At 39.4% G+C, this 144179-nt stretch overlaps 1 protein-coding gene and 1 long non-coding RNA gene across 2 annotated transcripts; one reads left to right on the forward strand and one right to left on the reverse strand.

Moving 5' to 3' along the window:
* Positions 1-27902: 27902 nt before the first annotated feature.
* SLC2A1 (solute carrier family 2 member 1) lies at positions 27903-53919 on the reverse strand. The gene is made up of 10 exons (XM_074307745.1): positions 53506-53919; positions 41625-41720; positions 35600-35760; positions 35042-35282; positions 34272-34434; positions 33996-34183; positions 33608-33712; positions 33156-33257; positions 32233-32436; positions 27903-31907 (listed from the first exon to the last, which is right to left on the reverse strand). The coding sequence occupies exons 1-10, from the start codon at positions 53521-53523 to the stop codon at positions 31710-31712; spliced, it is 1476 nt and encodes a 491-aa protein (XP_074163846.1). The 5' UTR covers positions 53524-53919; the 3' UTR covers positions 27903-31709.
* Positions 53920-60221: 6302 nt separating this feature from the next.
* LOC141564905 (uncharacterized) lies at positions 60222-113615 on the forward strand. The gene is made up of 3 exons (XR_012488792.1): positions 60222-61015; positions 105615-105722; positions 112228-113615. It is a non-coding gene; the product is annotated as an uncharacterized LOC141564905 (long non-coding RNA).
* The last annotated feature ends 30564 nt before the right edge of the window (positions 113616-144179 follow it).

Here is a 144179-nt window from a genome sequence, read left to right on the forward strand (position 1 = left end):
GTGACTTGTCCAGGGTCACACAGCTAATGATATTCTGAGGTCACATTTGAACTTAGGTCTTTTGGACTCCAGTCCTGGTGCTCTGTCCAGAGTACCACCCAGTTGTCTATAATTTTAATTGGGTAAGACCACAAATACAAAAACCTTGATAATGACAAAACTTAAAAGTGCCTGAAGCTATGAGTTTTATTATTGTTCCTCTTGTTGATTATTGCCTCATATTATTAGTTCTCTTTAATGATCTTGAATCATTAGTTCAAATTTTGAGTCCAGATTCCATATTGGGCACTAACTGTGTAACCCTAGGCACTTCTATAGCTTCTTATATAAGCAACTTCTATATGTTGCTTAGTATAATGCCCAATAAATATATATAATATATTCATATACAAATAATATATAAATGTTATTCCATTTTATTCTCACAATAATTCTGGGAGATAGGTACTATTTTATTTCCATTTTATAGATGAGGAAACTGAGGCAGACAAAAATCAAATGATTAATACTTAGTTTAGGTAGAAAAGGCCCTCTCTCCCCAAATCATATATATGTTAGGGGGAATTAGAAAGAATTTTACTAGGTGGGGTGATGGATCAAAGTCTGGGTGCCTGTTTTTAATATCTTTCACTGATTTTTCTATGAGACCTAATTGGCTATAACCATGATAACTAGTAGAGCTCTGGTTTAACCAGGAAGGTACCTGACTTTTAGTTATTGCAGTTAGACCTTGCTTACACGAAATGAGCAAATGATTCCAAACTCTTTCACATATGGAAGATCCAAACTTTCACATCATATAACAGACACAGATGCTCATAGGTATATACATGCATGCATACAAATAGACTTAAAGACCTTTTCAAGACAGATACACTTTGCCCTCTTCTTTCTCAGTTTTTGAATGGGGGTTACTTTGCTAAAACTGGAATCTCTTTGCATCTACAGTTTTAGAAGATTCTCTGGAGTAGTCAACGTACCAGAGATCAGGTAGATTATCAGAAATAGACAGTCTCATACATTGCTAGCAGAAGCAAGTTTAACTCAATCTCTGGGCAACTCAACCAAGTCCTGGGGGGAAAGCAGCTAAACCAGGAAGGACCAGATTTCCAAGTAGAGCAACTGTCAAAACCAATCCATCCACCTTTCAGATGAATGCATTCACCAAGTTTAATTTTCAGTTATTGTGTGACTTCTAACACAGAAAGTTTAGGTAGGAATCGAATTCTCCCTGAACTCTTACTTAAATATTTCAAAAGTTCTCTTTCATAGGGGGTGGAATGTAGGGTGTGTTTAAGAAAAACTAGTACCTCTGGTATGAGGAACAATAAATACTATTGAAGCCTTGTGCATCCCAAGACCTTCTTATCACCAAAACATTTACCTAAATGCAATAGAACTTATTCAAAGCATCTTTGCAGCAAACATTGGCATTTAAAAAACTATGTCATTGTAAGGATAAGAGATAGGATGTGAGAATGATGAAGTCAACATATGGCACATAGAGCTGGACTGATCATAGACTTATCCTCATCCAAAAAAAATCTTTGTATTCAATAAAAACAGTGACACCAAGGCAAAATGACTACATTAATGTCATCAGATCAGAGCTCTTCTGAACAGGAATGATTAGTTACCAACTTGGTAGGAAAGTTGAACCAACACACAGCTGGCAAAACTGGAGCAGAAAAGGAATGGATATTTGTTCATCTGGGTCAGAACACTTGCAAACATTAAGATCCCCCCAAATAATGGGGAAATTTGGAAGCTGCTAAATTAAAAATGAGAATTCCACAAGGTACACCAGCAAGATAGTTTATCCATCTCTAAGAAGGTAATATTCAATTTCATGAAAGTAAAATACAAGTGAAACTTAGAGAGATACAGGATTCTTGGCTCAGTAACAAGGCAGATGAAATTCAGTTTTATGCTGATAGTGACAATCTGTGTATGATGCATTGAAAGCTATTTATAGGACAAAGACTTATGGTTCATTTTAACTATTCAGTGCTGATCATGCCATATTGATTAGGAAATGATCCTAAAGAGAGGGGCGCACACTTCCTTAGTATTCTCAACAGATCATCACCAGTCAATACTGCAACTATCAACTATTTACCTCAAGTTGAAATCAATCACTCCCTAGATGAAGTTCCAACTGAAGAAGAGATTTTGAATGCCATTAAGCTACTTTTTTGTGGTAAAGTACCAGGTGTTAATTCTTTTCCAGTTGAGATTTACAAGGTGGGGGGGTCCATTGCTCATACCAAAACTGACTGCAATTTTTCAGATTATATGGCAAGAGGAAGTTATGCCCCAGGAATTCAAGGATGCCTTCATTGTCTGTCTTTATAAAGGTAAAGGGAATTGATTGTCCTGTGACAATCACAGCGGGGTTTCTCTCTTAGTCACTGCTGGCATGAGCAGTCCTCCTTAATAGGCTAACCCTACACTAGGAAAAAGGTCATCTACAGGGGAGCTAGTGTGACTTCAGAAGGGGCTAAGGAACAGCTAATAGAATGTTTACTGCCAAATAACTCCAGGAAAAATGTCAGGAGCAGAACAGAGGTCTGTATACAATATTTGTAGATCTGACCAAGGTCTATGATACAATCAGTCATGAGGGATTATGGAAAAGTATGTCAAAATTTGGTTGCCCAGAGAAGTTCATCAGTCAAGTACATCAGTTTCATGCTAGCATGCTTCCTGGGTTCTGGACAATGGACAATGCACTCAAGTCATCAATAGAGTGAAACTAGATGGGGTGCTTGTTCCCATGCTTTTTAGCATGATGTTTTCAGCCACGTTGTCAAATGCCTTCAATGAGGACAAACATGGAATCAAAGTCATCTACTGCACTAATGATAAATTCTTCAACTTGAAAAGGATATATATATATATATATATATATATATATATATATATATATATATATATATATATATATATATATGCTTTTGGTTAAAAAGTAGAAAGAACTGGGGTATGATTTTTTTACTTGCAGATGATTGTGCATTCAATGCAGCCTCCAAAGCTCATATACAACAAAATATGGATCAATTCTCTGTTGCTTATGCTAATTAACACCAGGAAAACACAGGTCCTCCATCAGCCAATATCACATCCATATGTGGAATCATCAACTACAGCAAAATGGTAAAGTATTGAATGTTTAAGTTCTCTTACTTTTGCCAAATACTTTCTAGCTATGTCCACATTGATCATGAGAGTGATGCACACATTGCCAGACTTCAGTGGTTTGGGAGGTTCCTAAGGAAAGTATGGAAGAGGAAAGATATTAGATTGACTACTAAACTGAAAGTCTACAGAGTTATTGTGCTGACTTCATTGTTATATGCCTATGAAACCTGGACAGTATACCAGCCAGTATGAATCACTGATATTTGAATTGTCTTAGGAAGATTCTGAAGATCACTTGTGTTTGACTTGTGGCAGAGCATTCTAAGCATGTGTTGGTCTGACCAGCCACAGTAGGATACACTGTACCTTAGCTCTAACATAGTTATGTCATTTTGGTCCTTTTCAAGAATGAATGACAACAACTAACCAACTAATTACATAGGGTAGGGCTTGGGTTGTCAAAGATGGAAGACCAGATTTACCAGATTTGGAGAGAGCAATAATCTAACAGAGGGAAACAGAGCTGTTATAGAGTGGACCCCTACTCTGAATCATTGCTTTAGGAATTATTGTGGTATATTCTTCTTTCTTACAATTGAGGTGGAAGAGTCTGATCAAAGACATGATTGGGTGCTATTACCAAATTGTTCCCTGAACTGTTTTTAAAAAGTGGGAATGAGAGAAAGAGAGGGAGAGAAAGAGAGAGATACAGAGAGATATCTTTGCATAGTCTTTCACAATGGATTGTTAAGGTGGATAAGTGAGAGTCACCCAAAATTGGAACATAAATGAGGGAGCACAAAGTTGAAAGACAAATGAAGATAATGAGTTATCTGCAATTGGAATATTCTGAGAACAAGTAATATAGGATTAGAGCAAGTTGAGCCATGATTCTATTGGAAAGGTAACTGTGTCAACACAATTGTATGTGTTCATCAGTGGCAATGCTTAACATAGCCATAACATGCCCAGTCCATGGTAGAGTCTTCTGAAATCATATTGGTCATATTGACAGCCATGGCAGGGCACAATTATACCTTGACTCCAAAATAGTGATGTCATTTTGGCCCTCTTTAAGAACAGTGTAGAGACAGTAGAGTTTAGATATATGATATAGAATGCCTCTCAGGTCCATTGGGAAAGCCATACAAATCTGTACCTTTTATCTGCTATTGGCTCATCTTATTTATTCTCCCTATATATTTAAAACCAGTCTAATGGGTATGCTTTAGAACAATGGTACTTAATTTGGAGCTCATAACCCCAAGTGGAAGTCCATAAATAGATTTCACATGGTTCATGAATTAGAGTTTAGGGGAGAAAAGTACAATTTTATTTTCACTAACCCATAACTGAAACTTAGCATTTCCTTTAATTATTTGAAAATATGATTCTTTTTGTTCACTTTCTTTTTAAATTTTTAAAATTCTTTTTAAACTTAAATACAAACAAAAAAACATTTCCATGTACACAGCATAATATAAAGGATCAAATATAAAACAATAAATTTCTATTTCAAACTGCTTACTTTTAAAAAAATATATTTAATAAATGCCACAGATTGTTTTCAAAACTATATAGCTTTCCTGTGTTCCTTTCTAAGTTTTCTATTGTTCTCTGTTGTATACTTTTTATTTTTTTTCTCTTTTCATCCTGCTCTGGAGAACTCAACTACAATTAATTAAACATTTGTATAATACACACACACACATACACACATCTCTATATACATACATATATGCACTCATGTGCATATATGCAAGACCATACCATACATATTTCTATTTGTTATTTCTTTTTTCTGGAGGTGGGTAGCCTCTTCCTTCATAGATTCAAGTCTTTCTATGTTTTCCCAAAGTCAACCACTTTATTATTTCTTATATCACAGTAGTATTCCATCACAATCATATACTATAACTGTTTGGCCATTCTCCAATTGAAGAGCATCTATCATTTTAGTAACTCCAATAGATGTAAGATGATATCTCAAAGTTGTTTCAATTGCATTTCTCTAATCATAGTGATTTAAGATATTTTTCATATGACTATATGGAGTTTTTCACCAAAAAACTGCCTGTTCATATTCTTTATTTATTAACTGAAGAATGACTATAATGATAAGATTCTAAGAAAGAATCCATAGGTTTCATCAGATTCCCAAAGATGTTCATGACACAAAAAAGCTTGGAACCCCTATTCTAGAATATAGTTAAGAAAGAAAGCACTTGGCTCAGGGTAACAAGGAAAACATCTTCTCAATTCTGAACCATGAACTTAGAGACTTAGACAGAATCCCTCTTAAATGACTGTCTAACATAAACATGTAAACAAAACATAGAAGGCTGTGATGGGATTCATAGATGTCTTTCTCTCCTCCATCACTCTTCCATTTGATCTGAGGGAGAGGTTGCTGAGGAAAAGAATTGAGTTTTCAATCTGAAACTTTCCCCCAGTATTGTGCTCTGGAAGCCTGGGCAGGGGTGAAATTGAGGGAATGGAGCTTCTGATTAGACTCCCTCTCACCATCATACACCCCTAACTGCTAATCTGGTCTGATCCCTGCTCCAGTATACTCTGGTATTGCTGTGTAATCCCTTCCTCTCCAGTTTATTTATCTACTAGCAGGCTCAGACTGCAATGCTGAGTAGTAGCACATGCAACACTGTGTACTATGTTTGTCTGGACTGGATTGTTGGGGAAAGTTAGGGTAGCTCTCCTATAAAGTCAATGATGCTATCTCTCTGACCCTTTCCCCTATTGCTCTTCTCCTCTCTGAATAGGAAACTTTGCCCCTTCTCCCACCTGTTGTACCATAGCTGAATAATAACAAATTTTCCATGTACAATTAAGTCATTCATAAAGAAAGAAATCTCAGTCTATCCAGAATCAAATACAACCGAGAAGGATTTCATTCCAGCATACTTGAAAGAATCAAACATAATTTTTGGATAATCTTTGGATCCAGATCTGATGGAGTAGATTTAATGCTATTACCACAGTGACCTATTTCACAGGGAAATGTCTCCTTGTAAATGTTCCTAATGCAGTAAATATACCTAATGCCTCCTAATGAATGCAATGTCACTATGAATCCATCTGTGGATACATACAGTGATGAGGGTAAAGGAATGAAAAAGACTTTTTATAAGAGCTAGTTACAAATCAATACATGTATAAATGCTTCATTGCTTCTCTTTGTTATTATGATTGTGTAGAGCAGTGATGTCAGATCAAATAGAAATGTAGTCACTAAACCAGGGATAAAGAACTTTATGGACCACATATTGATTTAGTTTTAAAATGTAATATTATCTATGTATTATATTTTATCAAATTATTAAATTCAATAATTAATTATTAAATAATACATAATAATTATTAAATAATTGAGTTCAATGAATATTAAAAATTAAGCTCACAAATTATTAAATAATTAAGTTTAATAGTTATTAAATATATTTCTTAATTATTATATAATTAAATCATGATTATTAATTAACTATTAAGTAATTATATTTAATAATTATGTTTTCATTGTATTTTATTAAATATATCTTAGTTAAATTTTAATGTGGTTCAGATTGACTCTGAAATGTTGTGGTCTATATTGAGTCCACTCAATATATCTCTAGTATATAATATAAGTGAAGAAAATAGTGATAGGCTTTGGTCTGTGAATTAATTAAGAATACCCCAATGAATTCATCAGCATCCATGCCCTTACCTTCCTATAATGACTCTATTATTCTTCTATAGAATCCAGTGATGGCCCTAGTTAGTACCTTATCTATCCATTCAATGACCTCCAAATTTGACATTATATAAAGATTCCAAAAGGGTGGATTTAAGCAGAATCAACAAAATTTTAATTCCCATAATGTTTTCCGTAATATCTGTTTTCTATAGTTCCATGACAGGGATAGGGACTGGTTCTGTAATTTCATGAGCCAAATGAGCTTCCAGATGAAGAAAGTCTTAAATAAGCACTTTCTTTTCAGTTTATAGCATTATCTAGCAAAGCTTCTTTAAACTGTGGGTTGCAACCACATATGGATTTGCGTAACTGAATGTGGGGGTTGGAAAATTATGATTTATTATCAGTAAATGTTTGATTTATATATTTATTTTATATACCTATATACCTGGGATCATGCAAAAATTTCTCAGCTGAAAAGGAGTTGTGAATGGGAAAAGTTTAAGAAGTCCTGGAAGACTGAGTGTAAAGTGATTGGTACAAGATGTGTCTGAATGTGTCAGAAGCAAGATTTGAATCCATATCTTATTGGTCTGAAGGGCAACTCTCTATCCATTCTCACACTACAATGTGTTCCCATCAATGATACATATAAAGACATAAGAAACATTATGTTAACTCTCCAATTCTGCCTACTGACTTCCCTTTAAATCTCAACTACATTCATTTATTTTACAGAAAGCCCCAATCCCTCTTAATTTCAGTGCTTTCCATCTGCTATTTCTTATTGATCATGTATATAACATATGTATATATATATTATCTGTTGTCTTTCCCAGTAGATTGTAAACTCCTTCAAGGCAGGTCTCTTGCCTTCTTTTGTATTCCTAGCCTTAACACAGTGCCTCTGAAATATAATTATGTAATTTAATTTAAAAAAAAGGTATATAATTAATGTTGGTTAATTGTTTGCTATTTGGATATTTGTAACTGCAATTATCACCCTTCCTCTATGGAAATAAATGAATAGATATTGATTACTGCATAATATTGTATGCATATATAACAATGTAAGGGTCAGCAGATCCTTTGAGTAAATCAACCAAATAATGCCATCCCATTTAAAGTGTCAAAAATGCTAAGCACTAATGGGATACTTCTGTGTTGAGTTATCATAGCTTTTAAACTAAGTACAGAAAAAGAAAAGATCCTTAATTAACTGCAGTGATATTGCATAGGAAGCACTTCTGGCGGTTCAATATTTTCTTTTTGACTTGGAAGTTTTATTTTTTGGGAGGGGTTATGATGCTTATGATGGTTATACTGATCTGGTTTTGGTCATGATCCTGAGAGTTTTCATTTTTGGTTTTTCTTCAGGAGGTGACTAGTGAATTCTAATTTTACTTTGTTCTATGGTTCTAAGAGACCTGGGCAGTTTTCTTTTAAGATTTCCTTAAATATGATGTCAAGGCTCTTATGAGTCAATTTTTTTGTTTAATTTATTTTCTAGATCAGTTGACAATTGGACTGCATGTATGTCCTAGTATGAGTTTGGTATCTCTTGCCCTGGTGCACAGGCTCTCTGAGTGTTGGAGTGTTCCATTCAGTGTGCTTAGTACTAGAAAGGGTCTTCAATATCCACAGAGCTCTCTCTCTGACTGTCTCTGCTGACCTGGGCTAGATAAAAGATTCATTGTGTGTTTTTTTTCCTTGGATTTTCTCATCAATATTCAGTCTGATGAGTTTTCTTGACTTGTTTATAGAACAGATAGGAGATAGGACAGAGCACCATACTTTTTTTTTCCCCTGCTACTTACCATCTTGACTATGTTAGAGCAGAGAGAACTGAGGCAGAGAAAGTTTAAGTGACTTGTCCAAGATAATAGAACCAGAAAATATCTGAAGTGGGATTCAAATTTAGGTTTTCCAGAATTTGTGTTCTGTGCCACTTAGTTTAAAATCATAATCAATGAAAAGATGGACATTCAATAAATAAGCATTTAAGGCTTTTCTGTTAAAAAATAAAAAAGCAGATATAAGAGTATTTTTTTAGCTGTGGCAATTGGAGTTAAGTGACTTGCCCAGGATCATGCAGCTAGGAAATGGTAAGCCCTGACTTCAGGGCTGGTGCTCTATCTACTGTGCCACTTAGCTGCCCCAATGAGCAGAGTATTTGGTGTACAAATGTACCAAACAGCAAGAAAAAAAAAGAAGAGTGAATAAGTATATGTTGGAGTCCAGTTCCAATGAATGACCAAGTGTGAAATGAAACAGAGGACCAGGCAGAAGACAGGCTATTCAGTCATCAAATTTATTTATCTGAGAATCAGATTTATATATGTTTCCAATCTACTGTCACTGACATGAATTGTGTTAACGCAATCCATGCTTTGATATTCCTGTATCCGTTTTGACAACAAGCCTTTCTACTGAAAGTCAGCCCAAGACTTTGACAGAAAGTATCATACCCATGTCTTTGATCTATAGTGAAATGCCTTTTCCTGTCCTAAGTTCAAAGGTATGTCTTTGATCTATTGTATAGCCGAGTTGGCATTTTGTCCCAGCCGCGGCAAGCTTTATCAAGCTTTTGAGCAGGTCTGTCTCTGCAAATGTTTATTGGAATTGGTGAGTCAAGATACTGTACTTCCTGACTCTCTACAAGTATAACTGTTAGGGAAAGAAAAAGTAATGACATAAATTACCTACTTGTACAATGGTATTTATTGCAGTTCTTTTTGTTGTGGATAAAAATTGGGAATTGAAAGGATGTCCATCAATTGGGGAATGGCTGACAAGGTTGTGATATATGATTGCAATGAAATACCATTATACTATAAGAATTATGAACAGAATGATTTCAGAAAAACTTATATGAATTACAAAGTGAAGTGAGCAGAACCAGGAGGTCATTGTGCATAGTAACAGCAATATTGTATATTGAATAACTGTGAATGAGTTAGCTATTCTCAGCAATACAATGATCCAAGATAATTCCAAAGGACTCCTGATGAAAAATTCTATCTGGATCCAAAGAAATAACTTATAGTGCCTAAATACAGACTGAAGCATATGATTTTTCTCTGTTGCACATTACTCTTGGAATTATCAATTCCTAAGAGAAGTAATATGGATAGTAACAGTGCTACATGGTAAAAAAAACTACTCTGAATCCCAAAGCTTGAAGTCAAATTCTGTCAAATTCTTTTCTTCCGTGTAATTAATTATTATCTTTCCTATTTGCCATGTGATATCTGTTCTGATTCCATGTGTTATGGACCAGAACTCTGAAACAAGGATTCTTACAAGGTGTTAAGTCAGTGGAACTGATAAAGACAATAGTTATCTAATTTAGCATGGTGCTTAATAGCTCTCTGGTTCGGTACATGTACTTAGTACTTAATATACTTCTACAAGATTCACACCTATGATAATGTAATTATAAGAGACCATATAAGCTGGGAGCCTCAGCCAGAGTCAGAGCCAGAGAAGAGGATTTCTTCCTCCCTCCCTCCTTCCTTCCTTCCTTCCTTCTTCCCTCCTCCTTCTTCTCCCTCTCCCTCTCCCTCTCTTTTTCTCTCTCTTTCTCATTTTATTCCACAAAATAACTAATGTGGAAATGTTATTTACATGATTGTACATGTAGAACCTATATCAGATTGCTAACCATCTTGGGGAGAGAGGAGAGGAAGGAACAAAGAAGAGAATTTGGAATTCAAATTTAAAAAAAGGTTTAAAATTTGTTTTTATGTGTAATTGGAAGAAAACTAAAGTATTATTTTAAAAAATACACAATGTGATAAGAATAAAAGTAGAATTTAAAGAAATGATAGATGTAAAAGAGAACTTTAGTTCCAGGGACTAAACCCCATAGCCAACTTACAGGCAAATCAATGTTTTTTAAAGGTAGAATTGGTAGGTCATAAATGGAAAGGACAGCAAGGAATGCATTCCAGAAAAGCTAGGAAATACTTACATGAACTGGTGCTAAGTAAAGTGAAAAGAACCAGGAGAACATTGTACACAGTAACAGGGAGACTGTGTAATGATCAACTATGTTAGACTTAGCTCTTCTCAGCAATACACTGATCTAAGACAATTCCAATAGATTTGGGATGGAAAATGCCATCTGTATCCAGAGAGAGAATTATGGAGACTAAGTACAGATTGAAGCACATATTTTCACCTTTTTGGTTTTTTTCTCCCCTCACAGTTTTATTAACAAATTATTAAGGAAAATTGCCCTGAAGTTCTAGAACAAAAGGGTAAAATAGAAAAAAAACCTCTACTAGTTGTAACCTAAAAGAGATCTTAGGAGTAAAATTTAGGAATGTTATAGCCAAGTTTCAAAACTGCCAGGTAAAGGAGAATATATTGCAAGCAATAAGAAAAACAATAATTAATGCTATGGAACTACAGTCAAGATTTCACAAGACCTATTAGCCTCTACTCTAAAAGACCATAGGTCTTGGACATTATATTTTGAAAAGCAAAAAAGCTGAGGTTGTACCCAAGAATAGCAAAGGTGAGTATAATCCTGAATTTCCACCAATTTAGGAATGGCTGAACAAGTGATAGAATATTATTGTGCTGTAAGAAATGAGGAGCTCATTGATCTTAGACAGGCATGGATGGAATGACTTGAACAAAATGATGGAGAGTAAATTGAACAGAACTAAGATAACATTATATACAGTAACAGTAATACTATCTTAAGAATGACTGAGCAGAAAGTTATTTTGATTCGTTTTTTATTAATTTTTTAATTATACATTTTTGACAGTATTTATGCATGAGTAATTTTTTTAAATAACATTATCCCTTGTATTTATTTTTCCAGATTTTCCCTTTCCTCCCTCTACTCCCTCCTTTAGATGACAGACAATCTCATACATTTTACATGTGTTACAGTATAACCTAGATATGTGTGTAAATCCAATTTTCTTGTTGCACATTAAATATTGGATTCCGAAGGTATAAGTAACCTGGGTAGATAGACAGTAGTGTATTTTGATTCTTAAAAATAGGCAATTTAAAAATAAAGGATATATAAAAAGGGGTGCTATGTGTATCCAGAGAAAGAACTAAAATAGATGTATGGAATTATTTTATATTTACATCCATATGTCCATACATCCAAATACACAATGTGTGTGTATACAAATACATTATATGTGTATGTTTTTGTGTCTTATAGTTGCCATTAGGTTGGGGGGGGAGTGAGAGAAGAAAAAAGGGGAAATAAAAGAAATTTATATGATAAATTTGTTGTATATTTGGAGAAAATCACAAGATTACAACTTCATGGTCAATCATCTTTTTATTATATTGTGTTATGAAAATGCTTGTTTTGGGGAAAACTGGGACACAGATATATTGTTGGTGGAGTTATGAACTGATACAATCATTCTGGAGAGCAATTTGGAACTATTCCCAAAGGGCTATCAAATTCTGCATACCCTTTGATCCAGCTGTGTTTCTACTGAGCTTATATTCCAAAGAGATCTTAAAGGAGGGAAAGGGACCCACATGTGCAAAAATATTTATGGAATATTATTGTTCTAAAGAAACAATCAGCAGGATGATTTCAGAGAGGCCTGGAGAGACTTACATGAACTGATGCTGAGTGAAATGAGCAGGACCAGGAACAAGGTAACAACAAGATTATATGATGATCAATTCTGATGGGCATGGCTCTTTTCAACAATGAGATGATTCAGGCCAGTTTCAATGATTTTGTGATGAAGAAAGACATCTACACCCAGAGAGAGACTATGGGAAATGAATGTGGATCACAACATAACATTTTCACTTTTTTTGGTTGTTGTTAGCTTGCATTTTATTTTCTGTCTTGTTTTTTCCCTTTTTGATCTGATGTTTCTTTTTTTAAAAAAATATGTTAAAGTATATGTTAAATACAATATATGTATACATAGCCATACAGTTATTTTTCTGTACAAGAAAAATCAGACTTTGAAATAGTGTACAATTAACCTGAGAAGGAAATCAAAAGTGCAGGTGGACAAAAACAGAGGTATTGTATGTAGAGGTTCACACTCATTTCCCAGTGTTCTTTTGCTGAGTGTAGCTGGCACTATTCATTATTGAACAAATGGAACTGATTTGGATCATCTCATTGTTGAAGAGAGCCACGTTCATCAGAATTGATCATCATATTGTTGTGGAAGTGTATAATGATCTCCTGGTCCTGCTCATTTCACTCAGCATCAGTTCCTGTCAGTCTCTCCAGGCCTTTCTGAAATCATCCTGCTGGTCATTTCTTACAGAACAATAATAATCCATAATATTCATGTACCACAATTTATTCAGCCATTATCCAATTGATGAGCATCCACTCAGTTTCCAGTTTCTGGCCACTACAAAGAGGACTGCCACAAACATTTTTGCACATATAGATCCCTTTCCCTTCTTTAAGATCTCTTTGGGATATAAGCCCAGTAGTAACACTGCTTGCTGGGTCAAAGAGTATGCACAGTTTGATAACTTTTTGAGCATAGTTTCAAATTGCTCTCCAGAATGGTTGGATGCATTCACAATTCCACTAACAATGTATCAGTGTCCCAGTTTTCCCACATCCCCTCCAACATTCAGCATTATCTTTTCCTATCATCCTAGCCATCTGAAAGGTGTGTAGTGGTATCTCAGAGTTGTCTTAATTTGCATTTCTCTGCTTTATAATGACTTGGAGCATCTTTTCATATGACTATAAATAGTTTCAATCTCTTCATCTGAAAAATATCTGTTCATATCCTTTGACCATTTTTTGATCTGATTTTTCTTGTGCAGCAAGATAATTGTATAAATATGTATGCATATATTGGATTTAACATAAAATTTTTACCATGTTTAACATAAATTGGATTACTTGCCATCTAGGGGAAGGGATGAGTGGAAGGGGGAAAAATTGGAACACAGGGTTTTGCAAGGATCAATGTCAAAAAATTATCCATGCATATATTTTTAAAATAAATTTTTTAATATTTTAAAATTAATTTAATAATTAATTTAAATTAATTTAATTAAAATTTTTAAAAATTTAAAATAAAAAGCTTTAATAAAATAACATAAATAAAATAAAATAAAAATAAAAAAGAAAATGTTGAATTGAAAACAAAATAAAAATTAAAAAAATATATATATAAGGAAGTAATTTAAACAAAAGTAATAGGGGAAGAAATTTTTAAAAATCCCTTTCAAAGGCAATACTAGAGATTCAAATGGAAGAAAATATAAACTTAACTCTCATAATTTTATATATGAAAATATTAAACAATCCAATAAAATGAGAATGGCAAGAATGAACAAAAAAAACAAAACTTTGAAACTTTTTGTTAAAAAGAAACACATCTAGGGGCCAGCTAGTTGGTGCAGTGGATAGAGCACTAGCTCCGAAGTCAGGAGGATCTAAGTTCCAATCTGACCTTAGACATTTAACATTTCCTAGCTGTGTGACACTGGGCAAGCCATTTAACCATACTTGTCTCAGAATGAAGAGAAAGAAAGAAAGAAAGAAAGAAAGAAAGAAAGAAAGAAAGAAAGAAAGAAAGAAAGAAAGAAAGAAAGAAAGAAAGAAAGAAAGAAAGAAAGGAAGAAAGAAAGAAAGAAAGAAAGGAAGGAAGAAAGAAAGAAAGAAAGAAAGAAAGAAAGAAAGAAAGAAAGAAAGAAAGAAAGAAAGAAAGAAAGAAAGAAAGAAAGAAAGAAAGAAAGAAAAGGAAGAAAGGAAGAAAGAAAGAAAGGAAGAAAGGAAGGAAGGAAGGAAGGAAGGAAGGAAGGAAGGAAGGAAGGAAGGAAGGAAGGAAGGAAGAAAGGAAGAAAGGAAGAAAGGAAGAAAGGAAGAAAGGAAGAGAGAGAGAGAGAGAGAAAGAAAGAAAGGAAGAAAGAGAGAGAGAGAAAGAGAGAGAGAGAAAGAGAGAGAGAAAGAAAGAAACATACCTATAAATCAAAGACAAAGAGGCTAGAACACAATTTATTCTATATCAGATGAAACCAAGTAAATCCAGATATACACAATGCATAAAGAAACTACAATGAAATTCAACACTAATAGCAAACCTATAAGCTCTGGATATCATCTAAATTCAAAAAAGGAACATTTAGTAGGTTACAAAAAAATTAACAGAAGGGAAAATAGAGATCATGCTCAAAATGGCTTCAGGGATGGCTGATCATAGTTGCAAGTGGGTGGTCAATTTATTCTTTATTTTTAATAATAGCTTTTTATTTTAAAAATACATACAAAGATAGTTTTATTTTTTCCTTTTTTATAAAGCTTTTTTTCAAAACACGCATAGATAATTTTCAACATTCATCCTTGCAAAACTTTGTGTTTCAAATTTTTTCCCTTCTTTCCCCCCACCCCCTTCCCTCCTCTAGATGACAAGGAATTCAATATATGTTAAACATGTGCAATTCTTTTATACACATTTCCACAATTATCATGTTGTGCAAGACAAATCAGACCAAAAAGGAATACATGAGAAAGAGAACAAAATGCAAGCAAATAACAACAAAAAAAAGTGAAAACACTATGTTGTGACCCACACCAGTCTCCTTAGCCCTCTCTCTGGGTGTAGATGGCTCTCTTCATCACAAAATCATTGGAACTGGCCTGAATCACCTCGCTGTTGAAAAGAGCCACGTCCTTCAGAACTGATCATCATATAATCCTGTTGTTGCCATGTACGATGATATCCTGGTTCTATTCATTTCACTGAGCATCAGTTCCTGCAAGTCACTCCAGGCATCTCTGAAATCATCCTGCTGATTGTTCTATAGAACAATAATATTCCATAACATTTATGTACCATAACTTATTCAACCATTCTCCAAATGATGGACATCCACTCAATTTCCAGTTTCTTGCCACTACAAAAAGGACCACACAAACATTTTTACACATGTGGATCTTTTTCCCTCCTTTATTTTCTCTTTGGTATACAAGCCCAGTAGAAATACTGATGGATCAAAGGGTATACATAGTTTAATAGTCCTTTAGATGTAATTCCAAATTGCTCTCCAGAATGGTTGAATCTGTTCACAACTCTACCAACAATGTATTAGTGCCCCAGTTTTCCCACATCCCCTCCAACATTTATCATTATTTTTTGTCATCTTAGCCAATTTGAGAGGTGTGTAGTGGTAACTCAGAGCTGTCTTAATTCGCACTTCTCTACCAATAGTGATTTACAGTACCTTTTCATATGGCCAGAAATGGGTTCAATTTCTTTGTCTGAAAATTGTCTGTTCGTATCCTTTGACCATTTATCAGTTGGAGAATAACTTGAATTCTTATAAAGTTGAGTCAGTCTCTATGTCAAATAAATATTTTTTAAAAAGGCAAATATACTAAACAAGTCCTTTACTTGTGAATGAAGTCATAATGAAATCAAAACAGTAGTCAATTCAGGAATATAAACAAAAGACACATCTAACTGAAAAGAATAAATAGAAACTTAACTATGTAGTGGGTTAAAGAACAAATCATAGAAACAGTTAATAACTATGGGGAAAAATGAGAAAAGAAACATTTCTGGGATGCAGCTAAACTCACCTTTGAAGAAAAATAATATTCCTGAGTAATCTATTCAGGAACTTCATAATAATGATGTAGAAAGGAAAAGGATTAATGAACTGAACATGCATTTTTAAAAATAAGACAACTAAATGGCATAGTGAATAGAGCATGCATGGAACTTGGAGTCAAAAGACATGATTGGATTCTTGTCTCAGTCACTTATTACCTGTGTGACCCTGAATAAGTCTTTACTCTTAGCCTCAGTTTCCCCATTTGTAATGGAGCTGATATTATTATCTACTTCCCTCAGTTTTTATTGGGATGCAATGAGATAAAAGATGTAAAGATAAACAGATATAAAGTATTTTGCAAACCTGAAAGTGCTACAGAAATGCTAATTATTTTAATGATTAATAAAAAACCTATGAGGACAACCAATTAACCCAAAATATATACAAGAGGAAATCTTGAAAATTCAAGGAAAAGTAAATAATTAAAAACATGAATGAATTGATGACATTGGAATCTGATTGTTTGAAAAGATAATTAAAATTTTAGCCAATTTGATTAAAGAGTAGAAAATTAAATTTAAATTTTAAAAAGAACAAGATAAGAGTTCAGCATTTAGAAGCTAGTACTGGAGATTCATAAAGACTAGAATACCTATTTGTACAAAATGCCATTTTGTCCTATACTAGGTTTAATGTTAGGGAAAGCCTGACATTTCCTTAGGAGAATGGGTTTCGCATTCCTATATCTGTGGGCTCATGACATCTAATGCCCAAGGGACACATTTACTTTTGGTTCTTGTCTGGGTTTTCTCCCACCAAGGGGGGAAAAGCCTAAGAGACATCTATTGCACAATATGAGTCAGGTATAGTAGAAGTTATTTATTCCCACACAGAAAGCAATTATATCTATAATAGAGTCACAGTGGGAATTGCATAATAATTAGGACAGAAATTCAGGAAATGAATTGCTGGTGAAACTGTAAATTGGGCTAGCCATTCTGGAAAACAATTTGGAAGTATCCCCCAAAGGACTATCTACTGTGCATATCCTTTGATTCAGCATGGTTTCTACTGTGAGATCATAAAGGAGGGAAAAGGACCCTAATTATACCATTACAAGGCCTATGAAGGAAGGAAATAAGCATTTATTCAGTGTCTACATACATAGGCACTATGCTAAGCACTTTATCTCATTTGATCTACACCACAACCCTGTGAGGTAGAGGCTCTTATTATCCCCATTTTACAGCTGAGAAAACTGAGGCAGATAACGTGATAAAGTGACTTACCCAGAGTCATATAGCTTATAAGTGTCTCAGGCTGGATTCGAATTCAAGTCTTTCTGTATGCAAGTCCAGTGTCTATTCACTGTGTCACCCAGCTGCCTCTATGACCTAAAGAGATCAAAGAAGGAGGCAAAGCAAAGTATGTCTTCATACATACATTCTTTTTGTGGTAGTCAAAAACTGGCAACTACAGGGTGTCTGTGGGGGGAGGTTCTTCCTATTGGGAAATGGTAAACAAGCTGTAGTATATAAACATGATAGAATATTATTTGTCATAAGAAAGGACAAAATGCAGTTTCAGAAAACTGAGAATGCCTCTCTTGTCTGATGCAAAGTGAAGTGAGTAGAACTAGAGGGGACAATTTACACAATGCTAAGGACCTTGTAGAGAAAGAGAATTTGAAGGACTTTCAAACTCTAATGCAAGGATTAGTCAAGATTACTCAAAATGAATCATACTACTTACCTCATGTTAGACAAGCCATGGACTTAAAATCCAGAATGAGTCATGAGCAACTGGGAGTTTGTTTTGCTGGATTATATGTATTTATTGTGAAGGATTTTTAAAATTTATTCTAGTGAGGAGCAATGGGAGGCAAAGATAATAAACAAAAAATTTCAAATGACTTAGTTCTACATCAAAATGATTATATGGAGTATGGATTTGTGATCTACTCTGTTCTGTATATAAATGAATGTAAAAATAAATACATTTATTTTAAAAATGTTAAAAGCCCCATTAAAAAAAAAAACAAAACTCAGCAACTTAATCCATAACTACTTCTGCTAAAAAGTCAATTCTCATCAAAACATAAAACAGTTAGTAGTTCTATTAGTTAACCACTTAATATTTTATCTCTGTAGAAGCATATTTAAAACTTTTTAATAAAATTGAAAATATTAATAAATTATATTTTTCCTGGTTAAAATTTCTTTAGACTTTTTTCTCTAGGAAAGTGAATTTAAAAAAAACAACAACTTTCTTAGGGAAATGTATTAAGGGTGATAATAGGTTGTCTGATTCTTTGTGACCATATTTATAATTTTCTTTGGCAAAGACACTAAGGTAGTTTGCATTTTTCTTCTCCAGCTCATTTAACAGATGAGGGAACTATGGAACACAAGTTAAGTCACTTGCCCAGATTCATCTAGCTACTAAGTGTCTGCAAGCCAGATTTGAATGGAGAAAGATAATTCTTTCTGACATTGGGTACTGTACTCTATCCATTGTACCATCAGCTGCCCCAAAATCTGAGCAAATAAGAAGCTAACCTTTTGGACCCCAGAAGTAATTGGGATATTAACTTATCTAAAGGCAGGCTCCTACTTTATCCTAGAAAGGACTGGGCTATGAAATGGCCACTGGAATTTCATCCAAAGGGAAGGATCTCTTTTATTATTGAAAATAATTCTCCACAGATATCTCTGGGTAGAGACTGATGAGCAACAGGGGGAAGAAGGCAAATTTCCTAGAGGGAATAGGAAGGTGACTTGAATTGCTAAACCTGTCTGTCTGGAAGGTTAATCTAAAATTCTATTTTTACAGATTGTGATTTTTCTTCTTGCAGGATTCCAGTAAATGTTACCTTAAATTGTTTTAGGAGAGAGGGAAGACTGGTAGTTTGGACACCTCTCTCTTTAAATGAGAAAACAGCTTAAATATATTAACATTAAGTAAAATTATTTCTGCAAGATCTCTGCTTAAATTGGAGAGATTAGTATTAATATTTGGACTTCCAGATCTCAGGTGGGATTATCTAAAATGCAGCAGCTGAACCCATTTGGGTGCTACCCCCTGCTGGTAGCAAATCTCCAGACCTTTTCAGCTTTGATAGGACCTAGCAAAGAGTTGGCATAAAAGAAGCAGACAGACAGGGGTCCTGGGTCAGGTTTGCCTAATTAGGTTTTCCAATCCTACTTGCCATGTATGTGGGATAGAACTGAGAAAGGTACTCTCCAACTAGAGTCATATGTTAAGAACCAAGGGCCAAGAAGCCAAAGGGGCAGTTAGTACACTTATTTGGAGGAAGGACCTGAGTTCAAATCCAGCTTCAGGCATTTGCTAGCTATCTGACCTTAGTTGAGTCAATTAACCCCCATTGCCTTGCAAACCACCCTCCCCCCCAATTATTTTTTTAAAGTTTCAAGAAGCTGGAAAACTGGAAAATGGCTTTTATAAATGTGCCCTGGGTCCTCAGTTCTGTTTTAGTAGCCAGTTAGAGAGGAGTTTGAGGAGCCAGAAGTTGATCTCCAAAGTTCCTTTATGGTTGACAGGTATGGTACCTGTGCATATTCCAAAGAACAGTGGGAGGACCTCATTAACAATGAATAACTATTATTTAGATTTGCAAAACCCTTTACAAATAAAGTCAGTTTGTCTTCGCAACAACCCTGAGAGGTAAGTGCTGTGATTACCCCCATTTTACAGATGAAGAAATTGAGAAAGATTTTAGTTAAGGGACTTACCCAAGTTACCCAGCTAGTAAGTATTAAAGACTGGATTTGAATCCAAATCTTCCTGCCTTTAGATCCAGTCCTTTTCCCCTGTGTTACCTACCTGCTCCTACAAAGAGGTTGAGGACCATTATTAGAAAATATGTGAATGATGAAATTGCCAAAAAATAATCATGGAGAACAACCATTGATGATTTGGAGAAAATGACTTGGAGATCAGTAGCAAGTGGCAGCAAGGATTGGAAGAGGGTGACATAAACATAAAGTTTATCAGTCACATAAAATCTTGAATTGGCAGGGGGAAGCAAGGAGTATTCTGTCACATCCTTGGGGCCCTAGAGTTTGGGTATTGAGGGATTTGGCTTCCTCAACTGACAGACAAATCTAATTTAGTTTAAGGAAGTAGAAGTGTAAAAGCAAAAGAAGGTGGAGAGAATTTATACTAAAAATATACTGTTAGGGAAGATTTTTGTTCTTTCTTTTAGGAGTTTTAAAAGGAGAGGGGAGGTGTTTACATGATGGGAAAGTCTGTGAACTTGTTTAAATATTTTGATAACTATTTCAATAGGATTGGTTTCCTTTGTAATCCTATGTTTTTTATTTTATGAATTTAAAATATTATTCTGAAAAATTTCCACCAGACTGCCAAGCGGTGGTGATAGTGCTTTATGACAGGGCTTTTTAAACTTTTTCCATTTCTTTTCACCCCAGAAATTTTCGCATGACCCTGGGTATACAGATATATAAAGTCAGTATACAAATCAAGCATTTCTGATAATAAATCATAATTTTGCGCCCCCCCATTCAGATATAAGATCCCATATGGGATATAGCTTGGGTTTGTGATATAAAAAAGGTCAAAAGCACTTTCTATATTGCAATGAACCCAAGGCAGTGGGGGCACTACTACAAAAGATCTTGTTTCCCATAAAGCCATGGGCTTAGGATACATATCTAATGGAAAGGATATCAAGGGTTCTAGTAGAAAAGAAGTATAGACACATGTCAAGAATACAGAGGTTTCTGAAGGTCATATATAGATTAGGCCTTGGAACCACCTTGGAAAACTGAGTAGATTGTCAGACAACTCCAGAGAGCTGGGAATTGTGACCATCTGTCTGATGTGGATGCTGCAAGAGTGGTGGCTGATGCAGGTGCAATAAGGGCCCACAGTTCCAGCACAAGTGCTTTTTCATCTTTTGTCTTAATTTCCCCTCTTTTTAATCTTAGATCCACAGGTAGAATGTAGATTCTCCTTTTCCTTATACACTTTCCACGAGCTATGAGTGTTTATTATCACTGGTTTCATCCAAAGATCTGAAAAGTCCATGAGGAAGTGATTTAGGAGATGTCTGGATATGACTGCTTCCATATAAGCTTTCTATCTATTTCCTTTCTATTTTATTCATATTATTACAGCAGGCTAACTGAATCTGAGGAATATACTGCACTGAGAAAGAAAACCCAGACAGAATGGGATTTCTTGAGCCAAGTATAGGCTGTAGATTTCATATGGAAATTCTTACTAAAGATTTACATGGTTGATTAATATCTGGAAAGGGAAGCAGTGATTATAAAGAGCTGGCATGACTTCATGAAGAACTGGTCATGCTAGACTACACTCAATCCTATTTTTAAAAGAATTGCTAAACCAATGGAAGAGGGAAAGGCTATAGATATAGTTAAATTGATTTTTAACAAAACTCTTGATGTCTCAATAGTTCCTGTTGAGGTGTGGACCAGCAATATTAAAATCAGATGGTTTTAGAACTGGTTGGGTAGCTAGACTCAAAGAGCAGATTGGCTTTTGAATTTGATCCCTGGGTATTCATCTAAGCAGTTAAACACTGCTATTGAAGTGTGGGCTGGGATATGTAGGGAAGTAGTTTATATATTTGTGGACTGAGCTATTTAGGGTTACTGCAGCCTCTTAGAAAAATTATCCCATGCTTATACTAGAGAAAAACTGAAAAGACCACCGGCTCTTGCCTTAACTAAAGTACAGCCTGGTGTATTGCACAAAATTTGCCTGCCCTTGTTGGATAATTAACATAATGACAAGCTATTTTCTTGTGGCCTTCAGGAAGGGATTTCTTCAGTCTTATGACTCAAGGGCACCAGGAAAGGGGCCAAAGGATCACAATTATAACATAGGAACATGAACTAACTTTCTGGAGAAGGATAGGGAAGAAAAACAGCCCTTTTCCTTTGCTAATTGGATTTAGAGTCACATCCCATTTCTGATCGTTATATATTCTGTAATAAACATACTTTATGCACGACAGAAAGACACAGAATCAGACAGCAATGAAAGAAAGATGGAGCATGGTGGATATAAATAGACTTGAACAGGTAATGAACGAGAAACTTCAAAGAATAAGAATAAAAGATGTCATACAGGAATTGTATGATTGGAAGAAAAGATAGGATGGTCATGTACAGATTCAAGAGATGGATAACCAAATATTCCACTAGCACTTCCTGTCAGAAAGAAATGGAAAAGGCTTCTAGTATGTTTGATGGGCCCCTTCTGGCAAACTTCCAGGTGGATATAAGCAAAACTTATATAATATGGCATGAATGGACAAATTGCCAGTCACTCAACAAGCATTTATTAGAGATACTAAAAAAGGCCAAAAAAAAAAATCCAGGCAAACAAACAAAAAGCAAATGTTCCTGCTCCCAAGGAGCTCATTGTTTAATGGAGAAGACAGCATGCAAGTAAATATATATACAAGATAAACTGGGGTAATTTCAGAGGGAAGCTGCTGAGATTAAGAAGGACTGAGAAAGACCTTGTAGAAAATAGGATTCTAGCTGAAACTTGGAGGAAGCCAGAGAGCAAGGAAGAAGAGAAGAGGAGAATATTCTAGGCGTAAGAGACAGCCATGTCTTTCTACTTTGTTAAATATAATTTTTATTGTTATTTTCTGTTTCTTATATCACCATAAATATTCCAAATATCCCTCATTTTCCCCCTCCCAAAGAGGTGTCCCAAATGATAAACAGCATTTTTAAGAAAAACGAAAAATCAGCATAATTGACTGATAGTTTGAAAAGGTAAGAAAACTGTCACACCACCTCTGAACTTCTCACTTCTATAAAAGCTTGGATTGGGAATATCTCTTCATATTTCTTCATGTGGGTCCTTTTTGCTCTTTAAAATTTTATTAGATTCACTTTTGATTTTTTGGTTATAATTTGGTTATAATTACTGTGTAATTTCTTATTTTCTTGGTTCTGCTTACTTCACTCAGCATCAAATCATATAGATCTTTCCATGCTTCTCTATATTCAGCTCATACATCATTTCTTTCAAAGAATTAGTCCATTATATTCATGTACTATAATTTATTTTATCATTCTCCATTTGATGGGCATTTACTTTGTTTCCAATTTTTAGCCATCACAAAAAGTGCTGCTATATTTTGAAGTGTATAGAGACTTTCTTATTATCGATTTCTTCTTTTGGGGTATAAGCCCAGTAATGAAGTCTTTGGTTCAGAGGGTATGGATATTTTAACCACTTTTATTTGCTTTATTCCAAATTGCTTTCCAAATGGTCATTCCATTTCACAGCTCCACCAACAATACACACACACACACACACACACGTGTGTGTGTGTGTGTGTGTGTGTGTGTATATATATATATATATATATATATATATATATATATATATATATTATATATACAAATATATATGTATGTATGCCTATCCTTTCACAATTCCTCCAACAATAATTGTTACTATTTTGGGGTTTTTTTTTGGAGTAAATTTTCAGGGTGTAAAGTAAAATTCCAGGGTTGTTTTGATTTGTAGTACTTTGACCATTAATGCCTTGGAACATTCTTTCACATTGTGAATTGTGAATATTTTAGAGTTGTTGTTGTTTTTTTTTTTTTTAAAGAAATGTTTGTTCCTTTCTTTTGACTATTTAAGGTATGGTTATTAATCATACTTATTTATTTATTATATGTGTATCCTGAATACCAAACCCTTTCCAGTTGATACATTTTTTCCTATTTGACCACTTCATTTCTTATCCTAGATGAATTAATGTTATATATGAATATTGTAGAAACTTTTCAGTTTCAGGTCATTAAATTTATTTATCTTTTGTTATCATCTCTGCCTTTTGCTTGGTTAAGAATATCTATTCATAATTGTCAGAAGTAAATGTAATATTTCTTTCCTAATTTTTTGGTAGTATGATCTTTAATATATGTATATCTACTTGGAATGTGTGGTGGAATATGGTGTAAAGTATTGTTTACACCTAATTTGTACCACCCTGCTTTCCAGTTTTCCCTGTGGCTTATTATGTTATAGGCCAGAACTTGAAACAAGGCGCTAATGTTTTTTCCTCCTAAGTAATTTCAAAACTGGATTATTGAGGTCCACTGTTTTTTAAGCTCTCTCATCTAATCTGTTCAAGTGATCTATCTTTATTCTTTAACCAATATCAAATGGATTTGGTGACTGCTGCTTTATAAGACAATTTGGAATCTGAAATGGTTATTTACCTTTTGTCAGTACTTCTTTTCATTATCCTCTGATATTGTAGATCTTATATTTTTCCAGATGGATTTTGTTATTATTTTATTAAATTCTGTAAGATATTCCTTAGATAATTTGATTGTCAGAGTATTAAAAGTATAAATTAGATTTGGTAGTATTGGCATGGCTTTGTCATGAGCATTGAGTGCTCCCCCAGCTATTAGTTTCATATTTCTTTAAGAAATAGTTTGTAATTGAATTTATGTAACTCTTTTGTGTACTGTAGGAAGTTCATTTATATTCATAGTTATTTTATGTAGTTTTAAAGTTATTTGAAATAGGAATTCTCTGTTATTGTTTCTAGTGTTCTGTTATTATTTTATAGAAATGCTGTTGATTTTTGAGGATTTATTTTATAGCCTGTAATTTTGCTGAGGCTATTATCTAATTTAGTAATTAGTAATTAGTAATCTTTGCTGATTACCTAGGATTTCCCAAATAAATTGTCATATCTTAGCAAACAGGGATAGTTTTATTTCTTCTTTATTCTACCTTTATTCCTCTAATTCCCTTTTTTCCCTTTTGGTCTTATTGCTATTGTTAACATTTCCAGAGCTATATCAAATAATAATGGGAAAGTGGGCTTCTTTTTTTCATTCCCATGTTTATTGGAAAAGCACCTACTGTATACTGCACATGATTTTTGGATTTTAGAGGCTTTTTTATTTTATTAAAAAAAGATCTTATGCTTATACTGCATGCTTATACTTTGAAGGGTTTTGTTTTGTTTAGCTTTGTATTTTGTCAAAGGCTTTTCCTGCATCTATTGAGATGACCATGTGGTACCTTTTCAATTTTGTTTAACTTGAATTATTAATATTTCTCTACCATTTTCTTAAGCCTAGGCGATCAATAAAACAGTAAATCAAGCTCTGATTTATGGTGACTGCTGATTTCTGATGTGAATGCTCATGATAAAAATTTAACTTAGACTCTCTGGAGCAGAACTGGCTATGGTCACTAACCCAAAGACATTCTTCCCAAGATAGAGATCTCTGGGAGGGATCCCATGGATTTTTTAAGAGGCAATGGTCCAAGAGATAAGGAGATAAGAAAGTTAATCTGTTCAACTTTCCTAATGTTAACCAAGAACTGCATTGCTACAAATTATGATTTTCTTGCTCAAGATTCCTAAAAATGTTACTTGAAATCTTGGACTATGCCAGTTTGGAAGTTGGAAATGATTATTAATCTATTTTATTTGAATTATTTGAAAAGGACCATAATTTTATGTTTGCTCTTTTACTTTTCAGGTACACCTAAGCAACCTCGTTTTGTTTGTACTTAAAATGATGAATGGACTTCTTTCTACCTGAAGCTCAGTCTTGGTCTCCCCAAAAGAGCTAATTTCTGTGAAATTAAGATTGTCTAAATTATGCTTGGTTTTATTGGTTGCTAAGTAATAGACTGCCAAGTCTATTATCACAAATCAGATAATTGTATGGTAATTTATTAACTCTTCTCTTGATATTTTGCTTAGAAAAAAAATATTTTTTTTTTTCTGGAAGATGAGCCCAAATCACAGAATACAATATTGGTATTAATATTTTTTCTTTAACAATGTGAACCTGGGTTTTGTTGGCTCCAAATCCAACACTCAACTCTCTCAACAGTAGGGGAGAAGATAGAAATATTTTATTGACTCCAAATCTAGCTCTCTATCCTCTCAATAACAGGGGAGAAGATCAAAAGGAGGAAATGTAAAGAATAAGTACTTATATAGCTCCCACTATGTTAAGTGCTGTGCTAACCATTTTACAAGTATTATGTCATTTGATAGTAGAGCAGGTTTTCCAGAATTCATAATGGGTGAGAGGAGGATGGTTGTAAGCAGTGGAGAGGGGACTAAGAACTTGGAGAGGATAAGATTATTGAGGGGAGATAATAATGGAAAGGTGAAGAGATGAAGAAGTGGCAAGTGAAATGAGTTTAATGGTCAGTGTCAAGGTTTAGGGGAGCAAGAGATTGACAGATGATAGGGTAGAAGAGTAAAAGTCAAGTACTGGACACTGAGGCAAGAAGTGGATGCATCAGAGAACTAGAAGAATTTAGCTATAGGACAGGGAGAAATTATAGGAGGCAGAAATCAAGAAAATCAACCAACTCCAATATTCCCAGTGGCATGATTATAGCTGTGGCTCTGCAGTATCCCCAAGATTTTAGTAGATGTTACTTAGCTCTCCACTGTGGTTATTGCATTATAGCATTAATCACAGATTTAGAGCTGCAAAGTCATCTTGTCCAACTCCCTTATTTTACTATTTAGGAAACTGAGGCCCAGAGAAATAATATACTTGTAGGAATCTCAAGAAGTTTTTGTGTGTGTGTGTGTGAGGAATCTTGGTTTGGAACCAGGGTTATACTATAGCCAGCTTGAAGCTTATTGTTAAATTTTCAGCATGCTCATTTATACTTGGAAATCAGCAGACTCTGCAAATGAGAGCTTGATTTATTGTTCTGTTGATTGTCTAAAAGTAGAAAAGTGATAAAGAAACTGTCAATGATGCAGATGAATTGTATCTTGCTTTTCATTCATCCCACTCCCTTCTGCCCCGAGTTGTTGTTAAACATTTACCAATGCGCTTTTATGGGGAGCCTGGTTAGAACTTGGAACAAGGCTTGCTATGTATTGGTGGGCATCGTCTGACCTAAGTGTATAGGAAGGCCAACCACCTATGGAGGGGCAATCCTATGCATGATGGAGGCTGATTTTCAATATTTTCTACATTTCAGCGGATCCACCACGGGAGACCTTCCTTCATATTTGCCGATCAAGATCCCTTCTCCTATGTGATTTTTCAACCATATTTTTCCATATACTTCAAAAAGGTTTGCTCTGGTGGTGGTGGTGGTGGGCATTTTTTTTTTTTTAAATACCTCGTGGATATTAGTGTATGCTCTAAGCCTGCCTGTTTGTTACTCCTCATTCTCAAGATCTTTTCCATTCATGTTAAAACCCAAAAATAAAACCATCTTTGAAAATGTAGTTATTTTGATACCAGTGATTCTCCTCTTTTGTAGCTTGTGGGTATTCATTTTCTGCTAAATTATTTTACATGTGCTACAGGCTTTAGAGCTGAAAGGCATCTTTAGAGATAATTTATTTCAACCTCCTCTGTTCACAGACGGAGAAACCTTGGCCTGGGGAGGAGAACTAAGTGGCAGAGACTAGATTAATTCCTGATTTAGCAGCCTTCCCTCCATCATAACTGCAACAATGAACTTAATCAATGGACATTTATTAAAAATTTCCTATACATTTGCTGATACAAAAGCAAAAAATAAAAAAATAATAACAGACGCTAGCCTTAAGGACTTTATATTTTTCCGGGACGTGTAACATACACATAAGAAGTAAATGCAAAGTCGGGAGTGGATACGGGTAGGCGGGGATTTCGTATTTTCCTGGAATACATAACATACATGCAAGAAGTAAGTGCAAAGGAAGGAGTGACTGGGGGTGAAGACTGGGGAGCAGACAAAGGAAATAGCCAGAATGGTCTAGAAGAATCTGCCTGTGGATAGTATCACACAGAGGACACCATTTCTTCCATTTTCCGTGGGCTCACAGGCGTAGCCTTGGGAGGGACGTTGGACTCTCTTGCCCAGGGTTGTTTAAAAGTAACTTCCTATTTCTACAATATTAGGAGCACAGGTGGGGTTTTATCAGCAGGCCTTAACTCCAAACCCAACCCTTCTCAACACCCTCGCGCTGCGGTACAAGAGGCAAGTCACAATCTCTGAGTCTCACTTTCTTCGTCTGAAAAATGGGTATATTAACATTGCATTGCCGCCCATTCAGAGTTATTAGGAGGGAATTATTTCCTAATACTTTAAGCATCATAGAAATGACTAACACGATCATCGTGAAGGAGTCTCACTTCCGGATGGCAGTGGTCAAATTCACAGACTCCGCCTAGATCCCTTGAAGTTACACTTAAGGGCTCCCACGCTCGGGCAAAATACAAGTTTTAGCAGCTTTGGGGATCCAGTCAGATGAACTACAACTCCCAAAAGGCCGAGGGCGCTAATAGCTGCAGAAACCGCCCATACTCGTCACGTGGTCACGAAGCTCTGAGTCGGGATTGGTGGAGAGGTGCGTTTGTTTCCCGAGCCCTGGCTAAGTCTGCACGTGCTGATGCTGGTGGGCAATGGAATCGGAGAGATCCAGTGTCCTGCCTCTGCCCACGCATGCGTGGAGATTAGTATGCAGAGATTAGTAAGAGGTTCCGAGAAGTAACAGGTTTAAAGTTTCATGGAGGTGGGACGGAGCCCAAAAGAGGAAGTGACATGACTCTTGGGAAACAAACGCCCACTGCGCTTGCGCAGTGCTATATGCCTGCTGGGGAGACTGCAAGGGCCAGCCACTTCCGGCTCCACGTGGGAGGCTGATCAGACCTGAAGATTCTCACATCTCCCACTAGAAAAGGATGGTCCGTAGGCAGGGCTGGATGACGGGAAGGTCGTAGAGTTAGAATCCCGGCCTCTTTCCTGTGATAATGGCTAATATTTCTAGGTTCGCAAAGCGTTTCACTTGCTCTTTGGAGCCGCCATCATAACCCTGAGTTGTGCTGTAATTATTCCCATTATTCAAACAAACTGAGGCATACAGTTAAGCAGCTTGTCTGTGACGTAATAGGATGTAATTCTAATAGGATCAAGGCGAGATCTGAACTCTGGTCCTTCAGATTCCCAAGCCCAGTGCTCTGCCTAGCGCTGGTCCCGCTCTCTGCTCCCGGGTCTCTCTCCCAGTTATGAGAAGGATGCAAAGTTCTATAAGGAAGGAAGGAATCTTTGGAAGAATCCCCATCACCTTCCTTCTCTGGGTGAGAAATGGCTGCAAAGGTGCCCTTTCCCGCCCTTAATCCCTACTCCCTGTGAAGATGCTGGGCAAATAATCTCCTCGCGCCTCAGTTTACTCATTTATAACGTGAAGGGTTTGGGCGAGAAGACCCTGCCAGGTGTGTGTGTGTGTGTGTGTGTGTGTGTGTGTGTGCGCGCGCGCGCACACGCGCACCCTTGTTCCTCTCTGCTTTGGACTGGGTTCAGGCCGCTTTTGCCTCCGATTCCTCGTGTGTAAAATGTCCTTCTGGACTCACAGGATTGTTTCAAGTAAAACAAAAACAGGAATTAGAGATCGCCCATACTCACTGCAACCTTGTTTCCATCCGTCAGGGTGATACTCACATGGAGGCAACAGTGTTGCCATTCTGTATCACCCCAGCACCGCTGCGTGCGCTCCCTGGGCCTCCTCCTGCAGCCCTGCCCCCTCTCCACATCTATCCTGCATCCCAGTGTTTGAGTTGGCTCGAAAAAGGCGCGCTCGGCCAGAACTCAGCGGAACGGATGGGACCAAGCGTAGTAAAGTTTCGGAGTCTGGTGGAGAAGGGGCTGGACTTCCAGTCCGAGGCCCGAGATTGAAATTGCCTTTTTTTTTTTAAAGTTTTGTGGTCTTGGCCACATCCCTTCCTCTTGCTGGACCTCTCAATCCCTTCCCTGAATGACATTCTAATGACCTCTAAGGGACATTCAGAGGATCCCGTGCTAAAGGGGATTTTTTTCTAGTATACTTGGAGATCAGCTCTGAGACTGGGCCTTGTCCGTAATTATCAAAATTAAAATCTACAGACTTAAATGGCGGCTCCCACGCACAGCCAGTTGAACAGAGAATGGGGCATTGTGGGGCCTGGTGGGTTCTTGTCCAGATTTTAACCTGGATCCGATGGCTTCCGAGGTCCCTTCCAGCTTTCTGCGCATTCTGTAACTCACCCTGCTGACACATGTGAAGACATATTTAGACAACAGATTGAGCCAGAAGGGACCACAGGCAGTCTAATTCAACATGGAGAACGTGGAGACCCAGAGAAATGAAGGGATTTGCTCACATCACACAAGCAGCAAGCTGAAATGTAGGGATGTGAGCCCAGGCGCTCTGGACTGCAGCTGCCAGATTGCTGCCGTTGTCTTTGAGACCTGGTTTTCTAAAGCCAGAGTCCCATGAAGCGAGAGACCCAAGCGGCAGGGTAAAGAACAGCTTTGCCTGTGGAAAACAAAGTTTCATGCATGTTGCCGGACGGATGGACGGACAGACAGCCAATGTAGAAATCAGATTTTATAAGTGCACCTTTCAGCTTTAGATACTGGAGGTTGAATGTGCAGGATATTTACATGTTGTCCTGTCCATCAGATATGCTATAACTTACTACTATTAACAACAAAATATATATATATAATATATATAAATATCTTCTGATCTATACACAGAGGGCCAGACATATCCAGTTTGGGATTGTCAGCACCCTCAGGCAGCTAGTTCTGTCTGTCACCGCTCCCTCCAAGGTCCTGTTTGGCAACCAGCTTCTGGGCTTGGGACTGCTGGGAGTGAGATTGGGCCTCAGAGCCTGTGGCCCTCCCCCCAACCCTTCCCTGCTCCCCAGAGTGTCCAGCCACTTCTTAGACAGAGATTCTTCTGGGGTGGAGGTAGGGAGTAAGGAGAAGGTAATATAGCCCCGCCAGGGGAAAAGAGGGCCTGGTGGGAAGGCTGCAGCAGGAACTGGGGAATTCATGCTGGGTTAGTGTGTCTGTCCTTGGTTGTAGATCCAGCCCTAGAGATTAGTGTAGTGGATAAGAAAGGTATAGATCTGGGAATGTCTCTTTTACCCCCCTGCCACAGATAACTGTTTCTCATGTTCCATAGTGGCTCAGGTGGGATGGGTAACTTGGGATATTTAATATTTTAAAAAATTAAAAAAGTTTTTTAAAAAAAAGTTTGCTAAAGATTCAGCTCTTTTCTTCCTGTGTACAATCTGGAGGAGAGAGCCCCAGCTTGTCCTTGGCCAGTGCCTCTCTGGATTTCTGCTTGGAGATCCAGGAAAGGGGGCAAAGGAAGAGAAGCCCCAGTAATCTGTTCTTGTCCAGGATGTTTGACTGGGGAGGGCCAGAGAGGGATGGGGAGGAGTGAAAAGAGCCCTGGGGCTCAGGAGGTCCAGCAGGCACATCTGTGACCAAGAGAGCAGCCGCCCTCCTCTCCTCACACTTGGGAATCAGCTCCCAGGCTGTGGAACTCATCGGGTGTCTTGTCACTCTGATTAGCTCCTCCTTGCCGGAAGCCAGAGGCAATTTCATCAAAGGTCCGGCCTCTTGTCTCAGGGACTTTGAAGTAGGTGAAGATGAAGAAGAGGACAAGGAGCACAGTGAAGATGATGAAGACGTAGGGGCCGCACAGTTGCTGAAAAACACAAAAGTGTCTGTGAGAGGCCTGGCCTTGGAGGAAGAGGGCTTGGCCATAAGCTATGAGGAGAACATCTTGTGGAGAGGGGTGGCACTGAAGAGTGCTACTGAGGTAGTCAGACAGTCTTGTTCTAGTTCTGGGTGCCATGCTGAGCAGCCCAAGGCTGCTCTCTTGGCCTTAGCTGCCTAAGTTCTAGGTTACAGGAAGACTGAATGCAGTCACAGATTTGAAGAGAACAAAGAACAAAAGCTGGTGATTTCCATGTCTGAGTGGGCAGGAGGTGATGGCATCACGTGGAAAGAAAGGGCATAAAAGGACTCACCTCTACATACTGGAAGCACATTCCCACGATAAAGTTGGAGGACCAATTAGACAGGCCAGCCACGGCAAAGGCAGCTGGGCGAGGGCCCTGGCTGAAGAGCTCAGCGACAATGAACCATGGGATAGGGCCAGGGCCGATCTCAAAGAAAGCCACAAAGCCAAAGATAGCCACGATGCTTATGTAGGACATCCAGGCAAGTTGGTCCTGTTCAGGAAAAGAAAAAGGGGCTTTAGTGAACCTTACTCTCGGACTGCCATCCAGAAGGATCCCTTGGAGCTGAGAGACTGCAGAGACTGACCTGGCCAAAGTCCCCAGCAGGCTAGGAAGTTTCATTCTTTCCTGTACTTCTTTCTACTCCCCATTCCCGCCAATCATGTCTTTCCAGTCTGGCTATAGAGAGGACACTTAGTCACTATGGCAGTATAAGCCCAGTGTCTTGGTATGTCCTTCCCCATACCTCCCTTCTCTCTCCATGGGCACTAGCCATGTAGGAGTTGCAGCATAGCTGCCTCCATCTCAAACCCTACCCCAAGGGTCAATTGAAGACATGGTCCTGTCGGTACATTCCCCAAGTCCCTCAGGCCTCATGTCAGAGACACAGGGGAGGGCATGGGGGAAGGGCTCTTGCTGTCTATGGAGTGCTGTCTATCCTTGCTAATCAGCAGTGCAGAATCTGGCTCAGTGTCCAAAGCTGTGCCATCACAGGACTTGGCTAAGAGCTTGGTTCTAAGCCAGGGCTCTGCTACTTGATACCCATGGAATCTTGAGCAAATCAGTTTCTCTAGACTTTGCAAAGTCAAGTCCTTTCCTAATGTTAGTCTTCTCTTATAACAGGGCCCTGACCTGGGACTCAGAAAATCTGGATTTGCATTTTGGCAGTTTTGCTCCCACCCTTCCTCAGGGGGACGCAGAGCCTGACTTACCAGCAGAGCCAGGGCGATTGTCATGAGCACAGCACAGCCTGCCATGCCCGCTAGGCCAATGAGGTGCAAAGTCCGACGTCCAGCCCGTTCCACTACAAACAGCTGCGGGCAGAGTAGAGGCATCAGAACCATACATGTTCCACATCTTTCACCCTCTGCTTCTTTCCCATCCCACTTCTGGGTTTCCTTATTAACCACAGCCTTCAACCATCCTCCCAGTCCCAAATTCAGGATCTCCATAGAATCCAGAAAGACAATGTTGCTGACAAACCATTATCCAGTGTTGGGGATGGGGGAGAATGTTGGAATTAGGTCCTTCTCATTGGAACAAACAAGGCCCCCGGTAGAAATATCCCAATGGGGAAGAAGTTCTGGCGGGAGGGGAGGGGAAGGGGATGGAGGGTAACCCTGGGACAGAAAGGTCCTGAGAATGGCCTGGTCTGGAAACTCACCGACACAACAGTGAATGCAGTGTTGACCACCCCGGAACCAATGGTTGCGTAGACTGGCTGTTCCACTCCAGACTTCTCAAAGATGCTGGTAGAGTAATAGAAGACCTGAAAAGCAGAGAGCAATCATGGAGGATGGGGAGAACCAGGTCATTTCACCCTAATTTCTTCTCTCTACATGCAGGGTATATGACTAAGGGTCAAGATGGAAGGGAAGGGACCAGGCTTTAGTTTCAGGCCAGGTTAAGTTAGTGTGGTTGAATTTGGGTTTCAGCAAACTCATGGGCATTATTCTGGCATTGGGCTCACAGTATTATTCAAAGTCCTGCAAAGGAACCTGGCAGGGATCTGTGAGGTTGGTTATGGGGCTGGGGGGGAGGGGACCACTTACAGCATTGATCCCCGACAGCTGCTGGGACAGTTGGAGCACCACGGCGATGAGGACCGGCTGCCGGTACATGGGTGAGCGGAACAGCTCCAGGATGGTCACCTTCTTCTCACGCATCATCTGCCGGCTTTCCTCCTTCATCTCCTGAAGGTCGCTACTCACATCGGTGGTTCCCCGAAGTTTCTTTAGGACTAAAGTGAAGGGATAGAACCATGAGTACATAAGCAGAACCAAGGGGGTAGGTAAAGGAGAAAGGAATGACAACAGGGGGCTACTGACCGCTTTTGGCTTTATTTTCTTCATTGCGGTTGATGAGCAGGAAGCGGGGGCTCTCAGGACAGAAGGGCAGCAGGGCACATTGGATCACGGATGGGATGAAGATGAAACCCAAGAGAAGGGGCCACAGTTCTTCATTTCCCATGATGGAGTCCAGGCCAAATATCTAGGGGAGCCAAGAATCCAGACTGAGTCATAGGATCAGCAAGAGAGGCCCAGCAGAGGCCATCTGGCCCAATCCCTTCATTTTATAGGGAAGGAAATGAATCTGAGAAAAGGGACACTTCCCTGGGGTCCTTGCTAGGTAAATCCCACCCTCCACTCCTAAGTAACAGCCCTTGAGGCACTGGGAAGAGGAGAGATCTTTGTTAACATTACATGGCTCCCTCTGCTCTGGCCAGGTCCTTGCAACTTTTCTTCTTGGGATATCTTAACTCCCAATCTCTGCTTAGATTTGACCTAACTACTTAGTTAAAAGGCTTTATTATTTTCTCTGATATCCGAATCCCACTTTAAGGCCCAGCCCAGGACCCAGTTTCAAGAAGCTCTTCAGGGTATCTGGACTGATAGTAACCCTGGAGCCAGGGTAGGGGATTGTAGTGACACTTTTGAGTTCATAAAGGACAAAAGGGCTGAAATGTAACTGGAAAGATTCAGAGTAGATGCCACCTAGAGCTACCTGGCTCTAGGGATTTGGTGAGATAGGACTGTGTTTCTAGGGCACTCCGGAGGTGAGCAGAGGGAGGAAGTAACCTTTCCCAAGAAGGACTTACCTGGGCGATGAGGATGCCAATGACAATGCCTAGTTGGTGAAGGGTACCCAAGGCTCCACGCAGGGCTGTGGGTGACACCTCCCCCACATACATAGGCACAAAGCCAGTGGTGAGACCGCAGTACAAGCCAATGATAAAGCGCCCCAAGATCAGCATCTCAAAGGACATGGCCATTTTGGAGAAGCCCATGAGCACAGAAGCAAGAAAAGCCAGACTGTTCATCATTAGCATGGAGTTCCGCCTGGGAAACGAGAAACCAGGGTCTGGGGTTATGGGCAAGGTGAGGGGTAAGGGGGATAAGAAGTGGGGTGGGCCATGAAGGGTCAGGGTCAGAGGCCCTCAGAGAGAGTGGTTCTTCTCAGAGGTAGTGGAAAATGAGTGGGGAATAACGCATGCACTGTCAATCATGGCCAATTGTTTGCCTGGGCTATTACTTTCTTACAAGGGAAGATTCTAAGGAGTAGGAAAAGTCATTTGGAAGCATCAATAAAAGGTATTAAAAAACAATAACATGCACTTTGGGGAGAAAACTAGGGTGACTTACGTGGACATGCTTACCTGCCGAAACGATTGACAAACAGACCCACGGAGAAGGAGCCAATCATACCACCAACGGAGAAGATGGCCACGGAGAGGGACCACAAAGTGGTCAGAGTGGTTGGTGATATAGGTTCATTATATCGATTCGTCCAGGTATTATTGTAAAATTCCTCTATCACCTGCGAAGAAAACATCCAAGTCCTTTGAAGGGGAAATCTTGGCTAGAAATTCTATTAAGTAAGTCACTTGCCCCTTTCCAGAACCCAGGTTTCTTTCATCTTCTATACAGTGAGAATATTGGTCCCTTCCAGCAATGGCATCTTGCCGTCATATATCAAGAGTATTTCAATCAGTGAAATTTTTTAGATGCACATCTGGGGCTGAGAATCAGGTTGCTGATATTTAGTGACTAATGGTGGAATTTCGGGCAGCAGGGAAAGCCTGGGGGAGGAGGACCTAAGAGACTTTGTGTGACCATGGTGGGAATGAATGAAAGTGTTCTATGATGGGACACAGCCCATAAGTGGTCTGGGAGCTTGGTTCCTAGGGAGACTTTCATCTAAAGCTCCTGTGAATTGTCTCCTGGTGAAGCTGAGTGCTTAACTCAGGAGGCAGAGCTCACTCTGTGGCCTGGATTAGCCCCACCTACCACCTGCTTTTGGCAATGACAGCAGTGTTGCCAGCCCAGCTGAGAGGTAATGCAGAAAGACAGGTTCTTCCATTCACATGGGGCCCCCCAAGGCTAGGAGCAGGGGGAGGCAGGAAAGAGAGAGAGGGAAAGGGGGGGGAAGTGTGAGATTGTGTGTGTGCTTCAGATCCTGGAACATGGGAGTGGAACCTAAGAGTCTTTCCCCACTCTGCCAGCTCACACCTCTTCCTTCACTCACCAAAACAGCTTTCCTGAAAGAACAGGAAAAGAACCCTGGCTTGGAGTTGGGGGATGAGGAGGAGTGGGGGAGGAGGGACAAGGGAGTGGGTGTAGAACAAGGAAGAGTGAGGATTCCAGGAAATGCAAACACCAGGGTCCAGGACTGAGCCTCCAAGACAGCAAGGCCCCTCCCTGGCCGGAGCGTCCTGTCAAACCAGGTGAGAGGGAGCTAGGCTAGTAACTGAGTTTGGCAGGAGCACAGAATGCTGTGTGCAGGAGGCCGTGCCTGGTTTTGTCCAGAGTACAGGAAGATACGTCAGACAATTGTACACAAAGGACTCGTATTTAAGAGACAGCGTCTGGAAGACACCTCCCATAAGCATACAAAGACACACATACAACCTGGAGATCAGAGTCACCTGGGCCTTAGTCACCGGGGGAAAAGCAGAGGGTAGAACCAGCCAAGCCTTTTCCTGGGGACTGGACACTTTTTCCCTCTTGCTTCTAAGGCTATAAGTGGAAACCCCAATTGTCCTACCTCCCCCCACCTGGCTTTGGGATAAGAGTTGGGAAGGTAGAATCTATTTGGATTTGAGAAGGGGAAAGCCTCAAGCTATGACTGAATTATACCCACTTGAACATTTTTTCTTCTCATAGGTAGGGAAGCTGAGGCACTAACATGAAATTTATTCCATGCTCAAACTTAAGCAAAGTGTCCAATTTATCTTCCCCAAGGCCTTTAAGCCTGAAATACTCTTTCTGGGGACCTAGCTGAGGTAGCTAGATGACATGGACAGAACCCTGAAGTCAAAAGTCACATGTTCAAATCCAAATTCAAAATACTTACTAGCTGTTGTTATGCTGGGCAAACCTTTTTAAAAATTGTCTGCCTCAGACAGTAAAACAGGTGCTGCAATAATAGCCCCTATTTCTAGGGTAGTTGTGAGAATTTCTTTTGAGAATCAAATGAGAACATGAAAATGCTTTGTAAACCTTAAATTCCTATTAAAAAGTTAGTACTACCAGTACTACTACTGCTACTACTAGTATCTACTAATAGCCACTAATTATTACTACCACCCAGTCTTTCAGTGCTCAATTCAACTGCTATCTCCTTTGAAGAATTCCAAATCAGGGGCAGCTAGATGGCACAGTGGATAGAGCACCAGCCCTGAAGTAAGGAGATTCTCACAGTCCCAAGGTTATCTCTTCTAAAATATCCCTAACAAACCATGATCTGATTGTCACCCACAATGCTGGAGAACTCACTACGTGTGTGATGGCATGGCAACCCAATCCACTCTGGGATAACTAACAGGGATTGGTTTTCCTTACAATGAGACTAATTTTTTTTCACTAGTTACCAATCCTTCCAGATTCTTGGCTTCCCTTTGGATAGAGGAACCTAATGTCAAAGATGTAGGAGGCCCTCAAAAAGATAGAGTTTTTCCAATCTCAGACTATGAAAGAGTCAAAATCAGAATCAGAGTCTGGAAGGGTCCTTGGGTACCATTTGGAGGATACCCATCAACTCCTGGCTCTTTCTTGGCCCATTTTCTTCCTTCATCCCGACCAATAAGTCAATTCAAGAGGGTGAGAGACAGGCCTAATCCAATGATGCTTCTTCCCAGCATCCCCAGAAATGCACATAAGTGAGGTTCCCAGAGAGCAGTTTAGTCTGTTAAATAGCAGGACTTCTTTTAACTGTATAGAATGACAATCATACTGAAATGTATCCTTTGAGATTCCAGACAGAAGGCACTGTCATCCCAACTATTTCTCAAAGACTCAGGACCATTAATGGACAGTGAGTTACTTCCCTGGAATTGGAAATGTTAAGGGAAGGAAGTGGGGGTATGAAAGATCCATCTTATGTTAGAGAAATGGACAAATTACAAATCGGTGTTTCATTTGTTTTGTAGAAAGTGATGGAGAAATATGTTAACAATGTGAATTAAACCTTAAAGGTGAGTCAAGAGCACACCTTTTTCTTTCAGATAATGGGTTGGGGAATGTATATGCATGCATGCTCCTGAGATACTTTTTTTGCCTTCTCACTGAATAGCTTCATATGCTTCAGAAATTCTTCTGGAGTCTTCCTCCTGTAATTTCTGTTTTCTCTACATCTCAGCTCTCAGACCTTGCCCTCATCATGTCTTCCTTCCTCTTCCTCTAAACACTATCTCACTGGCTTAGGCTAAGGATTCTAAATCTGGTTTTTCCTAAACTGTTGTGGCCTTGAAAGTCAGGTAAAAGCTAAATATGTCTAGCCGAGCCATGCCTCATTATGAGTAATAGAGATTAGAGGTAGTATCCTAGGAGTTTGAAGGAACGACGATGGCAAAGACCTACTCTTATTATGGTGAGAGGAGATCTACTCAAAGATTGAGTAGAAGAGGGCTCAAAGGTCATCTTCTTCAAGCACCTTCATTTTATAGGTGAGGAAAAAGCCCCATGAATATTAAGGGATGTGCCTAAGATCCCTGAAGGTGGTGAGTGTTAGAGGGAAGGATTGAACCCAGCTCCCTGGATTCCAAGAGTTAATGCTTATTCAACCTTTCCAGAGTGGGAAACCAATCTTCTCAGATTCTTGGCTTCATTTTGGATAAGTGATGCAGCTAGCTAAATGAGACTGTTTGGAGTTATTCCAATCTTGCAGATAACTAAACTGAGGCTTGGAGAGTCTCTATATCAGAATCTGGAAACAAAGAGCCCTGAAGGTGCCATTTGGTCCAGTCTATATGAAATCTGAACAAGAATCACAGTCCCTTCCCCCTCTCAACATAAAATCTCATAAGTCATCCTGCTTTTTGTCTGAAAATTCATAACCTCTAGAGGCAGCCCATTCTGTGTGGCATAGCCCTAAATGAGTTTGCTTAAATTCTTTTCTTTGTAACTTCTACCCTTTTCTTCTTTGTTTGGCTCCAGGGCAGCCAAGAAGCAAGACAAATCACTCCCTCCATGAAGGACCTTCAAATTCCTGAAGACAGCTATCATCTCTATTCTAACGCCCAATCTCAACAGGTGTTCCTATAAAAAGAGAACCCTAAAAGTCAGTAATACTGGATACCAGGCTGGACTGGGACCAAGGCCATTTCCATTTCAGGGCATTTACCCCATCTCTTGAGCCAAGCTGATGGGCTGAGTGGAGTGAGAAAGGGAGAATGGCAGATCCTGGGCTCCTTGCCCCAAGTGTCTCCAGAGAAACTGGCAAATTTCCAAAGCTGCACTTGGGAAGATTTCTTAGCTTTGGGGTTAGACTGAGAGCTCCCAAACAAGTCCTTTGAGGACTGAGCTTGATTATGAAGTACAGGATTTCAAACCTAGCTCCCTTCTTGCCATCCTAGAGACCGTCAGAGTTGGAGGAGATCTTAGAGCCCATCTCATCTGATCTCTTCGATGGACAGAGGAGAAGATTGAAGGAAAGATAAAAAGGACTTGCAAAGGGCATGTATCAGGTTGGTGATACAACTGGGATTTAATTGAGAGGGTTTTCCATCATTCTATGACAACACACTGCCTTGGGGGATGGGAGGAGAGAGGGACAGGGAATGTCTTTCCTTCCAAACAATTTGGCCATAAAATCTGGAAGGAGCTCAGAGTTCATCTCAGCTAAATCCCCTATTTTCAGTTTTTTCTTCCCATTACTTCACTGACTACGCTCTCAGGTCACCAACTTCCTATTTGCCAAATGCACAGGGCATTTTTCTTACTCTATTCTTTTGACCTTTATCAAATGTGACACTGTTGACAATCTTCTCCTCCCTCTAATGCCTGGGACTTCAGTCTCTCCAATTCTCTACAAGACATCTCCCACCTGATAAATCCATGGCTCTGGCCCTGTACTGGTGTCTTTGCCAGGTACAGAGCTTTGGGAAATGGTCAAAGCTTTCTGGATGGGAGCTTGGTGCTCTTTAAGATTCAAAAGGGACAGTCAGTATAAATGAGTTGTTTCTCATGGGATCAGGGTCCTGCCCTCTATGGAAGGAATAGGATTTGTAAATCTGAAAGCACTATAGAAATACAAGTTATTATGCTTTCTATAATTTGTCTTGGGGACCCACCTTACATGTCAGAGATGGATACATCCCCATGGATCTTTTAGGCTCCTAGGAAGTCCTGATATTTTCCAGAGAAAAGGAAAACTATTCCTAACAATCCCAAGCCAGGCTTAGACATCTACTTAGACATGTCATGGCCACCTGCACAGGATAGGCTTTAATCACTCCAATCTGGTCTAAGACAATTCCTCCTAAGTTCTCTTCTCTCTGCCCTAGACAAATCAATCTTTCTTTCATGTGCTATCTCCCAGACTAATCTTCCAAATCCCCCGAGCTCTCAGGGGATTCCTATTGCCTAGCCAGCAAAATCCAAACTCTTCTTCCCAGCATTCAAGACCTTCACCATCTGCTCCCATAGTCCCTTCTTATCTTATCTCACCCTCTTTCCCCCTGCAATTTATATTCCAGCTAACCTGATCCACTTGAGTTCCCCTAGACCTACTCTGTGTCTGTGATTCCTTATTGTGGTTTTGTCCCCATTATTCTTTTTGTTTGAAATATGCTATTCCTCTGATGAATTCCCACCTGCCCTTTAAAGCTGAACTCAAATACCTCCTCCTCTAGGAAAGATTTGGTTCCTCATCCAGGAAAGATTTGGTTCCTCATCCATCATCAGAGAGTTAGACCTGAGGTCTCTATGAACCTTCCCTGGTCCTTAAGTCAATAATGACCTAAAACTCCCCTAATCTAATCTCATCCATTAAAGTTGCCTGATTGTTTCACCCTCCCCCACCTATTCCCCCCCCCCCAACTGTAGGCTCCATGATGGCCAAGACCATATTTTTCCTGGTTTGGGTGCCAAGTAGTATGTGGTGCTTAATAAATGTTTGATGAACTAGACTGAACTTCTGTCACCTGTTAAAAATCCGAGGATGACTCAGCCTCCCAGACTATGACCTGCCTTTCTCCCAGAGGGTGTGGCCTGGAGGGCACCTACATTCCAAACACAGATTGGCTGGGGGCACTGCCCATTCCCTTTCTGCAGCTCAAATTGGAGCTCTTAGGATCCCCCTATTCGGGTGAGAGATCAGAAGCAGAATTGGCCACCTCGGGGTCTCCATTGGTGGTGAGGGTATGATGGCAACAGGGAGGAGAAAGGGAGGGTAGCACTTACTTTCTGTGGGGCATTGATGACTCCAGTGTTGTAGCCAAATTGCAGAGAGCCTAGGACTGCGCCACCCACAGCCAGCATGAGGGAGGCCGTAATTTGCTGTAAGGAGAGAAGTGGACAGAGAAGTCAGTCAGTGGTTCTGGGTTATATTCAGAGCCCTGTGGGGAGAGGTTGTTATTAGAACAGACATGGCAATTGTCCCTTCAGGTTTTTATATTCTTAGTCAAGGATACAGGGCAAACACTGTGAGAGGTTTAGGTAGAGAAAATCAGGAAGAAAGGTGGTGGTAAGGGGCAGCTAGATGGCACAGTGGATAGAGCACCAGCCCTGAAGTCAGGAGGACCTGAGTTCAAATCCAACCTCAAACACTTAACACTTCCTGGTGTGGGACCCTGGGCAAGTCACTTAACCCCAAATGCCTCAGCAAAAAAAAAAAAAAAAAAAAAAAAAAAAAAAAAAAAAAGTGGTGATAGCAATAGTGTGTTGTGTAGAGAGAAAGAAATGGGAATTTTTTTCTTTTTAGTTCCAAATTCTCTTTCTCTCTACTCCCAATTATCAAGAAGGTAAGAGATACTATCCATCATACATATAAAGTCACATAAAACATATTTTCGTGGAATATGCGTAAGTACCTACTGTGTACAAAGGACAGTGTTAAGTTCTTATCTCATTTGATAAGCATGACTGGGTGTGATAAAGTAAAGAGGTGGATAGAAGTGGTAAGGTACATATTTCCTCCCAAACCTCCTCAATTTGTACAAGAAAGCAGTTCCATGCTTGGGCCGCTGCCAGAAATCGCCAGGCACAGTTAGGGCCCCGTTTCCCAGGAGAAGGGCCTCCCGGCCAAAGCCTCAACTTTTTTATTTCACATTATTTCCCTTTATGCGCTGGCTGTTGTGGCCAAACTGGCCAACTCATTCTCCAGACCTCCAGCCTTTGTACAGGCTAGTCAAACACCTCCTCCCTCCTCCCCCTCTCCCTCCCCATCTTCACCACCCCCCCAACCTCGAAGGGACTCTTTCCCTACCCTGACCTCCTAAAAGCTCTCTCTTCTCCTCCAAGGCTCAGTTCTGAGCCACCTACTAGAAGTCTTTCCTGATCCACTGCCTGAATCAGTCTCTCTCAGTCTGAATCTGATTCTCTTTCTCCCTTCAAAAATCATTTGGATGTTTAAATTTTATCCCCTAAGCAGAATGTAAGCTAGACACCCTACTGGTAAGTAGGGCCACTGTTGGCTTGATTGGCTTACAGGCCTGGGAACAGCCTATATTCTGGGTCAGGTGATTAAGTGTAAACTGAGGTTCTTAATTGGGAACATCAAAGGGGCAAGGGAGAAGTGGGGAGAAGTGGGGAGAAGGGGGAGGAACGAAGGAAGGAGAGAAGGAGGTCTGATCTTACACCCACAGCTTGCTGTGGTATTGCTGTGACTGTCACCTTTCTGAACAAATGCAGGGCAGTGTTTCTGGCCTTTGGAAACAGCTGGTGAAGTATGAGGTAGGATCAATTTTCATTTAACTGTTGGTGCAATACTTGCAAAGGACCCCTTATTCAGATGAATAAGGGCTGCATTCATGGGGTCAGATTTACCAAGCATCCCCTTCCATGGCCTTTTACAAAATGAAGGGATTGGAACCTTGATTTCCCTTTAAATTAAAAAACCTAAGATACTCCTTTTCTCCTCTGCTGGGGGTGGGGAGGGCAGTGGAGCCCATCATCTCTGAATTGTTAAGGTAGAGGAACAATAGTGGGAAAGCTGCTGGACCCAATTCAAATCTGGTCTCTTGACACTTACTTGACACTCTCCAGTTTGACACTTAACAGCCTTTTGCCATCTTGAAACTAATAACAAGCATTTCATTTTTCTGAAGCTGTTTCCTAATCTAATTTTATTATTAATTTCTTTCTTTCTTTTTTTTTTTTTTAACCTATTCCAACTACACCCTGGAGGGAGGGGAGAATTTTACAGATTTTACAGATGTAGAGACTGAGATTCAGATTTGCTCAAGGTCACAAATGTCACTGTCAGTACTTTTTCTATAATGCTTCTCAATAAGTTTCTTAATCCTATGTAAGCTTTTGTAGATGAGGAAACTGAGGTCCATGGAGGGGAACAGACTTTGAACTCCTACTCTCCATTCTATTAAACTCCTGAATTCCAGCCCTGGTTTGGGCCTCTGCCAGCAGCTTCCCTCCTCAGCTGCCCCCCTCTCCCACCTAGAAGATTCCAAATTGGGGATCAGGGATGGATATGAATTTGGGGCCATGTTCTTGGGCACTAGTGACATCATCATGCTGAGTTTCCCTACTTGTAAAACCAAAGGGGCAGGCCTAGATGAGCTGATAAATATTAGTTGACAGATTATGGGGAAACAGCTCTGGGGTTTTGTAACAGCACAGATCCAAGCCTGCCCCAAAAGCAGGATGTCACTCTTCAGGAAATAAGATAAAAATAACAGACCCCATCACTCTAACTTACATTTCCCCAGACATCATAGTTGATACAACTGTTGAGGTAGCAGTGGCAAATAATATTAAAGCCCGTTTCACAGATGAAATTGATCCTCAGGGGGAAAAAAAAATGACCTGCCAAATCACTGAGGAATGTGGATAACCTACCAGGAAAGGCTATCAGTTTAGAGTAATTGGGTTGGATTTATCAGCTCCAGCTGATAACCTTAGCAACCAGCATTCAAAGGGAAGGAGACAGGAGCTGGGTAGAACTGGACTGGACTGGATTGTCCATCTCTAGAAAAACAATGGGGTTGAGGAGCTGTTTCCAAGTTCAGTTCTTTGGGGGTAGGAAGAGTGAGGAGGAGGTAAGTAGCAAGTATCTGGCCCAATCATGTATAGGGCAACAATCTGGAGAGCCAGAAAAGACCACTACACGACTTGGTCTTTTTGGCAAAAGAGAAACATTCCCTATTTTTGTTCTGTATAACCTTGGGCCAATTACATAATATTTCTGAGCCTCAGTTTCTTTATCTGAAAAACAATGATACATATTGTAAACCTTCATGTGCTGCCAAAATGTGAGTCACTATAATCCCTAGCCTTCCCTGCCCATTTCTGCCTTAGTTTCATGGAACTATCCCCTGAGAGGGACAGATCATAACCTCAGGTTCAGGGGCCAGCTCAAATTTCCTTCTTTTCTAAAAAGCCTGCCCTAATTACAGAACATAAAATTCCAAAACTAAAAGGAGTTTTTTCAAAGGGCTACTAGTCCAACTTCTGTTGGAAGCATGATGTCCTTTTATAGGAACCTAATCATAGGGGTTACCTGCCTTTAATCTGAATTACATTCAATGATGAGGGGGTTACTACTTCTCTCCACAAACAACTTGCTCCATTGTTGGGAGCATCATCATTAGGAATGCTTTCCTTAGATGGAAAGTCAATATAAACCTTAAATCTAATTCTATCTCCTCATCTCAGTTTTTCATAATTCTGCATCTTGGGCTTTTTCTTGATTCTGGGCTGTCCAGAGTTGAGGTTTGCCAGTAATCTTCCTCTGACCCTTGTCTTGAAAAGTCCTAAGACAAAGATAGATCTTGGTCTGTTCTTTTAGTAAGTGTATGTGAGTCTGGTCTCAATTAGAAAGAACTTTCCAAGCAGGGCTGGGTCTCCTATTTCTGCTCCCTAGTCCTTCCCATCCCCCAGCTAAGCACAGTAGGAGAGGAGGAGGAGGGCACAATGGAAGGTAAAAACTTGTTGATGAAAAGACACATATATAATTTGGAGGGCTGACTTGGGGAAGAAATTGAAATTGTTTTGCTCCCAAGGGCTCCCAGCAGAATCAGGAGTTCTGCATGCCAGAGTAGAGTTCCTACCAATGATAGGAGCCATCCCAGATGGCATGAGCTAGCTATTTTGGGGAAGCTCCTCTTTGAAAGTTGCCAAGTGAGTGTAAATGGACCACTTGTCAGTTGTAGAGAGTACATGTTTCAGGTACAAGGCAGCATCCTATGTTTCTTCTACCTGAGTGAATTCTGCTTCATCTAACAAGCCCTTGGGAGACATCACAGACCCAGAGCAGAAGCATTTGACAAGGGATGAGGGGGAGGGGCCCAAAAGCCTGTCTTTGTCTCTACTTCTTTTCCTCCTGGATTTGTAAATGATTTATAATCATATAATATCATAAGTAAATACACTTAGTCCGCCCATTTACAGATGAGGAAACTGAGGCTGAAAGAAAGAAAAGCATGTTGCACATACAGGATAAGTTCTCAGGCCTCCTGCTTTCTGTCCCAAACACTCTCTGGGACAGCAGTCTATAACTTAGTCTATCAGAAAGCCTATGAGTCATGGGATGGCCCCAGACACGAGAAGGCAGACATCATACACCTGGGTGATCTTTAGGTGACCTCTGGTGTTAGGTTCTCATTATCCTGAAATCCAATTACTTCCTCCTGCTGCTCTGGTTTTAGACTTCAGGGTCAGCTCTGACTGATTCTTTTGCCTCTGCTCCAGAGAGATCTTATCCTGCTTCCAGATTCCACATAGACAGGCAGAACAGACCAAAGAATCAATGTTTCCAGCTCCTTCTGCCAATATGGGGGATTTCAGAACCTGGAGGTTCAGGAGCTATGGAAATATAGATATTTGGTGAACCTGTTTTCAGAGTAGCATAATAGGATCTCCTTTGGAATCTTCTGCAATTTTGTGCAATCTGGAATCTGGAATCTTGTGCAAAATGAATTTGTGTAAATAGGAATCGAGTTTTACCTGTAGCAGGACAGCTTAGTCTGAAAAGAATCCTTTCTCTGTACCCTAGCTCAATGAAAGAGATGACCATGGGATGTGCAGTCATGAAAATCTAGCCTCAGGCACTTAATAATTGTGTGACACCTGGGCAAGTCATTAAACCAATGCCTCAATTTCCATATCTGTAAAACATCAGAAGCTTTCCTTGACATACTCTTAGTTCTGCTGGCATGATTTATGCCACCTGTATTCCAGGGTTGCCATAAAGATCAAAGAAGATAACCTAGGTAGAATTTTCCAGAGATAACTATTATTAAATGAGATAGGAAGTAGGGCCCTTCAGGAACATCTCCAGAGGCCCAGTCCCAAGTCAGGAGCCCAGGGAAGATTGGATATTCTTCTTGTTAACAGCTCAGCTACACTGACTCCAAGGCCAGGTTTTCTGTTCCTTCCCTTGTTGGCATCTACCCTTCAGAAGATGGGCTTTATAGGACCATGCCAGAACTGGGTACATTTACAGCCCAGTGTTCCCTTGTTCACTGGGGCTCTCTAACTTTATATTTTCCCTCACAACCCAAGAAGGGGCCCCTTGGTGTTCAAGAGAAACTCTGAGCTCAAGCCTTGTGACCGGGTGTCTTGGGAAAAGGCTGGATTCAGCTGCTGTTACAATCTGATTAATAAGGATCTGGAACTGGCCCAAGCATGGGGTGAGCAGGACCCAGTCCCAGGCAGGCCCAGGACGGGTGGGCACAAGGCCACATTCTTTACATTCAGTCTGAAATGGGCAACTTTGCTTCAGGGTCCACTTCTTTCAGTTATAAATCTACAGATCTCCATATCTTTCTTGACTGTGAGGGGATTTATTTGGCAGTGAACAGTATGTGTGCATGTGTGTGTGTGTTGGGGGGAGGGTGTAGCTAGTCTTTAGCTCCCCCAAAATTTTATGACCCCAGGTATACAGGTATATAACGGAAATACAGACAAAACATTTACTATTAATAAATTATAAATTTGCAACCCCTCATTCAGGTATGAGATCCCATATAGAGTTGTGAACCACAGTTTTAGAAGCTGGGATATAGAAAATGAAAGATAAGATGTAGCAAGGGGAAGAAAGGGGATATAAGAGTTGCCTAAGAAGCATTTGCTGATTGACCTTCATCAGGTTACTTCCTATTCTCAGGGCTTCAGTTTTCTCCTCAGTAAAATGAAGCGGTTGAGCTAGAAAATGTTTATGATCTTTTCTAGATCCTAGTAGTTTATGTTGCGAAGTCTCTCCCAATCCTAGATGTTCTAAATTCTAAGGTCCCTTCCTCCTCATCCCGATGTTCTATGTTCCACATGTCTCTGCTGAATTTATTATATACTTAAAAAGAAAAGCCTACATATAGGGATTTATAGTTTGAGAACTATCTTCTTATACTATACAGATTCTTAGTGCACATCTTATTTGGTATTTGTTAAGATCAGAGAATCTGGGGTTCTTTCCAGCTTGGATCTTGTATCCTGACCTACAATTCTACATTCTAAGATCTCTCCCAGTGTGAGCAATGGGTGTTCTCAGGTCGCTCCCAATCTCAAGCCTGGGTGTTCTGAGGTCCCTCCCAGCTCTGACATTTTCTGACTTTAAGGTTCTAAATACTTATTGAGGGCCTCTCTCAATAAATGACAGGGTAGAGTCAGCCTGTGGGTCTATCAAAAGAGCCTGGTGCTAAGATATAATTTGTCTCTCCTTTAACAGGTATAGGAGTAAAGAAGGGAAGGCAGTCCAGGAGGCAACCTGCAAGATGTGATTGGCTTTTAGGGAAATTTGGCAGGAGAGAATTTCCCAGGGAATAGAACATTTACCAGATTAAGCAGGGCTAGGTAAATTCCCAAAATGCTAGTCTTCTAGGTATTCAAGATTGTGTGGTTCCCTCCCCTTTCCCAATAAATGTTTGATTGATTTCTTTTTTGGATCTCAAATTCCCTTTCTCTAAAATGAAGAAAACAAAGGTATCTCTCTAAAATCCTTTGTTTCTCTATAACAAATTACATGTATATATTCTCATCTGATTTCCAGAACCATTGGATGAGGAAAACAGGGTAGCTCTAATTTTACAGGTGGAGAAAAATGTTCAGGGTTATAGAGTAGGTCACATAGTGAACAAGAACAGGGTTGGTGTCCTGACTCCACTAATAGTTGAGATTAATTTGATTCCTACTCCCCGAAAAAGCACAAAAAAAGTATGAGTCATTTTACAAGGCAAATACCAGAAAAAAAGGAGTTCTTGTCTCAGGGTTAGCACCAACTTCTCTGGTATTAACAGTTCAAATTAAAACTAACATTTATGAGAAATAATCTCCCAACAGATTCCTCCAGCTAAGCTACTGTGTTGAAGGCCTTAGCCTCTCTGGATACATAAAGGCACAGATTCCTACCTAGATGTCTTTAGTAGAAGTCTGGATAAGCTGGTCTGAACTCTACAGGGAAGGCAAGGTATTCTCCAACTTCAGGAAGAGATCATACCCCCATTGAACCTAAATTCTTAATTAATTACTGAATTACCTCAAGAATCATTTCCCTAAACATATTTCAAGGGGCCCACTGTACTGGTTGCATTCCCTTCAGTTCAGTTATTATTCTGGGTGAAGTCCCCATATCAGGATGGGACCTGATCTCTGCAACTTTCTAGATTAGGCATAGAGGATTTTTTTAAAAAATCAAATTAGTTAATAGTTTTATCTGTTTGTTCCCTACCCATAAAACCAGACTCTCATTTTACTTATTAGTTCATTTTTTCTTAATTTATCAATTTTATTCATCTTTCCTTTAATTTTTTTTCAGTTTTCATTTTGATATTTAACTAGGGACTTTTGTTCTTTTTCTAGTTTTTAAAATTGTATACCGAATTAATTTATCTGCTTTTGATGTATTTAGAGATATAAATGTTCTTCTAAGTACTGCTGTACCCCATAAATTTTGATATGTTATTTCATTTTCATTCTCTAATAAAAGTATCTGACTCACTTATTCTTTGGGGTTTAGTTTCTAATTAAGTTTTAATTTACATTTCCATTCCTTATTGAATGTAATTTTTCATTCATTTATTTCATCCTGAGAATACTTCTATTTTTTATGCATTTGGTTGTTTAATTCTTATGCCCTGCTACATCCTCAATTTTTATGTAGGTTCAGTACAACTGAGAAAAAGATATTTCTTTCTATCCCCATTCAAATTTTCTCCAGATATCTATCACATCCAACTTTTCTAAAATTCTATTCATCTCCTTAACTTATTTATTTTGTGGTTAAATTTATCTAGTTCTGAAATAGGAAAGTTGAGCTCTCCAACTAACTAGTAGCTTTACTATTTCTTTCTGTAATTCATTTAAACATTTTATCTTTAAGAATTTGGATGCTATGCCATTTGGGATGTTTAGTATTATCATTTCAGTGTCTATCGTACTTTTTAACAAAATGCAGTTTCCTTGCTTATCTCTTTAAATTGGATGTTTTTGCTTTTACTTTGTCTGAGATCATGGTTGCTAACCCTGCCCCACACCCAACCTTATTTGAAGCTTAACGGATTCTCCTCTGGGCCTGTATTTTTACTATGCTTCTTTCTTCCAAATGGTTCCTTGTAAACATATTTTTGGATTCTATTTTTAATCTATTCTGCTATCCAAATACATTTTGGATAATTCATCCTATTCAAAATCAGTTATGATTACTGTATATTTTCCTCTATTATTCCCCTCTCCCCCACTTTTATCCTTTTCTGTCTTTACCCTATCCCTCCCTCAAAAGTCTCTTGTTCCTGGTTGTATCTTTTAATCCATCATCTCTTCAATCAGTACCCCATATCCCATTCCCCTCCTACTTCCTTATAGGGTAAAATAAGTTTTCTATATGCAATTTTGTTATTCCTTCTTTGAGCCAATTATAAGGAGAGCAAGGTTCAAATATTGCTTCCTTCCAGCTCTTTCATACTTATTTTAAGTGAGATAGTTTCTCCTATTCTACCTCTCCCTTCCCCCTTCTCCCTGTGTAACCCTCACTTTCACTCCTTAAATTAAAAAAAATCATCCCATCACAGTCAACTCAACCCTGTCCTCTATGTATGTCTACTCCTTCTAACAGCCCTAATAATGATGCAGTTCTTAGGAGATACAAATATCATCTTCCTGTGGAAAAAAAAAAAGGAAACTGTTTAACTCTATTGAAATCCTTAAGATTTCTCTTTTATGTTTCTCTTGAATCTTTTATTTGAAAGTAGTCCTTAGGTCTGGAAAGTTTAATAAAGCAGGGTATTATGTTGGAGAGAGGGCTGGATTTAGAGTCAAAGCTGCTCATTCAAATTCTGGCTCTGATATAGAAATCACTGTGACTTTGGACAAATTATACAATATTTCCCTGGGCCTCAGTTTCCTCATCTGTAAAATGAAGGGATATGACCTTTGAGTTTCCTTCTAATTCCAAATGGAAGAGCCTATATGGACTGAGGAAGAGGGAAATACTATAATCTTATTCAGTCCAAGGTTGTGTGTATAAACATACACCAGAGCATGGTACAGAGAGGCAGCATTGTAGCCTGAAAAGCTACATGGAAGAGGAGAAAGAACACTGAATTAGAAGTCAGAAAAATCTGGATTCTAATCCAAGCCTTGCTCCTTGCTCCCTCTAATTGCCCCAATATATAAAAAATGTTAATACTGGAAGGTACCTTACTACCTCACTGTTTTCATCTTCATTTTTCGGAGGGGGAAACACTCACAAGTTGGACCTAAGGTTATAAGCAGATTAAGTAGCAGAGATAGGAACTCAGAGGGTGTTTTGTCTACAAATCCCAACGTTCCCTCCACAAACCATCCTGGTCCTAGGCTGTAATTTCTTGTTGAGAGAATCCTCAGTACTCCATCCCTTCCCCACCCCCTTTAATTGAAGAGGAAAAGATTTAATGAAGAGATGAAGTGTGTTAATCAATTAGACTAATGAGAGTATCTGGAAGGGAAGATTTGTCTAGGTATCCCTAGGAAAAACTAAGCCAGTAGAATGGATGGAGGATGGGGGAGAGCACTCTTCCTCATTTGGGTGAGGGGAAAGACGGTGTGTGGTGGTATCCAATCTGATACCTTGTCCTTGTCTTGGTAAAGCATATCAGGACACTTTTGGCCTCATTGAGGCCCCTCTGTGTGGTTCTGATCCCTTCAGAACCGTGGAGGGGAAGAAATAAGAGATTGGGCTTCGTCTCTCCCATCCCCCCTTCCTTCCCTTTCTGCCAGGAAGCTAGAACTCACTCAGCCTTCAACTTTCTCCTTTTTGTATCTTTCCAGCCCATCAGACAAGCAGCAAAAGAAAGATAGGGCAGTGTGGTGTGGGGGTGTGGGTGGATGGTGGATAGGATAGCTGGGGTGTGTCCCTGCCTCCCTGGGCTCTGATTTCTTCTCCCGAGACCACCCGGTCCGGCAAATATCTTCATCTGCAAAAGCTCCCCACCCCCTTCTCTTTACCCAGCTCTGGGACAGGAGCGGGAGATGGGAGAGGGGGCTCGGCCTGTGTGGCCAATCAGGAGCAAGCTCTGGAAAGGCCTTCCCCTCTAGCCCCTCACCCCGATTTCCGGCAGCTACAGAGCTTGGGAGGGAAAGGAGGGTGGGAGAGTTAGGGGAGGGACGGAGGAGAAAAGGGGCCCCGGGGAGGGCTCAGCCAGGGAGCGGCCAGTCCCAGCCAGAAAGCTCAGTGCGTGCGGAACGTGCGACTGCTGCTTGCCCGCTCGCCCGCCCCCTCTTTCTCCCTCCTCCTAGACATAGGCACTTTAGCCAAGAGTACTTCCCCAGCGAGACTACCATCGGGGTGCTAGAGCATCATTTCCCCTTGGACTCCGCGGCCCTTTTGCTCCTGCGGGGCCCCAGCCCCCCAAGGCCCAGCAGAAAGGGAGTTGCGCTCTGATGGGGCAGGACTCCCCGCCCCCCACCCCATCCAGTCATAGATGGGAGTGTGTCTCGCGCTTAGAATTCCTATAGTACCCTTTTGTTGCTTACTATGAGGGTCCCCAAGGTTCCCGCAACCTTCCTAAACTGGGGGGGCGGTGAGCAGCGAGGGTCTGCGACTGTTCCTCTGCTACTTCACACTCGCACGCACCCTCCCCTTTCACAAGTGTAATATGGTTTCTTTAAATCAGTTTGTAAATCTCCACTCGCCAGATGTGCCTTTGCGAGAGGCTTGTTTGTTCAGCTGACATCACCAGGGCCCCCACCCGGTCCCAGGTCTTTCCTTTGCCCAAGGTAGACTCCGAGACAAGATCCTCCATTCCAAGGTTTAGTGTCAGCCCTCGCCCACCCAGCCGGCCCCGACTTGGCGCGCTTGCGCTCTACGCAGATCAGCAAGAGAGGGGGAGAGGGATCGAAGAGATCTACTCTAACTCACTTATTTCACATATAAGAAAACTGATGCCCGGATAGGGGAGGCGACTTGCTCACAGTCATACAGCCAGGAAATGGCAGAGCCACAACTAGACCCCACAACGACGGCTTCGGTTTTCCATGGTGCCTTAAGAGGCATTCAAACTGGCTTTTTGGGAGTGGAGGGAGTAGCGGCCGGCAGGCTGGGCCGGGGGCGCAGATTTCCTCCGCAATTTCAGCCCGCGGCTGGCTCCTAGCCAGCCTCGCGGAGGCGGAGATAGGGGCGGAGGCACACACCTCAGAGGAGCGGAGAAAGGCGCGCGCTCCGCACCTTTTTAGCCCGGGGCTTCCCCGGCCACAGCCACAGCCCTCAGTCCGCACTCTCCCGGGACACTTCCAGGGCACTGGGGTCTCAGCCCCGGCTCACTTAGGAAGCCCAAGAGGGCCTTCTACGAACACACCACGCGGCCGGCTGGGCCGGGCCGGGCAGGGCTAGGGGCTCCGCGTCACCCTCCCTCGGCAATGCTCTGACCCCCCGGCCCAGCCGGGCAGGGGCACAGCCACCTGCTGCACAGGCCCCCGCGCTCCACCCTCGGAGCCTTCCGGGGCCCCCAGGCGGTCCGGGGGAGGCTGCCGGGCAATCCGAGGCTCGGCGCCTGCGGGGCCGGAAGCCGCCGGGTGCCTCAGCCCCTCCCCTCGGCATCACCGGCCGAGCACGCTGCTCGCCTGGCCCGGGGCAGGGGCCGGTGAGCGGCTGGGCCTCGGTCTCTCAGAGGGGACCAGAACTAACGGCGGGTCTTACCTTTCCGCCGGACTCCATGTTTCTCGCCGTGCGCTCTCAACGCAGCCGCCGCTGCCACAGTCTATGCTGCCACGGCTCTCTGCGCTCCGGGTCCCGCTCCCGCTCGGATTCCCAGGGTTCTAGGGCGGGAAGCTGGGGCGCGCTGCGCTCCCCTGCTTCTCTCCCTACTCTTTCTTATACTTTTTTTCCCCTATTCTCTCTTTTCTTCCCTTTCCTCTCTGCCTCCTTCTCTCCTTTCCCTCAACTACCGTCTCTCCTTTCCTCTAATATCCTCCTCTTCTTCCACTCTCTGGTTCTGCGCTCCCCGGGCCTTGCCGCTTAATCCGGGCCCAGCCGGTGCCGTCCCTTTCACGCTCTTGCCGGGAATGTGGAGCTTGTGGTTTATAGAGGCAATGTGTGGCCGGACCAGCTTTCTCTGATTGGCTGTTGAAGCCAGGGGGTGTGTTGGGGGGTGTGTTGGCTTCTTAACTAAGAGGCCCTGCTCTAGGCTCCTCCTCCGTAGGGGAGGGTCGAGGGGGGTGGGGGCGATCTGGCCGGATTTGCTGGACCCTAGGATGCTGCCACTGCCGGCGTTGGAAAAGGAAACACCCTAGTCTCAGGGTCTCTGAGTCCATCCATTGCTGGTGGCCAAAAGAGGTCCTGCTTCTTCCATAACCCTGCGGAAAGAGCTACCTTAGACACAGGGAGCATTTCCAAGCTATCCCTACGGAAGGACTGGGATGATAGCGGAAACATGGAGCACGACTGTTCCGCTCCCTGGGTTGTGACTATTCGAGTATGTCTCTACCACAGCAAGGAAACATGGGGGAAGTAGGGGGACCAAAGGACTTCAGGGAAAAGAGGGATGGCTCGAGGATCTGGATTCAAATCCCAGTTCTGATGCTTACCAGCCGTGTGATCGTGGGTAAGTCACTAGATCTTGGATCTCAGTTTCCGTAGTTGTAAAACGAGTTTGATTAATTAACCTCTGCTGTCCTTTTCAGCGCTTGATGAATGTTCCTATGATCATCTAATCTCTCAGTTGAACAACTGAGGAAACTGAGATTCAGTGAGAGGTGGCTTGCCCTTAAAACAATATGATGCTTTTTTCTACAGCTTTATTATATGTTACATTTCCATTCGAATCAGATCAAATGCTTATGAAGTGCCCCGATTTGTCCCAGTTACTTCACTAGGTAGGAGTTGGGGAAGCTACAAAGCAAAGATGAAACAGTCTCTGCCCTTAAAAAGATTACTTGCATTGATATGTGTGTATGTGTGGGTGAGCAACAAGTATGTACAAATCAGTAAAAAATATTTTGAACCAAGTGTAATTCAAGCTGTCCCTCCATCTATCACATGGGGACAATTGGTCTGTAAGGTTAGCAGATCAGAGAGTGGGTCTCTCTATTTTACAGGAAGAAATAACTTCACTGTGAGATGACATTCTAGGTCAAACAGTGAGAGATAGGATCACAACCGAATCTCTTTCCCAGGTAGCATTATACTGCCTTCTTATAGAATCATTCCAAGTCATTTGTCTCTCTGTCCCTGCAAACCCTAACAACACACACTGTGCTGCCTCCATGACTTGGGAATGGTGGGAGGGATATATTGAAGGGAATCAGGAAGCTTTTTGCGATCCCAAGGAAAGCGCAGGCTGAGATGCAGAAGCTTTTTAACATTCCTCCTGGTTGGACTCACACTGGACGCTTTGTCTTGGAAGAGCTGAGTTTATCCCTGGCTTGAACCCACTTCTATTCCCAGAGGTTCAGTTGATTTCAAAAGACCAACAAAAGAAAGGAAACCTTTGGGGTTGGTGGAGCAGAGCTTGGTGGCAGGCAGGCAGAGTAAAGGCCCATGCTATGCTGGTGCATGTGTGAGCACACGTGGGTAATGGGGGGGGGGGGCGGGAATGTGTGTGGAAATAGAGTCGATTTACTCTCTGGAACCTGGGAGCAGGCAGGGAGGGGCTGGGTGTGTGCTTCACATGCTGAGCTGAGTCTGGTGAGTCTCCATAGCAGCCTATTTTACCTTTAAAGGAAAGTCCTTTCTCTTTCCCTCTCTCACTTGCCTTTTCTCCTCCATTTCCTTTTGCTTTTCATTTTCTCTTCTTCTTCTTATTTTTTTTTTTAATCTTCCGTTCCCTATCTCATTTTCCTTTTCTCTTCTCTCTCCTTCTTTGGGAGAATTTCTGTTATTATCAGAAAGTGGATCCTCTGATAACCTAGGGTTGGCTGGGACCTGCTGAAGTACGTCAGAGACTGCGGAGAACCAAGCCTCTGGGAATTTAGGGGGTGTTTTCTAACACAAATCTTCCCATGCTTCATGTAAACAAAATATTAGATGGGTTTCTACAGATTCTTAAACAACTGATAAAGACCTTACAGATTGAAGTAAATTGAGATGTCTATTCATTATTTTTTGGATTTGCCTAATTACTACTCCCTTTTGTACTACTGCCTTAAGCTTATCATCAGTCTTCCCTTTCTCTTTCATTATTTACCCCACAAATATGAAACCTATATACAACTCTAAGCTGGTGGAGTTATACAGAGGATATAGAGAGAGGAAGTTCGAGAAATGTCACCCTTTGGAAGGGGGATTTGCCTAGTAAAAATATAAAACAATACCGAATTCAGAATGTCAGAACATAAAATATTTGTGCTAGGGAAGACCTTAAAAGATAGATGTCAAAAGTGGAGGAAGTCTTAGTGAGATCCTCTTTTCAAGTCCCCTCATTTCACAGAAAAACATAGAGGAAGGAAATAAGTTCCAAGGTTATGTGCTGAGTTAATCGAGATGAATGACTGATTGAATGAATGACCTCAAGGAAAGAGAGAAGCATTTATGAAGCTTATACATAGCAATTATTAAGAATATACAACAGTGTCAGATACCGTGCTAAGTGCTAGCAATATAAATATAGGTAAAAAGAAAGACAATCCTTGTCTTCAGGTAACTTATATTCTAAAATCAGAACAAATACAAAAAGGAGTTGAAAAGCATGTGTGTGGTGGAAAAGGAAGGTATCCAGCATAGGTGCATGATTTTGAAGTCCAGGAGAGCCAGGAATAGGGCCAGGAGAGAAATAAAAGGTAGCCTGGGCCCCTCTGCAAAATGGAAGGTAAGAGGGGGAAAGAATGGTTCTTATAGAGAATTCCAGATAGAGAAGGCTGTAGGGATGGTAGAATGATCCAAGGTGAGGAAGCTCCAGATATCTAGAGGAGTTCCAGGATGAACCAGGAGCAGATGAACATGGTTTTGGAGTTTAAAGCCAAGACAGGGCTCCTCAGTGATTGGCTGCTCAGCTTTAAGGATAATTAACTTATTGCTGCCATAATGGGGAATCTCATAATATCTCTAATCCAAGGAATATCTACCACATCCAATCTACCTGACAAAACAAACAAACAAAAAATACAGTCTCTGCCCCAAAGGACTTTCTGTCCTATTTGAGATGAGAGGACTGGGTTTGTGGAGAGAAAAAGGTGTAAATAGTTAAGTATGTACCAGATAATGGTCAAAGGAGGGAGTTAAGAGTTTTGGGCTCCATCCTTCAATTAGAGAGACAGAGGGTACTGATGAGTTGTGAATACCAAGACTTTTGGATCTTGCAAAATTATGAGGGCATGGTAGAAAAGTCAAAGAAATCTAATTCTGCAGCTGGTCAGGAAGTGAGAGATATCTGAGGAGGAGATGGAATGCTGAGTTCTGGAATAGGAAAATAGGTCAGTTTAGTTAGAATGCTGGTAGTGTGTGATAAACCTAGACAGGTAGGCTGCAGCCAGATGGTGAAGAGCTAAAATGAGTATTTCTAAAACTACTCTGCAAGGGGAACTTGTTGGAAATTGACCTCTGGAGTCAGCCCTTAACAGAACTTTGGAGTTTGTTATCAATGACTGTCATTCTCAACACCTTTACCTCTTTACCCCCACCCTCACCTTCATTCTAGACTAGAGGAATTTTAGAGATCCCTGGGTCTGTGATGACTCCTATTAGGAAAGAAGAAGAATGACATTTTAAGCTAAATTAATGGATCAAATCCTATCCTTGCTCAGCCTTCCCCTTTATTTCCTTCTGATTCTAAACTAGTTTCTTCTGGTCCCTGGGAAAAGCAGTCAAAATTGCATATACTTCTTGAAAAGGGCCAGTGACAATCCAAGTGTGCTGTCCTGACTTGCTAGTGAGTTGGGTCTAAGTGAGGCAGATTGTATAGTTATCAGCTTCACTCTCTCCTCCAAAGTCATCAGAGTCCAGTGGTAAGACAAAAGCCAAGATAAGTGACAAAAGCCCAGAATTCAGTGGGCCCCCAAACTCAAGATATCTTCTAAAATATGTGACCAAAAATTGTATTTCTTTGGATGTAGCACCCATATGTAAGGCTATGACTTTTCACTTGGAGAGAAGGACCATATGTGATGAAATAAGATGAAAAAAAAGAACAAAGAGAAGGAAAAGGAAAAAAAGAAAGAAAAGAAGGAAAAGGAGAAAAGGAAGATGAAGAAGAAAAAGAAGGTGTAGTTTTGTTGTCAGTTATGGATTATAAATTTTAAATCTAGTTGGATTCATACCATTATTACAAGAATAGCAAAAGTAATTAACATAATTTCATAACCCTCCCCCCAAAATCAAACCATATGATTATATCCATAGAGATAGGACTAGACCTCTGATGTTATTCGTATAGGTAACTCCAGGGTAAGGAAATTCCCTGGACTGATTCAAGTTGGCACCTTCTCAGCAACATATAAGTTCAGAGAATTGCCTATAGCACTGAGAGGTTAAGTGATTTGTCCAGGTCAATCAATACGTATCAGAAGTAGGACTTGAACTCAGATCTTCTGACTTCAGAGGTAGCTATCTACTATTCAAAAGTACCACTAATTATAACAAAAAATGGTAGCCAGTATTTATAAAATATTTTAAGGTTTTCAAAGCATTTTATAACTATTATATAGTTTTTAGTCAATCAGTAAATATTTATTTAAATGCTATTATTAGGAACTTTGCTAAATCCTCAAGTGACGAAGAAGGCAAAAGACAACCTCTGCCTTTGAAGAATTTGCAATCTAAGGGGGGGAGATAATATGCCAATAATATAAATAAATTATGTATAGGATAAATTGGAAATAATTATCAAAAGGAAGACACTAGAATTAAAAAAAGTTAGGAAAGGTTTCCTGGGGAAGATAGGATTTTAAGTCTGCACTTAAAGGAGACTGGAAGAAGCCAGAAGAAGGAGATAAGGGAGAATATTCCATGCACTGGGGATAGCCAGCAAAATACCTGGAGTCAGAGATGGAGTGTCTTGTTTGAGAAGCAGGAAGGAATCCAATGTTACTGAATTGAAGAGTTCAAGAAAAGATATAAGGTGTAAAAGAACTGAAAAGATGGGGGTCAGGTCCCTAAATAATGAAGGGCTTTGAAAGCCAAACAGAGGATTTTATATGTAATTCTGGAGGTGATAAAAGAACTAATGGAGTTTGTTAAGGGGTAAGAAATATATAAAACATGGTTGGACTTTGATGGACAAGTGAAGGGTAGACTGGAGTGGGAAACTGCTCATGGCAGTCTATGTAAATCTTAAAGATAATATTTTGAGAGGCAGACCAATCAGCAGGCCATTACTTAATCCAAGTGTGAGGAGATAAAGGCCTGTATCAGGGCATTAGCAGTATCCAAGGAGATAAAGGAAGTATGCCAAGATACTACAAAAGTAACATAATAGGCCTTGGCAATAGTTTAAATATGGGGATAAGGAATTGAGGATATCATTTAGGTTGTAAGTTTGGGAAACTGAAAAAATGATGGAGTCCTACCTAATCATAAGGAAGTTTGGAAGCAGGGTACAGCTTAGAGGGAAAGATGATGAGTTCATTTTTGGACACAGTGAATTTAAGATGTCTTCAGCATATCCAGTTGGAGATGAATAATAAGCAGCTGGAGATGCAAACAGAGGTTAGAGATTGATTAGGGCTGAATAAGTAAATCTGAGAATCATTAGTATAGATAAGATATTTAAATCCATGGGAATTAATGAGATCACCAAGTGAAATACTATAATGGGAAAAAAATGAGGGTTTAGGACAGATCCTGTAAGAAACAGGTAGAATTATTATCCCCATTTCACAGATGATGAAACTAATAAACTAAAGCAGATTAAGTGATATAGCCATAGTCTCACAGTGTCTGAGGCCAGATTTGAATTGCCATCTTCATCTTTCCTTCTTTCTTTCTTTCTTTCTTTCTTTCTTTCTTTCTTTCTTTCTTTCTTTCTTTCTTTCTTTCTTTCTTTCTTTCTTTCTTTCTTTCTTTCTTTCTTTCTTTCTTTCTTTCTTTCTTTCTTTCTTTCTTTCTTTCTTTCTTTCTTTCTTTCTTTCTTTCTTTCTTTCTTCCTTCCTTCCTTCCTTCCTTCCTTCCTTCCTTCCTTCCTTCCTTCCTTCCTTCCTTCCTTCCTTCCCTCCCTCCCTCCCTCCCTCCCTCCCTCCCTCCCTCCCTCCCTCCCTCCCTCCTTCCTTCCTTCCTTCCTTCCTTCCTTCCTTCCTTCCTTCCTTCCTTCCTTCCTTCCTTCCTTCCTTCCTTCCTTCCTTCCTTCCTTCCTTCCTTCCTTCCTTCCTTCCTTCCTTCTTTCTTTCTTTCTTATTTTTTCTTTTTCTTCCAGAACACCTTTCTAAATAGCAGTCTATGTTCCTGTCTATCTTAAAGGTAAATATTGTTGGGAAAAAGAGAAATTCCCTCTGGAGAAATTTTTCTTGTAATGAATGAATTCATGACACCTCATGGCATGATAGGCTGTAGAGCTGGAAGGGGCCTTAGAGATTATCTAGTCTAATTTAGTAATTTTGCAGATGAGGTTGAGGGATGTATGTGCTTGTGCGCATGTGTATGTGTATATACACACACAGATGTTAAAATCCTCATTTTGCATATGGGAAAACAAAGGCTCAGGGAGGAAGAGTGATTTATTCATATAGTCAAGTGAGCAGCAGAGCAAGGGAATTGTTTATGGAAATCAGCAACTCCCTGGTTAACTAACTAATGGATTCATTTGGAAATCCAGCAGGCTAGCCACAGGGAGTGTGCCTCCTGCCAGGCCTCGAGGTCCTGCTGTGAACCCAAAAGTTCTCTCCTTCCCCCAGGAAAGGCTGAGTCAGACTAAGAAGGTGAAAGGGGGAAATAAGTCACCTAGCCCTGCCACCTGCTTGCCCATGTGATAGGCAGGTGGAGCATAGAACTATGGCAGAAATAGGGTATGGCTGGCACTTAGCCATAGCTTTCTTCTCCAAGCCCCCTCCCCCATCCCAGACATGTGGGTCCTGTCAACCACTTAATGTAATCCAATTCAGGTTTTTGACAATGACTTTTTTTTTTCAATAGCCTAAACATTAGTTACCTTGCTAGCCATTAAATGGTCACCTACTTCTTGTAAGACATATATCTAGGACAAACACAGAGATCAAGGTGGGCATGGGTTCTGTTTGCCCACCTCTTTTACTGATCTTTTCAACATTCTTGGGAAGGAGGCAAGGTAAGTACCACCATTATATAGATTGGAGGAAAAAAAAATGTCGGAGGTCAAGGAGCTAAGAATTGGAATGCAAGGGAAAGGAGGAGGCTCTCTACAAGAGGATTAGAAAAAGAGCCCTCATGTTATTTTCTTCTCCTCTTCTTCCTTTCCCTTCTTTTTCCTCCCCTCTCACCTCCCTTCCTTTCTCCTCTGACTTTTGACTTTCTTTTCTATCCTTTTCTTTTCCATTTAAAATACATGATATACACGTTAGAAAATGTCACTCTGCACATTGTATGAACCCTCTGTGGGAAATTTATGGGAGGATGTAGACAAGAGCATATAGCTAACTCTTGGCAAGCATGGACAGGTTACTATCTCTAACATTGGAGGGACAACACACATGGGTGAGATCACAGGTCAACTATAGAATTGAGAGACATTAGAGAGGGTCCTTTAAGTTTACAAAGTTCTTTATTTGCATGGGAGCCTTTCAATGATTTTCCAGGCAAATTTTATATTGTCTATTTTTACATACTGTCCATTGCCATTCATATGACATTGCCTCTACCTTCTCTGTATCTTTGGATAAATGGTCTCTTGGCACTGGAATGCACATTTTCCTCACCTTTCCAGTTCGAACGTACCTTTCTGTGCTTGTTCTCTCTCTCTCTCTCTCTCTCTCTCTCTCTCTCTCTCTCTCTCTCTCTCTCTCTCTCTCTCTCTCTCTCTCTCTCTCTCTGTCCCTCTCTTTCTCTCTGTCTCTCTGTCTCTCTCTCTGTCTCTCTGTCTCTGTCTCTCTGTCTCTCTCTCTCTCTCTCTCTCTCTCTCTCTCTCTCTCTCTCTCTCTCTCTCTCTCTCTCTCTCTCTCTCTCTGTCTCTCTCTCCTAGGAGAACTGTCCGGAGAGTGATTCTTTTTGCTCTTCCTCACCCATAACTGGCCTTTCCTTCCTCCCATTAGCCTCTTACAATCTATCTTTCTTCAAAGCTCAGCTTGTACGCTGTGTCCTACATGAAGCTTTCCCCACTTCTCCCCGGATGATGGGGAAGGGTGGAAAGGAGAGGAGATGGGACTTAATTTTGGGGAGAAATTCAATTGGACATCCAGATGAGGCAATGGATAGAATATTCTTGTAGTCAGGAAGACCTAAGTTTGAATTCTACCACTTACTCTTATTAGTTATCTGATCCTGGGTAAGTCATTTAATGTCTCTCACCCTCCGTTTCCTCATTTTAAAAATGAGGATAACAATATCACTTATCTTCAGAGTTGTGAGGATCAAATGAGACATAATAAGCATTTAGCACGCATTTACTAATTGATTGCTAAAGACAATTTTAAATATAACATGTTTAAGTATTGGTCTAGTAGTACCTTGTGCATGAGACCTTTCCTGATTCTCCTTCCTCTCCCCCACTCCTCGTTTGCTAATTTTTGTAAGTGCCTGGCACATAGTAGGGGCTTATAATGCTTGTTGACTTGATCAGCACATGTTTTATGGTTCTCCACCCACCTCCTTCCAGTATAATGTAAACCCTTTGAAGGCAGAACTATTTACTATTTTAATGTTTATATCTCCAGTTCCCAGCATAGAACCTGACAAAACATATGTTTAGCACGTGTTTATTAATGGAATTTAGGTATTTACAATAGACATTATTATTCCCATTTTAGAGATGAAGGCATTGTGGCTCAGAGATTTAGGGACTTGCTCACAGTCACATAGTCAGTAATAAAAGATTTGAACCTGGATATTCTTGGTGTCAAGTTCAGTGCTCTATCCACTATGGCACACTGCTGCTCCGAGAATACTCTTAATAAAATTTAAGAGATAATGCGGACTGATCACCATGTTGGATATTTGAGTTTTGGTCTTATGTCTGCCACTTACTTTCTTCAGGAAAACCCCATCTCTATTTCTCTATTTGGGGCTTTAGTTTTATTCTTTTTGAAATAAAGGTGATAACCCCTACCCTTTCTCCCTCCCAAGATTCTTGGGAGGATAGAATGAAAAGAATAATGTGAAAGGACTTTGAATAGTTAAGAAGGGATCATTATACTCAACTCTGGGGAGAAATTAAATTAGAGATACAAAACAATGGCCTGTTTTTCCATCAGCCCCAGGTATGAAGCCAGTGTCCTAGAGGCTCTCATACCTCATCATCTGACACACTCCCGATTCTATCCTCTGTAATAGAGTCAAAATGCTTAGGCAATCAGATAGGGGTTAGCATTCTCACCCTGAGCTGCTCAGCCAGGGGCTCTTCATATTCCTTATCACCCGTGGGACGCCACTTGTTTCCTCTAACTTAAGGAATTTAATTCAACGACTGAAATCTGGATTCTAGAGTTGGAAGGGACTCTGAAGGCCATTAACATCCAACTGATACCTGAATTTAATCAACAACTACTACGTGCCAGGATCTATGTTGGGTGCTGAGATTACAAAGAGAAAAAGGAAAAAGTTAAGAGCTTTCCCTCAAGGAGGTTAGTTCCTCTTCTGCTTCCCCCACTAATACCCATCTAATTTTTGCATGAAAATTACTGATGGAAGACTCCACCATCTCTCCCATCTCTAATTGTTAGGAAGTTTTTTCTTATATTGAATCTAAATCTGCCAATTCACCTTTTTGCAGCTTCTATCTGTTGCTTATTTGGCCAACAAGGTCATGTCTGATTTCTTTTCCATTTGACAATAGTTAAAAATAGTTATTATCATGAAATCTTTTCTCTTTCTCCTCTTCCTTCTCCACCACCACTTCCTCTTCTTCCTGTTCTTCTACACCTCCTCCTCCTCTTCTTCCTCTTCTTTCTTCCTTTTTCTCTTCTTCTTCTCCTCTTCTTCTTCCTCCTTGTCCTCCTCTTCCTACTTCTTTTTCTCCTTTTTAACCTCTTCCCTTTCTCCCTCCTCCTCTTCTTCCTACTTCTCTTCCTTTTTTTCCTCTCTCTTCTTCTCTTCTTCCTCCTCTACTTTTTCCTCTTTGTCCTTCTCTTTGTCCTTCTCTTCCTTCTTCTTTTTCTCCTTTTGACATCCTCCTCATCTTCCTCTTCTCCTCCTCCCCCTCTTCCTCCACCTCTTTCTTCCTCTTCCTCCTTGTCCTTCTCTTCCTACTTCTTCTCTTTCTTCTTCTTTTTCTCCTTTTTTACTTTCTCCCCTTCTCTCTTCCCCCCTCTTCCTCCTCTTCCTTTCCTTCTCCTTTTTCTTTTCTTCCTCCTAATGAAGCAGTTTTCTGAAAATGGTCCTTCTTCTAACATGGCACATAGACCTCAACTCTATGCCTTAGATATGGTCTGATCTGTGTAGAGTAGGTAGACACAAAGTTTAAAGAAATGCTTATTAGGTACTAAACCTTAGGCTATCTTTAGGATACAAATATAAAAAGCAAAAACAGACTTCCTCCAAGGAACTCATGTTTGTCTATGTGCACATCCAGGTGCACATTCATGTGCAGGAAGGGAAAACACACAGGAAAGTGGACAGGGAGGAACAATTTGATTTCATTTCGGACTTCTTCAACTTTTCCAACATGGTGGACTTCTTTGACTTCCTGTCTCCTAATTTTTTAGCTTCCTTTTGTATATGGTCTTACCCCATTAGATTATAAGCTCCTTGAGGGTAGGGATTATCATTCTTCATCATTTTGTAAGCATAGTGGGTATTTTTTTTTGTTGTTGTTTAAAACATAGTGCCTGACACAAAATAGGTGTTTAAGAAGTGTTTAATGATTTGGTCCAAAAAATTACAGGCATGGCAAGTAAGGCCTTAGGAATGGGGCCTCTATTGAGGGCATGTTTCAAATTCTGTCTTAAATTCTGGGTGCAGATTAATGCACTCCATCCAGTAGCAATGGCAAAATTAGTTTGGTTCACGGTTCCAGAACTGGTGGATGGGAAGGAAGGAGATATGGGGAAGAAAAAAAGTATTTGCTGAGGGGAGACAATTGGGGAGGAGGCCTGGAGAAAGTGGCTAGAGATGAGGAAATGAATGGTTTTTTTCCTGAAACAGTATATCTTAGAGAGTCAGGGGAGTGGAACTTCAGGTCAGAAGTAGTTCATGATCTATGGAATAGGTTATAAGGGAGACTTGGGGCAGGAGTCTAAGAAGAGGGCTTCTGTGGGAGATATTGCCTGCCAATATCTCTATATAATTACATGCTAATTGTCTCTATTTCTGGGCAAGGTTGTTGTAATTATTGAAGGACTCCACTCCCCCATAGTGCAGAGTCTACTTTTCAGCACTGCTGACAAACTTTTAAAAGGGAGGCTCCTGGGCTCTGAGGGTGATCCAAAAAAACCCTAGACTTGGTTGTCTGCAGAGATGAGATCATCATGTCCTGCACCCAGAGTAGGCTCAGGCCTTCCTTGACTAGACCAAACATACGTGTTCCTAGGCTTTCTTGCCCCAGAAGACACAACAGGAGAGAGCCTCTTGTCCAAGGTGCCTGTCTCACCATCCTTAGTACTTCTGTTCTAGTCTGGTAGTCCAGGCTCAGGATGTTGGCCAGTCTGTGGTTCACTAAGGAATAGGGCAGCAACATCTGAATTCCTGTGTGCTGGAGTTGGGGAGGGGAACGGGACATTTCTAAGAGGAGTTGGATCAGTCCCTGTGTGAGTAATGATTACAAAGCAATTTATAATGTCTAAGCAAGGACTGCCTGAGGAAATACTTTGAATTGAATTTACGGTTCCCAGCATCTCCCTTTTAATTTTGCATCCCTCTTGGGGAGCTTTAGGGAGAGGGCTCTAAAACAGTAGCTCTCTTTGGCTCTCTTGGGAACTCTGGGCCTGAGCCAGGGCTGTCTCACCCAATCTAAATCCTTCTCAGCCTACAAAATCTAGCCAATAGAATCCCAAACTCTGGAGCTGGCAAGGACCCCAGAAACTACCGAATACAACAACCTATGTCTGAACAGAAATCTCTTCTACCACAAACCCTGCAAGTGACCATCTGGCCTCAGCTTGGACTCCATTGAGGGAAAATTTAAACAACTTTCTGCAACAGTGTATTCTACTTTGGGCTAGTTAAATTCCTGGGAAGTTTTATTTGTTATTCTTATCCATATTTTGAATTGAAACCTGCCTCTCTCAAGGCAGTGTAATACAAGTGGAAAGAAGACCAGCTATTTGTTCAAACCCCAGTTCTCATGTTTATTAAATTCTTACTTATCACTTACCTGGGTGACCATCTAAGCATCCAGGCTCCTTTGACAGACGAACAATGATTTAGATTACAATGGGGTAAAATACCTCCTGAGGAGGTTATGGAGAAAACATAAGCAGTGGTAGAGTGCTGAGGCCCAGAGTTAGGAAGATCTGAGTTAAAATGTGGCCCTAGATAATTAATAGCTGCGTAACTTAACTGCTCTTTGCCTCAGTTTCCTCATCTATGAAATGGGGATAATAATAGTACTTATCTCTTGGGGTTGTTATGAAGATCTAATGAGATGAATTATAAAGCACTCAGCACAGTAAACCCCATAAAAATGTTGTGGTTATTTAGTATTCCTGTCTGTAGGCCTGGCACTCTATTCACTGAGCCATCTAAATACCCCTATAAAAATGTTAGTTTTAATTTTTATAATTACAATTACTATTATTGCACAAAGCCCTAGAGAATGAAGCACAGAGGGTTATTACTAAATTCAGTCACTTCCCGCATTGTTTGTACATTAAGAGAATTTGGGCAAATGACAAGAAGAGCTCTCACTTGTGTAGCACATTATATTTGATGTAGATATTGCAACTATGAAGCCCATTTTACAAATGGGAAACTGAGTCCTATTGCCAAAGTGATTTGGGTATTATTTTTTTCCTAACAGTTATTGGATTTCTATCATATCAAATCTGCAAAGGACATAAGGCTTGGTAGTCAACCAACAGATCAAGTCTGGATCTCAAAAGTCTGGACAGGCTTGGGTATTAGGTTGTACCAATAAAATGGGATTAGGTAGGAATGAATGGAAAATCTAACCATTGTTTTTTTATACTTTATAAAAATAAGATAGAGCAGACAGTTACATAGCAATGATGAGGTCGGAGTAGCAATTCCTAGTTCAAAATAAATGTGTGACAAATTCATAGTGGCCATTCTCTTTGGCAAAAGGAGATTTATTTAAGGGAAGAGGTTACAAAGATAAATGGCAAATATGAAGTAGAATTGAGATAGATTATAGTTAGCAAGGAAAAGACAAGTTCCCTAGGGGAACTCACAATTAACCAGGAGAAAAGAAATACTTCATGAGGTGGGAGAAAGCCATTGACTGGCAGGTTAGATCGACAGAAGAGTTTAACAGACTTGCCAGAGTTTGCTACAGAAAGGAAGAAGATGCCACTAGAGAAAAGCCATTATGAGGATGGAGAGAGAGAATAACTTCATAGTGGGCTTAGTCCTAAAAAAAACTTCATCATAAGCAGATCCTTTATAAGGGAAATACAATCTTGGGATTTCTCAGGGAAGTAAAGATGGAAATTCAGAGGGAGGGAGCAAGGAGCCAGATGGAATGCACCTGGCAGACTAAGTCCCAGGCCTGTCTAAAGGTATGCTAATCAATATCTCAAAGCCTGTCTAAAGATGTTCAGAGTTTTGAGGGATGGACAAGAGAGTGCCATCCTCACAAACACTCACTATAAACAGGATAGCCTGAGAATTGGTTCTATCTGATAATAGCCAGAGGGCTTTTTCCTGACTGGGGAAGAGACTCAAACCACATCAACAAGACAAAAGATCCCTTGAAAAATGTCTGAGAACTTTAACAATAACACCTTGTATTTATATAGCGCCTTGAAGGTTTGCGAAATATTTTATAAATATGATCACAGTTTATCCTCACAGAAACTTAGGAGGTAGGCCCTGTCACCATCTCCATTTTACAGATGAGGAAACTGAGGCAAACAGGTTAAGAGACTTAGAGTCACACAGTAAGTATGTGAAGGTAGATTTGAATTTAGGTCTTTCTGACTCAAGATCCAGTGTAGTATCCACTGCACCACCTTGTTAGTATTAGATGAGTTGCAAGCTCAATTTGAGTCCATCATGCGTCACGGTAGCCCAAAAGGGCATTCTTTTAAACTTCATTACGAATGAGAAGGCTGACATACTCTCTATTCTGGCCAGGGCATAACTGGTGTTCTGTGTCCAGTTTTGGGAAATGATTCTATATTAATCTTAGGAAAGCCTTAGACAAACTGGCCTAAAGTGAGACAACCAAGGATTAAGTAGCATGAGGATTGGGTGAAGGAACTGGGGATATTCAATCAATCTGAAAAGGAAAACTGAGAGCACACAAGGAAATGAGTTTAACCCTTTGGAGGGCTATCCTATAAGAGGTGTCAGCCTCATTTTTGAACACTGGGAAGTTACAAAAAGGTAGGTTTTCCTAACCATTAGAGCTGTCCAAAAATGGAAGCTGCAGCCATGAGGATGTTGGCTTCCCCCTTCTTAGCTGATTTTTACACAAACTCTGAATGACCACTCATTGGGAATGTCGGAGAAAGGACCCTCAGTCAGTCACAAGTTGGATTCTATACCTTCAGAACTCCTTCTTAGTCCTTAGATTTTGTGATGTGATTTTACAAAATTTATTAAATTCCATTGTACTTAATTTGGCCTGTTATTCCAAACCCATCAAGATCTTTTTGGATCCTGATTCTTCTGCCTAGTGTGTTAGCTATTCATCTCCCGTTCCAGTGTGATATGATTCCATGTCATTGACAAATTTGGCAAACATACCAACTATATTTTCATCCCAGTCATTGATGCTGAGCAGCATCCCTTCTGCACGGTTAGACATCTTCCTCCTGGTTGATACCCATTCATAAGGGTCTACTCTTTGGGTCTAAGTATTCAATTAATTCTGGATCCTCCAGTTGTGTCAAGAATCTAGCTTATTGTTCTCTAACTTGTTTGCAAAGGTAATATGAAAGACTTGGTCAAATGTTTTGCCAAAGGCTAGGTATAGTAAGCCTAAAGTATTCCCTTGAATTACAGTCTAATCATCCTGCCAAAAAAGGAAATAAGCTTAGCCTGGCGTGACCTGTTCTAGATGAAGTCATGCTGGCTTCCCTTAATGATCACCTCTTCCTTTTTCTGAATGCTCTCAAACCATCCATTTAATAATATGTTCCAGAATTGTTTCAGAAATTGGTCAAGTTCACTAGCCAGTAGTTTGTAGAATCAGTTCTCTCTTTAAAAATTGTTTCTGAAAATCAAGTTAACATTTGCCCATCTCTGCGAATTTCCATGACTTCAAATATTACTGTTGATGGTTTAGTAATTACACCTGTTTGTTTGTTTTTTATACTACGGAGGCATAGTTCCACCTGGGCTTGAAGACCTGAATTCATTGAGTTTCAGTAGATACTTTCTTATTACACTTATCTTAGGGTTCAACTTCTTAGGAACAATTTTAATTTTCTATTTATCTCAGATGAAGATGATTTTCTTTGGTCAAGAAGACAGAAAAAAAGGTCAAAAAAAGAATTTAATAATTTTGCTTTCTCTCCATCATTTAACATCATTGTTGCAACAGAAGCAGTTGTCTGATCTTATTGTCCCCTCAAAAACTTAAAAAAAATTGTGTGATCCTTCAAATTCTTATCCAGATTTGGATTCTTTGGAGTTTTAGAATGCTTGGGTTTCTTTTTTTCCTCTTCTCCTTCCTCCTCCTCCTCCTCTTCCTTCTTTACTTCCTTCTCCTCTTACTCCCCTTTTTTTCTCCTTCCTATCTTGCTGAAAATTCAATGCCCACTTACAACTAACAGGACTGATACTACTACTCATCATTATAGGAATATTGTTCTGGTCCATTTTCCATCTAGGTCTGTCTACCCGGCCTTAAGCAATCTGTGTATCTCATGCTCTTGTGAATTCATCTTATTGATGCTAGACATATTCCACATCCAATTCTTGACATTATTCTCACAGAAATATTGTTGTTTGTATTGTCATTTCTATTCCAGATAGTTCCTTCTTTTCTTACTCATTGAAATCACAACTGTGGTGTCAGAATTTTCTCTTTGAGACTTTTTGCTAGTTTCCTTGAAAAATCTTTGACCTTGGATGCCTCTTCTCATACATGACATATGTGGTTATTTCCCTCAAGGCTTCTGTCATTATTTTCCCCAGCATGTTCTTCTATTTGGTTAGAATAGGCTCCAAAGTTCTCTATCTTACTTCCTCTAAATTTTGAAGCATAAGATGATTGTCATTCTGATTGGGCTGGCACCTCCTCCTTGCCTTGGGCACAGACACAGAGGATGAGGAAGGATGTGGAAAGAAATATGCTCCAAATTCTTTCAAAGTGTTTAAATTCAAGAAAATAAAATTACCTATTTTTATATTCTGAATTTAAACATTAAAAAATTAACATTTCCACATACATAATGTAGAGGATTGTATCTGAGGCCATGACTCTCATTTCATATCTCTTGCTTTAATATGTGTGTGCATGTACACATATACCCACGTGCACTTGCATGGACACAAGCTTTCAAAACTATCCCAGTTGTCTGTGTTTCCTTTTGAATTTCCTTCAGTTCTCTTCTACATATTTATAAAAAATGCTTCAATGGCCCTCTTATTTTTGGCATTACTATTTCTAATTCCCTCTGCCCCTCTCATTGCCCTTATTCCTCAATTGAAAAACTGAAAGATATAAAAAGATTCCTGTCACAAATAAGTATTGTCAAGCCAAAAAAAATTAATCTACATAGCAGATATATCCAAAAATGTATGCCTTTTTTGCACCCTGTATTCATCCCTTCTCCATCAGAAGTAGGTGTAAGCTTTATCATAGGACCTTTGAAAACACACTCATCAGAGTCATATACAATGTTATTGCTCTTTTATACATTCTTATCCTGTTTCCTACAGAGCAAAAATATTCCATTACATAATTGAAGGGCTTCCCCTTAGATTCTAGTTGCTTTTTCCTTTAGGTTTCTAGCTCCATTCTAGTCCTTCATTCCTCTCGTCTTCATATTTATAACCTCTGACTCTAGTCCAAATACTCCTCACTTTTTAAAAAAATAATAGCTTTTTATTTTCAAAATATATGCAGAGATAGTTTTCAACAGTCACTCTTGCAAAATTTTGTGTTCCAATTTTCCCTCCTTTCTCCCTACCCTAGACAGCAAGCAATCCAATATATATTAAACATGTGCAATTCTTCTACACATATTTCCACAATTATCATGCTGCACAAGAAAAATCACATCAAAATGGAAAAAATGAGAAAGAAAACAAAAAAGCAAGCAAACAACACAGTGAAAATATATGTTATGATCCATATTCAGTCCCCACAGTTTTTTTTTTGTGTGGATGCAGATGGCCCTCTCTATCACAAGACCATTGGAACTGGCCTGAAACATCTCATTGTTGAAAAGAGTTGCATCCATCAGAACTGATCATCACATAATCTTGTTGTTTCTGTGTACAATGTTCTCTTGGTTATGCTCATTTCACTTAGCATCAGTTCATGTAAGTCTCTTTGTGTCTTTCTGAAATCATCGTGCTGGTCATTTCTTACAGAACAATAGTATTCCATAACATTCATATACCACAATTTATTCAACCATTCTCCAATTGATGGGCATCCACTCAGTTTCCAGCTTCTTGCCATTACAAAAAGGGCTGCCACAAACATTTTTGCACATACAGATCATTTCCCCCTTTTTATGTCTCTTTAGGACACACTGCTGGATGAAAAGGTATGCATAGATTGATAGCCCTTTGGGCACACAAACACTCCTCACTTAATAGAGCAGGAAAATGAAGTCAAGAAAAGTGAAGACATTTGCTGGCAGCCATATAAAGGACAAGTAGGAGAACCTAGATATGAACCTGGGTCTCCTGCATCTATAGCCAGACTGTTTTTCACTCCAATATCACAGTTCTTTCCCTATCTACTTTGTAGAAAACTTAATAGTTGTTCTATCTTCTTCCTTTTCTTTTCTTTTTTTCCCTTAAGTTTTTAATAAAATTTTATTTTATGCTCGAGTCCCATTTTTCCCTCCTGAGATGTTACACTGTCTATATCTGGTCCCTTGGTCTTTACCTTTGTACTTCTGAGAGAATAAATAATCTAGATATAAAAAGAGCCAATATGAAGAAATTTTCCCTTTGGTATAGTCTCAATGCCAATGACTTAGGCAAGATCATTATTGTGCCATTCTCTATTTTCTTTCTCCTTTATACACAATAATTCTCCCTCCCTACACACAATGGGAATTGAGGAGCGGAGGAAGGCTTGGCCTAGGTCCCCGTTATGGTCTGAAAACTTAAAGGAGTAGGGGTAAGGAAGCTTGGGTGTGTCCTGTTGTTGCCCAACCAATCCCCACCCTACTCTCACTACAGGTGAAAGCTGTGACTCAGATTCCATCCTTGGCCATTAGGACCCCACCTTTCCAGGTGCTAAAGTTGACTGTCAGTCTCTCTCCCCAGATCAATAGACTAAGTCCTGGAGACCCAGGACAAATGGAAATGGCATTAGAACAAGCTACTTGGGGATGGTAGACTGAGGCCTTTTCAGTCCTATGCCTTAACCACACTATTAATATCTAATCAGGGCCACTTAACCTGAGATTGGAGAACTTTTTTTTAAGAATCTTTTTATCAGAAGCATCAGAAGTGTTAGCAGGAGGCTTCAGAATCTGGGGCATCTCCACTTGCCAAGACTTCAAGTATGGGTCTTTCTTAAATCTGAATTTCTGCTACTTATTCTTGAGTTGATCTGGACAGGATTTAAATCTATAAATTCCCAGAAAAGGAAGCATCATGGAGGGGTAGTGGAATAAAAGAATATATTTATTTAATGTGCCTTTCAGGACTGGTGGTGACTTCCCTTCTCTTCCCATAAATGTGGGTGATCACTTGGGTGACACTTTACTAAATACTAGTGACACAAAGTTTGTAACAGCATAAATTTCTGCCCTCAAGGAATTTACAATCTGAAAAGGGGAAGATGATTCACAAAGAGGAGAGGTGACCAGGAAAGAGTTTTGTTCTGGAGAAGTAGAAAAGAGGGCAGGGGAAGATGATATGTGCTGGTTGTGGGACAGGCAGGCAGATGATGAGGTAGCCTGTGTTGATGGATGGATGGCAGGGGATGTCGGGACAGCATTGTATTCCTCCGAGTATGAGATAAAAATGTCCCCTGTAGCATGGGGGATAGACCAGTGAGCCTGGAGTCAGGAGTTCAAATATGGCCTCAGATACTTTCTAGGTGTGTGATGCTGGACACTTACTTAACATTTGCTTTCCTAAGTTTCCTTGCATTCCTCTCCTGTGAAATGGGGATGATAGCACCTAGCATTGTGAGAATCAAGTGAGATATTATTTGTAAAGTACTTAGCACAGTAACTGGCACATAGTAAAAACTTAATGAATAATTGTTCTATCTTCTTCCTTATCTTTTCTTTTTTCCCTTAAGTTTTTAATAAAATTTTATTTTATGCTCGAGTCCCATTTTCCCCCCTGAGATGTTACACTGTCTACTTGGTCCCTTGGTCTTTACCTTTGAACTTCCCAATACTTTTTTAATGAGTCAGGGTTGGGAGTTGGGAATTATACCAAAAAAATTATGAAATTGTTCCTGCCCTTTGCCCCAGCAATCCTATATATAGACTTTTGAGTTTATATCCCAATGATTTTATTGATATCAAAGACTTGTCTGCCCTGAAATATTCATACATAGCCTTATTTAAAATAGCAAAAAATTGGAAACAATCTGTGTGTCTAAATACTAGGAAATGACTGAAGAAATTGTGATTGATGAATATCATGGGATAATATTATCTCATAAAAAAGGACAAATATGATAAATTGGAAGAAATGTGGGAAGACAAATTAAGTGATACAGAGTGAAAAAAAAGCAAGACCAAAATACAACATCCTGACTATGACTAATTTTAAGCACGGAATTTTAGAATCAGATGTCACCCTAAGGACTACCTAATCCAATCAATCACCCGAAAGAATTTCTATTACAATATATTTAATAAGTGGCCATTTGTCCTTTGCTTAAAGACTCTCCAATTAAGGAGAAATTATTCTCTTCCAAGATTCTTTATTCTTCTTTTAGACAGCTTTATTGATTGAAAGTTTTGATCTCTCTCCCCTTCCCCTCAAATCAAGTCTTAATTTGCTTTTTGGAAACTTTTTATTTGCTCCTGGTTTTATCTAGGGCCAATTAGAGCTAACCTAATCCCTTTTCTAAGTTACAGTGCTTCAAATGCTTGAAGATTGACATCTTGTTCTTCCCGAATCATCTTTTGTCCAGGTTAAGCATCCTCAGTTCCTTCAGCCAATCTTCATGAACCATCTTGGTTGCCTATTCTGGATAGCCTCCAGCTTAACAATGTCCTTTCTTAGCTCTAGTGCCTGGAACTGAACACAATGCCCCTGAGGAAGTCTGAGGAAGGCAGAGTACAGAGATTCTGTCACCTCCCTATTCCTGGAAACTATGAATATCTTAATGCAATCCATGCTCTTCTTTACCTGAAGACAACTAAAAGACAACAAAACTGTACTCAAAAACAATGGACAATGTTATAGGGACTTACTAAAACTGAAGTGCACACACCCTTCCTTTCTTTTAACAGACTTCTGAAGTGTGAGGTTACATGTATCATCAGTAGCCATCATCCTTTTAGAATTGTTTTGCTAAAGTTTGGAGGAATTTTTACCCTACCGGAGATTGAATCATGATTTTGTTGAAGTTTGTACAGTTTGTCCAAACATAATTGGTCAATAAAAAATTCTGCTTCTTTATTTACTTCCAGTTCCCTTATCTTGATGCATTATTTCTGAATGTGCACATATAGTGGGACATGGTGGGAATAAACACAAGCTCAGGAGTTAGAGGACTTGGTTCTGATGTTACCTCTGATGCTTTTAACTAGTGTGATCTTGAACAATTAACTCAACATTCCTAGGACTTAGTTTCCTCATTTGTAAAACTGGGGGGTTGGATCATATGCCCTCTAAGGTCCTCTAGATCTATGATAACACCTACCTCACAGGATACCAGGAGGATAACAATGAGATAATGATTGTAAAGCATTTCGTAAAATCCTTAAAGTGCTATAAATAGACTATAGAGCTCGTTACTATAGTGGGGACAAAGTCTAGGAGCTAGATGAGACCTCAAAAGTCAATCTATGGAATCTGGGGGTTCATGTGGGTTTTTGTGGAGGGGGGGGTTTCACCAGAGTCCTGGTGTATTTCCCTCCCACCCAGTACAAGGGAGGGAAGGCAGCCTCTGAGAAAGAGGCTGTTCTTCCTCCAGCTCTGTCATTTCCCACTTTGAAGATAATGTGATAAAGTGAGAAGAACATTGATTCAGAGTCAGACTTATCTCTGATGGAAGAGTCACACAATGAATCAATAAGCATTTATTAAGCACCCACTATATGCCAAGCACTGGCTAAGCACTGGGGATACAAAAAAAGTCCATAGTGTCTGACCTCCAGAAGCTTACCTCCTCTGTTTCCTCATCTATAAAATGAAAGAGTGAAGTCCTTCTCATCCTATGCCCTGTGTTCCTACAACCCTGCAGTCACGGGGCTTGGCACTTGAAGAGGGATTTAAGTAACTATGAAAATTCAGAAAGCGGTGAAATTTCTAGTGTCAAGGACAAGGTTCTTTGAACCTGGACCAGTTTCCAGAGAAAGCAGGATTCCCTAAGCAGCTGAGGAGGGTTAAGTGAAGTCTGAAGCTTAGTCCATACCCCTGTAGGGCTCTTAGTCCTCTAAAGAGGCAAAGCTTCTCATCTGGAAAGAACTACATAACAATGGCAGGGAGCCTAGAAGGCAGAATGGAGAGAATGATGGAGCTAGTGACCAGTGAAAGCCAAGGAAGGCTTCTGGTTTACAATTTATTCCAAAAGCAAGAGTGATTTGCCAAGTTTGTCTTTAGAGAGGGTGGATCCTGTCCTGGAAATCTTACCCTGGTGACAGAAACATTTCCCAAATCATCACTGCAGACTTTCCCAGGCCTCCCGCTCTCTGGGGGACTTGCTCTTTCCAGATCCTTACTTCTTTCAAGAACTTATGGTCCCTAAAGAAGGGTCCAAGCCAGAGTAGGCTTTGAGACTACGTGAGGATGTATGGCTAAAAAGCTTTACAATCCTGGGAGACCAACTTTCAATCCATATTGTCTTTGCCTCCTGTAGGTGCTGCTAGGGGTGGTGATCAGAGGCAAGGAATGTCCTCATCAAATCTAATTTCCCATTCTAGATTACTTTCTCCCACTCCTTGGCTGCTAATTTGCATTGTCTGTGATTTGTACCCTTCAAAAGCCCTGCCCTGTTCCTCCACTTTCCGTTCCCATCTGGCTCCTGGCTCCTCAGCCCTTACTTAATCCTTTGTTTCAGGCTTACACACCCAGATATTCCCATGAATCTCAACTGGTTAAAATATCTGGGAGTGAGCGAGAGGGCCCCATCTGCAATCATTGAGGGAGGGTCCCTGGTTAGAGAGTTACACGTACCAGTGTAAGGTATGTGTAGCTTTGAGCAAGGTTAAGCCTTCCCTCCAAATTCATTTCTTGCTCTTTCCTTCTCTTCCCATTCTGAACTGGCAAAGTTGAATAGTGTGTGATGGGGCAGGAGAACTGAACTGGCTGATAGGCCCTTAACCCTTTCTTGTGTCAGATGAAACAGACTTCAGAGATATGTTCAACTCTAACTTTGTTTAGATGGAAATATTGAGACCTTGGGAAGGGAAGGGTCTTATAGTACATGTGATCCCCAAGGTGGTATTTTGTGTTTGTCTGTATGTCAATGTGTCTCCCAGAAGTGTGTTCAGAATTGTTTGCTCACAGGTCTAAGACTGTCTCTAAATATTCCTGTATGGTTTTTGTTTATATAGAGATAGTCTGGTGAAATAGGAAGGCAAGAGATAGTGAATACAAGCTGGTATGTACTCATAAAAATAATTTTGTTAGTCTAACCACATTTTTAATTTGCCAGTATCAACAAGGCTGATAAATCAAGGAAATACTATAGGCAAGGCAATAAAAGTTTTATTAAGCACTTATTCCTGGGTTTTATCAAGCCCTGAAGATATAAATACAAGTAAAGAGACAATCTCTGCCCTTAAGGAGCTTATATTTTAAAAGTGGAGAGCAAAGGGAAAAGTTCTTGCTCAAGAGGCCTGTTATTGAAATCCCAGCAGTTAGAAGTCAGACAAAAAAGGGAATGTGGCTTGGCTAGCCTGACCCTCTCCCCAAAATGGAGGTTCCAGAAAGAACCAGCCGGCATAATGCAGGGCTGTTCCACAGTCACAAGGATGGGTGGATGAATGTTCCATTGTAAGAAGGCTCCAGGTACTTTCCAGAGTGACAGTATTGATATCTACAAAGTCAGAAGTGCAATTTTCTACATGAAGCCTTTCTGGAAACCCTCAACTGCTCTTGCCCTCCTTCCTTATATCCTGTTTGTATTTATTTTCTTTATATTTATTTTGCAGAGATTTAAATATCCACGCATTATTTCCCCCATTACAGATTAAATTCCTTGAAATGGTTTTTCCCTTTGTCTTTTATCCTCAGCACCTAGTCCAGTGCCTGACATGTGTTGTCATTTAGTTTTATACAACTCTGTTTTTCTTGGCATAGCTACTGGAGTGGTTTGCCATTGACTTCTTGGTTGTGTGCCCATTTTACAGATGAGGAACTGAGGCAAATAGGGGTTAAGTGACTTGCACAGGGTCACACTCTAGTATATGTCTGAGTCTAAATTTGAACCTACAGAGATGAATCTTCCAGACTCCAGGCCCAGTGCCCTAATAATCCTAACACCTGGATGTCCCTGGGTCTCTGGAACAACCTTATAGTGAAAGTGGCACTTGAGGATAGAAAGGAGTTGGAAATCTACTCTCTTAACTCAAGATCTAGTCTAAGAAACATCATTAGAGTGAATGTTTTCCACTCATTTCCAATTCAGAATCAATACCTCACTTGAACAAATCAGATTAAACTTACTCTAATAATATCCAGATTTGTATTTTTAAAAAATAATAGCTTTTTATTTTTCAAAACACATGCAAAGATAGTCTTCAACATTCACCCTTACAAAACCTTGTGTTGCAAATTTTTCTCCCTCCCTCCTCCCTCTCCCCTAGATAGCAAGTGATGCAGTATGGATTTAACATGTACAATTCTTCTAAACATACTTCCACATTTATCATGCTGCGCAAGAAAAATCAGATCAAAAGGGGAAAAAATGAAAAAGAAAATAACAAGAACAAAGGTGAAAATACTGTGTTGTAATCAGTCCCCGTAGTCCTCTCTCTGGATGAAGATGGTTATATCACAAGAGAAGCCTTTTTACCTTTATAATTGGGAGCTGACCCTGAACTTTACCCTAAACAATCGACATTCTGACTACATATAGACAGATAATTTTGAAATGAACTGGTCATTACGTGTCTGTTCAGATTGAGTCAGTCATATTTTATATGTATGTGTGAATTTACTTAGGATTTATGATGTCTGATACATGCTGACTTCCTTTTTAAAGCCACGTCAGTATTCATGATATAGATGCAGTTTTAGACTTCTGAGTAACCTAAAAGCCTTTTACTTCTTTCACTTCTGAATCCCAAACCTTATTTTCCAATATAATTTTCACTATTCTACTTCATCGTACACACACTTCCATGGAAGTCACCAAGTGTGAAGGTTACGAAGGTTACATGTTTGTTTGGTTTGGAGGCACTCCCTTAAATTTTTCATAATGTGTCACATACAGTAAAACAAGGTTTCTTAAACTAGTTTCTCTCTATCTGGACTCCTCTGGCAGTCTGAGGAAGCCTTTGGAACCTTTCTTAGAATTGTTTTTAAATAATAGAAGGAAATGTTCAATTTTAGTTAGAGATCTATTCATGGATCTTGTATAGAACCTAGGTTAAGAAGCCCTACCTTTACAGGTAGTCTTCAACCTCCACTCATACTATCAGGTTAGTTCCCCAGAGGGTAGCTGAAGCAGGCTTCTAGGGAATGTTGAGGGACTGGAAGATTTGTATTCTGATGTTGTAGCTTATGGGCCCCAATTGGTGTGTTTCCCTACCTTGGTTCTCAGGGCTATTAATTTTTCAATCAGACTTTGTTAGCTGTGAGAAAAAGATATTTAATTTTACTGTTTAAAAACAGTAAAAACAATTGGTACAACACATCTTCTCCTCCCACTGTTCTCCAAAACCTCTGAGATACTTTCCCATTAGTATATATTGAAGCTAGGAGAAAGTGAACTAAAACCTAGAACATTTGTGGCAAGAAAAAAAACAAAAGCAAAAAAACTCCCCAAAACCAACATCTATGGTTATAGAAATCTTTTTTTTTTTTTAAACACTCTGTGGGCTACTTATGAAAATCTCCATAGGGACACAGTAGCTTCTCTTTGGGGTTCCTTAAAGAGTCCAGAATCTGTCATTCCTCTTCACATCTGGTCTGCCCTTCACACTGGATTCAGACCCTGCAACCAGCTGCTGATGTCGAGGAATGCTGCCAGGAGGCTGATAAAAAGTCCAAATATTTCAGCCTTCTGAAGTTTACAAGGTCCTCCTCTGGTCAAGGTAGAGAGAAGAATCTTTCCTCCCCAATATTTTCCTTCTCAGCCAGCACTTTGGTTGGATTTTTCTGTCACCAAGCTTCCAGAAGCAATCATCCTAGATTTTGAACTGGTTTGCTATTTTTATTTTTATTTATTTTTATTTCTTCAAATACTTAACACTTACTAGCTGTGTGACCCTGGGCAAGTCACTTAACCCTAATTGCCTCAGGGGAAAAAAGACTCATAATCAAGTCTCTTCTTAATTAATCTGAACAGATGTCTGTCTATTTAGTTGAAATATAGATGTTCAGATTTTGCTCCTATTTTGTTCACACTTCTGAATGATTTCCTGATATAGTAGGTACTCAATAAATGTTGATTCACTGACTGATTTATTTTAGATGAATTTTTATCTCAAAGTATCAGGGCTAAGTGAGTATAGGAGTGATGATTGCAAAGTCTCCTTTATAAAATAATGTTTATTTGTTCTTTATTTGGATCTGAAAGGAGGACCTATGTTCAAGTCCCATTGATGCCATTTATTATCTATATGACCTTGGGCAGGTCACTCAATAGAACAGAATGAAAAGGCATTTATTTTAAGCACTTACTCTATGCAATGCATTGTTCAGTGCTGAAGATGCTAAAAAAAAAGTGAAAGTATTTCCTACTCCTCAGTAATTTGTATTTTAATTAGGGAGGAGACAACACATAAAGAAAGGTTCATATTTGCCGTCAGTTTGCGACAATTACTGTTGAAGATTGTGCCATGGTAGGGGGTTGTTGTTTGTCCTTCTTTCCTTGAAGAGGACCAAAGACATCACAAAGATGGTGTCTTGTCTTGCTAGTGAATTAGATTTAATGGAGGCAAAGCTGTACAAAGTTGTTGTCTCACTGTCTCCTTTAGAATCTTTGGGATCCAGTGACAAGGCAAAAGTCAAGACAATTGGCAAAGACCTAGACTTGGCCTTTGTAAATTAAGATTTTTCTCAGGTTGCAAACAATATCCATTCAATGATCCAAGGTTATGTTAAGCTACAAGTCAATTCTCCCAGAGCCTCCACAGCTGTGAATCATAGCATCTGAAGGAGTTGAAGGGAAGCCTTTGCTGACACAGGTGTTGAGAATGAGATAAATTGGAGGCAGAGGAAGAGGAGAGAGATCAGACAATGCAATGGCCTCTCAGACAGAGAGGTCAGAGAACAGCAACTGCCTTTCAGTCTCCTTTTATCACCTTTCACAAGAGGAGATCCATTCTACACGTCTGGGTTGGCTCTCCAGCAGACACTGTCAGGTGGCTCCCATATATTTAAACAGCTCCCGTGTATTCCAACAGGATAAGGTAAGAATTGAGGCAGAAGATGATCTAATTTGTCATCACAAAAGAATCAGTCTGGGAGGGAAACACCTTCAGAGTTTCTGGCCAGAACAGAAAACAATTGTTCTCTTCTGTTCTATTATTGATCATTTAATGAAATTGAGAGTGATTTGGATTTAAAGACTTAATCAAGTTCAATTACAATGGATTTTTCGAAGCCTATTTTTTCAGAATTATATTTTAAGGAATCACAAATGGAAAACTACATAAAAAAAGAGTTTTTAGATTCAGTTTTCTGGGAAAAAATATAAAAAACCAAAAATTATATTCCTTTGTACAGAGCATCCACATGCAAGGATATGATTCCCCATGTGGATAGAAGGACTACATATCAGTAAGGAAGGAGAAAAAGAAGAGAAGGAGGAGGAGAAGGAAAAATAGTAGTATTGTCTCTTAGAAGGGAAGCAGTAAACTGGGAAAACATCTTTATAGTTAAAAGTTCTGATAAAAGCCTCATTTCCAAAATATACAGAGAATTGACTCAAATTTATAAGCAATCAAGCCATTCTCCAATTGATAAATGGTCAAAGGATATAAACAGACAATTTTCAGATGATGAAATTGAAACTATTTCTACCCATATGTAAAGGTGTTCCAAATCATAATTGATCAGAGGAATGCAAATTAAGACAACTCTGAGACACCACTACACACCTGACAGATGGCTAAGATTACAGGGAAATATAGTGTCGAATGTTGCAGGGGATGTTAGGAAACTGGGACACTGATGCATTGTTGGTGGAGTTGTGAATGGATCCAACCATTCTGGAGAGCAATCTGGAATTATGCCCAAAAAGTTATCAAACTTTGATCCAGCAGTGTTATTACTGAGCTTATATCCCAAAGAGATCTTAAAGAAGGGAAAGGAACCTGTATGTGCAAAAATGTTTGTGGCAGACCTTTTTGTAGTGGCTAGAAACTGGAAATTGAATGGATACCCCTCAATTAGAGAATGGCTGGATAAATTGTGGTATATGAATGTTATGGAATATTATTGTTCTATAAAAAATGACCACCAGGATGAATACGGAGAGGACTAAAGAGACTTACATCAACTGATGCTGAATGAAATGAGCAGGACCAGGAGATCATTATACATTTCAACAACAATACTGTATAATGATCAATTCTGATAGAAGTGACTATCTTCAATAATGAGAGTATCCAAATCAGTTCCAATTGATCAATAATGAATAGAACCAGCTACACCCAGCGAAAGAACACTGGGAAATGAGTGTGAACCACAATATAGCATTCTCACTCTTTCTGTTATTGTTTGCAATTTTGTTTTCCTTTTCAGGTTTTTCTCCTTTCTTTCTAAATCCGGCTTTTCTTGTGCAACAAGATAACTGTATAAATATGTATACATATATTACATTTAACATATACTTTAATATATTTAACATGTATGGGTCTACCTGTCATCTAAGAGAAGGGGTAGAGGGAAAGAGGGGAAAAGTTCGAACAGAAGTTTTTGCAAAGGTCAATGTTGAAAAATTACCCATGCATATGTTTTGTCAACAAAAAGCTATTTAAAAAAAACACAGGGTCACAGCAGTGCTTTTACTAAGCTTATATCCCAAAGAGATCTTAAAGAAGGAAAAGGGACCCACATGTGCCAAAATGTTTGTGGCAGCCCTTTTTGTAGTGGCAAGAAACTGGAAACTGAGTGGATGCCCATCAGGTGGAGAATGGCTGAATAAAGTGTGGTATATGAATGTTTTGGAATATTATTGTTCTGTAAGAAACGACCAACGGGATGATTTCAGAGAGGCCTGGAGAGAACTACATGAACTAATGCTAAGTGAAATGAGCAGAACCAGGAGATCATTGTACACAATACAGCAATATTATATGATGATCAATTCTGACGTACGCAGCTCTCTTCAACAATGAGATGATTCAGACCATTTCTAATATCTTGTGATCAAAAGAGCTACCTGCATCTATAGAGAGGACTGTGGAAACTGAATGTGGTTCACAACATAGCATTCTTATTCTTTTTGCTGTTGTTTGCTTGCATTTTATTTTCTTCATCATTTTATTTTCTGATTTGATTTGATTTTTCTTGTACAGCAAGATAATTGTATAAATATGTATGTATATATTGCATTTAACATATTTCTACCATGTTTAACATATATTGGACTACTTGTCATCTAGGGGAGAGGGTGTGGGATAAGGAGGGGGGAAACTGGAACAAAAGGTTTTGCAAGGGCTAATGTTGCAGAATTATTTATGCATATGTTTTGAAAAATAAAAAGCTTTAATTAAAAAAAAAAAAGAAACACAGGGTCATTTCTAAGTTCAGAGGAGGTATCTATCCCAGTAGGGCTTTGTGAATGAAATTTGACTGCATAATTGTCAGACAGTTTGAGGTTGTAGGACTTGGAGACAAGGAAGACTGAAGACATACATCCTAGGAGTGTAACAATTTTGTTTGGATACACTTTCCTTGCCTATAAAATGGAAATATAACAATTGCATCTACCCAAATAGGTACACTACTGCATTGTTAGTGGATTTGTGAACTGGTCCATGCATTCTGGGAGATAATTTGGAACACTGCTCAAAGGGCTATACAATTATGCAAATACTTTGACCCATCAATACCACTACCAGAGCTGTATGTCAGAGATCAAAGGAAAAGGAAAAGAAACTACATATATATATATAAAATGTGTGTGTATTTATAGCAGCTGTGTGTATGTGTGTTTTGTGTGTGTGTGTGTGTGTGTGTGTATGTGTGTTGGCAAAGAATTTGATTAAGGGACTGTTTTAATTGGAGAATGGCAGAACAAATTGTGGTATATGATTGTGATGGAATATTATTGTATTATAAAAAATAGTGAGAGAAATAGCTTCAGGGAATAAAAAAGGGAAACAAAGTGATTGATGCAAAGAACCAGGAGAGCATTGTATACAGTCACAGCAATATTTATCATGATGATTTTCTGTGAAAGACTTAGCTATTTTAATCAATGTAATGATCCAAGGCAATTCCAAAAGACTCATGATGAAAAATGCTATCTACCTCCAGAGAGAGAACTAATGAACTCTGAGTGAAGATTGAAGCATACTTTTTTCACTTTATTTTCTTGCCTTTTTTTCATGATGTGATTAATACAAATATATTCTATGTGACTTTTATGTCTATTATTGACATAATATTGTTTGATTTCTCAAAGGGCATAAAGGAGGAGTGAGAGAGGGAGAGAATTTGGAACTTAAAATTTTTAAATGTATGTTAAAAGTAAATTATTTTTAAAAGCGCTCAACTTTCAGAGTTGTTGTGGAGATCAAATGAGATAATAATAGGTAAAGAAAGTATGACAAACATTACTAAGGCAATATAGAGAGGGTCCAAGAGCTAGAGTAGATGGGAGGGATGAACTCAGAAGTGACCTAGTCCAACTGAAGAGAATCCCTTTTGATGGCTCATTTAAAGAACTGGGTCCATTCAACCAGAAGAATGGAAGGCAATGAGAGTGTCTGTGAGAGCCATCTGACCCTTGCAAAAAGGGTTAGACTTGCTCTGCTTGGTCTGAGAAGAGTGAATGAGGGGCAATGGGTGGAAGGTGTTGAATGGCAGATTTTAGTTTAATGTAAGTAAAAAGCTTTTTTTTAGCTGGTTGTGTAAAAATAGAATGGGAGCTCTAAAAAAGCAATAAATTCCCCATCATTAGAAAACTTGGATGAAAGGCCTTGTTGTATAACTCAGGTATTACTTCTTATTACAGATACACCTTGGAGATATTTTGGGTTTGATTCCAGATCACCACAATAGAACAAATATTGCAAGTAACCAATTCACATGAACTTGTTGGTTTTTCAGTATAGTCTATTTTATGTCTAAAAACAGTAATACCTTAATTTAGAAATACTTTATTGCTAAAACATGCCAGTCATCTGAGCTTTCAGTGAGTCATAATCTTTTTTGCTGGTGGCAGTCTCGCTTCAGTGTTGATGGCTGCTGACTGATCTGGGTGCTGATTGCTAAAGTCTGGAGTGGCTGTAGTAATTTCTTAAGATAAGACAACAATAAATTTCACCACAACACCTATTCACTCTTCCTTTTACTTAACTCTTAAAGGTCATTGTAGGATTATTAACTGGCCTAATTTGAAGATTGTTGTGTCTCAGGGAATAGGGAGACCAGAGGAGAGAATGAGAGAGGCTGGTCAGTGGAGCAGTCAGAACATATACAACATTTTCTGATTACCTCCTCTGACTTATATAGATGTGGTTTATGGCACTCTGAAAACAATTACAATTTTAAAATCAAAGGTCATTGATCACAGATCATCATAACAGATATGATGATAAGGGGAAAGTTTGAAATATTACAGAATTACCAAAATGTGACACAGAGACATGATGTGAGCACATGCTGGTGGAAAAATGCCAAGCATAGCTTTGCTTAATCCACAGCTGTCACAAACATTCAATTTATTTTTTTAAAAATCTAAGAAGTTCAATAAAGCAAACATAATAAAATATCTTTTCCCATTCCCCTTCCAACTGTAAGATTCTTTGGTTCTGGACATAAGAATTCAACAAAAATTAAAGATTCGGTTTCAAATATTGGCTCTGATGCTTATTCTGGGATTCTGGTCAAATGTATTGACCTCTTTCTCAGTTCTGCTATGAGTAATAAAGAGGATAAACACAAGCTCAAAACCTTAGGTAAGTAAATAAGGAAAGTAAGCTACCTTAGTGGGTTGTTTTGAGAACTAATCTGTTTATTGTGATCGTAGTTGGTGTGTCAGTTTCTGTTAAGTATATGTGCTTGGATGTCTCTGCACTCATCTGGATCTGCATGTCAGATTCCTGTCTCCTTGATGTGTCCCCCACCCTCCTTCCCTCCCTCTCCTTTGTCTAGGAATTGTTTAGCCCAGGGACTCCTAGAGGTTCCTATGAAGGGAAGGAGAGCGGTCACTCTTGGCTGCGTGTGTGGAGAGATACCTGACATCATATGGGTATCTTCCTTTGCAGAGTAGTCGTGGTGGGGAGGACTGATGGTATAGGGTTCCGAGGGGAGCCGAGGAGGGGGAGAGGGGCAGGTCTGTGGGAAACAAAGGTGTCCGTGGAGAACGAGGAATAGCCGAGTGGGGTAAGACCTGGGCTAAAAGGGCATGAGGGAGAGTCTATGTAGGCGGAAATCGCCAGATTTAGAGCAGCAAAGTGGCCTTAAAGAGCAGATAGTTGAATCCCTGAATTTTAGAGGAAGAAACTATCCGACAGGTAAGGCTAGTTCAGGGTCAGTCACGCAACTAAAAAGCAACAGAACTGTGTGATACCGACGCAAGTCTCCTGCTTTCCAATTGGGCATTCGTTGACTACGGAGCAGAGAGAATGAGGAGGGGAAGGGAAAAGGGGCCGAGGGCTTGGCATCCCGCAGGTGGCCGGGGTCCTGCCTCCAGAGCACACCGGGAGTGACAGAAGACTCTTTGTTAGGACTGGCGCCTACGCCAGCTACGTGCAGGGATGTGGGGAGGAGGGGAAAAAAAGGAGGAGGGGGAAGAAGGAAGATGAGGAAGGGAGGGAGGAGGAGAAGAAGAGGAGGAAGAGGAGGAGTGGGGAGAGGCTCCTCTAGTAGCTGGCAGGGGGCGGGGACCAGCGAGTAAGGGGACTCCCCTATACCAGCTCAGACTTGGGAAGTGCTTCCTGGGCCTATCCCTGTAGGTTGACAAAATAGTCCCCAGAGTAGTCGGTTCAGACGCTCTAGCGGAGAGGCCCAGGATGCCGACGTGACCTCCGGCACGGGCCCTTTCACGGCCCCTCCCCATCTCCCTGGCCTCTCGGAGCCCTCCCCGCTTCCAGTGATGCCGGCTGACTAATTATCATGATTGATGGCTAGACTGATTGGGAATTAGCTGGGAAGCAGCAGGATTCAGCCCTTCCCCCAAACCTTTCTTCTCTTTCCCCTCCCCTTCTCTCCCTCTCCCCAGATTGGGCAAAAAGGGTCTGTGGAGAATCCGCACGTAGGTTATGGGGGCAGTGGAGAAGAGAGGACCCCTTCATCTGCTTGTCTGGATCGGCCTTCAGTCTGAGGCTTTTCTCTGGTGGAGCAGAATATTTTGCCGACCCTGTTGGAGTCTGAGCCCTTTGCCTCGGGGGCAGCGGGGAGATAAAGCTGCCACAGCCTCCTAGCTGGCTACTAATTCCACTAGGGTAGTAATTGTTCCCGTTTCACAGTATACAGTCATCTCCTTCCTTGGCGCCTTTACACTGGCTGTCCCAGCCTCTCCTTGCCCCCCACCCCCACCCCCTTAGCCTTTTCTCTGTCTTTGCATTGGCTGCTCTACCTTTTCACCTCTGCCTCAGTTTCCTTAAAGATTTAGCTCAAATTTCCTTCTGCAAAAATTCTGTCAGGAGTGGGGGCCCAAACTCCTAATATCCCCTCCCCTCCCCACAGATTTTATCTTCTATTGAATCTCCTCATCTTTGTTTTCATTATTATCACACTTGTACTTTTAAAGTATAGAGAATGCTCCACCGGCAACAATCTTGTGAGACAGTATAAGCATGATTATCCCCATTTTACAGGTAAGGAAATGGAGGCTCGGAATGAGTGTTGTGCTCATGCTCATTTAGGTAATATGGATCAGCCCTCAGAATCAAAGTCCAGGTCTCCTGGCTTCGGTCAGTCATTTTTTCCCTATTATACTACATTGACTCACTGGCTGTATGCGTCTAACCTAAAACCGGTTGCTTCTACTGCCTCCTTTTGTTATGCTGGAGAAACTGAGCAAGATAGAGATTAGAGAGTATTTAATAATTTATTTAATGGAGAGATATACTGAGATCAAAGTGGTTTGGTCCCAGGGCTGAATGAGACTATCGTCTCCAAGAATCCAGCAAACAATCAGAGTTCTCAATAACATATATACCTGTGGCTCAGGCGCAGAGGGTAGACTGAGGCAGGGGCGGAGTCAGGTTGCTGAGAGCCTTCGGGACTCTGACAGGTTGGGGTGAGCCACCGGAGATGGGATGACATAATCAGGGGGAGGCACCCTGGACATGGGGAGAGGCATCTTGATAAGACAGTATGTAACATTCCAATAACTTGGGATGGGGAGAGGCATTCTGATATTCTAAAACATAAGATCTGTTCTTTATCAAGTCTGATAAAGAGGGAGGGGAGGTTTTGCAAAACTGAGAAGCAGGGAAACTGAGGCAGGACTGAGGCAGGATAATTAGGGAAACTGAGTCAGGACAATAAAAGAACTATGGCATAACACTATCTATAGTGGGCATTTTCTATTTCATGAATCCTATGACAGACATAGATACTAAGATCCATAGCTGCAGTCTAACTCTGAATTCCTGGTGACTGTTCTTCCCTCACCCAATTGGATTTGCTAGTTTAGGAGTAAAAAGCATTATTTTGGTTGTCTCTCATTCCTGAAATGCAATCCCTCTTCACCTCCTTTTAGAATCCCTCCTTTGCTTCTAGATTCTTGTTCTAAGTGACTTTTCCTGATTCCCCCAAGTGTTGGTGTTCCCCTCAGCCTTAATACCTAGTTTTAATTTTGGATGAATTTTCTTCACATTTACAAGCACCTAGCACAGTGTCTGGTACATAGGAGCCTAATAAATAAATTTTAAAAAATACCTAAGTAGCTATTATCTAAGAAGCACAAGCGAGACACCAACAAGCATTTACCTTTTAAATGCCAGCCACTGTACCAAGTAGGAAAAACAAAAATTATAGTCCCTTGTCTTCCAGAAGCTTCTGATATCAGGGGAGTGAGAGGGGAGAGATTAAATAAAAGTAATATACATGTAAGATGTATACAATGAAAATAGAAGTTACTCTCACAGGGAAGTCACTGGCAGTGGTTGGGAAGTGAGTGGTCTCCTGAAGGAATCTTTTCTTTCTTTTTTTTCTGCTGAGGCAATTGGGTTAAGTGACTTGCCCAGGGTCACACAGCTAGGACATGTTAAGTGTTTAAGGCAGGATTTGAACTCAGGTTCTCTTGACTTCAGGGCTGGTGCTCTATCCACTGTGCCATCCAGCTGCCCACTGAAGAAGGAATCTTGAAGGAAACCAGGCAAACCAAGAGTCAGTGAGGAAAGAGTACATTCCAAGCAGGAAAGGTGTCTAGTAAAAACACACAGTCAAAAGATAAGAGTATTGTAAGTAAGGAAGAGCAAGAAAGCTATGTCACTGGATTATAGTATTTGTGGAAGGGAATAAAGTATAAGAATACTGCAGAGGTAGGAGTGGGTCAGGTTATGGAGTTTAAGAGCCAGACAAAAGATTTTGTACTTGATCTTGGTGGTAGTAGGAAGTTACTGAAATTTCTTGAGGAGGCTAGTGATATGGTTGGGCTTCTTCTAATACAGGAAAATCACATTGGCAGATAAGTAGAGAATGGATTGGAATAGAGAGATTCTTGAGGACAAGAGTCTCATATGGAAACTCTTGAAATAATCTATATATGATGTATGATAAGGTCTGCTAGTAGGTTATTAAATGAGTGGCTCTGAGGCCAAAGAGAAGAGAAATATAGGGAGGAACAACTGACCTGAATTTAAATAAGACCTCTGATACCTACTAGCTTTGGGAACTTACAAATAGCTTAATCTTTATAGTCTCATTATCTTCATCTATAAATTAGTCATAAGAATGAATACTGGTAGTAACTATCCTATAGAGTTACTGTGAGCTGTGAATGCTAAGAGGTACTTTGTAATAATTTTCACAATTCAAATGCTGGTTATTATTTTTTAAAAAAGGTAAACATTTTTCCATCCAGGATTTAGAGCAATCACTTTTCATCACTTTCAACAGAGGATCAGGGGGAAAGTGGAAGGACCCATTTCATCTCCACCACCCACCAATCCATCCCACTGTCTTAGTGAAAGTGACCACAGGCTGCTGGAATGTCCCCAGGAATGCCTTTTCTCCCCAAGACAGGAAAGAGAAGAGGAAGGAAGTCTCTTTCAAAGCCTCTGACTGGGTGCCCAGGGTGTATGTGTGGGGTTCTTCAGGAAGTGTGAGTGACAAAGAGATCCTAAGCCGGATACTCCCAGGAGAGAAATAAGAATAGAGCACATTTCTAAAGTGCTTCTCTCACTAGGCTTTTGTGAGGCAGATAGTATAAGATTCTTATCCACATTTCGTGAGGAAGAAGCTGAGCCTTAAAATATTTGGTTAAGGAACTAACATAGTCATGCTTTTTGTGAGCTCACAAACTTGAAACTCAAGCTGAAATCTACTGAGCTCCCCAGAAGTGTAGCTCCCAATTTTTCCTACCCTCCCCAAAGGAAAGTATTGGTTGGGATGAGAGAGGAAGTGCCTTTGAAATAGGATGCTTTGAGAAGGTAGGTAATATAATTTACAGAATTTACAGAAGCCATGAAGGCAATATAGAGAGTAAGACACAGGACTTGGTATCAGTAAGACCTAGTACAACTGGCTGTGTGGCCCTGGCCATTAATTTCTCTGTGCCTCAGTTTCCTGAGGCACCTATAAATAAATCTTGAAATATTAAATGAGGGAGATTGAAGTCAATGACTTCTGAGTTTCCTCCCAGTTTTAAATATATGACCCATGTAATCTAATCCATATCCCACCAAGAATCTTTCCTACATCATCTTTTCCTCCAAAAATGAGTATAATCTTTTCTTTAAGTCCTCAACTGAACGGCAACTCGATTCTTCCAATGGCAGCTCACTTCACTTTTGGATAGTTGCAACTGCAACTGTTCCATTGAGCTGAACTCTGCCTGTCTGCACCTCCCCCCCTCCATTGCTTAAATCTGGTCCTGTCACCCTGGGGCCAAAGAGAACTGTCTAATATCTCTTTTACAACATGATCCCAAGGAGACAGGAAGCCCTGGATCACAGAGTAGGTGGTGGAGAGTAAGGTGTAAGAAAACTGGAAAGGTAGGAGGGAACTAGAAAGGTAGGGTTATAAAGACCTCTGAATGCCCAAAAGGGGATTTTCTATTTGATGATCTGGAGATGATCTGAAGTCACAAGAGTTTTGTGAATGGGAAAGGGACAAAGTCAGACTTCATTTGAGAAGATCAGTTGGAAAAATGAATGGGGCTAGCCTGCAATGGGACGAGACTGGAGACAGGCAGATCGACCGGCAGACTATTGGAATTGCCCAGGTATGAGGTGATTTGCTCTAGGGGGATGCCAGTGTCAGAGAAGAGATGCAGGGTATTTAAGATATATTTTCAAGATAGACTTAACAGGCTTGAAAAATGTTTGGATAAAGGGGATAAGAAAGAGTGAAGAATTTAGGATTTGCCTGAGGTTGCAGCCTGAGTAACCGAGAGCCCAAGGTGCCCTCAACAATAAGAGGAAAGCTGGGAAGGGGAAGGATTTTGAGGGGAATAGCTAAGGAAGTCAGATTTAGTCTTGTTGATTTTAAAGATGTCTATGGGACAACCAGTTTGAGATGCCCAGTAGGTAGCTGGAGATGTGAGACTGGAGTTCAGGAAAGATGTTAGAACTGGATAGGTAGATTGGAAAATCATAAACACAGAGATAAAAATTGAATTCATGAGAGCTTATAAGATTGCCAAGTCAACAGCAATCATTCTCAAAGTGTGGTCTAGGGGCTCCTAGAGCCAGAGACTATTTCAGGAGACCTTTGAGGCCCAAACTATTTTTTTTAATACTTATTGCCATTGAGTCATTTCGGCCATGTCTAACTCTTCATGAACCCATTGGGGTTTTCTTGGCAAAGAAACTGGAGCAGTTTTCCATTTCCTTCTTCAGCTCATTTTACAGATGAAGAAACTCAGGATTAAGGGACTTACCCAGAGTCATACTTTTAGTAAGTGTCTGAGGCTGAATTTGAACTCAAATATTCTTGTCTCCAAGTCCAGTGCTCTATCCACTGTGCCATCTAGTTGACTCCTTCATATGACTTAGAGATCCTCTAGTCCCCCCCAATATTTTACAGAAGGAATTGCTGAAGGCCCAGAGAAATTAAGAAACTAAATTCACATAGGTTATAAATGTTGGAATTGAGATGTGAACCCAGCTCCTCTGCCATCTGTCTTCCATTGTATGCCCATTGAAAGAAATGAAATGTATTCATTATGTTGTTAGACCTGGAACCCAACACTTTGGGTTTGGCCTCCAGATCTGACCATTGAATAGATGCAGCATAGTGCCCCATCCTTAGCCAATGTAGAGGCTCAGGATTCTGTCAGAATGGCTGTACTCCCTGGTCTCCTCCTCAGGGTGACCCCCCATGCTTCAACTGTTCCAAAGCAGTGGACAATGGAGATTTGAGGGTGGGAATAAGCATTTATTAAATAAACACTTCATTATTATTAACAGATATTATGCTAAGTGCTTTACAAATTATCTTATTTGATCTTCATAACAACTTTGGGAAACAAATGTGATTATGATCCCCATTTTAAAGTTGAGGCAAACTGTGAGTTGCCCAGTATCACATAGCTAGTAAATATCTGAACCAAGATTTGAATTCAGGTTTTCTTACTCCAGGTCCAATGCTAGAAGCTGTCCAAGCTTCTTCCTGACCTATTTAGAACTCTACATAAAATGAAAGCAGTGATATCAAGCCAGGCATTAAATGTGTAGGGAGGTGATTAGACAGGAGTGGCAAAAAGTCCTGATTTTGGAATCAGAGGGCTTGAATCTTAGCTCTTTACTAATTTCACTATGTGACTTTGAGCTAGCTCCTTCCACTCTCTGAGTCTGTTTCTTCTGAAAAACATGGAGAATGGATAACTGAACTCTAAGGTCAGTTCTAGCTCTATTTCCTATCAACCTCTGGCACAGAATTCTTTTCCCTTTTTCCTGAACCCTTTAACTGAGAATCATTTTAATCAACACATGTATAGGAAGCATGGGCTGTGGGAAGGGCACGTAACGCCAAATGAGGGACTGCCCAAAGAATCTCCACATGGAGGGGACATCAGAGATCCTCAGAATGTGATTAAATATCTCTTAATAAGAGTCCCCTAAACAAGTGGTCATCTCTCATTTCCAAGAAGACCATCAATGAGAGGGAGTTCTCTTATTCCCCTACCAGCTCCATCTACCTTACAACAGTTAGAATTGTAGGAAGTTTTCTCTTCTCTTAAGTAGCAGTTCTCCCTCTGCACCTTCCACCCATTGCTATCAATCCAATTTTCTAGGAAAAGCAAAAATAAGACTTATCCCTCTTACAAAGGATGACCCCTTGAATTCTCAAAGGCAACAACAATGTGCTACCCCCTCTCCTAGTCAACTTTTCTCTAGACTAAACATCCCCAGTTCAGTTGGAAATGGCATATTTTCCAGTCCTTTCTTCATCCTTTTCCTGGTTGATTTTCTCTAGCCCATTACAGTTTGTTGTTTCCTAAAATATGGTCCCCTAATCTTTATCCAATCTTCCAGATGTGCTCTGATCAGTGCAGAAGACTTATAATTCTGGATATTCTATTCCTCTTGATACCGTCTAATATTGTATTGGCGCTATTAGTTGCCATGTCACAACACTGGGTCTGACTCTAGCTCTGTTTCTCACAATATGGGTAATGTTGGACCAGACACTTTAATCTCTCTATTGCCTCAGTTTCCTCATTTGCAAAGTGAAAGAGTTAGACTAGATGATCTCTAATCCTTACTCTGTGCTTTTAGGAAAACCCTGGTGTCCGCCCCTTGGGAGCAATTGCTCAGTTATTTGCCAGGTCCTTCCTAGGTATATAACTCTGTGCTGAGTATAGAGATTGGATGGGAAGGAGTGGAGGAGGGGAAGGAAATGCTGAAGATTATATATTATCATATCTGCTTGGTCTTCTCAGGCTGCCAGAGAATGCTTTGTCATATGACATCAGAGACTAATGGCCTGTTCAAATGGCATATGGGACAGCAAGATTAGAGGAGGCTTCCTGGAAAGGGTGGGACCTGAGCTGGGCCTTGAAGGCTTGATAAAATTTGGACAATGATAGAAAAGGGTTAGGTATTAAGAAGATAGCAACGTGGAGTCATGTGGCCGGTGGAGGTGTATTTGGAGGGAGAGGGACATCAAAGCCTTCTGAGGAAGAAGAACCAGCTGGAGGGGAATGATGGGGCTAGATTTTAAAGAGGGCCTTTTAAAGAGACATATAACCTCACTTCTATGACTATGAAAGTTCTTTGTTTCTCTAGAATACATGTGTAAAGGGTGCTCTAGGCTCAGATTTCAGCCTTGGTCATTGGTCTGTCACTGGTATCAAAACATTCTGGTTACTGGAGTAGTGTGTGTGTGTGTGTGTGTGTGTGTGTGTGTGTGTGTGTGCATGTGTGTGTAAGGGCTGATATGGGATCACCCAAGAGGCTCTGTGATATGAATCCCCATAGTTCTGTGACTTAAGATGGAATAGTAGGTCTGGGAATTGAGGGTTCCCACTTAAAAACAGGCAGACTCTCCACTCCATGCCTCTTAACGGTCCAGGAAATTGCTGATAATATAGAAGCTTACAGATTCCAAGCCTATAGGGAAAGGCAGCAGGGGGATGAGAGTAGTTAGCTGCCTGACCTTGAGAAGAGACAACAATAGGGAATGTTAGGAATATGAGAAGAAGCTTGTTTAAAATTAATATAAATTAATAAAATTTAATTTATTAATTCAATTTAAATTTAATTTATTATTTTTAATTTGAAAAGTTTTAAAATGTTAATATTAATTTAAAATTTAAAATGAAATTTAATAATAATAATAAAAGAAAAAAGAAAACTAATAAAGCTCCACTCTGATCCTAGTGGTCTTTTGCTAAGAAAATCTTAGAGGTCTTTTAATTCAGTCTCTTCATTTTGTAGCTAGGAAAACCAAGGCCCAAAAAGATTTGTTCAAGGTCATAAAGTATTAAGTAGAAGAAATGGGATTTGAATCCAGTTCTAAATATAAATTCACTGCTCTTTCAACTATGCATAACACTTTATTCGCAATACCCTCATCTTATTGATAGGAAAACTGAGGCCCAGAGAGATGGACAGATTAGCCAAAGAGTACTTATCTTTGTGGCAGAAACAGGACTCAAACTCAAATCCCTTGATTCTGAGCCCGGGCCTCTTTTTTTTAACTCTCCTTAGCCTGATATTCAGGATTTTCTACAATCTAGGGCCTCCTTATTCCTCCAGCCTCTTCTTGTACCTAACCACTCTTGGCATTCTATCTTCCAAACACACTTAATTATTTCCTTTATAGGTCCTGGATGTTTTCTTTCAACAATGCTTTTTCTCATTTTCATTTCATAATTCTTCCTTCCTGGTATGCCCTCTAACCAAATCTCTGCCCATCAGAATTTTAGCCATCTGTGAGAACCCAGCTTTAATGCTACTTCCTTAGGAAGCCTTCCATGATTCTTCCTTCCTCTGCAAGTGCCTGGCTTTTCCATCCTATTCAGTGTTGGATAAATAGATATTATTTCAGCCTAACTCTACCTGAAGTTTGGTAGCTATGTATCTTCTCAGGGTAGTCCAGAATATGATAATTTAATCAACACTTACTGAATCAATGAATAAAAGGCAAATAGGGGATAGAAAGAGAAAAAGTGAGTGAGGGTGAGGAGAGAGAGGGAATTAGGGGGAGAGTAGGAGGAAGGGAGAGAGAGAGGGAGAAAGGGGGAAAGAGAGAAGAGGAAGAAGAAGAAAAAGAAAAGAAAAGGGAGAGAGAGAAGAGAGAAGGGGAAGAGGAAGAAAAAGAAGAAAGTAGAAGAAAAGAGAAGAGACAAAAGAAAAAGGGGAGAGAGAAGAGAAGAGGAAGAAGAAAGGAGAAGAGAAAAATAGGAAAATGAGAGAGAGAAAGAGAAAGGGAAAGAGAGAAGAGGAAGAAGAAGAAAAGAGAAGAGAGAAGATAAAGACAGGAAAAAAGAGAAAGGGGAGAGAGAAAAGAGAGAGGAGGAAGAAGAAGAAAAAGAAAGAAGAAGAGAGACAGGAAAAAGAAGAGAGAAAGAGAGAGGAAAAGAGAAAAAAGAAGAGGAGAGAAGAGAAAGACAGGAAAAATGAGAGAGAAAGACAGACAGAGAGGAGGGAGGGGAGAGAGAGAGGGAAGGAGAGAGAGAAGAAGAAGAGGGAAAATAATAAGAGAAGGCAGAGAAAAAAAGAACAGAGGAGGAGAGAGAGAAGGGGAAGAAGAAGAAAAACAAGAAAGAGGAAGAAGAAGAAAAAGAAGAGAGAAGAGAAAGGAAAAGAAGAGAGAAGAAGAAGAAACAGAAGAAGAGGTAAAAGAAGAAGAGAAAGACAGAGGGAAAAAGAGAGGGAAAAAAGACAGAGAGAGACACAGAGAAAAAGAGAGAGTATAGGAAGAGGAAAATGAGGAGGTCGAAGAGGAGGAGGGAAGAAGGAGGAGAAAAGACAAAGGAAAGAAAGGGGAGGAGGGAGGAAGGGAGGGAGGGAGAAAGAGAGAAAGAGGAGGAGGAGAAGGAAGAGGAGAAGGAAGAGGAGGAGGAGGAAGAGGAGAAGGAAGAGGAGGAGGAGGAAGAGGAGAAGGAGGAGGAGGAAGAGGAGGAGGAGGAAGAGGAGGGGGAGGAGAAGGAAGAGGAGGGGGAGGAGGAAGAGGAGAAGGAAGAGGAGGAGGAGGAAGAGGAAGAGGAAGAGGAGGAGGAGGAGGAAGAAGAGCAGGAAGAAGAGAGGAAGAGGAAGAGGAGGAGAAGGAGGAGGAGGAAGAGGAGGAGGAGGAAGAGGAGGGGGAGGAGGAGGAAGAGGAAGAGGAAGAGGAGGAGGAGAAGGAGGAGGAAGAGGAAGAGGAAGAGGAGGAGGAGGAAGAGGAGAAGGAAGAGGAGAAGGAAGAGGAGGAGGAGGAAGAGGAAGAGGAGGAGGAGGAGGAAGAAGAGCAGGAAGAAGAGAGAAAGAGGAGGAGGAGAAGGAAGAGGAGAAGGAAGAGGAGGAGGAGGAAGAGGAGAAGGAAGAGGAGGAGGAGGAAGAGGAGAAGGAGGAGGAGGAAGAGGAGGAGGAGGAAGAGGAGGGGGAGGAGAAGGAAGAGGAGGGGGAGGAGGAAGAGGAGAAGGAAGAGGAGGAGGAGGAAGAGGAAGAGGAAGAGGAGGAGGAGGAGGAAGAAGAGCAGGAAGAAGAGAGGAAGAGGAAGAGGAGGAGAAGGAGGAGGAGGAAGAGGAGGAGGAGGAAGAGGAGGGGGAGGAGGAGGAAGAGGAAGAGGAAGAGGAGGAGGAGAAGGAGGAGGAAGAGGAAGAGGAAGAGGAAGAGGAGGAGGAGGAGGAAGAGGAGAAGGAAGAGGAGAAGGAAGAGGAGGAGGAGGAAGAGGAAGAGGAGGAGGAGGAGGAAGAAGAGCAGGAAGAAGAGAGGAAGAGGAAGAGGAAGAGGAGGAGAAGGAGGAGGAGGAAGAGGAGGGGGAGGAGGAGGAAGAGGAGGGGGAGGAGGAGGAAGAGGAGGGGGAGGAGGAGGAAGAGGAGGGGGAGGAGGAGGAAGAGGAAGAGGAGGAGGAGGAGAAGGAGGAGGAGGAGGAAGAGGAAGAGGAGGAGGAGGAGGAAGAAGAGCAGGAAGAAGAGAGGAAGAGGAAGAGGAAGAGGAGGAGGAAGATAGGAGGAGGGAAGAGGAAGAAGAGCAGGAAAAGAGAGAGAGGAGAAGAGGAGAAAGGAAGAGGAAAAGTAGGGGGCAGGGAAAGCTAGATCCCTAGTCCAGAGGCCTGAGCCCAGTCTCACTTTGGGAATGATCCTTCCTCCAGACCTATGAGAAGTCTGCTTCTCAAGGTCATCTGATAGTGACCTTGCCTTTAGTAATAAGGGCCCAGAAATGGGTTGTTTTCCCTCACTGGCAGGTGACTAGTCCTGCCATGGTACTGGGACGACGCCTATGATTTCATTGGTAAGGGAACTCCTTAATGAGGAAACCTTTTTTGGAAACACAGAGTCCAGGAGAGTTTCACTGAGAGATGAAGTATCACAGTGCATATCACGGTCATGATCTAACCCTCAGGTTTTTTGGCTGCAAGTCCAGTTCTCTATCCACGGGCCAAACTCCCTTTCACCTATATCTATATCTCTATGAGTATCCACACTTGTATCCAGAGGCAATTAGGTGGCACGGGGGAAGAGCATTAGACCTGGAATCAGGAAGCTGACTTCATATTCAGCTTCAAACACTGGTTGTATGACTCTGGACAAGTCAGTGTGCCTCTGCTTGCCTCAGTTTCCTCATCAGTAAAATGAGGATAATAATAGCACCCATTTTTGTAAAATTAAATGAAATATTTGTAAAGTAAACTTATAAATCTTAAAGCATTATAGAAATGATAGCCATTATTATTACTTATTTCTATGTTTTATAAGTCAGTGTATCTAAGAAAAAATTTTAGTGCAAAGAGCCCTAGATTTATAGTTGAATGACCTCTCTCTGCTACTTACTAGCTATATAACATTGGGCATGTCTCTTAATATCTCTGTACTTTTCTCTCCTGTGCAATAAATGGATCAGACTAGAATGACCTCTGAGGTCCCTTCCAATTCCAGAGCCTATCATTTATATTCCCAATTCAAATCTTCCTCCACCTGTCTCTCAGATTCATACTTAGATATCCCATGAGCATTCCAAATTCATACATCTCAGGTCATCATCTTTCCCATTAACCTTTAGGCCTTCCCACTAACCTTCTCATCCCTTGTAATTTCTTATTTCTCTTGATAGAACCATTTTCCAATTCTCTCCTTTCTTATTTTCTGCTTCCAAAAATCCATCAATCTCTCTCTCTCTCTGCACTCAACAGGCCCTCATCAGATCTCATGTGAACCACTGCTCTGGCTCCCTAATTAGTCTGCTGGTCTTCAGTCTCTCCCCTCCCCAATCTAGCCTTCACACAGCTGCCAAAATTATCTTCTCAGGACATAGGGTGACCTGTCACTTCCCGCATAACAATCCACAATTCTCCATTCCCTACCAAGTAAGGAAATGAAGTAGACCCCAACCCTGGCCATTCAATGGCTCCACTATTGGGCTGCAAATGCTCTTTTACCTTATCTCATGCTGCTCTTCTTAACATCAATGGCATTCCAACTAAAGTGGAGGATCTACTGTTCTCCCTCCCCTTTCTGTCTTTGTACCTTTTCTCAACATCCCCCAGGAATAGAATATATCTGGCTCCTGTCTCTGAAGGTCTTTCTCTTCTTTCAAAGTCAAGTTGACATTGCCCTCTATGAAGTCCTTCCTAATACTCCAGCTAGAACCATCCTCCCCCCTTAGCATTTGCTCTGTACCCCTTCCTTGCATTTCTCTTATTCTTCTGTATATATGTGTATATATATGTATATACACATATATGTAAATATATATACATCTTAGATATTTGCTTGTTTGTCTTCTTTCATTGAAAGCAGAGTCTGCATCCTATTTCTCTGTACTTTTTGTATATTTAGTACTGAGTACCATGCTTTGGACATCTTAAATTTTTTTTGGGGGGGGATAAAGAATAAACATTTATGTGGCACCTGTGTGCTAGTCACTGTGCCAAATGTTTTACAAATACTAATCTGATTTTCACAATACTCCTATTAGATGTTTTATTATGCCTATTTTACAATTGAGAGAATTGAGGCAAACAGAAGCTAAGTAATTTGTCTGAGGCTACACAAATACAAAAACACAAATTTTGAGACCAGATTTGAACTTCAGGTCCAATGCTCTGTCCATTTTACTCCCTAGATGCCTCTGGGTACTGAGTGGGTCCTTAGAGGCTTCATGGGGTACATAGGATTACTGAGAAGGGATATATTGAGAGTGGGGACTAAATAAGCTAAGGAGGGATATCCTGGGGATACTGAGGAAGCTAGGAGGAAATATAAGGGATACTGAGGGACTTGTAAGTATTCAGAGAGGACTAAAGAAGCTGGGAGGACTTACAAAAGAGAAACTGAGAGAAATGAGATAAGGGTCATAGTGGATACTGAGGAAGATGGGAGAGAATATATAGGGGAAACTTAGAAAATTGGGAGGGAAAATGAAGGGTGTTGAGGGAGGTGGGAGAAGGGAGAACCTATGGGTAAGGGGCTAGGAGTGAATCCTGAGGGAGTGGATGAAGGATGTATCTGGTCTCTAAGTGTGCTGTGAAAGGATATAGGAGGAATACCGAGGGAATGAATAAAGGATATATGTGGTCTCTGAAGGTGCTGCAAATAGACACACGAGGGACACTGAAGAATTTGGGAGTGAGGCACACAGGAAAACATTGGGTAGCCTGGAGGAGGATCTGCAGGGAGCACTGAGGGTATCTGAAAGAAGGCGGAACACAGGAGAAAAGGAGGGAAATAGAGGGAGAGATGGGAGTGGGGCATTGAGGAACCCGAGAGAAGGCTACAAAGGGGCGTTTGGAGACATAGGAAGTGTTGAGAGAGGGACAGAACACTCTGGGAATAGGGTCCTGAGGGGACCAGGTTTCACAACATCACAGGATGGGCACAGGTCAGGGGGCTGGGCTGGGCGTGGTGCCCACACCAAAAAGGTTTCTGCAAACTGGTCCCCCTTGTCTCCTATTTCCCGGTGGTGGAGGGGGACCCTGGCTGAAGATCAGAGATCTGTCCACGTCAGTCAGAGATTGGCCAGCGTCAAGAGGCGCCTTCTCAGGAAAGAACAATGTGGGCCCTTTGAAGCTCTAGGGCAGCAGGGGATGGGTGTTTCTCCAAACATGGGGCCTCCTTTGCAAAACAATCTTTGATTCCCAGGCCCAGGAGTCCCCCAGGTGCCAGTGGGGCGGTAGGCGGGGGCTGGGGGCTTTGTTTGCCCGGAAAGGGGGCTCTTAGGACTTGGGAACAATGTGTGTGATGGGTTTGGCCCTGGCTAGGGGTACTGGTGCTGGGGGGGTGTAGGGGAAAAGCAGAGCCTGGAGCTGGAAAAGGTGGGCCCAGAATCCATGATGCTATTGCTGAATGAATGGCCAGGAGCTCAGGCAGGTCTTGTTTACCCCTCTTTCCTTCCCCTCCTCCCCCTCCCCCAGTCAGGCTCCAATGGGGCCTCTGGAGAAGTCTGAGAACCTCCTGACCTGTTCACCTTGGCTTGCTTCAATGGCTGGTCCCTAACTTTGCTTGCTTGAGGGTTAGATGACAAGCCCTGGCATCCCCTCATGCTGGACCCTTGCCCTCTCACTTGGTAGCTGTGGCTCTCATGCCTCAAGCCACCAAAGTCATTGAGTTTGGAATACTCAGAGAATTCATGTTTAGCTTCTCAGAGGCTTCTGTGATTTGTTTGGTATCCAGATAAGTCTCCAGGAGCTCATAGTTTACCATTTCCAGGGCCAGGAGAACCACCTTTTTCTGGGAACCAACCCCTCTGACTGGCCTCTGGGGCTCCAGGAGGGCATAACTTTGTCAGCATTCTTTGGGCCTTGGAGAAAATGCAAACTCTGTGCATATTTCCCCAAATCCTCAGATAATATGCCATACCATGGAGAAAACTCTGGACTTTTGAAGATCATGCCTTTGGGGTGTAAGCTTTGGCAGGTGTTAACAAGTCAGAAGTCTTGGTATTTCCCACAGAACACAAGTGATTGAGTGGCTAGTAAAAAACCCTGGAAATTAGAACTCCTGGGTCCTTTCACAGGATCACTGACCTGGAAGGGACCTTAGTAGCAATCTAGGCTAACCCATATTTGAATAAGAATCCCCTTCTGTTATAAATCTCAGAGCTGGTCATCCAGCCTTTGTTTGAAGACTTTTGTTGAAGGGTAACCTGTTAGTTCCCAAGGCAACTATGGTATAGCTCTAATTGTTACCATGCTTTTTCCTACAGATGCTTGAATCTACCTCTGAAACTTTCACCCACTGCCGCTGGTTCTGATTTCTGGGGCCAGAATGAAGAAATTTAATCTCTCCTGCATAAGACAGCTTTTTGGGGACATAAAAAAATCTCCTTTTCTTCTTCAGGCAAAGCATTTCTAGTTTCTTCAAGTAATCCTAAAAGTATCATGGACTCAAATAACTATTCCAACTTTTGTTTGCTCTACAACTTATCCGTGTCATTTCTAAATTGTAGAACCCAGAGCAGAATACAATATTTCAGGTATGACCTGATCATAGTTGAGTACAGAAATTCTATCACCATTATCTTTCTGGATATGGAGCATTCTTTAGTGTTGCCCACAATTGAGTTATTTTTCCTGGTTGTTATATCATGTTGCTGGTTCATATTTAGCTGGCCATCCATTCCCCCTCACCTTGTACTTATGAAGTTGATTTTTTTGGGAACAACTTGTGAAATTGACTTTTGAAATCCAAATATAAGAATTTACATTTATTTCTGTTTAATTCTAGCCTATTAGATCAGACCTACTCTTACCTGTAGAGACTGTTACAAATCCTGCCCCTATCATCCTGCATGTTAGTTAGTTTGACCTGATAGTTTCAAGCCAACTACAAATCCAGTAAGCCTGCTACATAGAGATTTTTATCCAAGTCATTGTTAAAACATGTCTACTCTGGGGAAATTTAAATTGATACCAAATCATTCATGGTTGTTTTTCATTCAGCCAGCCCTGAATTCTCCTAACTGAACTATGCTTCTTAAACTTCTTAAACTGTGGTATGGAGGTCTCCTAATTGAACATCGGGGAGGGGTCACAAAATTATGATTTATTATCAGTGAATATTCGTTTTGTATGCTTATTTTGTCAAAGACTTCACTGAAAACAAGCTGTAATATAATATAATGTAAGCTATATTTGTAATAGGGATTCTGAACCTTTGTTATATCACTGATCCCTCTGGTCCATGAGAGGTGAAATCTCAGGACTCCTCAGAATCATGTTTTTAAACGCGTAAATAAAAAACCAATTCTGTTGAGATAAAGATGTAACGTTTTCTCCTTCAAAATCATTATCTTCCTGATATCTACTTATAGATTCCTTGCTTACAAACCTCTGATCTACAGCATTCCTCTGAGCTAATAGTCTGGCAATCCCAACTAGAAAAGAAATGAGCTTAGTCTGGTGTAGATTCCTCTTAACTCTTTGAATAATACACTGGAAAATTTTGCCATGCTCATTAGCTTGTAATTTTCAGGCTCTCCTCTCTCTCTCTCTTTTTTTTTTTTCTTTATAAGAAGTAGGACAACAGCTGTCCTTCTCCAATTGTAGGGTTGCTTCTCCTCTTCACTCCATTCTTTCCCAGATCATCAATCACACAGTCCAGTTCTTTCTCTTCTCAAATATGTGGTTAATCTGGATTGGGTCACTTGCACTCACTAAAGGGTAGCCAGATGCTTCTCTACTATCTCACTATTGATCTTGGGTGTTCACTTGTTATCAGTCACTTTTGTTCTGTCCCTTCCAGTTAAAAGATCATTTTCCTAGTGAGAAGAAACAGAAGACAAATGGGAGTTTAGCCCCTTTGCCGTCTCCCTTATTGCCTCTTATCATTTGTTCTTATCATTCCCTCCAACCTGAACTGGGGGTCCTATCTCTTCTTTGATCTTCTCTCCCCCCACCCCACTAGATAGCATAAAACAAATGAACAAACACAGCCAACCAAGCCCTTGTTGTTGTCTTTAGCCTTCCTCAGCAGGCTTTTTCTGAGCTTAACATTCCAGACACTATTTTTCCAGAATGGTGCCCAGCTTTGGTATTCAAGCTCTGTTTCCTGTTCTCACTTCCATCTTTTAAAAATTCTGATTTGTTGATAAGTTTCTTGGTTTCTCTTTTAGCATCTTTAGATACTTTCCTTCTCCCATTTCCTCTTTCTTAGCATTGTTTCTCTTGGAGTTTTCAAAATTTTCTTCTTTAAAGTTTCCCATTCTTCTTGGTCTGAGTTCCCTTGAAAAGGAGACTACCCAAGGTGCCTGAAATCTACATTCTCCAGACTATGTCTGACTCTCCTTTTCTATTACAAATTCTCCTCTGAGATTTCCATCATTTCCATTTCAGCACAGGGTCTTTTTTTTTTTTCCTTTGGTGAAAGTAGTCATCAATAGAAGTCCCTTGTACTGACTCTTCCACCCTTTGGAAAGTAAAATTATCATGAAGACAAAAATGAGGATTGTATTAAGAAATTATTTGGTCCTATTTTTACTAGATACCTGGACAATTGAGCATCCCTCTCCCCCATCATCCCTTCATCATGTATGTGGTATACAGGTACAGAACATTGTAACTGGCACCCCCTAATTCAGACTTTATTCTGGCATTGAGGACATTCCCCTGGTTGAGGTGAACACTTCCCCATGAACACCTTCCTGGAGGAGAATTGATTAGGCTAATTATACATCTGAATCATAGTTTTGGTTTTGAGTTTCAAAAGGGAAAACAAAGCTGAGGGATGCAGAAGTTCAGACTCCGATCCCTGGAGGAAATTCTTGTATGTCTGTGAGACTCCTGCAGAGAACCATATGGCTCCGAGAGAAGAAGGTATCACACAGCCCCAGAAATAGGAGACATAGTGATGAGTTCCTAGGTTCCCTGCAGAGAAGTAGTGAAAGAGCTGGAAGCAGAAGATCATGGGACCAAAGTGAAGTTCCTGAATGAGTAGAGGAATTTTAGCGTAGAAAGAGAGCTGACTCTACAGCAAGGCTGAATGTTTTGCTCTTGTTTTGGGCTTACCACAAGGTAGCATTTTATATCTGTGTAAATGTGAAGGAGATGATAGAGATTTCTGGGAAACCAGAGCTTATAGGAAAGAAAAGGGGTTGACTAATGCTTTCCCTGGAACAGAAAGGAATATTGAGAGTGCTTCAATCCTAGAAACGTGCCTGGGAATATGAAGAAAAACAGGGAAGAAAAATTGTTTTGTCTTTTTATTTTGAGTCAGTATCCTTCATATTTTTGGTTTCCTATTGGTTGAAATAAAGCTTACCTTATATTGTACGTTCTGCTGAATGCTAGAATGGGGGTTTGCAGCTCTTTTACCTTTTCTGTAAAGACCTAGGCATAAAAAATGTAGCAATCCTTTTTGTAGTGGCAAGGAACTGGAAATCGAGTGGATGCCCATCTGTTGGGGAATGGTTGAATACGTTATGGTATGTGAATGTAATGGAATATTATGGTTCTAGAATAAATGATGAACAGACTGATTTCAGAAAAGCCTGGAAAGACTTATATGAACTGATGCTGAGTGAAGTGAGCAGAACCAAGAGAACATTGCACATAGTAACAAGAAGATTATGTGATAATCAATTGTGATGGGTGTGGCTCTTTTCAACAATGAGGCAATTCCAATAGACTTGTGATGGAAAGTGCCATCCATTTCCAGAGAAAGATTAAGGAGACACCTTTGTTGTTGTTTGCTTGTTTGTGTTTTTTTTTTCTTTGTATTTTCTGCCTTGTGTTTTTCCCCCTTTTGATCTGATTTTTCTTGTGTAGCATGAAAAATATGGAAATATGTTTAGAAGAATTGCACATGTTTAACCTATATCAACTTGCTTACTGGGAAGGGGGGGGAGATAGAGAAAAAGTTGGAACACCAGGTTTGTAAAGGTGAATGTTGACAATTATATTTGCATGTGTTTTGAAAAATAAAATAACTTTTAAAAAAGACCTAAGTATATAATCCAAGAGCTTTAGTTTGGGTTGTGGGTTACACCTTCCTCTAGTTTCTAGTATTTTCCTTTCTCAGGTTTCCTTCCATCTGCTCTATATGTTTCTTCTATGTATCTAGTTATTTAAATGATATCTGTCCCCAATGGATGTAAATTCCTGGAGAACAAAGATCATTTTTTTTGGTCTTTCTTTGTATCCTTAATATCTAGCATTATGAAAGTAGTAAGTGCTGAACAAAATTCTTGTTGACTTATTAACAGAACTCCAAAATGGAATGGGCCACTTCTGGAATGGGTGAACTCTTTCCCTATGAAGATCTGCAAGCAGAAGCTGGAAAAGCATTTCTTGGATATGTTATAATAGTGATGGTGGGTGTTGGGGAAGTGGGGAGAGATACTTCCCAAGTATGGGTTGGATTAGATGATTGTAGAGCTCCCTCTCAACTCTAGAGTTCTAGGATTCTGAGGAAGCATTACACAATTTCCCAAATTCATTTCAGCCCACTCTCTTCCTGTTATTCAGTTTAGTCCTAACTCCTGGCTACTGGCAGCACCTGCCCAAAATAGCCATGTTAATATCTACTAATGCAATAGGATTCCTATCTAGTTACACATCATACAAGCCCAGCTCTGACACCCTACGCAGCACACCAGATGACCTCTCTAGGGGTTCAAAATCTATGGACTACTGGAGAATGGACACTGGATTCAGAGGCATGAAGTCTGGGTTCAAATTCTGGCTCTGCCATTGGATGATAAAGATTGAAAGTTGGAGTTTAAAGTTGGAGTTTCTGTTCACCTCCACCACCCCCATTTTACAAATGAGGAAATTGAGGCCTGGAAAGTAATGACTTTCCCATAATCAAAGTCACTTTCTACATGAAGATTAAGTTCCAGAGATAGATTCCAAACCCAAAGGAATATTCATTTCCTATTTTTAAAAATTTATTCTGGTAGAGAAGATGACAGTTATATAACATAATAACGTAACTTTAACTTTAACTGTATGTGGAAAATGCCTTTAAAAAGGGGTAAATAACTAAAGAAAGATGAAATTTAAAGTGGTAGAGGAGGGCTAGGTCAGGGAAGGCTTTTAAGTATGGGTAGGTTTCTGACAAGCAGAGATGGGGACAAGAGGACATTTCAGTTAAAAGTTAGGGAAGAAGGGAGGGGGGATGAACATTGTCTGAAGCTTAATCTCATCAGTTTTGTCTCAAAGAGAGAATAACATATGCATTCAGTTGAATTTAGTAATTTCTCTTACCCTCCAGGGGAGTAGGAAGAGAAAGGGGAAAGAAAAGGGAGGGATTAGATAGAAGGGACAACAGAAGCATTAGGAGAAGGGGTAAGAGAAGAGATGAGAGTAATAAAAGGGAGGGAAGGTTGAAGGCAGAGTTGGGCAGAAACAAAACACTCCTAAGGAGGGACAGACTGGAAAGAGAGGGGAAAAAAAGCATATGCAAGGGAGAAAATAAGATGGAGGGAAATATACAACTGATAATCATAACTGTGAATGGAATGAACTTTCCCATAAAACAAAAGCAAATAGCTTCTCCAGATAGAGTGGATTAAAAACCAGAATCCCATAATATGTTGTTTACAAGAAACATTTTTGAAACAGAGATAGAGAGTAAGGGTTAAAGGCTGAAGCAAAAAAAAAAAAAAAAAAAAAAAAAAAAAAAAAAAAAAAAAAAAAAAGCAGGGGAATGATTCTGATCTCAGATAACAAAAAAAGCAAAAATAGATCTAACTTAAAAAGATAAGGAAAGAAATTACATCTTGTTAAAGGGTTTCAGAGATAACAAAGTAATATCAATATTAAACATATATGCACCAAGTGGTATAATATCCAAATTCTTAGAAAAGAAGTTGTCAGTTACAGGAAGAAATAGATAGCAAAACTATACTAGTAGAGGACTTCAACCTCCCCCCCCTTCAGAATTAGATGAATTTAGCCACAAAATAAGCAAAAAAAAAATAGATTAATAGAATCTCAGAAAATTTAGATATGATACATCTCTGGAGAAAATTGAATAGGGATAAAAAGGAATAAACCTTTTTGTCAGCAGTACATGGCACCTACATAAAAATTGACCATCAAGGCATAAAAATCCCACATTGAAATGAAGAAAGGCAGAAATAGTGAATGCATCCTCTTCAGATCATGATGCAACACAATTACATTCAATAAAGGGGAGGAGAAAGATAGACTAAAAATAAATTGGAAAAAAAAAAAAAGAAAGTGATGAAATTCCAATTGAGCTATTTGAACTCCTAAATGATGGTGCTATTAAAATGCTGTGCTCAATATACCAGCAAATTTGGAAAATTCAATAGTGTCCACTGAATTGGAAAAGATCAGTGCATGACCCAATTCTAATGAAGGGCAGTGCCAAAGAATGCCCAAATTACCAAACAATTGTGCTCATTTCACACACCAGGAAAATTATTGCTTGAGATTCCAAAAGCTGGATGTTATTACTGTGTGCATTAGCAAAAGAGCTGGCTGGTTTTCAAAGAGTCAGAGGAGCTAAAGACCAAATTGCCAACATTTCCTGGATTATGGAGAAAGCAAGGGAGTTCTAGAAAAACATCTACTTTTGCTTCATTGATTACACTAAAGTCTTTGTGTGAATTACAACAAAATGTGTCAAGTAATCAAAGAGATGGGAGTGCCACATTATTTTACAAGTCTCTTGAGAAACCACTTTGTGGGTCAAGAAGCAATAGTTAGAAGTGAATATGGAACAATTGATTGGTTTAAGAGTGGAAAATGATTACAACAAGATTGTATTTATTATTTACTTAGCTTATTTGCACAGTGCATTGTGCAAAATGCCAGGCTGCATGAATCAAAAACTGGAATTAAGGTTGCCAAGAGAAATATCAGCTATGTAGATGATACTACCTTTGATGGCAGAAAGTCAAGAAGAATTAAGAAGATTCTTGATAAGGGTGAAAGAGGAAAATGTAAAAATTAGCTTGAAGCTTTCCAAAAAAAATCCTAAAATCTTGGCTACTTGTCCCATCATTTCCTTGGAAGTAGAGGAAGAAAAAATTGAGGCAATGTCAGATTTCATATTTTGGGGCTCAAAGGTCACTGCATATGATAACTGCAGCCATGAAATTAAAAGATGCTTGCTTTTTGGAAAGAAAATTATGACAAAATCTGGATGACATGTTAAAAAGCAAAGACATTACCTTGCTGACAAAAGTTTGTATAGTTAAAGCTATGATTTTTCTAGAAGCAGTATATGGCTGTGAGGATATAAGGAAAGCTGAGCACCACAGAATTGATGCTTGATTTGTGATGCTGGAGAGTACTTTTGAGTGTTTCTTGGATATTCAGGCAATCAAATCAGTCAATATCTAAAGAAATTAATTCAAGTTATTCACTGGAAGGTCAAATACAGAAGCTGAAGATTAAATACTTTGGCCACATAATGGGAAGATAGGAATCACTGGAAAAGACCCTAATGCTGGGAAATATTGAAGACAAAAGAAGAAGAAGATAGCAGAGGATGAAATGAAAAGACAGTATTATGAAAACAGCAAAAATGAACTTGGACAGACTTCAGGAAATAGCAAAGGAGAGAAGGACCTGGTGTGCTATAATCTATGGGGTTACAAAGAGTCAGATACAACTAAATGACAGAACAAGACATTGAAAGAGAATACACATAATGGGAGAAAGGGAAGGCCCTGAATTCTGCAATTCTTTTCAATGAGGATGAGTATTTAATTCTCCTTGTTAACAGAAACTACATCCATTTAAAGGACAGCAGCACTTGTATGCCTAAAACATATGACTTATTCATTCTGCTGAAGGTATGATTGCTTATTTAATATCCTGAATCATTTAACCAGATGATAGCTGGTTATGTTTGGAAGCTTTCAGAGTAGAATTCTAAATGGAACTGGGGACCCATATGTATTCAAGGATACTTTTCAATAACCGTGTGGCCTTCAAGTTGGAAATGATAGAATTAAAGAACAACAGAAGAGCTAGAATGTAATGAAAGATTAAATTGCATGTTAGAGATCCCTGATGACAAAAGAAATTCAAAGAGGAAAGTCAGTAGAATAGGACCATAGAATTTAGAACTTGGTTGGCCCTCAGGGATGGATATTTAAGATTTTAGAAGAGAAGAAACTGAGATTCAGAGAGGTTCTGTGACTTGCCAAAAATCATGAATTATTATTTTGTTATCACTATTATTTGTTTTGGCTGGGACTTGAAATTTCATTGGTATACCCAAAATTTATAAAATGGACATTTTTGCAACAGATGGAGAGTGGCAACTTATCCATTGCCAATTGAATGCTGAGTAAGTGCTGAACTTATTCCTTATTGTATAAAGGCTGTTAGCCCCTGAGAGGTCCATCTGTTTGTTTGTGTAAGAGGTCATCCCTAGCAGTCAATCTCCAGCTTCATTTTTACATTCCTTACTTGCCATTTACTTTTCTGGGGCCTCGAAACTGGTTTATTTGAGCCTTGGGGCCAAATGAGACTATCTACTCTTTGGCCTGGTGAAAACAGCCAGCTAATTAAATTTATTGTCTTTCAGGTCCCAGGAATGAGCCGCTATCTTGACTTGTTGGCTGAACAAAGCTTGAAATTTTTATTAAAAAGGGACACATTTTTATGCCATACTCATAACCAGGTCCTAATATCTGCATGGTTTACAAAGTGATTTCATGCCTCTTCTATAATTTCATCTTCTCAAAGGTCCTATAAGGCTGGTTACACATGGTTAATTATCCCCCTTTTACAGATGAAGAAAATGGAGCCCAGAAAAGTAAAACAATTTATCTGAGATCACACAGCTTTGATTTTGATGAGATCTCACATAAAGATGCAACTCAAAGTCAAGTTTCCCAACTTTCAAGTCAGGGCTTTGTTGCATCCTGTTTTCTCCTTCACCCTGATTGCTCATACTTAACAAACAAATTTCCCTAGGCAAAGGGACATAGTCTCTTAATTGCATAGGTAGGAGAAATGATTTAAGTCCCTTGAGAGAGCAAGGTTTGATAGAATGGAGGAGAAAGTAGGTGGATATTAAGAGCCTGAAGGAGGAATGATGAGAAATATCAGAATAGGGGAGAGAACTGAAAAGATATGTACTCTGTCCAGACTAGTCCAAGCCAATCCATTAGAAAGCATTTCTTGAATGCCTACTATGAGCCAGGCACTGTACTAGGGGCTAAGGACAAAAATGAAAATGTGTACTTTCAAGAAGTTTATATTTTATCAGGAGAGATGTGCATGTATAAACATACAGAAAATAGATGTAAAGGTAAATTCAAGGGGAGGTTTTACCGGAGATCAGAAGTTTTGTGTAGGAGGTCACACTTGACTGAAGCTTTGGAGAAAACATGTTTTAAGAGTTAAAAGGGAAGGGGGAGTGTACTTTGACATACAAACCAGGAAGTATAAAAGCACAGAGATGGAAGATGGGATGTTTGGAGGATGGCTTCTGAGGAACAATAAAAAAAATGATTTGGCTGAATCATAGAGTGGGGTCAACCAGCATCTTGTTTCTGTTTGTTGATATGCTGACTGAGGTCCATTGAGTCAGAGCAAGCTGATTCCCAGGATTATCATCATCATCATCAAAGCTGAAATGTATATAGCACTTGAAGTCTTTCAAAACACTTTATATAGATTATTTCCTCTAAATAAGTAACTGTGTTTTCTTTCTTCTTTGTATCAGTCAGTCATCAGACATTTAGTAAGTGTGAAGCATTGTGTCAAAGGCTGGGGATACAAAAATAAAAACAGTACCCTGGCCTTCAGGTGCTCATGGGGGAATAAAAAATAATAAAAAATATTTATAGCAGCTCTTTTTTTTGTGGTGGCGAAGATTAGAAATTGAGGGGATGTCCATTAATTGGGGAATAGCTGAACAAGTTGTAATATATGAATGTAATGGTATACTATTGTGCTATAAGAAATGATGAGCAGGTGGATTTCAAAAAAACCTGTTAAGACTTACATGAACTGATGCTGGGTGAAGTGAGCAAAACCAAGAGAACATTGTATCCTTTAACAGCAACACTGTGCAATGATCAACTATGATAGACTTAGTTGTTTTCAGCAATACCAAAAGATGTAATCTGAAATGCTATCCAATTCTAGAGAAAGAACATTGGTCTCCATATATGTGAATGTATATTAAAGAATATTTTCTCACTTCTTAAAATTTTTGTTTTTTGTTTTTTCTTTCTTGTGATTTTTCTCTTTTGTTCTGATTCTTCTTTCACAAGGCTAATATTTAACATGATTGTACACATATAGTCTATATCAGATTACTTTCTGTTTTGGGAAGGGAATAAGTAAGGGAGACGGGATAAAACTTGGAACTCAAAATCTTACAAAAAATGAATGTTGAAAACTATCTTTACATGTAATTGAAAAAATATTAATAAGTGCAAAAGAAAAAGATTCAACTGGGAGAGACAACATGCAGATAACATGTTGCTAAATATAAGAATATTTGAAATGATTTCAAAAAGCAGCAACATGCATTCAAAAGGTCATATGCATTTCTGTAAAAAGTGGGATTTTCATTGGGTCCTGAAGGACATCTGGGAAGCCAAGAGGCTTGGTGATTAAGAAATCATTGGACATTTAGGAGAAAGCAGCATCTCCTGTTCCTAGAAAATAGTAAGTTTGCTTAGTAAATGCTTGTTAGTAAATGCTATACAATGGGATAGATGTTACAAGACATTATTATTCTCATTTTATAGCTGAAGAAACGAAGCTCACACACTTTAAATAGTTTATGTATGGTCACACAGGAAGTGAAATGATGAAGATGAGATTTAAACTTTGGTCTCTCCTGGCTCACAAGGCTTCTTCCTTCTTTCCTAGATCTTCCTCTCCCTCAGAGGACCCCTTCTAAGATTTGAAAACAACATTGGTTTTCTTCTACTTCAGGGCCAAACTCCTCCCTGATCCATGCTGGAGACTGGCAGTTTCACTTCTTGGTCAGCTGCAAATCACCATCCTCTGTAGAATCACTCCCTTTCTTCCTAATTTTCCTAAACAGCTTATGCATATCATTGTTTTTGAGACATGGAAGATCTTTGGTGTTTGCTTCCAAAGAACCTGTTCCCCAGAGCACATGTGATGTGATATGTTACAAGCCGGATCCTCCTGTGAAGTGAATGAGCTGATGCTATTGTCAATAAATAGCTTCCTCTTTCCACCTGTCTACTTGGAAACTCCTCTAGGCTACTGGATCATATTTGTCTCCGGCTTTGCCATGTGTGCGTCACAGGGTTCCAGGTTTGGTTCAGAGTCAATGGCCCTTACTGTATAGCACCATTTAATTATACAAACACAATTGTCGATTTGTTCAAAGAACTTGATTGAAAATGTCAATTTGCCTAGGCAGAGACTGAAGGTAAAAGCTCTCTTCCTGTAATAGACAATTAGCCCACATAAAAAGCTAAAGCTTGGAATAGTGCCATGTCTTGCCTACCTCAGCCTTGTCCATTCTGTCTAGGAGGCTGGCTAAGAGTGGAGGGACAACAAAGACAGATGAAGAGAAGGGAATGGGGGTGGAGATAATTTGTGAATTAGGGACGGACTGCTTTAGGCGTCTGCATCTTAAAGGGGAGGGCTAATTTCTGTTGATTTGAGAAATCAGGGAAGGAGGAGGAGTCAATTAATAAGCACTTGTTTACCTTGTTAACACAGTAGTGTGTTTTAAGCTCTGCTAAGAACTGGGGGAAAAACACTTTCCTTGCTCTTTAGGTATTCAAGCCTAATGGGTGAGAGCATGCAAACAGCTTTTTACAAACAAGTTATCAGCAGAATAAGGAAGAAAGAAGAATGGGCAAGTTTAAGTTGAGGCTGGTTGGCCAGTTATTTGGAATCATAGGATCCTAAGATGAGAGCTTTAAGAGACTTTTAAGGCTTAAGACCCAGTTCCCTCATTGCCTTTGTCAAAAGTCCTTTCCAGGTCTGGATGGTTAATGGAATCCCTTGGAAGGTTACATACCATCTACTCTGTATTTATATATGTTACTTTCCCCTTCAGAATGTGGATTTCTTTAGGGCATGAACTATTTGGTCATTTTCTCTCCTTTTCTCCCCCTTCCCCCCAGCTCTTAGTGTAGTGCCTGGCACTATTAAGTCCGTGATAAATGCTTATTGATCTCATAGGATCATAGATTTAGAGCTGGAAGAGACCCTGGAAATCATCTGTCTCTTTTAATAGATGGAATAAACCATTCTCTGAGAAGTCAAATAACTTGCCCAAAAATCCCACAGTTTAGGATTCAAATCCTGGGAGGCAGATTTGGGCTGCAAATTCAGTTTTCTTTTCCTTCCTTCCTTCCTTCCTTCCTTCCTTCCTTCCTTCCTTCCTTCCTTCCTTCCTTCCTTCCTTCCTTCCTTCCTTCCTTCCTTCCTTCCTTCCTTCCTTCCTTCCTTCCTTCCTTCCTTCCTTCCTTCCTTCCTTCCTTCCTTTCTTTTTTCCTTCCTTCCTTCCTTCCTTCCTTTTTTCTTTCCTTCCTTCCTTCCTTCCTTCCTTCCTTCCTTCCTTCCTTCCTTCCTTCCTTCCTTCCTTCCTTCCTTCCTTCCTTCCTTCCTTCCTTCCTTCCTTCCTTCCTTCCTTCCTTCCTTCCTTCCTTCCTTCCTTCCTTCCTTCCTTTCTTTTTTCCTTCCTTCCTTCCTTCCTTCCTCCCTCCCTCCCTTCCTTCCTCCCTTCCTCTTTCTCCCTTCCTCTCTTTCTCCCTTCCTCTCTTTCTCCCTTCCTCCCTTCCTCTCTTCCTCTCTTCCTCTCTTTCTCTCTTCCTCTCTTTCTCCCTTTCTCTCTTTCTCTCTCTCTCTCTTTCTCTCTTTCTCTCTTCTTTCCTTCCTTTCTTTTTTCTTTCTCTCTCTTTCTTATTTTCAAAATATATGCATAGTTTTTAACATTCACCCTTGCAAAACCTTGTGTTCCATATTTTTTCTCCCTCCCTTCTTCTATCTTCTTCCTTAGACAACAAATAATCCAATATGTGTTGAACATGTGCAATTCTTCTACACATATTTCTACAATTATCATGCTGCACAAGAAAAATCAGATAAAAAAGGGAAAAAACTGAGATAGAAAAAGGCAAACAAACAACAACAAAAAAAAGGTGAAAATACTGTGTTGTGATCCACACTCAGTCCCCACAGTCCTCTCTCTGGATACAGATGGCTCTCTCAATCACAAGTCCATTGGAACAGGCCTAAATCACTTTGATGTTGAAAAGAGTCATGTCCACTAGAGTTGGTCATCTTAGAATTTTGTTGCTGTATATAATAATGTTCTCTTGGTTCTACTCACTTCACTTAGCATGAGTTCATTTAAGTCTCTCCAGGCCTTTCTGAAATCATCCTGCTGATCATTTCTTATAGAAGAATAATATTCCATAACATTCATACACCATAACTTATTTAGCTATTCTCCAATTGATGAGCATCAACTCGGTTTCCAGGTTCTTGCTGCTACAAAAAGGGCTGCTACAAACATTTTTGCATATATGGGTCTTTTCCCCTTTTTTATGATCTCTTTGGAATATAGGCCCAGTAGAGACACCATTTAGACCTCTTTCTACAACTCCAAGAAACTGCCCCATTTTCTCTCATTGGAATTGTTCAAAAGTGAGCGAGTGAAGAACTCCCTATTCCTGAAGATGTTTTGTTGGAGTGATGGCAGAAGATGCCCTTCTTTGGCACATGCTGAGCATTGTTGGTCTCAATTTCACTTCTAACTCTAGATTCCCATTTGATGAATTCTTTGATTTAGAGCAATTCTTTTAGAAGAACTTTTTTTTTTTTTTTTTTAAATTTCATGAAGTTTCCCTCCTCTCCCAATACTATTGGCTGTCTGGTAAAGCCTATAGTTCCTTTGAAAAAATAGTTTTAAATGCAAAAAATAAAATGTGTCAGATTACAAAAGAAATCAATTTTTTAAAAAAAGTTGACAGATCCTTTAGTTAAGTACACATGATTTAAAGGAACTAAATCAAACTTGTGAATGAAGTGGGGAGTCCCAGGCTCAGTGGCTGAAGGTGATAACCCTTGACCCTCCACTCCTACCCATTCTCTCCCTTTTTAGCTTCTTTGCCTTTGTAATTCCTTTGTAGAAGTCCTAAGAGGAAGGAGTCCTGGGGCCTGTGGTGGGGATAAAGTAAAAGGGATCTGGAGGTGCTGGCTGTGCACCTGGGGTTGATGGAAAAAAGCCCATTGTTTTGTTTTTACAATTGCATTTCTTCCCAGAGCTAAGTTAATGATCCCTTCCTGACCTTCTACTTTTCAAAGCCCTTTCACATTCTTCCTTTCATTCCATCCTCCCAAGAATCCTGGGAGGAGGAAAGGGCAGGGAAATATCACCCCCATTTTATTGAGGCTATAACAGGAATGAGCTTGCCTGTGGCAATCAGTGGCAGGGGCCCAGGTCTCCTGCCTCCCAATAGAGTGTTTTTTCCACATCATCTTTTAAATTCTTGATATAACATGGGGCCTGGCACTAGATACACTTGGGTGCAATTTCACATACTTAGTGAGGGGGGTCATCTCTGAGCTGTAGTGTTCTCATTTAGAAAATGATACATATAATATCTACCTCAATTTAATTCAACACACACTTACTAAGTACTATGTCCGAGGTATTAGAAATGTAATGACAAAAATGAACCAGCTCCTGGGTTCAAGAGCTTACATTCTTTTGGAAGAGACAACATTCACATAAAAATATTTACAAATGTATATGGAAAAAATACAAGGTAATTTGAGAGGAGGGGGGAAATCTATACCTGAAGAAGTCTAGAAAAAGTCACAAAGAGATGACACTTGAGGAAGTGAGGGATTCTTTAATTTGAGGGAAAAAAGGAAAGCCTTCCAGATGGAGGGAAATGCCTGTGAATAGGTATAGAATAGTAGGTGAAGAAGTTAGGTGGTAGAGAGTTTAATAAATGCTCTACCTACCTATTATCTCTCTCTCTCTCTCTCTCTCTCTCTCTCTCTCTCTCTCTCTCTCTCTCTCTCTCTCTCTCTCTCCACTTATCCATATGTCTTTGCATTCATTTCTCTCTTTTTCTCTTTGTCTTTCTCTGTTTCCTTTCTATCTCTCATTTATCTATCCAATCATTATCCATTTCTATCTATAATCTATTTAACTACCCATCCATCTATCATGGTCAGATCTTGTACTTTGAGAAAATCATTTTGGCAGCTCTATATAGATAGATTGAAGTGGGAAGAGCCTTGAGGTAGAGAGAATAAGTTTTAGGTTATTATAATACTCCAGGGAAGAAGTGATGAAACCCAAGTTAAGGTAGTGATCCTGTGAAGTAAAGGAAAGAAGACAGCTGGGAGAGATGCTCCAGGGGTAGAAATAAGACAATAATCCATTTGGCAACTGATTGGCTATGTGGGATGGGAGAGAATGAGGAGTTGAAGATTATACCATGGTTTCAAACTTGGAAGGGCTGGAGATGCCCTTGACAGATATAGAGAAGTTTAGAAGAGAGGTAGGTTTGAAAGGACAGTGATTTTTATCAAAAGGAGTAATGTAAAACAAGACTGGAAAGATAGGTGGTCATCAGATTTTGGAGGACTGTCAATATCAAACTAAGGACCCATATATGATATATGTGTAACCCTTATTTGATATATGTGTAAAGTGACTTGTAATACTTAAGATGTTCCAGAACATTTTAGATGCTCTCTAAGACCCTTCCAGTTCTGAACTTTTATGATTCTAAGGATGTTTCAGTGAGAAATTAGAGGATAGAGGTAAATTTAACTTGAATTTTTAAGGCTGGATGATTGGGAAGATTGTGGGCCATTATAGAAACCACCAATGGAAATACAGAAGGTGGAGGACCAGAAAGTTTAGGACAAAAGGAGACCTGTCAAAATTGAGGATTTGGTGGATAGTTGGAAGCATGGGATGAGCTGAGAAGAGTAAGTCAAGATTAGAGATTTGGGAATCATTTGCTTAGAGGTGATAACAGAAGATATGAATAGATTAGCTCACCAAGTGAGAGAAAAAAAGAAGGAAAGAGAAAGGAAGGGAAAGGGGAAGGGGAAAGGACAAAGAACAGAACCTATTTTAAGGAGTATGTGAAGGGGAATGAAGAGTAAACAAAGGGAACAGAGGAGAGCCATGAAAATACAACTATGATCGGCATTGTGGAGAGTTGGATTTGGCATCAAAGGATTTAAGTTTTACTCTCAGCTCTGTTGTTTACCATTTGTGTAACATTGGGCAAATTATATAGTGTCTCTGACCTTCAGTACCTTCATCTGCAAAATAAAGTAGAGCCAGACTAGATGACCTATAAAGTACATTCCAGCTTTAAACTTATGATCTTAGATATGATGGTACTTTTAGTCAAAGAAGGTGAAGGTGTCATGAAGAAAGTGAGGGTATCAAATGCTACAGGTCAGGAAGGATGATCTAAAAAGTCATTAGATTTAGTGATAATGACAATGTGGAGGCAGTAGTTTCTGTAAACTACTCAATAAACTCCACTGACTCCTTTATTATCTCTAGAATAAGATACTATTTCCTCATATGGCATCAAAAGCCCTTTACAGCTTTCTTTCAACATCCCTTTTCTGGCTTATTAATGTTTTCCTTCATGAACTCTTTTGGTCTAGTCAATTTGGCTTTCTGCTATTCCTCTTTTATGACGTTGCATTTCCCATCTCCATGCCTTTGTACATGCTGTCCTCTATGCTTTGAATGAGTTTCCTCTTTACTTTACTTTTTTAGAATACCCTCTTTCCTATGAAGCTCAGCTCAAATACTAACTTTGATAAGAGATCTTTTCTAATCCCCTTGTGTTTCATCAACCAATTACCTTGCATTTATTATTAAGATCATTTGTCAATCATTTCTTAGCTTGTTACTTGACTCATTCCTATATTTAATCTTCTCCTGAGCTACTGCTCAGGGTAATTTAGGGATATGTTTGTCTATCTTCTATTAATAAAATTTGGACATGTTTTCCAATCAACCATATTCCAACCACCCTTATTGATTAAACATTATTTAATAATATGGAGAAATCTTCTCTCCCAACAGTAACTATTCATCTCTATATATTAAAATACCCAATCTCCTAGGATTAAATGAATATTAAAATTACTGATGGAATTTATTAAAAATGGAATCAATAATGTTGTTTGTCTTTTGTTTCAAAGAGGTTGAATGATATCATGGATGATGTCTTTACTTGTTCATGAATTGGATTCTAGTGAGGCAGAGTTGCACAAAACTTTGTTAGATTCATTATTTCTTCCAGAGTCAAGAGTCATCAAAGACCAGTGGCAAGACAATAGACAAGATGACCTTGGATACTCTGATGTCTGATCAAGCTCTAAGAACTCCATAGCTTCTGCTTCAGCAACCTTCATGGCAGTTGGAACAAACTGTTCTTATCCATTCATGGAAGTCTTAATATGCTTGGGGTAGACATTTCCCTAACTCATCAACAGGTTTGAAGCCCATCAATTACTTTCACCCTGGTTCAGTTTATCTGCCTAGATGGTTTTACTATGGTGGGGCTGCTTTACATGCTGCAATTTCTTGGAACCACAGTTAGTGTTGGGTAAAAAGTGAACACCAAAGGTGGATGGATAACCCTGTAAAGGGCTCTAGAAGCCTTTATACCAGGGGTACTAATCCTTACTTAATACCTCAGATATGTAGGAATCAGTAATAAAATATACATAGTTAATTATTTTCTATCTTAGCTATGAGAAAGATAACAGACATAGTTACCTCAAATGTTATTCTATTAAATTTTCTATTATCTCTCATTTTCTGAGAACACAATCCCACAACATTTAATTGATTCAGGATAATAAAAAGTCTCTTTACAAGAATCCTCTTCATTTTTCTTCAAAAGATATAATTATAATAGTACCATCAGGAAAAAAAATGTTCCATGGTCTCCCTTCTCTCTTTTCTACCTTCTTGTCATGAATGGAAAAGACTCTCTAGCTTCTTATAAACATTATTTTCAACAGCTTCTCCAAAAAGACAGTTAAAATTTTTGTTTCCACAACATTCCATTTGTCTATTAACACTATAGTAAGTACAGCCTCTGCAGGATAGTATTTTGAAATAGGTATTTCACATATTTCCATATATGTACATGCTTTACATATTGTTGAATGTACATAATGTTGTACATTCCTTGTAGAACATAATCTAGAGGGCTGGGACTTTTATTTTTGTCTTTGCATGCTTAGCACTAAAATAGTTGTTGACATATAAATATGTGATGATTGTAGAATGGTGGGGGCAGAAGCCAGATTGCAAGAGAATGAACAATGACTGGATGGATAGTAGTAATGAATATGGGTGACTCTAGAAGTAGAAGAGAGAAATGAGGGTTACTTCTTGTTTTTGTAAAAGGGCTGATAGATGTTTATTTTTAGGATAAGTGAGATCAGTAGTATATTTGTTTTTAGGCTCAGAAAAGGAGACAATAATAATGAAAAAAGAAAAGAAAATAATTCATATTTCTATGTTGCTTTAAGATTTACAAAGAAGAATTGTACTTTTCCTCTCTGTTGGAATAATAAAACACAATGGGTGTAGATCATTGCATTTACTCTCAGACTTGGTTGGGGTGTCAGCTCATTTTGCAGATCTTCTTTCCCATCCATTTTAAATTCTGTATTATAGGGATTGGTTTTTGGAATAGGGAAGGGAGACATAAAGCAATGTACATAATCTAAAAATAAAAGATATTAATATAGATCTTTAAAAAAGATTTACAGCACATATTCCACATAGCAACTTTTTGAGAGAGAATATAAATTCTCTAATCCTCATTTTAAAGATGATGAAACTTTGCCTAAAAGAGAGAAAATTAATAGACCTGAAACCCCAGAGACCAGATGAAGGGCTCTTTCTCCAACATCTGTGTTTCTATGTCTGTCAATTGAGGAATCCATGTTCTCTTGGAATTATTGTAGTGAGTTATCCTCATCTCATTAAATGATTCAGTATAACAAATAAGCAAACATTCCTTCTGCAGACTGAATAAATAGAATGTTACTTGAGGAAGTCACGCAGCCTTGTAGATTGAGTCCATTACAAACTCATGTTTTCTCCTCTTAGCTGGGTCCTTGATGCTGTGGCCCCAGAGCAGGCCTTTGATTTTTCATTGATTGTGGGTGATGTTTATTTTGTTACTTGTTCCCAGCCTTCCCTTTAAGCCTCCTACATTATTCCACTGTCCTCTAGTACCAGCGGAAAGCCTGGCCTCTTTGCTTTTTGTTGAAAATAGCCATCTGTGGGGAGTTTCCTCTTCTCTCCTATTCTACAATTTCCAAATCTATCTACATTTTCACCCATTGTTTCTTATTTACTTCAGTCTCAGAAAAGTGGTGGCCCAACACCTGAACAAAACCAAACCCTTGAACTGATCCCTTTCATCTCTTCCACTCCCTTCCTCAGGGATTTTGCTCCTTCAATCTTTCAACTTCAATATCTTCCTATCCTCTGGCTCCTTCCCTGCTGCCTACACACATATACAGCTTCTCCCAATCTTAAAACAAAACCAAACCAAAACACCCTTCAAAATAACAATAAAAACAAAGATCTTTCATTTAACCCAGTCATCCCCTCAAATAATTGCCCTCTATCTTTTTTCCCTTTCACTGCCAAACTATTAGCCCAGAGGATTCTGTAACATTTTCACCTATCTCCACTTTAGTGGTCTGGTAAAATTGACTCCTTTTCAAAATAATGTTTTGAATGCATAGAATAAAATATGTAGGATGATAAAGGAAACCAATTGAAATTCAATTCTTTTAAAAAAGTATTAAATTATTTTTTAAAGACCCACCACAAGTTCAAGGATCCCAGATTAAGAACTAGCCTTCTCTTTGAGACAATTTCAAATTTCATAGTTGGATAAAAGGATAGAGAGAGAGATATTGATAGATAAAGGATACGTAGATAAATAGAATGATATAAATAATAGCTATGTAATCACATATGTATATATACATATATGTGTATACATGTGCTTATTCCTTGTGTTTTGTGTGTGTTTATACACATATAGACACATATAAGTATGTCTATATACACATGTATAACACAAACAATATATGCATATATCTATATGTCCATGAATGTGTGTATATACAAATAATATTGTGTACTTGTATGTATAAATATGTAAACTATATATATATATATATATCTTGTTTGTCCACAGTTATTTTTGTCTCTCTGATTAGACGATGAGTTCCTTGAGAGCCCTGACTATTTTTGCCTTTCTTTGTATTCAGCACTTAGCATGGTATCTGGCCATAATATACACAATAAATGCTTGTTGACTTGACTCTCCTTGACTTGGGTGAGGAAAAGGAGTCAAGGAAGATTGAGTTTATAAACCTAAAGGACTAAACATAAACCTGATGGGACTAGAAGAATAGTGTTGCCCTTAATAGAAGAAGCAAAAAATTAGAGATCGGGAGAAATAATGAGTGCGATTTGCCAGTGGTAAATCTAAGTAGATAGGGCTTTCTGAGAAGCTGCTAATTTGGGACTTCCTGATCAGGAAAGCTGAATAAGTAAATTAGAAAATAGATGATAATTTGAAATTTGATGAGCTCACCAAGGAAGAAAGTAGGAGGGAAGTTGGAAAATGTGTTAAGTAGAGACCCATAACAAAGAGTGATGGGATAAGGATGTGTATCTGACAAAGACTAAGAAGAAATAATCAGATAAATTAAGGGAGAATCTGGAGAGAGCACTGTCATGGAAGCCAAGTTTGGAAAAATGTTGAGGAACAGAAGGTAAAGGTGAGGAGTGTCAGTATCAAAAGCTGCAAAGGATGAATGAAAACTGAGAAAAGGCCCTGCATTTATCAACTAACTTCAGTAACAGTAGTTCTGATAATATTGAGGACTTAGAAGCCAGATCACAAGGTGTTAAATGGTGAGAGAATAATGAGGAAATGGGAAGAAACTGATGTAGATAATTGTCTCTTGGACAAGAGTTCTTAATCTTAATTCTTCAAATGTATATAGGAACTGTCTTGAATAATCTACAAATCCATCAAAAATATTCTTGATTTGATAGCAGTTTTTTTAGTATTATTAATTTTCATTCAACTAATAATTGCTAATAGACACTGATATTTATACAAAGTTTACAAAGTCCTTCAATCCATTATTTTATTTGAGCCTCAAAAAACTTCTGTGACGTAGATAAATATCACAGAAACTGTTTATCTCTTTTTATAAATGAGGAAACCCAGACTCTCAGGTTAATTGACTTGCTTAGTGTCATATAACTTTGAGTCTCTTCTAGACTTTTGAGTCATGCATGTCAGCCATGACTTTAACTTTAACTGAAATAATTAATATTATCTATGTTTTTCTTTTTCTTTATTTTGTAAAGTATTTTCCATTTGCATTTAATCCAGTTGGGGCAGCACTGGAAGTGTCATGGACTACCTGCCAGGTTTAACCACCTCTGACCTAATAGTTGCTAATTTTCTCCAAAAATTCATAGATCTTAACAATTGCTAATAGATTCTGATAATATATCTTCTATCAAAGGAGAAAAGGTGGCATGGTAGATAGAGTACTTTGTTTTCCTGAGTTCAAATCTGTCCTCAAATACTTAATGGCTCTGTGACCTTGCACAAGTCATTTAATCCTATTTGCCTCAGTTTTTTCTTCTGTAAAATGAGCTGGAGAAAGAAATAACAAATAGCTTCTGTACCTTTGACAAGAAAACTCCAAATGGGGTCACAAAGAGTTGGACAGGACTGAACAACCGAAAATACTTGAATAGACTGGGACCTGTGCAATCCATCATTCAAGGTGAGGGAAAAAGAAAGGGGCAATGATAATCATTGGAGTAATATCACTGATGAGACAGGGATGATATAGGAATAAGATATGTTTGGAGAGCTTAGCTTTGGTAAAGAATAGGAATCCTTCGGGAACCTGATTCTGGTTCTGGAACAAAAGAAGAAAACAATAATAAGGACATTGTTACAGAGTGGGAGAAGTTGAGAGTCTCCAAAGATGGTCTCAATCTTTTTCAACAAAGGTGGAGCCAAAGGTATCTTTGGAAAGGCAGAGGGGAAGTTATGAAGTTGGGAGATTGAGGAGAGAAGAGAAGAAGGTTTGAAATATGGGTCTGCAGTCCTTGTGACTCCTACACCTGGGCTTGACCCCTCAGATTACAGGGTTCCCTGACTTCTGGCATCTAGCCTTAGGGCTCTATGACCTTTCATGCCAGGATCTGTGGCCTCTCACAATTTAGTTTGGTCTGACCTTTTACCCCTTAGTCTGACACTCTGTGATACACCCGGGAATGAGCCCTTCTGATCTCTTGTACCTATGCCTGGGGCCACTGTGATCTTTCATTCCTGAGTTGCAGGCACCTTTTTGACCCTTCTTTCCCAAGTTTCAGTCCAATATCACCAATTGTCTCTTGGACATGTCAAACTATATATCCCAGAGACATCTTGAACTTAATATGGCCAAAACCAAATTCACGATTTCTCCCCTTTAATCTTCCCTTTCTTTCAAATTTCCTTTTTTTTTTTCTCTCTCAAGGGTATCACTGTTCTTCCTGCCCTTGAGGTTTGCAACTATGACATTATCTCTGCCTCCTCACTCTTCCTCATCCCAGGAATCCCAATTACTTTCCAGATCTTGTCATTGATACCTTCATGACATCTATTCATATTATTATCTTAATTCAGGATCTCATCAGTTCTCCCCATACAGCCTCTTTTATCTTACATCCTATGCACAGCTATCAAAATACTTTTCTATAAGTGCAGATCTGAGCACTTCACTCTCCTACTCAGTTGATTCTAGTGGTTCCCTAATGTCCCTAGAATCAAATATAAATTCTTCTGCTTAGGTTGTAAAACCTTTCATAATATTCAAACAAGTTATCTTCCAGTGCCATTGGACAATATTTCCTTCCTACACTCTGTGTTTTAATCAAACTACCTTCTCTGTTCCTCACATCCATTTCCCTTCTCCAAGCCTGACATAAGCCCTTCCTCCTCACCTCCATCTCATAGAGTCTCAGGCTTCCTTTAAGTTGCAACTCAAACACCATCTTTTTTTTTTTTTTTTGAGGCTGGGGTTAAGTGACTTGCCCAGGGTCACAGAGCTAGGAAGTGTTAAGTGTCTGAAACCAGATTTGAACTCAGGTCCTCCTGAATTCAAGGCTGGTACTCTATCCACTTTGCCACCTAGCTGCCCCTCAAACACCATCTTTTACATGATGACTCCAACTGTAAGAATCCTTCCCTTATAAACTACCATGTTTTCAACTGCTTTATATTTATTTGTGTTTATTCTCCTTATGGTTATTCTCTAAAAATAATTGTGTATATATATGTATATATATCTTATATTTTCCCCAAATTACATGTTAAAACAATTTAAAAACATTTTTTAAAAAAAGTTTTGCATTCCAAATTCTACCTCTCAATCTCTTCCTTCCTTCCTATCTTCCTGAAAGAAAGCAGATATAGGGTATACGTGTGCAATCATGTAAAACATTTCCATATTAGTCATTTTGTACAAGAAGTCTCAAATAAAAAAAGAATGAAAAAAATGAAAATAGCGTGCCTCAATCTATATTTAAACAGTATCAGTTTTTTCTCTGGAGGTACATGGTGTGCTTCACAACGAGTCCTTTGGAATTATCTTAGATCATTGTATTGCTGAGAAGATCTAAGTCATTCATAATTCTTCATTGAACGATATTGCTGTTACTATATATAACATTCTCCTGGTTCTGTTTGCTTCATTTTGCTTCAGTTCATGAAACTCTTTAAAGCTTTTTCTGAACTTGTCCTGCTTGTCATTTCTTTAAGCACAATGATATTCCAGCACAATAATGTACCACAGCTTGTTTATCCATTTCCCAACTGACAGGCATCCCTTCAATTTCCAATTCTTAGCCACCACAAAAAAAGTGGCTATAAATATCTTTGTACAAATACATCCCCTCTTTGATATCTGAGATATAGATCTAGCTGATTACATCTTTATCTATAACGATTGTCTTTCCTATTAGAACATAAACCCCTTGTAGTCAGAATTGCTTTATTCTTTGTGCTTGTAACTCTCACACATGGCATAGTGCCTGGCACACCATAGGTGTTTAATAAATGGTTGTTGATTAATTGGCCAATAGCTTATCAATCTTATATTTTCAAATTGCTATCTGGAAAGCTGTTCTCAGACACTCTTTTAAACCAGTTTCTCACATTCTCAAATCTGCTTTTGTTGTCTGAAACCCCTACCTTTGACTAGCAGTATTGGTGAAAATACCATCTGTGCCTCTAAATAAGGGGTTCTAAAATTTTTGTGCGTGTGAATATGTATATTTTGAACCCCCTTGGTAGTCTGGGAAATTTTATGACCCCTTCTTAATCATGATTTTAAATCTGTAAAATAAAGTACATAGGAAACCAATTACATTGAAATACCATTATCAAAAAACACTCCTATCCCCCAATTTCTCAGATCTCAGATTTAGAGATTCTGCCCTACAGGCTATAGTTTTCTGCTAGGGACTTCCTAATCCCTAACAAGGCTCCAGACTTCCTTCTGATAGTATCATTTATTCCTGAATTAATTACCAGGAAGGGCATTTGGTCTTCTGTTGTGATAAGTTCTCTATTACATCTTGGATACATATCTATCTCATGAAGAGAGCAAACCTTTTTAATGTTCCTGTCAAGGGTTGCCTTGGTATCTCTTAGCAGGGAATTACAAGCCATCACGACTTCTCTTTTCTTCCTCTGTCCATTGCTTAATGAACTGTTCTCTGATAGCATCTGTTGCCTAGATGTGGAGGGTCAGAGGGATCACATCAGGGGATTAGGATTAGCATAGATGTGTAGCTTAGTGAATAAGTAACTATTTCACTTTTATACATTATTTTGTTTGGGTTTATATAATATTGACTTCTGCATTCCACATTCCTCAGTTATATTGTTATATTACATTTTTTTTAGAATACTAAACATTTTGAGCTTTAGTTAAAACTTGTCATGCTAAATAATAAAAACATTTGGGATGCATCGATAGTATAAGACTTTCCCCCTCTCTATTTGACATTATTGAACATAGAATAAACTTCACAGAACTCTAAGTTGCATTTACTGTTTTAACATTCTACTTATTCTTTATAATTTTTCATCCAATAAAATGCTGGATTTTGAACTCTGGATCAAATCCTTCCTCAGGCATTTATTGACTGTATGACCCAGAAGAAACCACTTAAATTGTCACAGCCTCAGTTTCCCCACCTGTAAATTAGGGTAAATAATTGCATCTACCTTTTGGGATTGTTGTGAGGTTCAACTGAGAAAATAAAGTGATTTGCAAGCTTTTAAGCTATATAAGTACAACCTGTTATCATCTTTATCACCATCATCTAGAACATAAGAACTGTGTGACTCTGGAGAAGTCACTTAATCCTGCTTTACCTCAGTATCCCCATCTATAAAATGGGGATAATATTAGTACATGCTTCACAGGGTTGTTTTGAGGCTCAAATGAGATAAAAGTTATAAAATGCTTAGCATCTGGCACATGGTACTATATAAATGTTAGCTATTATTATTATTATTATTATTATTATTATTATTATTATCCTCCATTATAGAAAAATTCTCATATCTTTCTACATAGATCCAAATGTTTAATAGTCATTCATAACAGGATGTGTAGTATGGTGGGAAAGTTCTAGATCTGAAGTTACATGACCTGTGTTCAAATCCCACCTGTATCACTTTATACCTTGGACTCTGGACTTCTCTCTGAGCCTCAGTTTCCTCATCTGTAAAATAGATAACATTAAAGGTTCCTTCAGCCCCCATATCTGTGATCTTCTGTCCCTTCTCTATGTCAAGCTCTTTTATCCTCCTGAAAGAGGTTAATCATTCTACTTGGTCTCTTTGGATACTTTCCCCTCACTGTTTTCTCTTTGAAGCTCCCCCTCACAATATTGCAGGGAATAAAATTTTCCTCATGACAACAGGGCTATTGGAGAGGCATTCCTCTAGTTCATTCACCATCTCCTCTAGCAGGCAGAACGACATGTACCTCAGACATACCTATTAATTGTCATTGGCAACAGCAAACACAGTCCTTCCCTAAGTCATCCCCAAATTCCCCTCCCCCTTCTGACTTGCTGTAAACAAAGTCTTCAGTTTCCTGTAATTCTTGTGAATAGCTCTGTCAGCCAATTCTGAAGATAAAATGCTTGTCTGACACACCTGTTGGCTTTGTTGGAGCCTCAGTTGCTGGGGTCTCCAGAAAGAAGCTTTTATCAGCCACAAAAAAACAGATCCTACCGCCTTAACTAGTTTATTGTGAGGAGAGAGACTTGAATGTCTCATGGGACTACATGAATGAGAATCGTTAGTGACATTTATATGTGGCCAGTGATTCTCTGATTGATAATGATTAGATTCTTGGCAGAGTCCTAAGGCAAACTGAAACTAGCCTCTACTTTTGTCTGTCAGAGGTTCTCAAGGAGAAATCTCAAGGAGACCTATCAATCACTTAACATGTTTTCCTGCTTCTTATCTTCTTTTTTCATTTGTAAAATTTTAGATGCCTCCTATCTTGACATTTCTTTATCTCATGTTTCTTTATTCAGGTCCTCATATCTTAGTTCCTCTGATTCCTTACTCTTAGAAACATCATAATCTCTCACTATTTGATCTAGGGCTCCAAAGAATCCTGGTAGTTGGATCTACAACTTGCTTGATGCTTTGTGTCTGGAACTGGGGTTATCTGGAACCCTCATAATTGAGCATTCTCCATCCTCTATGCCTTGACTTTAGACTCCTTTTAACATGACATTTAATCAAGGTATGCTTTTCTTATCTTTTGTCTTAATTCTTATCTAGCCCTTAGTCATTGAATGGTATTGCCTCAGACAAACTGAGACCTGAGAAAGACCTTAATTTAGAAAGGTCAAGGATACCCATTTTATCCTGGACCATCTCTGTTCATCTTGACTTTTGCCTTCTCTCTGTACTTCCAAAGGTGAGAGTGAGGCTGATGATTTTTGGTATAGCTCTGCCTCAATTCAATTCAATTCATTGGGACAGCAAGACACCATCCTCATGATATCATTCGTCCAAGAAAATCTGGCTTTAGGACCCTGTGAGCCTTCATACTTAGACCTAGGTCCTCACTGGGGTGGAGTAGAGGAACCTTCACATTTGGTAAGAGATGTGGGTTCTAGTTTCGGTTCTGCTACTAATTTTCTATGACTTTACATAAATCCCTTACCCTTTATGGATTTCAGTTGTCTCATCTATAAAATGAAGGGATTAGATTAGAAGGACTCCAAGCTCTCTCCCAACATTAATAATCTTTCAGGTTATTGCCCTGCCTAGCTCTTCTCCTCTAGTCTTACAATGCCCTCTAGCTTCTTCCTTTTCTCCTCCTCTTCCTCTTCCTTCTCCTTTTCCCTGTCTTGAATAGAACTATCCTCTTTTTCATACTCCTGCCCAAGTTCCCTCTCTGCAAAGCCCTTCTGTCATCTCAGCTTCTCTGCTGGTTTTTTTTTTTTTTTTTTTTTTTTTTTGCCTACAGGGAAGCTAGGAGCTAAATTCCAGCCTACCTTTATTGTGTGTGTGTTTTTTTTTAATTTTTAAAAGCTTTTTATTTTCAAAACATATGCACAGATATTTTTCAACATAGCCTTGTGTTTCAGATTTTTTCCTCCTCCCCCCACCCCCTCCTCTAGATGGCAAGTAATCTAATATACATTATACATGTTAAAATATATGTTAGATTCAATATGTGTAAACATATTTATACAATTCTCTTCCTGCACAAGAAAAATCAGATCAAAAAGGAAAGTAAGTGAGTAAGAAAACAAAATGTAAGCAAACAACAAAAAGAGTAAGAATGTTATGTTGTGATCCATACTCAATTCCCACAATCCTTTCTCTGGGTGTAGATGGCTTTCTTTATCACAAGATCATTGGAACTGACATCAGTTATCTCATTGTTGGAAAGAGTCACGTTCATCAGAATTGATATATAATATGATCTTGTGGTTATATACAATGATCTCCTGGTTCTGCTCATTTCACTTAACATTACTTCATGTAAGTCTCTCCAGACCTCTCTGAAATCATCCTCCTGATCGTTTCTTATAGAACAATAATATTCTATAACATTCACATACCATAATTTATTCAGCCATTCTCCACCTGAGGGGCATCCACTCAGTTTCCAGTTTCTTGCCACTACAAAAAGGGCTGCCACAAACATTTTTGCACATGTGGGTCCCCTTCCCTCTTTTAAGATCTCTTTGGAATATAGCCCCAATAGAAACACTGCTGGATCAAAGGGTATGCACAGTTTGATAATTTTTTTGAACATAGCTCCAAAATGCTCTCCAGAATGACTGGATCCTTTCATAATTCCACCAACAATGCATCAGTGTCCCAGTTTTCCCATATCCCCTCCAACATTCATCATTATCTTTTCCTGTCATCTTAGCCAATCTGAAAGTTGTGTAGTGATAGCTCAGAGTTGTCTTAATTTGCATTTCTCTGATCAATAGTGATTTAGAGCACCTTTTCATTTGATTAGAAATGGTTTTAATTTCTTCATCTGAAAATTGTCTGTTCATAAAAATTTGACTATTTACCAATTGGAGAATGGCTTGAATTCTTATAAATTTGAATCAATTCTCTATATATTTTAGAAATGAGGCCATTATCAAAACCCTTAAATGTAAAAATGTTTTCCCAATTTATTGTTTCCCTTCTAATCTTGTCTGCATTATTTTTGTTGGTACAAAATTTTTTAACTTAATATAATCAAAATTATCTATTTGATGTTCAATTATGAGTTTCAATTCTTCTTTGGATACAAATTCCTTCCTTCTCCACAAATCTTAGAGGTAAACTATCCTATATTATTCTAATTTGTTTATAATATCACTCTTTTTTTGAGATTTTCTTTTCTTTCTTTTTTCTTTATTATAGCTTTTTATTTACAAGACATATGCATGGGTACTTTTTCAGCATTGACAGTTGCAAAACCTTTTGTTCCAACTTTTCCCTCCTTCCTCCCACCCTCTCCCCAGATGACAGGTTGACCAATATATGTTAAATATATAACAGTATAAGTTAAATTCAATATACGTATACATGTCCATACAGTTATTTTGCTGTACAAAAAGAATTGGACTTTGAAATAGTGTACAATTAGCATGTGAAGGAAATAAAAAAATGCAGACGGATTGGAAATTCTATGTAGTGGTTCATAGTCATCTCCCAGAGTTCTTTCGATGGATGTAGCTGGTTAACTTCATTACTGATCTATTGGAACTGATTTGGTTCATCTCATTGTTGAAGAGGGTCACATCCAATAAAATTAATCATCATATAGTGTTGTTGTTGAAGTATATAATGATCTTCTGGTCCTTCTCACTTCACTCAGCATCAGTTCATATAAGTCTCTCCAGGCCTTTCTGAAATCATCCTGCTGGTCATTTCTTACAGAAAAATAATATTCCATAACATTCATATACCACAATTTATTCAGCCATTCTCCAATTGATGAGCATCCAGTCAGTTTCCAGTTTCTGGACACTACAAAGCATATGTGCACATGTGGGTCTCTTTCCCTTCTTTAAAATCTCTTTGGGATATAAGCCCAGTAGTAACACTGCTGGGTCAAAGGGTATGTACAGTTTGATAACTTTTTGAGCATAGTTCCAAATCATTCTTCAGAATGGCTGGATGTATTCATAATATAATGTCGCTCTTTATGTCTAAATCACAAACCCATTTTGACCTTATCTTGGTATAGGGTATTAGATGTGGGTCAATACTTAGTTTCTTTCATACTAGTTTCCAATTTTCCCAGCAGTTTTTGTCAAATAGTGAGTTCTTATCCTAAAATTGAGGTCTTTGGGTTTGTCAAACACTAGATTGCTTTAATTATTGATTATTTTGTCCTGTGAAGCTAACCTATTTCACTGGTTGACTACTCTTTCTTAGCCAGTACCAAATGATTTTGATGACCACTACTTTATAATATAGTTTTAGGTCTGGTATAGCTAGGCCACCTTCATTGGAATTTTTTTTTTTTATTAATTCCCTTGAAATTCTTGATCTTTTGTTCTCCTAGATGAACTTTGTTATTATTTTTTCTAGATTTGTAAAATAATTTCTTGGGAGTTTGATTGGTATGGCATTAAATAAGTAGATATTTTTATTTTTATTATATTTGCTTGGCCTACCCATGAGCACTTGATATTTTCCAACTGATTAGATCTGACTTTATTTGTGTGGAAAGTGTTTTATAGTTGTGTTCATATAATTCCTGACTTTCCCTTGGCAGATGGATTCCCAAATATTTTATCCTATCGACAATTATTTTGAATGGAATTTCTTTTTGTATCTCTTGACTTTGTTGATAATATATAAAAATGTCCAGCCCACCTTTAGCTTTGCTTCTCCTCTGGGGGCTAGTAGAAGGGGGGGTAGAAGTTAGGTTCTTTTTGTTCTGTCCCAATAGTTATGTCTATCCTCCTTGAGCATTTGTCCTCTGTCCCTGACATATCAAAAGATGCCCCTAAGGCAGGAATATATTGGTAAAACATTTAACAGTCAGCTCTCCAGGTAAAAAAAAGGGGGGTAACTAAATGGTGCAGTAGATAGCATGCTGGCTTAGTTCAAACCCAGCCTTAGACATTTAATACTTCCTAGCTGTATGACCCTGGACAAGTTACTTAACCCTGATTGCTTCCAAAACAAAACAAAACAAAACAAAACAAAAAAAAAAAAACAAGCAAAAAATCTACACCAAGAAACAATTTGATCTGTTATTAATATTTTCTCTATCCTTTCCCTAAATATAGACAATCAACAAAACAATAAAGCAAGGCCAGATTTGTAGCATTTGCTGATTTTTAAGGTGTAAAAATACTCATGCTAAAGATTTAATAATCAGTTTGGCTCTCTGGTCCAGAAGCTGGATTCTGTACATTCCACATGGATAATTGGGAGTTGCATTAGACATACTAATCTCTCCACCCTTCTGGGTTCCATCATGATGTTGGGCCCTTTGGAGTAGGAAGACTTATCTTCATGAGTTCAAATCCAACTTGTGATACTTACTAACTGAGTGATCCTCAGCAAGTCATTTAATTCTGTTTGCCTCAGTTTCCTCATCTATAAAATGGGCTGGAGAAGGAAATGGCAAACCACTTCAGGATGTATGTATGTGTATATATATATATACACATACATATGTATATACATATATATATACATACATATATACACATACATATATACATGCACACACATACATACATATACATTGCTAGTCTATAAATCTTACCTGTAAATTCCCAAATTTTCTGCTAGGAAAATCAAATGTACTCTCCTCTTGATAGGCTCTTCTTATTTTTTTTACCACCATTTTCCTCAGATTCCATCTATCCTTTGATTATACTTTCCCGAAGCCTAAATCATGAAATCTTTTAGGTTACAGAGGAGTGGCTATCTGCTCCAATAAAGAGACTGTCCATTTCAAGAATTCTACAGATTTAAGAAATTGTTAAGTCCAGACCAAGAAAAAATTTTTTTTTTCATATAATGTGCATCCATTCTTCTATTAGAATGAATATCATGAGTGACTGTTATGTGTAAATTCTGTATCTCCCTTATATTTTTTCTTAAAATAAGTTATTTGTTATTTTTTATTTCTTCTATTGTCACAGTTAGCCCAATAGTTCTTCTTTCCCCTCTTCCCAGAGATCCATGTGACTAAATAGTAGTTTTTAGAGAGGAAAAAAATCAGCATAACTGATTCAAATATTGACAAGTTCTACAAACCTGTACAAATGTGAAATATTCACAGACCTCTCATCTCTATAAAGGGGAGAGTTTGGAGGATTCTCTTGAAGCTCTTCTTTTGAATCGTGCTTGATCTTTATAATTTTGTTACATTCAGTTTTGACTTTTCACTTACAATATTATAGTTACTGTATCTATTGTTTTATTGGTTCTGGTAACTATTCTTTGTGTTGATTTAGAAAGCTATTGTTTCTCTGTATTCATCACCTGCATAATTTCTTACAGATCAATAATATTCTATTACATTCAAGTACCACACTTTGTTTAACCAATATCCAATTGACAGGCATCTGTTTTGTTTCCAATTCTTAGCTTTAAAATTTTTTATTGATATTTTTCATGTTACAGATATTTACGGATCACGCCCACTCCATGAGAAGTCTCTTGTAACAAACTAAAACAATTAAATGAAACTAACAATACCATCCGAAAGTATATGTGCCATTCTACATTTGAAGCAATCCCTCACTTGCATAATAAAGAAAATTTTGATTAAAAAATTTAACAGAATTATATTTTCTCTTTCTTCTCACCTTCCCTACTGGAGAATTTTTTTTTCGAATTCTTCATTCATACTAATATACACAGTTCAGCAAAACACATTCTCTTATTGGATAGATACAAAAATACATTGAAAGTATCCCAAAAGTCTTACAGCTGTATTAATCTATTAGAGTTAAGACCTTTGGGAGACTGCATGTCTTATTCTGCACCCCAGTTCTGTTACCTCTCTGTCAGGAGAAGCAGATAGAATATTTCATCATTGATCTATTGGATTCATGGATAGGTAATGTACTGATCATAGTTCCTACAGCTTTCAAGGTAATTTGTCTTTACAATTTTGCTATTTTTGTAAAAATTGTTCTGCTCATTTAATATATCGTTTTAAATGAATGAATGATTGGAGTGAGGGAATGAATGAATGTATTAGAGAATCTGAGAACATCAGGGCTGAATGTGGGCACTATATTTTAAGGAGGCCTACAGAGACCCACTTTTCTCTGGTTTAACACAGTAAGATAAAATCACCCCAGTATTCTTTCTAACTGGATTTGGATGGAGACAAGAATAGACTAGAAGAGACTCCTAGATTTGAAATGAATGATACTTGGTAACTGAAAGTCTAGTCTTAAGAAAGTTTTCCCTGATTTTTAAGAAGATAGATGAGATAAGTTTCAATCATGTGATTTGTAACCATAGAGATTTGTATTTTTTTGAACTGAGTAAAGTAAGTATCACAAATCTTCTAAGCTCAGTACTTTTTTGGTCTCCACATTCATTGGCTTTGAGAAAACCTCCCTTTATCCCCTATTTATTATGGAAGGAAATAAATTCTAGAGTTTATCATACATACTCACGTAAGAAATAAAATATGGAAATTAATCTTCATAGAGAAAACTTTATTCAGTACAAAACACTTTTTGGTGTCATAAAATTGCTATATGTTTATCATAACCTGCTCTTCCCCCAACCTTTCTCAACCCCATGTACTCTTGGATCCAGCAATGCTGGTGTCCTTGGTATTTTTCAAACAAGACATTCTATCTCCAGACCCTCGGCATTTTCACTAGCTTTACCTCATTCTTGGAATTCTCTTTCTCTTCAACTCTTCCCTGGATATCTTCAAGTCCCGTCTAAAACTGAGCCTTCTACAGAAAGCTTTTCCTGATCCCCTGAATTCCCATGCTTTCCCTCTGTTGATTATCTTGAATTTATCCTTTCTATATCTTGTTTGTGCATAGTTGTTCACATGCCATATCCCCATCTCCGTCTCCCTCCTTTCCCATCAGATTGTGAGCTTTTTGAGAGCAGGGATTTCCTTTTGTCTTTCTTTGCATCCCAGTGCCAGGCACATATTGGATACTTAATAAATGTTTATTGACTATCAGAATGCAGTAAGCCATAAGACTCTTGATTCTGTTTCTCGTCAAATCATTGATTTATTCTCATTTTTGCAATATTCTTGTATATACCCTGTTTAACCTCCCATTTATTTTGGATTTGATTGAAAACAAGACTGAGGATCCTGATTTATAGAGATTGACAAAGGCTTTACAAATGGAATTAAATGGAATTAATGCCTCAGTTAATAAGAATGGGATATTCTTCTCCAAGGTTACATCAAAAGTTTGCAATTTTATTGACTGGAAATCAATTTTGAGTTTTGTGTTATTTCATAGATCAATTTGTTCATTCTGCCCTAGGATGTTCTTAATGATTTTTTTCTATCTCAGTATGAAAAAGGTTTTGTACCCTCATTTCTTTTTTTTAGTCACAGAGAACTTGTTCTTTAAATGCTTCATTTTGAATTTTTCAGATAGATTTTGATATTGTTCTTTGCTTATTTCTCCATATCTACTTCCCCTCTACTTTTATGCTGTACATTTTCCCATAAATAATACTATTTGGGGGGTATATTTCCTTTTTAAAATTTAATTATTATTATTAAAGCTGTTTATTTTCAAAACCTATACATAGATAATTTTCAACATTCACCCTTGTAAAACCTTGTGTTCCAAATTTCCTCCTCCCTTCCTTTCCACCACCCATTCCCCAAGAATGCAAGCAGTCCAATACATGTTAAACATGTACAATTCTTCTATGCATATTTCCATAATTATGCTGCATAAGAAAAATCAGATAAAAAGGGGGAAAATGAGGAAAAAACCCCAAATGCAAGCAAACAACAACAAAAAAAGTGAAAATAATATGCTATGATACATACTTGGTCCCCATAGTTCTGTCTCTGAGTGCAGATGGCTCTCTTCATCACAAGACTATTGGAACTGTCCTGAATCACCTCACTGTCGAAAAGATCCACATCCATCAGAATTGATTATCGTATAATCTTGTTGTTGTCAGGTACAATGTTCTCCTGGTTCTACTCACTTCACTTAACATCAGTCCATATAAGTTTCTCCAGGCCTCTCTGAAATCATCCTGCTGATCATTTCTTATTGAACAATAATATTCCATAACATTCATATATCATAATTTATTCAGCCATTCTCCAATTGATGGGCATCCACTCAATTTCCAGTTTCTTGCTGTTACAAAAAGGGCTGCCACAAACATTTTTGCACATGTGGGTCTTTTCCCCTTTTTTATGATCTCTTTAGAATACAGGCCTAATAGAGACACTGCTGAATCAAAGGGTTATGCACAGTTTGATAACCCTTTGGACATAGTTATTTGTGGAATATTTCAAAAGGAATATTCAACAGGAACACAGATCTTAGCAGGGAACTCTTTTATTTTGAAGGGGATAGGAGACATTGGAATTTATTGAGTAGAGGGGGAAATGACACAATCAGACATGGGCTTTAGGAAAACCATCATGATATCTGAATGGAGAATGCACTGGAATCATAGACTTGGGACAAACATACAGACCAGCAAACTATTGCAACAGTCCAGGCATGAGGTAATGAGGAACTGCACCAAAGTGAGGCAGTTTCAGAAGAGAGAAAGAGGGCTTATAGGAGATAGTTGAAATCTATATAACTCTTCAGTTTTGCAAAGCACATTATCTCATTTGATCCTTACCCTGTAGGGTAATACTTTTTCCTCATTTCACAGATACGGAGATGCTTAAATAAGTCAAGTTATTTACCCCATGTCACGTAGCTGGAAAATACTGGAGACTGGATTACAACTCTGAGGTCATGTGACTTGAAGACTAATGCTTCTTCTAGGACATTACATTATTTGTCTCTTTAAATGTAGCCCTATGTTATTGCATTATCATCATTGTCATTATTTTGGCTGTCAGGCTACTTTATGACTCAGATCTTTATCTAACAAACTTCTGTTAATGTCAGCTTGTTACTTCCCACTTTTTGGGATGTTGATTATTTGAAGCCATAACAAACTTTACATTTAACAATATTGAATTTCCTTTTATTATGTTCAGCCCATTGTCTTCTCTAACCTGTCAGATCTTTTCCTATCACAGCTCTGTTTTCTAATGAGTTAGTCATCCTTCCCAGCCTCTGAATCATCTTCAAAAATGACCTTCACCCTTTTATCCAGATCATTTATTAAACTGAATGTTTAAACTAGTTCTGTTCTCCATGGCAAACAATTCCATAAAATTCATTAAATGCCTACTGTGTGCAAACATGAGCAGCCAGGTGGTGCCATAGTGGATAGAGTACTTGGCCTGGAGTCAAGAAGACTCATCTTCCTCAATTCAGTCTGGATTATTAGCCTGAACCTGAGCAAGTCACTATCTGCCTCAGTTTCCTTATCTGTAAAATGAACTGGAGAAGGAAATGTTAAACCACTCCAGTATCTTTGTCCAAAAAAAAAAAACACCCCAAAAGAGTCACAAAAATCAAACAACAACAAATATGTGCAAGGTACTATCTTAAGTGCTGGAGTTAAAAATAATGAAAAATAAATGTCACTGCTTTAAGGAGTTCAAGGAGATATGGTATCTACCTGAATAAGGGTGATTCAAAATGGAATATGAAAGAGATAAAGTGTAGGGAATCAGCTTGATTTCAAATTTTGGTAAAACTCCAGAGTACATTATTAAATGTGAACATTTAGAAAGAAAAGTAGCCATTCAATTCAATTCAATAACCACTCATTAAACACTACTGGAGATATAAAGACAAAAATGAAACTGTTATTGCCTTTCTTTTATTTTATTGGATGGCAGGGGAAAGGGAAGAGCAAAATATGCAGAGAAAAATAAATAAATGGCTTTGGAATCAGGAAGACATCTTCTTGAGTTCAAATCCAGCTTTAACATTTACTAGCTTTGTGACTCTGAGCAGATCATTTAATCCTATTTTCCTAAGTTTCCTCATTTACAAAATGAACTGGAGAAGGAAATGGCAAACCATCCCAGTATTTTTTCCAAGAAAATATCAAATGGGATTATGAGGAATCGGACATGACTGAAATGACTGAAGAGAGACGAAGTAGATAAAAAGCAATTAATTGAAAGGAGAAGAAACTATTGGAAGGTATTGGAGGAAAAATTAAGGAAGGATTACTGGAAGAGGCCAGCCCTAAATAAAGCTTTAAGAAAGAAGGCTTGAGTGTTTTAAGATGCAGAAGTATATTTTATTCCTGAGAAATGGTTTTGCAAATGTCTGGATATAGGAGATGAAATACCAAGTTGGGGAATAATTATGAGTCTACTTTGATTCAAATTTAGAGTTCTTGGGCTGGATAAGGATACATATATAGCCAGAATGTTAGATAAGCAAAAAAAATTAGATAGGAGCCAGATTGTACAAGGCTTTATGTTCTAACCTGAGGTCTTCATATTTTATCCTGGAGGCAATAATGATCACTTAAAATATGGCTTCACCAAGGACAGGTCAAGCTAGATTGGACTAACTTTGCGTCCTTTTTAAATTAATCTGTTTACTAACTTTCCTGGCTTCCTAGAATACTAGAGAGAATTTTAGAGATTTAGAATAAATCATAAGAAAAACCTCTTTTTTTATGGAAAGCTTTTCCAAAACCCTCTTCTAGTGCTTTCCCTTTGTTAATCATTTCCTATTTAAACTCTCTTTATATCTTGCTTATATTCATTTGCTTGTATATTGTCTTCTCCATTAGATTGTGAGCTCCTTGAAGCCTTTTGTCTTTATTTGTTTCCTTTACATTTAGCACAGTGCCTGACACAGTCCTCTGGCACATAGTAGGTACTATTGATTGCAGAAGTTATCTATCCTTAAATCTTCTTCCTTAGTGGATTATTATTAATGGTCGATGTGTTTGGGGCTTATCAGCACATTTACATCTCTTTTATTAATCAGATCAACATCACACTCAGCTGAAACACCTTTAAGGGGCTGCCAAGACCTTGTTTACTTATCTCCCATTATTAAAAAGGCTCTTCAGAACCAAGAGAACATTGTACATAGAAACAGCAACATTGTGTGATGATCTACTATGACTGATTTAGCTCTTCTCAGTAATACAATAATCCAAGACAATTACAAGGAACTCATGATGGAAAATACTATCCATATATGAAGAAAGAACTGATGGACACTGAGTGCAGATCAAAACATACTATTTTCACTTTTATTTTTTTTTCTCTCTCTCCCCCCCTACATTTTGGTCTGTTTCTTCTTTCACAACTGTGACTAATATGGAAATATGTTTTACATAATTGTACATATATAATCTATATTAAATTACTTAAAATTTTGTAAAAATGATTGCAAAGATTGTCTTTACATATAATTGGGGGAAATTATGTAAAAAAGAATGTTTAGGTTAGGATGAACAATTATAATAATAACTAATATTTATATAACGTTTTAAGGTTTGAAAAATATTTTTAAAATAGTATCCTTACCACAATTTTAAGAGGTAGGTGCTGTTATTATGCCCATTTTACAGATGAGGAAACTAAGGCAGACAGAGGTTAAGTAACAACCAAGATCAAGCATTTGAACTCAAGTCTTCCTGATTGAAGGTCCATGATATACTACTATGCCACTTAGCTGATTCTGTAAATTCCTTTGACATCTTCTATGATTCAGAGCATGGATTATATGCCCTTCTGTGAAGTCTATATGAACACTATACTCTTGAAGATTTTTCTTAGGACTGGGAATAAACACACATACTTATATTCATTTATCCATTCAACTTTTATGGTACCCCTGGAGGAAGCTGGCTAAGGAATCATGCAAATTGCCCAGATAAGCATCAAGGAAGGACTTAGTAACCCAGGAGGGTTGTGAAAGATGAATATGGAGGCCTTTTCCCTGAAATCCTTTCACAACAGCAAAAAAATTCTTCTCTTCTTTATATAATTAACACATTAAATAGCAATGTCAGAATGGTGAAAAAAAGTTGTGGACAAGGTACAACACTAAGCTAACTCTAATTTGATGACATGCCTGAGAGTTAAAAGTAAAGTTCTGTTCTTAGATTCCAAAAAGATAACCTCATCCACACAGGATGGGGAGACACAGCTAAGGCCACAATTCCTTTGATAACAATCTGAAAATTTCCATGGGGTATGAGGTTAAGATGAGCCAATAGCCCAACAACAGGAACCAAGAAAAATAAAGCTGTCCTAAATCCCATTAACAGAGAGGTACAGTAAGGTAAGAGAGAGGTAAGAAAAGGTGAGAGATAATTGCAGTGTTCTCTGCTCAAGTCAGACTACATTGGGAATACTTCATTCAGTGTTAAGTGTCATATTTCAGGGAGTAAATTCTGAATTTGCAAGAAATCATGACTAAAATGGCAAAGGAAAATATGGCTTATGAAGATTAAATGAAGAAACTGGGTTTAGCTGGACTGGAGAAGAGAAGACTTAGAGGAATGTAATAATTGTATGTAAGTATTTGATGGTGTATGACTTGTTTGGTTTGGCCCCAATGGGTAGGACTAGGAGCAGTAGGTGGGAGTTAAAAAGAAACAAATTTAGGTTTGATATCAAGAAAAAATTTCTTAACTCTAAGAGCTATCCAAATGTGACTGAGTTGCATTGGGAAGTTTTGACATCCGTCTCTTGAACCCTTCATGCAAACAAAGATATTGGTTGGTCATTATCTGAAGTTGTTGAGGGATATTCTTGTTCCTGTAATGGATTGGACCAGATGCTGTCCCAGGTCTCTTCCAGTCATGATATTCTTTAATTCTGGGAGAATCAGGCAAAGAATACTGTGTAGCAGGAGAAGAAAAGATCACCTTTGTCTGAGGTTGTTGGAGAAGTCTTTATTGAAGGAAGAGGTGGCCTTTGAATTGGATCTCAAGGGAAAGAAAAAAAATGAAGAGACAGAGAGGAGAAGGGAATCTATTCTAAGCATGGGAGATAATGTGAACAAAGACCCAGATATAAAAAAGAGCAGGCCTCAGAGAAATGGGAATGGAGTACCCCATTTGGCTGGATTGCAGAGCATGTGAAGAAAAACAGTTCTAAGACAAGGCTGGACAATTTGGAATTCTATTGTGGCTGACATTGAATATTATGGTTAGAAGTTTGTGTCTTATGAGGTAGACAGTGGGGAGCCATCAAAGTTGTTGTTGTTTTTTTTTTTTGTTTTTTGTTTTGTTTTTTCCCAACAGAGGAGTAATGTAGTTAGGATATTATTACCTTATAAAGTGTAGTTTTGCAGAATGGGAGAATAAGGGGACTATGGTTATGGAACATTATATATACTGTCAGTATTGATTTGTTTTGCTGAATAGATTTTTTTCCTCCTTTTTACTCTTGGTTACAAGGGATGCTCTCTGGAGAAGAAGAGGCAGAATATATATATATATATATACATATATATATATATATATGTATATCTGGAAATGAAAGCAATATCAAAGTAAAAATTATCAATTAAATGTTTTTAAAAAATATTTGTTCATAGTATGGAGCCCTGGATTGGAGAGGGGAGAGCCTGGAGGCGTGAAGAACAATTAATAGAACAGATGGGAAGAGATCAGAGCTTAAAACAGTATTGCAGCTATGTCTATAGAAAGGAGGGTGTGGAGCAGAAGACTTAGTGCAATTAGGATTTAAGTAGATTCAAGAAATGAAGGGGATAGGAGATTTAGGTTTTCAGCCAAGAGGACAGGGAAGCACAGTCCTTGTGAGGAGTAGGGAGTGGGACTAGGCACAGGAAAGGGGAAAATAAGGTGAGATTTTTTGGAACAAGTCTCTTACCTCTTTTACCTCAGGGACTCAGAAATTAGGCAGGCCTAGGAGGTTTGGAGCCAAGGACTTTGGGAATAGGGAGAGTCTAGAAAGAAGTGAAAGGTAAAAACCCTGGGGCCAAAGGCAGAGGTCCCCTGGATGGGCTCCAAAAGGAGAAGCTGTGCCCAGGGAAGCTCAGAGAAAGCCTGAGCCTTCCTGTTCCCCTTCCTCTCCTCATGCCCCACCTGGCCCTCTTCCTTCCACTCTTGGGGGAGCTTTCCAAAGTTCCTTTCTCCCAGGAACACTTCCTGGACTGCAGAAATCTTGGTGGGGATTTCCTGCCCCCAACTTCCAGAAATCTTCACTGGCTCCAGTGCCCCCTCAGAGCTTGAGCACACCCAAGTCTTCAGTCACCAAACTCCACCACAAGCCCCAGCGTGTCCGCTCTGGGCCTGTCCCTTCAGTAGGGCAACTGCCTTTGTGTTTGCATATGGTGACGCCTGTGAGATGAAGGTGCTGTGTGTCCAGGGTGTATGTGTGCCTGTGTGTGGGATATATCGGTGTGAGGCATGGGTCTATATGTCATGGGAATCTGTATAACACAGGTGTTTGTGTGTGTCTGCATGAGGAGCATGTTATATGTAATAAGCATGTTGTGTCTGCTCACACATGTGAGATGCATGCATATATGGGCACATAAACAGAACACACAATGCATGAACTCTCACACATGTACATACACAAGGAACATACCTATGTGTACAAACACATATGCACACAGATGTCCATGCCCCACACAAACACAAAAGACATCCTATACACATGACACAACCCACACACATGTATATATGCACATACCTACATAGTGCGTATATTCACATATATATCTACATGTGTGTGTGTTTATATGTGTGTACCTGATTCAATAGTAGTACTTAACAACTGTGTATGTGTGTGCTTACTTGGGTCTGATTGCCCTTCCTCTGGGCTCTTGGGTTGCAGGTCATACTCTCACACTCCTCTCATCTTGGACACATGAATTTTTCCCCCTGGAGCTTGAGTCCTGGGAAGGTGGGTCTGAGGTTGGCCATATGTGTGGGGAGGAGAGCCACAGAGCTGTCTTTAAGCATTCGAGAGTTGCCATGTGAAGGAAGGATTTGTTCAGTGCGGTCCCAGAAGGCAGAACTAAGGGAGATATCTAGAAGCTGCTGAGAAGAAGATTTAGAATTCAGATTGGGAGAAATTCCCTAAAAATTAGAAGTAGGTGATGAGCACTTTGGAGGTGGGGGTGGGGATGGGGATAATGCTATGAAAGGGACTCCTGTCCAAATGATAGATATTGCTTTTTCTTATGATCCATTTTGGTTCTGAAATTCAGGGATAAGGATGTGGCAGTTTACCAATTCTAATCTCCATGGCTCTTCAAGCTTTGTCAGGTGTTCTTACTATCGTGGTTCTGTGAATTAGGAGACGTGACTGTGAGATAGGAGATAGATAAGAATACTGAGGTGCAGAAGAATGAAAATATCTTGTTCAGGATCGTTTAGACTAGTGCCAGAGCATTTGAACACAGGACTTATGGGTCCAAATATAGTATTCCTTTGACTGTCTTGTGCTTCCTTCTCCTTTCCTTTTTTCCTTTCCTTCCCAAGATCCTTCTGTAGAGACTTAGCTAACCCACATAGGTCTAGAGAAAAGGGATTAGACCAAATACTCCCTACTTTGGTCAGTTCCTCCTCCTCAAGGAGTGGGAAGGCCTCAGGTTATTGGGAAGAGTAAAACCTCAGGACTGCCTGGAAGTGGAGATTGCTTCAAGGCCCCCAGAAAAATTCTGTGCTGGAGCTTCTCAGGCAGCCCTGTCCCACCCTTCTCCCCCCATCCTTCTGGGCAGGGGGCACCTCTTGATTGAGGAAAGGAAATGGCTTCCTGGCTTATGTGAGGACGGAAAGACGTGGCCTCAGACAATGGAATTTTCTCAAAACTTGACTTTGTTCTGGTGGGATCTGGAGGGGGAGAGGGCTTCCTTCCAATGAGTGGCTGGCCTCCTTTCCCTGACCCCAGGTGGCAAACACAGCCCCAGAATGTGTGTGAGCCACCAATCTGCCTCCACCCAGTCCCAAACAAAACAACTCCCACAGTATTGATGTGTGTGTTCCTCCTTTCATGTGCCAAAGGTGAGAAAGTCACTCCCCCTACCCCCAATCCATCCACCATTTCCTGGTTAACCCTTCAGATGTTGAGTTGGTTTTTGTCTCTGGCCTAGGGCACTAGGCTTTTCCTTAAGCCTC

Source organism: Sminthopsis crassicaudata, chromosome 3 (assembly GCF_048593235.1).
Source record: "Sminthopsis crassicaudata isolate SCR6 chromosome 3, ASM4859323v1, whole genome shotgun sequence".
Classification (NCBI taxonomy): domain Eukaryota; kingdom Metazoa; phylum Chordata; class Mammalia; order Dasyuromorphia; family Dasyuridae; genus Sminthopsis; species Sminthopsis crassicaudata.

Bases quoted from the DNA above. Each gene is read 5' to 3' on its own strand.
- SLC2A1 (XM_074307745.1), bottom strand. The intron at 35,761-41,624 runs GTAAGTGCTACC...TTTTCTTCGCAG, and splicing joins TCATCAATGCCCCACAGAAA to GTGATAGAGGAATTTTACAA. The intron at 32,437-33,155 runs GTAAGTCAGGCT...TTTCCTGAACAG, and splicing joins CAATCGCCCTGGCTCTGCTG to GACCAACTTGCCTGGATGTC.